This window comes from Pinus tabuliformis, chromosome J, assembly GCF_031772625.1.
Source record: "Pinus tabuliformis cultivar Carrire ecotype Pingquan chromosome J, CPIR1, whole genome shotgun sequence".
In the NCBI taxonomy this organism is placed as follows: Eukaryota; Viridiplantae; Streptophyta; class Pinopsida; order Pinales; family Pinaceae; genus Pinus; species Pinus tabuliformis.
In genome coordinates this window covers 960,387,651-960,531,829 of record NC_142295.1, presented here as the reverse complement: position 1 = coordinate 960,531,829, position 144,179 = coordinate 960,387,651, and positions in this window count along the sequence as shown.

Sequence of the window (144,179 nt, the reverse complement as noted above, 5' to 3'; positions counted from 1 at the left end):
CAAAAAGTCCCAATTTTCATAAAAACACGCAAAGTGACCATTTTGGGTCATTTTCATTGGTTAGTTTGGGAAGCTCCGTGTTCGCTGTTTACGCCGTTTTACCTCCAGAGTTCAAAATCCGACCAATTGAGCTGCTGCCACCTTCGAATTCGGCTCCACCGTCTGCCATTGCACCAACTCGACCACCCTCGGTGACTAAAACCCGGGTATTTGCCGAATTCCATCTGTTCTTCCCATTTTCTCCATTTCACTCGCTCAATTTCCTGCAAATTCGCATATTAAAGACACCTCTTGCACCTGAATGCTGCTTAAAACCCATTTGATAATCCCCCAGCTAAAAAGAACCCGGTGAACCCGCGCCCACCTGCAGTTTCACCGTCAAAAAATGGTTTTTTAAGTTTGTATTGCCGGCAAATATTCGTATCTACTGTGCATTCACCCCTTTTTGGAAATCCTCTGCAAAAAACTTCACTCATTCAGCTAAAATAATCCCTTTTCCCCTCTGCATTTTTCCCACAGACCCTTAATCCACAGAATTCTTTCAAGAGAAGAGAAACCTATCTATACTCTGCAGAAATTTACCTCTTTCATCATAATTTCAGACAGTCAAGACTACTGCTCCACTTAACTCAGTCTCCAACTCATTTAAAAATCCTCATAAGCAGTTATCCTCAGTTTGTTACTGCTCTAAAACTTCTGTCCAAAGATAACATCAAAAAAGTTTTATAATGGCCACTCCAACAGCACTGAGTATCACTCCTATCAATCCACCAAACAGAGAGCTTGAAACCATGCCTCTTGCTGATAAGGATTACCTCATTCAGGATTTAGTTGGGAACAAAAATCACTTATAGACCTTCTGCCAACTAAGAAACAGCTTTGTAAACAACTGTGAGATGTATGGTATATGGGAATCCAATTTGCCTTTTTACTTCCTTCCCTCTGTTAATATTTTTCCTGAGATTATCCGTCTATGTGTTGAGAACTATGAGCCAACTCAGAGAGCTGTCAAGTCTCCATCTGGGAGAATACTCTTTTATATTACTCTTGACTCCATCAACCAGATGTTAAACTTCAAACAAACTCAGCTATTGTTTCCTTTCTCCATGAATTACTTGCTGGAAGAAGGCTCTAGGCTCTCCAGCTTTGAGATTGCAAGAATTACCAAGACATTCATGAGGGCAAACTGCCAGCCTATAGGACCACCTCCATTCCTTTATGTCCATTTCAATGAGGTGGGCAAACTGCTAGTTGATATGATCTCTTATGTGCTGGGTTTTAAAACAAGTGAGCACATTGATGAAACAATGTTGGTTTTATTGTCTGCATATAGTTTAGGACAACCCCCTGATTACAAGTATAACTATGCCAAGTTCATAGCCAATAAAATACATGATCAGCTAGTGAATTTGGATAGGGAGGGAGTTTTCAAATATTCATCATATATCTACCATTTGTTCATGTATTACCAGTCGGAATGCTTCCAATGCCCCATTAAAAAGTTGGATTCTAAGGGGGAAAGAAGGTCTATCATCTTTTGGTCATCAGTTTTCCATGAGGTTCAAAACTCTCCATTTTCCTACTGTGAGTTCATTGACCAATTTGTATACCCAGTCTCTTGTCTCCTAATGAGATCCCCTCCTCCTAGATTATCATATGACATACAGAAGATTTTGCAGCTATCCAAGACTTACAAAATAGGTGATTGGTATTTCTACCAAAATCACACTGTCATCAGAATCTATGGCTGTGAGCTCTGTCCTTACAGGCTCTCGAGATATGTACCAATGAGACTTTTTGCCTTAGAATATTACAGGAAACTCATCAATTCAGACCTCACTCATTTCCATAGCGCCAAGAAGAAAGCTCGCCTGAAATTTAGAGATCATCTAGGCCCCTTCATTATGAACAAGAAAGAGAGTTGGCAAGAGGCTGACCAAATATTGGGGCAGAAACTCCAACTGAAGAGAAGTTTCTGGTGGGTTCCTTATGATCCGGATGGCTTTATCAGTGCCAGAAGAGTTAAATATAGGCTGTTGGCCTATGACCATTGTAAATTTCCACAAATTGAACAATATGCAAACCAAGATGAGTGGCTGGCAGGGACACTAGTTGAGGAGTTTACTCAAGAAGAAATTATGGAGCAAAATGTCAAAGATATAGAAAAAACTCTTGACTTGGATTCTTTTGACCAGGTAACCTTCAAACTACCTCAGCAAGTTGGAGAAGGTCCATCCATAGGTGCAGCTTCACAAGCTGCCCAGCAACGGTCTACACCAGCAACAAGTACGTCGAAAGGAAAAGAGCCAATGGATGCAGAGCAAGAAAAGGTTGCAGAACAGCCTACCACCTCAAAGGAGCAAACTCAAGAACAAACTCCTCCACAACAAATAGAGGCACTACAAGTGCCAATTTTGCAAACTCCTATTAATGAAGAAAGAGGAAAGAAGCGAGACCGAGAGGACTCCACACCTGCTACTGGGTCTACTCAGCAACCTGAAGCCAAGAGGAAAAGAGTTGATTCTCCATTTGAGGAGGAAATTAGTGAGGACATCATAGAAAGTCCAAGAGGAGAAAAGGAAGCAAGCCAACACACACCAACTAGCTCCTTCCAACAAGAGCAAGAGAGGCAATAGGGCATGGAAGTATCCTCCTCGGTACAACAAAGCAAGCGGCCACCTAGTATCAAAACGGCTTTCATGGAAATCAAGGCTCAAAATGAGCAGTTAAGAGTGCAGTTGTATGATCAGTTTCTTAAGGCAACACCTGCCAAACAGCAGAGGTTTATGGAAGCATATGACTTCAAAGTAGAAAAAATGATTCTCAGTCATTTTAATCCCAAGATACCGCAGCCACAGTCAGCTGCAGATTATGTGAAGACTAGTCTAGAGGTCCTTGCCAAGGACATTCACCCGATGGATCAAATAGAGATGCATAAACAGACGGGTGAGATGGTCTATGCTACTTTAGCAGATAAGGCCATGCTGGCCCATGAATTGAAGGAGTCTTTAAGAAACACAAATGCTCAGCGAGATTTGGAAAGACTTTCCTCCTTGGCCAAAGACAATAGAATCAAAACATTGGAGGACATTATTGTGGACCTAGGACATGATCCCAAGGACCCTAAGGCTGTCAGAGCCCTTATGAAGAAAAAAGAAGATGACATTGTTGCCCTTAGAAAACAATTGGGATTGGCTCCTTCTATGCATGCACAAATTGCAGAGCTGGCACAAGAAAAAGAGGCTGAGGATACAATGGATCTACTGATGAAAATGAATGAAAGAATAATTCAAATGGAGAAAGAATTGGAAAGAGCAGTGCAAGGCAAGCAGGGAGAGTCGACCTCCCAGCCACCTCAAGCAGTTCCTACTGATGTCCCTATTCCTCCTACACAAGCAGCAGTGATCCCCCCTATCATCCCAGCATCCACGACAGCCTCATCCACCACAGATGCTATAGCAGCAGCAACGACTACAGTCCCTGAATCTAGCATGAGCATGGATGAAATGATGAAAGCTGTCAAGGAGCTAGAACTTCAGGCAACAGAGATAAAGGAGGCCAAGGAAAAGCTGGCCAAACTAGAGGTGAGCTACGATAAGTCCAAGGTGACAGTAGCTGAAAAAACAAGGGAGCTTAAGGCCCTCAATGACAAAATAAAGGCATTGGAGAAGGAGCTGAATTTGGAGAAGACCTTGGCTGAAATAAAAAAGATTTTGTGGTCCAAATTTGGCCAATCAATCACTAGACAATGGAAATCAATCCAAACCATCGATGAGCAAATAGAATTAATAGGCCGGGCTCAAATTGAAAATCAGAAGGCTAGAGCAGCATTAGGGAATATGCCTGAGCAGGCCAACAAAATGATTCATTTCCTGAACACTCACACCAAGGAAGAGTTAGCGGCATTAGACATCAGCAACAGGACAGAGACTGTCCTGACAACAAAAAGAGTGCTGACTTTAAAGAATTTTTTCCAAAGTCTAGAACGTAAATGTCAGGAAATGCAGGCAGAAGTAGATGAATTCAAGCTAAACCTTGGAGCATTACAAAGCAGAGGATTGCCCAGCCTCTGACCAGTGCTAGAAGACTATTGACCCGGGAATAGTATGCCACCAGAATGAAACTTTTATTACAAACCAGATTACAGCATCTTCAAGTTCCTCAGCAGAAGCAGGACCTCCGTCAGGACAGAACCTTTATGACAAGCTGGAAAACCTGTTTTATATTGAGCATGAAATCAATCATCTTTTTAAGGTCACACCTACTTTTTACAAATATACTGAGGCAGAGGAGATATTGATAAAGATGCAGAGACATCAGCTGCCTAGAGAAGATTGGTGGCAAGCAATGTTGGAGGTTTTGCCCAAGTAATCTCAGTCTTTTCCCTCTTCGTTCAAGTTCAAATTTTGGTCAGGTTTTGGTCGTCTACAGGTCAGCAGAATTGAGTACGCTGGCATCAGACTGAGTAGCTAGACAACAGATGGACAAGGTCAAACCAACAACTCATCAAAGTGCTGGGGCAGCAAGCCCGAAAAATGCAAAATTAAAAGCGCAGGCCCAGCCGACTCAGTTGGTCCCAAAAGTCAAAATTTTCTGACAATATGGACAGCTATTACATTACTAGTTATTGCAGCAATTACTCTTTTCATTTACTTTCTTGGAAGAGTTGGTGATGTAATTTATTACATGAGGACTCATCATCTAGATATTTCCTATCATATTTTTGTATATATACCCCCCCATAGAATGTATTTGGGGTTGGTGAATGATTATCGCTCTAAGAGCTGCGCTGTAAGTTTCAGATTATCTAATACAAAGAGCTGATGAAGTTTATGATTTCTGCACTATCTGGATGTGAATGTGATGGACTGCGTTCTGCTACAGAATTCCTGTGTTGTCTAATGAAACAATAAGTTTTTCTAAACCATGTTTTGTCCTTTCTATGTTTGCTAAATTCACATGTATGTTCATGATCTCAGCAACAGAGAAAAAGAATAGCTCAGGACTTGTTTAACTGCACCCTTTGCTCAATCTCTGTTTCTAACCATGTTTTCTGCAGGATTGGTCATAAATATGAATTCCTAATTTCTCATATTTGCACCAATTCTTTCATTATGAATGCTGTTTAGGAATTCTTAATTGCTCCTAGATAATATTCTCACCTTTCCCTCTATCAGCATAGTGAAAGATCCTTAACTGCCTTTCATTCCCTGATTCCATGCCATCTATTCCTAAATTTGAAGATTTGTTTCATGGATACCTGTCTGGCTCTGTAGTATTTCCTCTTCTCCAACAAGCACTTTCAGCTATACACAAGCATTGACTCCACTGCCCAATGGTCTAAGTTATTCTGAAAACTGCATATCAGTTCTATTTGAAATCATCATCCAACCAAATTCAAAACAAAATCATGTGCTTTATAACTAGCCTAAAATTACACCAAAACAAAGTTAAATCATAAAGAGAGAGCCCTCTCTGGTTGCAGGTAGGCTAGGACCTGTAGCTGAAAGATTGGTTAGTGGTTACCTCGGCCGTATTCCCTTAGGACTCAAAGGGAACATTTTGAGTGTTAACACTATTCAAAATATAAATCTTTGTAGGCATAAGAAGGAAACCTAGTCCTTTTTGGGCAAGGTTAACTTTTTAAGAATATTTAAACCTAAATTCATTGAATTGGTAAAATATATTATTAATATGTTGAAAAAGGGGCTTGAGATTAAATGGTCTGAGGCATACAAGGGATCCTCTAATTATATTGAAATAGCATTATAAGAATCCCCAATCATGGTAAGTTTGGACTTCAATAAAGAGTTTATAATATTCTCCTTCACCTTTAACTACACAATTTTGACTATCCCTATTCAAAACAATGACCAAGGTATTGAACATCCCATAGCATTTTTCAGCAGAACCTTAAGAGATGTAGAGCTTAAGTATCAAATCATGGAAAACCAAGCCTTTGCCTTATTTAAAGCCCTCAAATCCTTTAGAACTTACATGCTCCACTTTAAAATTATTTCCTACATAACCGAATTAGTTGTTAAGAATATTTTAGCTCAATGGGATTGTGATGGTAGTAGGGGTAGCTAGATCATGAATATTCAAGAGTTTTATTTGTAAATTAATCCTAATAAGCTAGTCAAAGGACAAGGCTTAGCTAATTTCATGGTTGAGTCAAATATTAAGGTCCTCAGAATTACTGTGATTCTAGTTGATCTATATTTTGAGGAATGTCATACAAGTATGACAACCTATAATAAATATTATAAATCAAAAAGAAAGAAAACTTCATGTGTTGCCTAAGTTTTACAAATCACCCTAGTATTTTGGTATTGTTTATTTCCTTTAGAATCCGCAACCTCCCAAAGGACTAAATAAGGATCAAGCTAGGACTTTAAAACTTAAAGCCCTTAGATATTACATTCTATATAGAAAATTATATTGGAAAGATCCTCTTGGTGTTCTACTTAATTGTCTAGTGGAAACAGGGGCAAATGAAATCATAGACCAACATCACAGTGCATTTTGTGGGGGGGATTTTACATAGAAACCCATGGCTCATAAGATATTTAGAAGTGGTTTTAATTGGCCTTCACTACTCACACAGGTCAATGCAAAGGTTATATCTTTCTTTCTATGTCAAATGTTTATTGGAACCAAAAAATTCTAGCTCTACCTATCAAACTCAATGGCCCATCCCAGTAGTGGGGACTAGACTTCGGATAAATACACCCTCCCTCTAGTGGTTAGCATAGGTGGATCTTGATCACCACTAATTATTTCACAAAGTGGGTTTAGGCTATCTCAGTGATGTAGGAAATTGAGTTTGTCATAATTAAATTCTTGGAAGATAATATTCTTTGTAGATTCAACCACCCTCGAAAAATCATAACAAATAATGGTAAATAATTATATTCTATAGTTATAATTAGTTTCTACCAAGATTGTAATATTATGCTTGGAAATTCCACAACTTATCACCCACAAGGAAATAGACTTTATGAATCTTGAATTAATTTTTTTATCAAAATAGTTAAAAAAATCTTAGTTGAAAACAAAAGAAATTTGTATGTTAAGCTTAAATTTGCTCGACAGGAAGATAGGATATCAACTAAAAGATCCATTAGTACTTCTCTTTTCCAATTATTCTATGGCATTGACATTTTTTTACCTATACATGTCCAAGTACCAGTAATGAAAATTTTACAAGAAATACAAGAAGAACCAAACCCATTGCAACGCAAAATTTACCAACTTATACAAGAAGTGGGGACAACAAGTTTATGCACATTATAAAGAATATAATAATGCAATGAAGTATATCTTAGTAAAAAAGCTAGAAGAAAAGTTGTTTTTACATAGGGGACCTTGTCCTAAAATGGGATAGGAGAAGAGAAGAATCGGGAAAACATGGTAACTTTGACCATTTATGGGAAAGCCCTTTTAGGATTTATTCCAAAGAAGGGGAACACACTTTCATTTTAGAAAACATACAAGGGGAATGTTCTAGGAATCCCATTATTGGGCACTTCCTTAAACATTTTTTTGTAGTTAAATTTAAATCATACCACTCAACACATTGTAAATATCCCTTTTAATTTTCTAATGGCCTTATTGTATAAAAAATACTTTATTGTATAAACTCTAATAATTTAAACTTCAAAATGGGATTTTTGAGCACTTCATGTAACAGGTGAAAATTTTGGCAACTAATTTGTTAGATTACCCCTTGACAATCTAAATTAAAAGGGAACATTGTTGCTAAATACTAATGTCCCTTACGAGTTATTAACAACCCATATGATATTGTGTCAAATTTATTCATTAGTTCATTCTATTCTCCTTATATTATGTTAGGAATTTATTATACAAAGGGTGGCCATTATTATTTAATTTAATTATTTTCATATATATATATATATATATATATATATAAACTAAAAAATTACCCAAGTATATATGTGCAAATTTAACATCAAATTTGATGTCTTAAACCTAACTCCATAGCCCATAAAAGGCCAGTAATATGAGGGTTCTTATCACTCCTCAAGGGAGTGATATCCCTATATCAAGCCAGTTGTTATAATCAAACCTTCATTTTTCCAGTGAATCATCGCTAGGAGTCCCACTTTTATCCCACTCATGAATCGTTGTAAGATTCCCCTCGTAGTTCATAGAACACACTAGCCAGTCTCAAATTGACACACAAACTTGTGTCCTATAGCCTTATCCACCCAACCACAATGTGAGGATCACACTCATTTCACATCCAACAACACACATTTGTTTCATCCCCCTATCCACTCAGTTTTTAACCTCGAGAATTAGGATGAAATCATGAAATTTCCCTCCACCACAATAGACCAATTAGGTGTGTTTCAACCTGATTATCTAGGAACTGAAACCATCCGAGAATGTAGGTTAGACAACCATTGTTTTCACCCCACATGATACATTTAGTTATGCATTAATGTTGCAAGCACTATAAAATTTATTTCCTTTTCTTCTTGTGCATCCAATCCTTAATAACATAATTGAATTAGGTTAAAGCATGAATCTCTCGTTTATGTTAATTATTGTCACTAGGAGGAGACCCAAAATATTGGATAAAGCTACCACTTTATAGGTGTGAATGGAAATAATTAGTAACAAGTATTTAGAATTCACCTTCCTCCTTATTTCGTAGGAATTTTTGAATTTCTGTCCCATTGGAGCCTAGAAATAGAGGCAAGTTTTCAGATAATGTTTTAGATGAAAATGATGCTCCAAACTATTCGTTAAAAAAGTCAAAGATATTTTTGAACTTGTCTTAACTGATAAAACTCTAGGGAGATTATGTGTTGAAGCCTTTCATCAATTCAACAAACACCCTGAGATATTCCCCATATACGAAAGTTGGCTCTTGCAAGATATGCTTCCTCGAACTTTCCCTTTTCTTGAGTTAGTACATCTATGCATTGAATTTTATGATTCTACTCAAATGACCGATAAAAACAATCAAGGGTTACATGTGGTTTTCTTTGTTAAAGAACAAGATTTAGTTGATATGATTCAACGGCCTATGGGTTATGAACCTATTGAAGAATACAACGTCAAGTGTCATTTTGAAACCCTAGATGATAGCCAGAAAACTGATTTTCTAGGAAAACTGATAAATAAATAGGAAAATGTTATTGAGATCAGACTTCCTTTAAAGAGAGAAGTGTCCAAATAATCTGCAAAATGTATGATATCCATAGTCTATATAGTTTTATGGTATGATTATGATTTGAATGTTGATGCAGTCGTCCTTGGCTTAATACACACATTTTATTGTTTACTAGATTTAATTTTCCTTCACTTATTGCCAATAGAATTCATGAACAACTCACACTGTTACCTGAAGAGATAACTTTTAGATACAATTTGTATATAGTTTATTTTTTGTTAGCCCAATAATCCTCTTAGTTTGAATATTTATGGTTGCAACGTAAAAACCAATTGGGAGAAGAAAATTTACCTTTTGAATGGAAATGAGTGGGAAATCAACCTTATGGTTATCAAATATTCATTGATAAATTCATGTCTACAATGTATAGTCTAAAATTTGGCCATCTCCCTCCAAGAATCCATGACAAATCTAAGTTTCACCTTCATATGAATGAGAAGTTGAAATGTGGATATTAGTACATTGAGAAGAATTATGTATTTAGTATGATTTGTGGAGTTGAAGTTAAACCATATAGGTTACCTATGTACTTGAATCCTCAAGTATTTTCCCTAGAATACATCAGAGAGACGATTCATTGTAATGATTTTCGTTTTACCTCCAAAGGAAAAAAAATCACTTTCAACATTCCTACTAAATTATTTTATTTTACCATTAATTCTGATACATCTCTCACAACTATTGAGAAAATGTTGAAATATTTTATGTTTGAAGAAGATAAGGAGTAAAAATATAACCCTTATTACTTCATTTCTAATTTTACAACATCAATGAAGTTATCCCCCTACTTTCATTCTCCCAATAAATATAAAGAAGATATGGCTAATAAATACATGTGGACTCAAACTTATACAAAATATCCTATTCAAATGGAAAATGTAGAATCTAAGGGAAGTAGCCCAAGACATCCAAGTGCAATGAGAAAATTTTTAGAGGATATGATGGAAGTAGATAGCCCCCTTCTTCCAAACAAGAGATTGAAAATTGCATCACCTTCTAATAAAATATTATCATTTATTTGTTTCTAATCCAATGAATTACCTATACTTTAAGAGATGTCATCATAGGACAGATCATTCAAACAAATGTCCCCCCTAACAAAGAATCTTTTGATCTATCAAGATTGTATTTTTACACTCAATTACTATAGGAATACCCTCCTCTAGCGTTCAATATTGTCTCTTTACACTCAATTGTTATAGGAATTCCTTCCTCCATCCAAACTACTATCCTTATTTTATTATAAAACCAACGAAGTTTGTTATACGACATGAAGTGGACAAGCAAGCTGGATAGCTAAAGCCCATTGACAATGAGACTACCCAGTTTTCAGTGGATTTGTATAGTCTTCCACCCCAAGATAAAATAGATTGGCATAATCATACATGTGATGTTGTGTCCAAGGACTTGATTCAAGCCTTCATCATTGTATGAAAATTGAAGTTACAATTACACAGGGCATAACAACAATTGAGGATAGAAAATGACAGTAACAAAGCCAAAAATGTTATGTTGGTTGATTTACAACAAAATCTACTTATCTCTAGCATTCCTTAATATGATAGGGTTTATATAGCTAGCCTACTAAATGAAAAGGATAATGAAATCACAATTAAAGGGAAAAATCAATATATCAACAACCAAGCATATTCAAAGTCCAGAAATGGAAGAAGTCAAAATAGAAAAGGCTCAATTGAAAGATGAAATAAAAACCCTCAATGAAATAAAGGCTAAATAGGAAATAACCATTAAATGTTTGGAAGAAGAAGTAGCCTTAGTCCTTGTTGAAAGGATGCAAAAACAAAAAGGTGGACCCTAAAGTGGAGACTATAGAAGCCAATTCCATTGAAGAGTAGTTGATCAAGATCATCAGGCAAGTTTCTCAGTTACAAGATGAATGTTGAGCAAAGAATTCATATAATAATTAATTTGCAAGCCCTACTAGACAAGAGGAATGAATTTAATGAACAAAATAATTTAGAATTGGTCCAAAAAGATAAGCAATTATTAGAGTTGAAATTGTATTATGAAGAACTTAATAAAATCTTCTCCCATAAATTTGATACTCAAAAGATATTGATAGGTGTGAGACATTGTATAAGGGACTAGGTAAAAGTTGTAATGAATTCATTTAAAAAACACTTTGTTATCTTAACTAATACAAAATCCTTTGTAGTGTTCCTAAACAAGAATTTAAGTGATAAACCAATTAAACAAACAGTGCAACAATGGAAAATTAAAAGCATTTAGCAAACACCCATGAAGCAATGTAATACTAGAACTATTGAGCCATATATTATGAAATATGAGAGCACAAGTACAATATATAAATGGAGTAGTGCACCTAGGCTTTTCTCAAGGACAAGTTGGACCAAACCCAGGTGGTAGAATAGCTGGAAATATGGTTGTTCAGTTGTTGCTCTACTATGCTCTGTTGTCCCAGTAAACTGTTGATATGCTGACTTCGGCCTGCTGGAAAGTGCCCAAAAACTACCCAAAAAATTCTTCCCTTTTCGCCTTAGAATCCTTGGACAAAACCCAAAAAACCCGGAAGTGAATTTCTCTAATTTTGACTTTGGATTTTCGGCCTCTTGGGAGCTGCTCTCCAACTACATCTGTTAACTTTCAGTTTTCTAGAAAGTGCACAAAAAATGCCCAAAAAATTCTGTCCTCTTAGCCTTAGACTCCTTGAACAAAACCCAGGAAAACCCAGAAGGGAATTTCTCTGATTTTGACTTTGGATTTTTGGCCTCTTGGGAGGTGCTCTCCAACTACATCTGCTAACTTTCGACCTATTGGGAAGTGCCCAAAAACTGCCCAGAAAATTCTGCCCTTTTAGCCTTAGACTCCTTGGATAAAACCCAGAAAACCCCAGAAGGGAATTTCTCTAATTTTGATTTTGGATTTTTGGTCTCTTAGGAGGTGCTCTCCAACTACATCTGCTAACTTTCGACCTGCTAGAAAGTGCCCAAAAGCTGCCCAAAAAATTCTTCCCTTTTAGTCTTAGACTCCTTAGACAAAACCCAGAAAAATCCAGAAGATAATTTCTCTAATTTTGACTTTGGATTTTTGACCTCTTATTTTTGGATGCCCATAAAACACACAGTCCCTTCCTCTACGTGGATGGCTAAGCTGTGAATTGCTGTTGGAAACTCCTACAATCTCTGTGGAAAAACCTCCCTAGGGAAGGCACGAATGGTCCCCTGAAGTAGAGGTTGAATCTTCCCTATGGAAGACTCGTGGCTAAACAGCCAGTAGACTCACTAAGCAGTAGAGCGTACAAGAGTGAGTTTGTTTATCAAATATTCAGAATGAAAACAAAATGAGAATTGATCTCTCTTTATAACTCCTTGGGAACCCTTAGCCTCTTGTGGGCCCATCCATCCACCCATTCGATTTTCCCTCCAAGCATATCAAATGGCTAATTTGAACTCCTATCTGGGTGGCCCCGACATTCCACTAGCAACTAAATAAAGTCAATTTGGCCCCTAAGTCCCTAAGTCGAAAGTGTGGGGCCCTCTTCCTTAGTAAAAAATGTGAAAAATTGTGTAGCATCACCCTGTTACTAATTTGTTTGAGAAGGGCCATGACAATCTTCCCCTCCCAAATGTTGCTTACCCTCAAGCAACCTCAAAGTTGGGTGCTCCAAAATATGCTCACCCTCCCCGGTGGCATCCTCATATCGCAAGTTCTTCCAATGCACCAAAAATCACTTGTCCTCAAGTAATGCCTGAACAAACACCCTCTCTGACTATGGACCCCCACTATCACTGCAAACTTCACCAGGTTCCCAAATGTGCCATTGGATTGTCCCTAATCGTTGCACTATCCTATAGTGAAGAAGTCCCTTAATACCAGGATCCCAAGGCAACCTAATCAATGTGAAGCCCTCCTTGCTCCACTCACTATCATGCCACATATGGGCATTAGAAACCCTGTTTCTATCACCAATAAGTAGAACATCCTGACGATGTAAAACTCTGCCCAAATCCTCATGAAGCTACTCTACCGAATAGTCCATCTCATGCACTACAAGAGTAAACTCCTAAAGATGCAATCCAATCCTGGTGAAGTTGAACCATCATATACTTGGGCCTTGCCTAATTTCCTCCTATCGATCACCCTTCCACACCGGTGAAGTTCCCCACACCATCAATGAATCACTAAAACCAAATGGAAGATCTGCATGACCCTCCCTTGTAGAAACCAACTCACCTCTATGGGTAGTTGAACTGCTTAGCCCTGTTATGCCATAATTCCCTGCCCATTGCAGAAGGAACCTATCCCGCTGACATTGTGACATTCTAGTCATGAATGACTGCATAGCATGCTCGTACCAGAACCTCATCTCCCATAACTCTCAACCATAATCTGTGCGATGATCGAGACTAGGCCAATCTTGCCAAAGTGACTCAACAGTGATAGTTCCTATCACTACATGGCTAGCCCAAATCTTGAGCAACAATATACCTTGTCCTATAGTGAGGACTTCGGTGATCGCCCATGTGTCCGCTTGTGAATGAATTATTCTACTTGTTATCCTGACTGTGCTCACTGAGGAGTGGAGTATCCCACCAATCCATTGGATCCCTAGATCCCATAACCATACTAGAGGTCCATAAACCCCAATCCTCTCTATCTATCACTATGATATGTTGCTAGTTATTGGGATCACTTTGTGCCCCGTCTCTGCCTCCTATAGGTATCCAATAGGTAGGCATTGAGCACCAAGAACATGTGTCGTAAATATCTAGTTATTTTTTGCATGCCAAATCACACAGCGAGATATGTTATCCCAACTCTTGATGATGTGCTCGGGTACTGCCAGAAACCTAGGCATCATCCTACCAACAAGGACAACTTTCCTCCACACCTCATGCTCCCTTAATGCCTCAAGTTGTCCAACTGAAAAAGTACCATGTAACTCCCTCTTAGTCACCTCCCAAAGTGTGAACCTAGGGGTGGAACATATGCTACCTCAACAATCAACCATGCCATCCCTAAATCTATAACTATCAACTCATGCACCTACCAAGTGTCTCAACTGGAGAGTCTCCTCTCGGCCCATGACATGTGGAGTCTCATCCAAGTGCCTGGGGTGAGTCCCCCAGGCCCTGCTGCCTAAATGGAGAGTGTCAAAGTGAAACAACCAAACTCTCTACGATTGTAAGCAACACTGGAGGATCATGGGTGGGTATGCCCCAAAAAGTATGATCAAGAGTCTTCTCGAATGCTCAAGAGTAATCCTACAGACGACCCTCTCTCCTCCTCGGATTTGCTGATAACTCCCTCAAGGCCCTGCCACCACTAAACATGGTGTCCCCAAATGCTTGACAATGTCCTCATCAATCCTAGGTGGGTTGCATCCAATGGTACACCTACTATCCCTGTCCATAAGTCTCCTTGGAGGCAAGGCTCCAAGAGCCCATTGCACCACATCATGTGTCACTGCATAACACCAAGCACCACTGCACTCCATGAAATGCCATTGTATGCCACAACCTATCCCTATACACTACTAGATACCCCCAACTATAGTTATACCATCCTCTACCCTCTTGTGTCCTACCTGTGTCACTGCACCCGTCACTCCCCGCACGTCCTCAATGTGATGCGAGTCATTCCTCCTACCCCACAGTGTAAACAGGCATGATATGGTATACCACCATGTATCTCTATGCTCCTCTGCAGACCACTGCTCCTCACTACATAGCCTTGCACACCACTGGGTGATATGGTCTAGAATTGGGTATGTATGCATCAAACCACATCCCTCTATATAATATTGAATCCTACGACCTGACTCTATGTAGTCTTGTGCGCCACTGCCTACTATCATACCACCCTGTAACATATGGTATCCTGCATGTGCCAAAGTGTTTGCCACTCTGACAGTGACCCCACCATGACATGTGTCATGTCCCCTCATCCATCCTAGTAGACTTGAGCACCCTAACTCCACTCTTGCTAGGGGGAATATCTCTGGTGTGTCGATCATCTGTGACCCCTGAGTCCTAAACCTTAGTGGGAGAACATCATCACCATACAATATCTGGTCTGGTGACCTACCCATGCCACCTCCTCGAACCAACTCCTGCTAGAGAATGTTAATCATCCTGCGCCCCCATGCGTAACCAACATGCCAAAACAACCAATGGATTCTTCTCACAAACCACCTTGCCATTAGCGTCAATTGGAGCTCCCCTAAGGAATGCACGCACTCAGGCATGGGGTTGACTACCTCATCAATGCCACAGCCATCCCGAATGTTTGATATTGGATAGGAAGCCCTGCCTAGATCCCAATTCCAACTTGGGCCTCCAACACCCTCAATGTCTGAGAGCTCCCACTGAGCTTTACTTTAAACTATGACCATCTCCATGAGTCTAGCCCACTCCACCGAGTACCAACTCAGAATCTCTCGCCATCCAACCCTAGGAGAGGGATCGAATGCAAAAAATCTAGCACATAGAACAAGCCCAACATGTGGGTGTTGCATCTTATGCAACTCTGACCGTCTCCTCCCACTACTCAGGTCAACACATGAGATTTGACTAGGTATATCTATCTCTCTCTCTCCAATGGGCAAAGGTGACCCAATAATGCTGCTAACCTGGTCATCCCCTTTGGTATGTCTAGACAACTCCGCTTCTCTCAATCCAATGCGTAAGGATGGGCTGATAACATTGTAGATCTTGTCAATGTGCCTCTGAAGCAAATTGTGTTGAAATCCCAATGTGTGGTCTCTATGCTGCCCCTCATCACTGGCTAGCCCAAAGGATGGTTCCACATCCTCCTCCATCATGGGCTCGACATGAGCCTTCGAATGCTCCTCCATAGACAATCCAATATGATGATATGCTCACCAATTAGTTTTAGGTGACTGTCGTCTAGAAACTCTGGCATAGATCTGGAGGCCTCTATACCTATCGGCTCCTCAACAACAGTGGAGCTGTCTTCTGACACCTCACCAACCTGTGGTGCATTGTTATCGCTTAAGAACTCAGTCACAACCCAAAATACCTCATCAATGGATGACACCTCATCAATGGATGTATGTTGAACTATCTCTTTGCTTACCATGGCCCCTTCAACTACTCTTTCATGTTTTTTCTTAATACTTCCCATCATCCCTACAAAATCCCACTGAATCTCCATTAGTTTGTGTATACCCTTTAATTCATAGAATTCTGAAAAAGAGAGGGACACCTGAATGCCATGACCCAATGATTGGTATGCCTTCCAGTTTCCCCCCAATAACTCCACATCCGTTGCAATCATGTCCAGATTCCCAACTGAGGAATGAATCAATTTCTTCCCCACATCAATCATCATTTGTTGTATCCTCACCACCTCATTCCAGGTGACTGCCATGTTGTTTGATTCTAATCTTTCCCATAGGCTTTGACACCACTATAATGTTCCTAAACAGGAATTCAAGTGGTAAACCAATTAAACAAAGAGTGCAACAGTGGAAAATTAAAAACATTTAGCAAACACCCATGAAACACTTTAATACTCGAACTACTAAGCCATATATTATGAAATATGAGAGCATAAGTACAATATATAAATGGAGTAGTGCACCTGGGCTTGTCTCAAGGACAAGCTGGACCAAACCCAGTTGGTAGAATAGCTGGAAAGATGGTTGTTTAGCTATTTCTTTACTATGCTCTGTGATGTCCTAGTAAACTAATGATCTGCTGACTTCGACCTGCTGGAAAGTGCCTAAAAACTACCTAGAAAATTCTACCCCTTTAGCCTTAAACTCCTTGGACAAAACCCAAAAAAACCCAGAAGGGAATTTCTCTGATTTTGACTTTGGATTTTCAACCTCTTGGGAGCTTCTCTCCGACTACATCTGCTAACTTTCAGCCTGCCAGAAAGTGCCCAAAAAATTCCTAGAAAATTCTTCTTTTTTAGCCTTAGACTCCTTGGACAAAACCCAGAAAAAACCAGAAGGAAATTTCACTGATTTTGACTTTGGACTTTTGGCCTCTTGGGAGCTGCTCTCTAGCTACATCTACTAACTTTCAGCCTGTTGGAAAGTGCCCAAAAACTACCTAGAAAATTCTTCCCTTTTAGCCTTAGACTCCTTGGACAAAACCCAGAAAAACCCAGAAGAGAATTTTTCTGATTTTGACTTTGGATTTTCGACCCTTTAGGTGGCTAAATCAACCTCTACGTATTTTGGTTGCCCAAAAAACATGCAATCCCTTCCTCTACGTGGACATTTGAGCTATGAATTGCTGCTGGAAACTCTTGCAATCTCTATGGAATAGCTTCCCTAGGGCAGGCACAGATGGTCCCCCAAGGTAGAAGTTGAATCTTCCCTGCGGAAGACTTGTGGCTAAACAACTGATAGACTCGCTAAGCAGTAGAGCATACAAGAGTGAGTTTGTTTATCAAATATTCAGAATGAAAATAAAATGAGAGCTGATCTCTCTTCATAACTCCTTGGGCCCCTTAGCATCATGTGGGCCCCTCCATCCACCCATTCGATTTTCCCTCCAAGCATATCGAATGGTTAATTCGAACTCCTATGTGGGTGGCCCCCACATTCCACTGGTAGCAAAATAAAGTCGATTTGGCCCTTAAGTCCCTAAGTCGAAATTGTGGGGCCCTCTTCCTTAGTAAAAAATGTGCAAAATTATGTAGCAGCACCCTATTACTAATGTGTTTGAGAAGAGACATGACATCCTTGGGAAGGAACCTCAATATTCACATTAGAAACACTTGGGGAACAACTGTGAAATAAGGTTGAAGTGGCAAAGGATATCATAAAATTTGTTAATTCTCAATATTCAAGTGATTTAAAGATGTTGAATATTAATGATAGAGCTAAAGATGTTGAATATTAATGATAGAGCTTATTTTATTATGGAGTTCAGGTCAGTTAAAGGAAAAAGAAATTTAATTTCTAATGCAAATTAAAATAGTAAGGAGATTAAGGATTTCGCTCGTAAATTCCAGGATCAATTCTCCATGTTATGTGAATTAGGATTACAGTCACCCTAGACCCTAGAAGGCTAGAGGTAGATAGAAGTTATCTACCAGGATTCCTTGGAGAAGAAACAAAATGATCAAGATCATTTTCTGACATTATTAAAAGAATGAAGGGGAAGATTGATATTCAATAATCTATATTCTAACTTTATTATTTTAACTACCATAAATGAGGTTCGACAGAAGCTTCCACTCAAACTACAATCTTTACATTGAGCTAGACAACAACTACCGAAGAATGCAAGAGTATTCGATTCCAGATGAAAAAAGATGGAAATATATTTCTATATTAAGAAATACAAGGCCCTCGATGACTGTGACATAAAATGTGGAATTCACGTCAGCAAAACCCATGCAATCCATCGTTGATGAGCACCAAACTATCTCCAACTATTAGTTTCAAGACCTAGTCAACCACAAATGGTTACGAAGGCTAAGAAGAAAAAGGGAATAACCACTACAGTTAGAAAAAGGAGCCTAATTTGAGGCAACCATATCTTACCAATGACCCAACTATCATAAATGGAAGAAATTCAAATGAAAAAGGGGGGTTGATTCCAGAAATAATATGAGAAAACATGGGTCTCTATGATTGGAAGCTGACCATGGAATTCAAATTTTATGTCTAATATTTAGTTGGAATTTTCAATTATTTTAATTAGTGTATTTTAATCTTTATATTAGAAACATATTGCATAAATTTTGAATTACTGGAAACTTGAGTTTTAGTAATAACATTTTAATGCATGTCAATTATTTTCCTTTCACTTGATTATTTAGAGAATTATTTGTATGGAGTAATGGTTATTAATAAGCTATCTAATTGGTATTTATTGATGTGGATAGTTTTCATGGATATTGTTTTTTTGCTCTATTATATTCTTCTATTTATACTTTCATAAATGTTTTAGTTATCTTGAATAGCATTTCGGAAAAAGCTACTTTATTCTTTTAATTCTTGCACATCAATTAAAAATAGATAAAGGTGTCATGGGAGTCAATAATTGTATAGTGGCTGAGGTACGAAAACAAAGGTATAAGTCCCTAAACAAAAAATTATCATGCTTAGTGGTCATGAAGAAGGCCTCTTAGTAGGAATATAGAGAACATTGTATGGTTTGTATAATAAAAACGACCCTCGAGTCACCTACCGTGGGAGTGGGAGGAAAAATGGGCCTTAGGGCTCACAACATCAAACAAATCCTCTCTAAGTGATCTCTATTTGTTTTTATGAGATATAGGAACTATTCACATATTTTAATCATTTCAATTGGGTTTGGAGGCTTCTAAATTGGACAAAAGTTCCATTATTAGTTTTTTCACACCACTTAATGCTCTCAATGCCATTAACACGATTGAGAAAGGAACACAAGGTGCTAGGCCATAGTTTTAATCTTCCCAAGATCGCTTCATGATGTAGTAGTTCTTGCACAACCATAAAAATCCTCTGTAAGGGAATTTGGCTTCGATGGGTGGACCTTTAGTGCCATTAGTATGTTTTGAATAGGTATTTATAGGAATAACATAGACATTACTGAGGACATGTGATTTGGATATATGGATGTGTTTGGAGGAGCCATCTTATTGTTATGTATAACGGTTTTGTGCCTCACTCTCATAATGGTGTACATGGTGTGTATTTATCTTTTATGTCTTTGGATCATAACACTATACCATGTCTAGGGGAGGAAAACAAGGACCTTAGGCAAAATAAAACCATTTTAAGCCAAAGGGCCATGAACTAGGACTCAAACAATCCAACATATTCCTTCTAAGGCATGTTTGACCTCTAGTTGGAATATGGGTGTCATTAGGAATTTTTTCATAACACCTGGGAATTATGGCCCACACCATCACTAATGTAATGAAATAAGGGTCTAACTCCTTAAAAGGAATTCTTATCTTGATATACATGGATAAGCACTTTGACTAAGAATATGGGCACTACTAGTATGCTTGGCACAACAAGAATGGGTATAAGGACCCTTACCATAATTGATTAAAGAAAAAGGGACTAAGGTACTTAAATAATATTTTTGAGTTGGATGACCATGAATAAAGCCTTGACCCACTATAGAAATCCTCTCTAAGGAACCTTTGACATCATGGTACAACATGGGCACCATTTGTAGGTCTTGAGTACCATAGTTGGGCCCTAAGGCTTTAACATTGGTTATCAATGTCATTAGGAGGTTTTAAATCATATAATACACTTGGGGTACTAAACATGGTTAAGGAAGGAACATAGTGTGCTATGACCCCATTTGAATCTTCTTGGGATCAAACTTCATGTAGTGGTCCTCAAACAACCACATAAGACTTATGTAGGAGATATTTGTTCATTGTGATCATTTTTTGGCACCATTAATTTGTTTTGATGTTTATTATATATTAGTGTTTATCAAATTCCATCAAATTTATATAAATGAAGTAATATTATCATAATTAAAAAACTCAAATTTTACATAATTTTATAAAATTTAAATGAATAAAATCTAAATGAATAAAATCTATATGTTAAAAATTAATTTAATTTCTTATAACTTACATCATAATCACCTTTTTTAATAAAATATTAAAAATATTTCTATAATTATAAAATAATTTAAAAACAGAAATTGATAATAAATCAGAAAATATACTAAATTATTTTATATAATAAAATTTACATTTACAAAAATTTAAAATTATTAATGAAAAACCATTTAAATCAATATAAATTCAATAGTAGAGTTTAGGCTTTTGTGATCCATATCAAGTTTACAAAAGATTTTTCGGCGAAGATCACATGAAACACCATTTGTCGACGCGTTTCGAACCAACCAGTGTGGTTCATCGTCAGGACAAGTTGAAGAAACAGATCCTTGCTAAGTTGGATCTGTTTCTTCAACTTGTCCTGACGATGAACCACACTGGTTGGTTCAAAACGCGTCGACAAATAGTGTTTCATGTGATCTTCGCCAAATTTTTTTTTGTAAACTCAATATAAATTCATTAAAAAATTAAGAATCATTCTTACAACGCTAACACTCATACTTTTTTTTAAATGTGTATAATACATTTTCTTAATCTTATTATTATTATATAATTTATGTAGTTTATTATTATTATAATATAATTTAAATATATTTTATTAATTAAAAATATTTTATTTAGAATAAAATATATATATATAGATATATATTAAAATTATATTATCATTATTATCAATTATAAAAATAAATATATATTTTAAACCCAATACAATCAATTAAATACCACAAAATATCATCAAAGCAACCCCATTAAACGTTGGCTCATTAAATGCGATGATATGTTTCAAAATTTATAAATAGATAGATAGATATATTCCAAAATTTACTGTTATCTTTCGAATATATTTTTATATCATGGAAAAGTGATATTTCCAGAGTTTATCCAATTCTAAGAATTTTTTTCAGATGTGAAGATATTGCTGGTAGTTCTGGCTTTCAGTGCAAGTAATTTAATATTCGTGTTTTCATGTCATTGTATTTATATGTGACAAATATCCCGAGAACTTGACCTGCTGATCCCATAACGACACAGAGGAGACAGATAGCAGGTGCTTCATATGGTGGGTACGTGAATCTATAACGCAAAATAATACTGTGAGATCGTCAATACCTAACCAGCAAAGACTGTCCATAATATAAAGTGATCACTGGGGTCCCATGGATCTCAAAGCTGCTTGGAACAATTGAAATTCTTTCTGATTTCAACCACAAAGCACTCTGTGATGGAGCAGGCAACTAGACGAAGCGCTTTCTTTACAAAGTCCAGTTCGCTAGTGATATTTCTGTTGTTTTCTCGCATGTGAAGATATTCTTCGTAATTCTCCGTCGTTGGCTGCCTATTACTTCAAAGTTGCGTCCAGTATTATCTCTCGAGATTCACAGTCATCCAAACGTAGTCAGATTTTGTGAACAATGTCCATCATATATGCTTTTTATCCAAAACCCTAGAGTCTTTATCCTTATCTTTGCATTGGGTTCTGGGATCTAGCACTAGCGTGTTATGGCTGCAATCTTTTTGTCTTTTCTTTATTTCCACTTCTTCCTTTTTTTCTCTTGGAAGCTTCTTGATGCTCCTTTTATTTCTGTCTATTTGATTTCACTTTCCTCTAGTATATGTTATCTAGGTATTGTTTCTATCCACTATTCTAGGTTTAAATAAAATCACTTGCTTCAGTATATGGTTTTCTAATTGTGGGTTGATTGGGAGATACTCAACATTATTTCCATGTTTGTGGTACTTCTATACACTTTTCCATACCACTAGATCCATTGTCATGTGCATACTCAAACACAATAAGGTAGGAATGTGATTTTTTGATAGTTTTGAAATCTTGTCACTAGTGGGGTTTCCATGTGGCTTTTCCACCAAGTTAGGGAATGGTCCTCTAATTTCAGAAATGCAAATGAAATTTCTATTTTTTTCTATGTGTTGAACACTAAAATAAACCTCTGGTTGTTGTAAATAGTGATGTAACATCAAAGCACCAATCTCACTTTACTATGCCTTAATGTTAACCTTGCTTCCATCATGAACAAGACTATGAATGACTTATGACACTCTAACTAGTTTTTTTCATTTTTAATTTCTTTCTAAGGCTCCCTCTATAAATCTTCCTAATCTCGTGATCTCCCCTACGATCTAACCTCTGTGTCATCTTCTCTTAATAACCCAAGCTTATTAGTGAGGATTATTAATAGATTAATCAAGCATGGCTAGGGTTTTATGATTTTTAGCACTTGATCCGTGCAATTCCCCACAATATACCTAAAAAAACCTTCTTTGATAACAATATGATCCATAAACTACTATGGATATTGCTTTGGATAATTTGTCACATCAGATTTGATAGAATTATGCTTAAAATCTGAAATTTATACTGTGAGAGTTTATTTTTTCCTTAGAATTTTGGATGTTGTTTTCATGCATGCAATATATAAAATGTAGAAAATAGAGAACTTACACAAATACACTCAGTCACAACCATGAAAATACAAGATATGGTCTAAGAAACCCTTTCGTAAGAAACCTCATGTGGAAGGTGAGGCTACTATGCTCTCCCTTCCTTGAATGGAAATGGATGCAAGTGGAAAGCAGTGTACCTGTGGCCCATGGGCAGTTACAGTGCACAAATTCTCTCTATTCACTCTTATCTACTATGTTCATCTATGGAACAAAATGCAATAAAATAGAATGGAATCTCTTTTCCTCCTAGTGACTCCTTCAACTCTAAACTAGAGTTACAATGTTAACTCTTCTAGAGTCCTATTCATCATGGTCACATGGATAACCTATTTTCCACGAATAATGGGCATTGACATGGAATCCTCTCTAATCATGTGGTCAAAACATGAAGGTTAGCTTTTGGGGGGCATAACTTTTGCACACACACTTTGTTTGAGGACTTTCTTGCACCATTGGAAATGTATTTGAGTATCAATTAGTAATAATTATGTGTCCCACTTATGAGGAAAATTTTTACTCCAAAAAAATGTCATTTTATGCCTCAAACTACTTTCGGAAGGTTTCATACCATAATTCACTAAACTAGAACCTACTAGTAAAAATGGTCCTTAATGGGCTAATACCTCCAAATTTTCCATTTTGAAAGCATCAATCTAATCCAAATCAAGGAATATAGGTACCAATAGTATGTTTTGGATAATAAAAGCACATTATGACCTCAACCATGGTTGAATGAGGAAAATAACGAGTTGATGCCATAAATTAAGCTTTCTTGCACATAGTGGCCATAAACAAGCCCTGTAATTAGAAATGTGACCACCTTATTCTCTACACAATAAAAATGGGTTTCAAGACTTGTACCATCATTAAGGGAGGAGAAAAAATTCCTTGGGTACTAAAAAAGATGTTCATTAGTTTAATGCTTATTAGAAAGCCTAAGACCTCCATATAAGCATCATTAGTATCTTTTGATCCTTTGTGGGGGATTTATGGCACCATTGATATGTATTGAAAAATAAGAATCTATTTGGAGGTCTACACTACAAAAACAAAATGAGGAAAATAGTAGCCTTAGGCCCAAATTGAAGTTTCACAAGCTCAGCGACCATGAACAAGGTCTCAAGCCAACACACACATTCTCTCTAAGTGATATCTATACATTGTGGGACTCTTTAGCTCCATTAATATTTTGTGGGCCTTTATGGGGGATATTTAACGCCACTAATATGTTTTTCACTATAGGAATGTGTCTTGGAACCTATACCCTAGGGATGCAAGAAAAAAGTGACCTTAATCGCAAGAAAAAACTTCTAAAGTTAAATTGCAATGAAGAAGGCCTTGAACTACAAAATAAATTCTTTGCAAGGAATCTATAGCATTTGAATGGATTTTTAATGTCATCAATATGTTTTGGGATTTTGTGGGGATCCTTGGCACCATTAGTATGTTTTCTAAAATAAAAAATTTGGTCTCAAGGCCTATACAATGGCTATGGTAGTAATACAAGAGTCCTAGGCATTGACTATAGGTTCTCAAACTTAAAGAAAATGATCAAGTCCTAAAATCACTACATAAATGATCCCTGAGGGATTTATGGCCTCTAGGGTAGTATGGGAGACATTAAATGTTTTTTCACAAAGCATGTGGGAGTTAGTGCCTATGTTATAGCTCAAAGTGTGACCTGCTTAAGTTCATTATGGAAGAACATCATACTAAATACTAGAATGCAAAAATTGGTCCTTGGAAACTTCATAAAAGATAATGTTTTTTTACCTTCAACACTCCTCGGACACTAGAATACAATGATTTTAGGCCTAGCAATGCTCCTGATGACTTGACAAGGAGAATTGAAGGGCTTAATAACTCTATAGTTACTCAATAAAAGAGAGTTGAAGTGACAATGTGAATGAATAAGAGCAAACATGGTCAAAGTTAATCAGCTTTCAAGGATAAGGATGAAGGACCATATCAAACATGGGAAACAAGGTGCCTAGATGCAATGTGATCATTCCTCCAAGCTATCTATAAAAAAATGCACTTAATGGAACAAAGAGATAAAATTATATGGTAACGAAGTGCTTTTGGATTACAGATTTGTGGATTTCTTTGCAATAAGTTGCTAACATTGTGTGCCTTCACAATGAGCTATGGTGAGAGGGAGAACACAGACCAAGTGTGGAAAAGTGAATTTTCTAATGTTATGGTATCATACAATAAATCTATTCCCCCCTTAGAAAATTATTTTTCTTCATTGATTAATGTATTTGAATCTATTTTATTATGATAATGCTAATGAGTGTTGCAGGAAAATGGATTTTCTGAGTTGTTGTTTATGTGTAGGAAATTGATGCAGGGAGTTTAGGAGTTAGGATCTCTAAACATCTCTAGTTGGCTACATTGGACATCCACCTCTTGATAAAAGGTGCACTATATAATCCCTCTTCTTGTTCATTCATTTCTTTGCATGTAGTGGGGTAAATATAGGGGAACTTGTTGTCTATGACAAGCCTTGTGCAGGCTTATGGGTATAAAGTGTCTTACTCTTGTAGGGGAAATTTTGTTAACAACATATAGCATGGTTGAGAGAGGAATGAGGTCCTTGTGCCTTGAAAGAGGTTTCTCATCCTCAATATCCATGAACAAGGCCTCCAACAAGGAATATTGAACTATTAATATGTTTTGCACAATAAGAACATGCCTTGAGATCTCTGCGATGGTCAAGAAAGAAAAACAAGAACCTTAGGCCCTTAAAAAAAATTCTAGAGTTTGATGGTCATTAACAAGGCATTTAATCACCACACACAGATCCTTTCTAAGAGATCTCTATCCTTTGGGTGGGATATCCATACCATTTATACGTTTTGAGCATCGTGTTTGGGTCTTGAGGCCTCTAGCTTGGAGCTCATATGCATTAGGTACTTTTATGCACCACAAAATGCACTCAAGGATTTAAACATGGTCATGGAAAGAAAATAATTTGTTAATTCCATATTTAAACCTTTTCACATCAAGATTGATGTAGTAATCCATGAACAACCACACAACAACTTTGTACAAGATATTTGATAGCATTAGTATGTTTTATACAATAAAAATTGGTTTTAAGGCCTATATAATGATGGCTAAATTATTAATCTCATTCTCAATTTCACTATAATCTTAAAATTATATTATTGTTATTATTATTATTATTATTATTATAAAAATAAATATATATTTTAAGCCAAATATCATCAATTACACACCACAAAATATTATAAAAGAACATATTAAAACTTGGCCAAATTTTAATATTATATTTCCAATATAATTTATATCATGGAAAAGTATTATTCTCATAATTTATTGGATACCTTAAATTTAAGATTTTTTCGTGATGGGAATGGTAGTTGTGGTTTTCAAGCAACAATAATTTAAGATTTTGATAATGTCTTTCGAATTAATCACGTCATAACTTATTGGTCAACATTTCGAACCATTTAATGTTGTTCATCCGTAGGACAAAGGTGAAAAAACCAATTTGGCATCTTGTTTAAATAACAGAGATGCATCCAGTTTCAGAGATAGCCATTAGGAAAATAAAATATTTTAATTAAAAGTTGAACGTTGAGTTTAAAAATTAGTCAATACTATATATATATAATCTTCAGGCCCCTTAATACCATTAGAAATTCCCTTAGATTTGTTAAGGACCCAGTTAACCCTAAAGACATGAAAGGGGTTTACTCAATCCCTTATTCTTGTGGGATTCCTTACATTGGGGAAACTAGTCGCTCCATTACTAAAATAATTCAAGAGCATGCAATAGATATTAAGCATAATCGTTCTTGCTCTTCAGCTATAGCAACATGCTAAGGAAACCAAACACCATGTCTGCATTGAGAATTCCAAGGTCATCACAAGGATTGATCACTTCCATCATAGGAAGTTAAGGGAGGTCATCGAGATTGAGAAACATGCGGTTAATCTCAACAAGGATGATGGTTGGAAATTGAGTAGGAGTTGGATTCTTGCTCTCTTCTTGAATGTATCTTATCCCCGTTTTTTAGTCATTCTCTTTAAATTTCTTTATTTTATTTCTAAATTTTTATTTTTATTTTATTTAATATGGTTTATTCTTGATTAATATTATACAATTTTATTTTATTTTTCTATTCCATTTATTTTCTTTTTTTTTTTTATGAATTTCCTTAACTAATTGTTTGTTTTATTTGGATTTTATTATAATATTATATTATATTTTGACCTATTCAACTAAATAATTATATATATATATATATATATATATATATATATATACTAATTCCTTAACACTTTTAATTAAAATATTTTATTTTCTTAATGGCTATCTAGATGTAATTTATTATTTAAACAAGATGTTAGTTTGATTTTTTTACTTTTGTGATGATTATGAATAATATTAAATAGTTCCCAGTCATATAATCCAAAAGATATTATCAAAACCATTATGGATCACAAAAATTTAAAATCAAACCATTTAAGATTTGTGTTTTCATATTATGAGCCCATAACTAACAAAAACCTTGAGTGTTATAGAGGAGACAAATGGTCCGTGCAAGAGCATGCGCTTCACATGGTGGGTACGTGAATCTGTACCGCAAAATAATGTTGTGACATCGTCAATACCTAACCAGCAAAAGCTCCTCATAGTCGTGAAGCTTTAAGTAAAAATAACAGTGTTACATCGCCAATACCCAACCAGCAAAGGCACCCTCAGTCGTGAAGCTATAACGAAAAATAGAATTGCGAGATCGTCTCCATAGTATAAAGTGATGATTGGGGTCCCATGGATTTCAAAGCTATTTGGAACAATTGAAATTTGTTCGAATATCAACCATAACGCACTCTGTTGTGGTCCATGGACCAGGCAAATAAACGAAGCGCTTTCAGTACAAAGTCCAGTTGGCCACTGATTTTTCTGTTGTTTTCTGGCATGGGAGGATATTCTTCAAAAGTTGCGTTGCATATTCACAGTCATCCAATTGAATCCATATTTTGCTAACGATGTCTATCATGTATTCGTTTTATCCAAAACCCTACAGTTTTGACGTGACAAGTGAAAATCAACAATTTAAAACCCTAGAGCCTTGACGTGACAAATGAAAATAAACAAACCATCCACATAGGCAAATTTCCCATTCACTAGTATTGACTTTTGGCACCATATCCAATAATTGATGACAACTTTATGTACATACAGCAGTATATTTTCTTGCTATGCAATGATTTATAGTATCATCTTTTGAAAAAAAAGGAGTTGTGAAATGATATGCGATATCAGGTATATTTCCCTCGGGCACCTTTTGCAATAATAATGTCTAACTTTATGTACAATTTCTTCAATAATTAATGTGAATTTTATTTATGAATTCTCTGGATTGTAAAAATTCCATTGTGTTTCCAATAATATAAGATATTTATTACTAAGTTCATGTGGATATTTTACCCGTGTGGAGTAAAATTAATATCATTCTTTATAAATTGATTACAATCATTATAAAATTTATCTTTTAATCTTGAATCTATCCAGTTTTATGAAAAAATATATTTTTTCAAATATAATTTTTTAAGAATATATAACCAATTGGAAAAAATTATGTCTTTAAAAAAAATTATTATACAATAATTAATAGAAAAAAAAGTAATGGAAAGAAGAGAGATGTTAGGTGAGATTCACATTTTCATTCATCAATGCAAAAAAAACTTACATATATAAGATTACAGAGTGGTTGAGGAGTTTGAACAACGTCTTTATAAATAGGATCTAAAATCTTCACAATCTCAAGGAGACACAACAAAGCACTAATAATGATATAATCTAGAAATTTCTCCATTATTATAACACTCCCTCTTAATGGAGAAATGTATTTTCTACCTAACTGATTTCTAAATAATTCACAATTTTCATCTTTTCATTGGTATTACAATAAATTAAATCAATTTTCCTGAACTACATTTTTCCCTCACAAAATGGTGATGACTCTTAATATGTTTCTATCTGGCATGGTACACATCATTGTTGGCTAGTTTGATGGAGCTTTGATTATCACACTTGATAATCATTGGTGTTTTTTTTTGCTAGTCTTCAACATATTCAAGAACTTGCCTCAACCAAACTACTTCACAAGTAGCACTGCAAAAATATTTATATTCATTTTCAGTTGATGACAAAGAAAAAATTAGTTGTTTCTTGTTGTTCCATGCCACGATCACAAATCCAAGGATGAATGCATATCCTAAAGTTGGTCTTCTGTCATAAGGACTTTCAGCCCAATTTGAATCATAATAACCTTCCAAATCAACATTAAAGTCATGAGTATATTTAATACCAAAATTAAGAGTCCCTTTTAGATATTGAATGGAATTCTTCCTTGCTTTCCAATGGCTTTCAAGAGGCTTGGCCATAAACTAAGAATATGTTATGTGTGACCTGGTTGTAGTGAGATAATTTAGACTTCCCACCAATTAACAATACAGTGTACCATCCCCCTCTCTAATCCCGTAACCACCATAGAATTCAATAGCATTATGTTCTAAAAGTGTTGGCAAGTTTTCATACATTGATTCATTTTGAATGTTTTTAGAATCTCTCTTGTATATTTACTTCATGTAACCAATGTTTGTCCAACTTCTCTCCATATTTTAAGACCTAAGAAATAGTGCAATTCACCAAGATATTTCATTTCAAAAACCTAGGACAGATTCCTTTTAACATCATCAATCAACCCATTGTCAGTTATAATAGGATCATCAACATTCAAGGAAATCAAAACTGCATGCCCCTTCTGGTCTATTACAGATTAAGGTCACTTTACTTTTCATAAAACCTTTTTGAAGAAAAAAAGAATTTATATTCACATACCATGATCTTGGTGCCTATTTCAACCCATATAAGGATTTATTTAGTTTACAAACAAGATTCTCTTGACCCTTCTTAACAAATCCTTTTAGTTGAACAAGAAATACTTCTTCTTTTAATTCCTCATTTAGAAAAAACATGTTTAACATCTAGTTGATGCAATTTCCATTAATATTTATTAGCTAATGCAATCATTAATATTGTATTTGACTTAGCTACATGTGCAAAAGTATCATCATAATCAATTCTCTCTTTTTGTGAGTAAACTTTAGCAACTAGTGTAGCTTTATATTTATCTATACTTCTTGGATTTGACTTTGAACAACCCTTTGGATCCCATGGCTACTTTATTTTTAGATAATTATGTTGATTCCAAAGTATCATTTTTCATTATAGACTCATTCTCTTCTTTCATTGCGTTTCTTTATTCTTTATGCTCATTAGTCTGTTTAAAATTCAAAGGTTCCATAACATTCATTACTTTTGTCATCAAGGCATAGTTCTTATACCTTATGGGTAGCTGATTTTGGCAAGATGATGTACTTGGTGTTTCACAACTTTCATTTCTTCTCCTAATTTATGGTGAATCATGTCTTTCTCTTGGTTTGTTGTGGTTGCTTGAGGTGTCCATATCATTGAATTATTCTTCATGTTTTTTTTGTTATTTATCATCTACTTCTTCTTTGACATCATCATAATCATGAGGAATATGTCATGCATCATAGTTGTCCTCCTTATAGCCTTCATCCACATGGGGACTATATGGGCACAATAATACAATAAGGGGTTGCACTAATAACAATAAGGGGTTGCACTAATAACAATAAGGGGTTACACTAGTAGTATAGGGACTTAACATCTTCTATATTAATGGAAATGAGCTTACTATTTGTATTTTTTAACTCATACAAGTCTTTAAGTGTTTGAAAGTCCTAAATTTGTAATACGGGGTATAGTTTTGTCCTTTATAGACATTCTCAGAAATAAATTTTCCTTATTCTCTCTTCTTGAATTGATGCAGTTGTAGCTGGTGCAACAATGTTAAGCTTCACTTCATCCCCACATGTTATCGACCAAATATGATAACCTTTCATTAATGTCTATAATTTAAACTTTCAATTTACATATTTGGCACCCTCTAACTTAGTTATTTCATTTAAATGTGTTCCCGCCAAAGGATTAGCCATTATATATATATATAGAGAGAGAGAGATATATATAAACTCAGTCCACAATCACAAAATGCACTTGTAGAACCTATCTTAAAATTTTGAGAAAAGAAAAAAAAAATTTGCTTACAAAAATGGAGCAGGGACATCTTAATTTGAAGTTTAAACGAAAATAGAGCCACATTGTTTATTTTTTCACTTGGAGGAGAGAGTCATTAAGAATTCAATTCCAGTATGCTTTAAATACCCACAAAAAATAGGCAGAGATCATTGTGTAGGAAACTCAGTTCTACTGATTCTTTCGCTGCACGTAATCTAAGTTTCTTTGTGGCTTCTATAACGAATCAAATGTACACAAGGTCACTTCATAAGAATGCCTCAGATAATGTTGACAACTCTTACTAGTCTGATGGATGAAGCCACATAATCTCTCAAACTAGACACTCAAAAGCATGATGCACACAGGATGCTACACCAATTGGACAATACACACCACAATACTCTTTCATTGAACATGCCTCACTATAATGATTCCACAGTTTTCATCCACACCGCCACGCTTCCAACTATGCAATATGCATCTTGACTTGAAGAATTGTGCCACACTTCCCACACACTTCCACGCTTCACCTCCATACACAAGACACAACACACCGGTAGCACCAAAAAGATACAATTCCAGTAGAAATCCTCATCGTTGTTTCTTCACATGCACAACGGTTCAACTATTCAATGATCCTCATGCCCTCGCCCTTGTATTTGATACCAAAATAGTAATTAATGGAAGACAAAGTAATTGGAAGAATATAGATGCAACTTTCATGTGAGACCAAGCTCAATCTAGAGATTACATGCACTCTCATTTTCATTAGTCAAGACAGAAAGAAATTATATACACAAAAATAGAAAGTGGTTAAAGAATATGAACAACCTCCTCATAAATAAGATCTAAAATCTACACAATCTCAATGAGAAAAAACAAAGTGCTAATAATGATATAGTCTAGAAATTTTTCCATTTCTCTAACATTAATCCCTCTCAACTCTTAATGAATCTCATATCAAAAGCTGTCTATATATATATATAATTGATCTAAAATTATTTTAATAGTAGATATTGAAATATTTTGTCTATCATTTATATTAAAATAAAAATAAAAGAAATTCTCAAAAGTTAATATTGAAATATATTAATAACATGAATATTCAAATAATTTAGATAAATACTTTTAAGATATATATATATATATATATATATATATATATATATAGATATTACTTTCAATTACTTTATCTTTTTTATATAAAATTGATACAAAATTATGATATTTAATATATAAATAAGAATAACTTTTTTATTGAAATATTTTTCTATTATTACTTTTTTTAGATATTATATATCAATTCTATCTAATATCTAATCAATTACACATCTTACTTATAATTAATAATTTTTTTTAATGTTTACCAAATTAATATAATTATTCTTGTTTTTTATAATAATTTACATCATAATATTATATTTCAACATCAAATTAAAAAAAATATATTAATTTTATGTTTATAGAATAATTGAAATTTTTTATTTGGTAAAGATGTGCTTTCTTTACAAGTATGAGGAAGATGTATAACTCCTTCCATGCCTATCATGGAGTTGAGAAAGGGTATTAAAAAAATTAATAAAAAATATATATCTCAATGTAAATCATAAATAAAATGTTTCAATGTTCAACTTAAGTAAAATGTTTAAATATCAATTTTAAATATATGTATCCATAAAGTAATTGAAAATGTAATGTTAAAACATTTTAATAGGAAGATGCATAATTTCTTTAATCTTGAACATGGAGATGACACATGTTGTCTATTAAATTGTCTTAAATATACTCAAGTCTATATTTGTCATGTAGGGAGAAGGAAGTCTCTCAAGGCGAAAAACATTTTTTAAATTATATATATATATATATATATATATATATATATATATATAGATATATAGATTGCACCAAAAAGATTTGATCCCTATTGAAATATGATAAATTTAGAATTAACCATGGATTTGCATTGCTAGAGTTTAATTGCACCAAAATATTATTATAATTTTTAGAAAAAATCATATATCAATGCAATTTTTTCCTTAAAACATGTCTTTTTGTAAATAAATTTAATCATTATTATGAAAATGGAAATGTCATATTTTGACTGGGAAAAGTTGCAAATCCCCATAGTTTGATAACTTAAAAAATTAGAAATGTGACTATCAGTGAATGTAATTCATTTTAGTTTGCAATTCATTTTAGTTCATTTTGGTTGAGGCTTTTTACCTTGATTTACTATGGTTGATTGTGATTGAGTATAGTTTATTGGAGGTGAATGTAAATGAATGTGACTCATTTTTGTTGCCCTTGGTTGATTATTTTTGGCCTTGATTAATTCTAGTTGGCGATGATTAATTGTGCATGACTTAGGTTGATTAGAGATTAGGTTCGCTAATGTTTATACTGGTGTGAGGATGGAGTCATGATGTTTAGCTCTAGTTGGTTATGATTGACCATTTCGTAGTATTGTTGACTTTGATTGATTGTGATTATGGGTGACTATTTCTATCTTCTAAATTACACACATGCATTATAATGTTTCATGATTATTAGCTATATGAAGATTATTCATGATGGTTGGATCCAGTTGACTATTGTTGAGTATTATTTCCTTTCATTGATTGTGATTGTTGGAGAAAATTGTTATCTTCCATATTACACAAATGAATTCAAGAAATGAAATGAATTGTATGGAGCACACACATTTAAATACTCAAAAGAGATATTTGGGAAGGTTATACATCAGGGAGATGGTTGGCTTGTTTGTAACCACACCAATGATTCATTCATTTAAGGTCTCCTACATATGTATTTTTTACCATTTACACTTACATATATATTCGTATACTTATTATCTTATTATAATGTATGATGATGTTTACATGGCCTAAATGGCCTCCCAACATCTTCCCCAACCTTAAATCCTTGCTTCAACCCAAAGCAATTGTATCACAACATGCCAAGTCTCTATTGCTATCAAAGTACCCTTACTATGTATTAACTATGCATAGTAATCTACATAGGTAAATCGAACATAATAGCTACTAGTTGTATAAGAAGATACATATATGCAAGGTTATACCATGACCTTTTATTATTTATCTTCCATATTCAGTCTCGAAGGTTCCTATGTAATTGGGGAGTTTTAAATCTAGTTTACTTGTGCCTATAGAAGAGTTATAGTATGAGTGGCTCACTTTTCTCTAGTACCTATATTTTATCTAACTTTTTGTCTCTAAGGTCACAACCTAACAAACTTCTATACAACTCTTGCATTGAGGGGCTGAATCATTTCATTTGTTCATGTGTCATCATATTATCATTTAAGCTCATTATATGTGTGTCATCTAAGATCACTTTTTTGAAACCTTTCTTCTCTTGTCTTTTTAATGAGAATATTGGAATCCATGCTTTCTACAAGTCAATGCTCCAATCATGATTGTTTTTGCCATGTGGTTGTTGTTTCTTAAAGTGTTCCCTTATGAGATCTATTTAAGAAGACATTCGTTGACGACTTAGTCCTCCTCCTGCTTCAGGTGATTAGGGTTATTCTCTCACACACCACAGGGGTATTCCCTGATTATACTTATGTAGATTTTCAATAAGTGAATTGAATAAGACCAGTTATTGATAATAACATAATTCCATGGTAATAAAATGCCATAGACTTAAGTACATTAAAATTAAATAATCATCGAACAAACGACACAATTTATATAGCCCCAATGGATATCCAAGACAGAACAATAGATAAAGGAAGAGGAAAGATATACAAAAATAAAAAAGAGGAATGTATAGAGTGAGTGCTTAAGATTCAAGAAAATATTTTATACATATAGTAATTGCAGAAGATGTTATAGCAAGTGCAACTGATTTCTCAATAGCAAAACCAATTAAGTGATAAACATTACGTCAATAGTATAGATATTGAAATTGGAATGCCAAGATAAAGTCACGAGCTATATTGAGAAAGTCCAGATAATTCGACACAGGCCTTGAGTCATAAGCACAGGAAATTAACGAAACTATAACGAAATTAAGTAAATTAATGAAATTAACGAAACTATTAATGAAATTAACGAAACTATAGGAAATTAAGTAAATTCGATGCTATGCAAATCACGAATCAACCCCACAATTCATAACACCATATTCTGCATTTTGACACACTGTGTTAGAAAGAAATAAGGCATTCATTTAAAGTCATATAAAAAGAGTCATTCAATCAAATGATGGATCTGTGTAACATGTACATTTAGATCATTTAGTCTCAAAAATTAAATCCTTTTGTGGTCGACCCCTTCAAAGTGAGAAACAAGGTCATTTATAAGAGTTAAAATATAACTATCCAAAAGGTAATTGTCTTTTAAAATAAACAAACTTTTAAACTTAAATAACTTAATCATAAGAAAGGATCTTGTGAACGTCTCCTCATTTTAATTCACAACTTGGTTGCCACGGGCCTTTTCGACGTGGCAACTAGTGATAGGATTTGAGCTCCCCGCATTTTGGGTTTAGGCAATTGAGTAATATTAAAATTCACTTCTTCCCATTCTTGGAATTAATTGGTGATGTAACTTGGTCTAAAACAACGTTCCATTTAAATTCTTTTTGATCTTAGCAATTTTGTTCCAGATTGTTGGCAAAAACCATGGTATATTCCTATATTTAGTCACTGTCGCCATTAACTAAGACTTAAGATGGTAGCAGGTCGTGGGGATGCTCTGTATCACTTTATCTATCACAACAGCTATATTGAAATCCTACATAAAGCATTTATCACCTGCTTTATCACCAACCAGGGTGAAATGGCCTCTTCATTGATGATGGAAAGGAAACTGAGATCCTGCTGATTGGACTTCAAGTTATCTTGAAATTCTTCCTCCAAGGTCAACTAGTTATCATTCCCCCGAAAGGAAGCGACTTCAAACCTACCTAAATAATTCCATTTAGCTCTGAATTTATCACTATCCTTCTTAGCCTTCTAAAATTCATCCTTCATCTGTGACATGCATTTATGTTTTTCTTTTATCATGCAGAGAGAATAGATGCAATCATCTCTATTTGGCAAGTTCATGTCCACAAGATTCTCATCTTCAAGAGTATTAATAAATTATATGAGTTGGTCAACATCATTTAACCTTTCTTGAATCATAGGGGATATGTTCTTAGCATCCAAGTTAGCATTTTTCATTACTACTTTTCACAATCTGTCAAAATCATAACATAAGAGTGGAATATTTTGATTAACCTCCCTCCATATATATTCTTTGGCTTGGATGGTGACTTCTCTGCCAGCTGATGTTACCTTGAAAATATCTTGTAGAGACATGATTTCACTCTATTTATCTTTCAAGGTATTTTGTATATGTTCAATAATTTCATCCATGAGTTGCACTTGTCAATCCCCTTTCTTTACAATTTATTCATTTTCAAGCCTCAAGTCAGTCACCTCTTGCTCTAATCGTGAGGACTTGAGTTGAAATAACTTTAGGCCTTCTACATTTGAATACATTGGTGCAATGAGAGTTTTATCTATAGTTTCCTTGTATTCTTGAATTGTATTAAGATATTTCTTTTCTTTAGTTTCAAATTCCTCCTTTAAGCCTTTCATCTCATTTTCCTACTCCTTAAGATTTTGATCCTTTGATTCCAGGGAATTTTGCATTGCTTGTAACTAACCTTCAATCTCTTCTAGCCTTTTGAATGCTACTATCAGGACATTTGCATCGTAGTTTGGGATTTTGGCTATCACCTTAATTTCTTTTTCCTTTTCCTCCAACAATTTCTTAAAATATCTAGTGTCTTTAGGTTTCCTGGACTATTTAATTATTTCATCTTCAAGCTCCTTAATCATATTAGCTCTAGTCTTTAAGGCGGCCCATCCAATGTAGAATTGCTTAGAAAATTTTTATAGCATAGCATGTAGTTTTATGTTACTAGCAGTTGAATCCAATAACCTTATGGATATGATCTCACTAATTTTCCTCTGGCAAGTTATCAAATTTGTATCAGAAAATTTTCCCAAATTGATGGCCAAGGAGGAAGCTCTGGACCTAAGAAATTGCATATTCTTGTCAATTTTTGGCTACACCACAATAAGATTAAAGATGTTAGTTTCCAAATTGGAAGAAGAAATAAATCTTGACCTGGCAGTGGGAACCATCTTGTTCACTATAACTCTTTCTACCATTTGCACCTGTCGGGGCAACAACATTAATTCTATTCCCATATTTTATACATCCTCTTTTTTATAAAACTATGTTTTACAACCAAAGCTTATTCCCCTGAGTCCTTTGGTTGTGCCTCTCTAATAGCTTGTTGCATATCTTTGGTCAATTTTTCTGTTGCTTCCTCAAATGCTTCAATATCAACATCTTGGCCTTCCTTTTCTTTAACAATGCGTTCTCGTTTTTGCAACTATAGTGAATCCAATTTCCTTTTCATGACATTACTGAGTGATGTTGCAAGAGGTTGGACAGATTCAACATCAACAACTTGAGTTGTTACCTGTACAATAGCTTGATCAACCCTTTCATCCATTCTTTCTTATCTCTCATTCTACTCCATGGTTACCTACATAATCATCAGATATTTGCCACTTTGAGGTGGAGAAAGAACGTTAGCTATTTTCTTAATCTCCTTATTTGTTTCATAAATGTAAGCAGAGAGGCATGCTTGTTTTCTCAAACTAGAGATTATTCCACGTGGGTCATATCTCCAATAACTATCATGCACCAAACCAAATGAAAGCATCTCTTTCTTGATAATGTTAATGGTAGTTTTATTTCTAGCAATAAGAGAAATCACTGAATATGGAAAATTAAAGAGTGATTTTTTGTTTTTTGAAAAAAAATGAAATTCATTTACAATAATTATCTTCCTTAACACTTCATATGAAAATATTAAGGGATTAATAAACTTGGATAGTCAGTAGGGTTCTTTCTCAAAGCCATAAATCATAATTACAGAATAATCAAGGTAAAGGAACCAAATACCAATACTATCCTCTTCAATTAGCCTCAAAATCCTTCTTTGTTCCTCATATATCATATATGGGGTCTCCCCTAGTAATTTGATTCTTAGGTAAAAGGAGAAACAATCAATAAATTGAACATAACCATATGGAACCTGGTTAGGATATACAATATTTGTCCATCAGTAAACCTCTATTTATATTTCATATTTGCCTTTAATTGTCCATGGCAACTTGGTAAAGATGAAGAAAGTAGAATAATTAAAGAGAATCAAGTGTATCAAATAGGTAATGTGTTGGCATGCCTTAAATGGACCTGCAATACTAAGGTCAACACTAGTAGCTTTGGCCGAATATTTAGGGAAGTTAATAACAACCTTTTAGTGTTGGTCGTTATAAGTCGAATAGCTAAGAATATGGTTTCATCCATTTTAGACATCTGCAAGGCTAAAGGCTACAACAAGGAGGGAGGTTAGGTTCTGAAAGAAGAGTTTTAGTAGGCTAGTAGACAAAGGAAATTCTAATTTTTTGTCTTGGCTAGGGGTTTTAAGAAGGATTTTGATTAATTGGAGTTTGTATTCTTCTTCCCAAGTTATAAATTCCTGGTCAAACCCTTTTTCTGTAATATCGGCCCTCGAGGTAGGTAAGTTTAATATTTTAGCAAAAAAAACTTCGGTAACTTCTAAGAAAACTTGGTTATTGATTAGTGAGGTAATAGTTTAGGTTACCAAGTTAAAGTGTTTGGCTAGAATTAAGGTAGAATCCAGGTCAATGTGGATGCAAGGTGGCAATTAAAACCCTAGACTAGATTAGGCAATCATCGTCCTGAAGTTTATCTGCGGTGAGGTTTGGTGCCCATTTTAGAGTTAGAACATTAGTATGGTGGGTTAGGTATCCCTAATCCTTTCTAGCTCGTTAATGTAAACTTCCTTTGACAATTCTTCACCTCATTCTTATGGATTAATCATAAACTGACTCATAAATGAGGTACAATGGAAAGGTAAGAAATGGGTACTTACTTAGTAGTGACAGAGCAATAGGGTTGGAATCAAATTTGAGCTTTGTGAAGGAATGAGAGCACTATGGAAGAAACCCTACTAGAGTGACATGTAGGAAAACCAGTTCAGGTTGTGGAAAAAAATGAACTAATGTTGGTGGAGGAGAGAATTAAATGAGAAATGTTATAAATTTATCGTCAATCGATTAAATGGAATTAAATGTTTCTAAAAAAACCAAGTGTCATCCAATCCATCAAGCCTGATAGTGGTCTTTCACCTCTGTATATCTTCGCACCTGATGTTATTGATGACCATTGATCTGAAAATCAATGGGTAGTCAGATCTCATCCAGTGTGAAAAGGTGTGTTAACGCACATGCTCTTTCCCACTCGACGGTGGGTGACAACTATTGGATAAAAATAGATCATGTGGTTATAAAGCACTAGGTGTGGATGATTCGGATCTTGAGGGCAGCCCCCCAAGATCAAAAAAATTGAAATGGATCTTGGGGGGCAAGCCCCCAAGATCCAAAAAATTGAAATTCCAGAAGAAAATAGGAGAACACACATTAAAGAATTTAGCATCCACCCATGGTATTCATCGACCCATGGTATTTATCCACTCATGGAATATACCTATGGTATTGTAAGTGGCATCCACCTATGGTATTCATCGACATAAGGTATTTATCCACCCATGGAATTTACCCATGGTATTGTAAGTAGCATCCACCCATGGTATTGTAAGTGAGATCCACCCATGGTATCTACCCACCCATGGAATTTACCTATGGTATTATAACTATAAAAATACTATAAGTAACAAGTCACATTTTGTCAAAAGGAAATAGTTTCCACCACAATGTAGCTTTTATAGCTATTCTCTATTTCAATAAAAAGTTTTTTTATGGTTTTGTTTAATGTGGGTTCTCCTATTTTCTTCTAGAATTTCACTTTTCAGACATTGGGGGTCAGCCCTCCCAAGATCCATTTCAGTTTTTTTATCTTTGGGGCCTTTTTGATCTTGGGGGAAGGCCCCCAAGATCAAAAAAACTGAAATGGATCTTGGGGGGTCATCCCCTGAGATCTAAAACATTGAAATTCTAGAAGGAAATAGGAGAACACACATTAAACAAAACCACCAAAAACTTTTTTATTAAAATAGAGAATAACTGTAAAAGCTACATTGTGGTGGAAAATATGTCCTTTAACAAAATGTGACTTGTTACTTATAGTATCTTTTTAGCTATAATACCATAGGTAAATTCCATGGGTGGGTAGATAACATGGGTGATTGAATACCATGGGTGGATCTCACTTACAATACCATGGGTGAATGAATACCATTTTACATTTCCTTATTTTCAAAATTACAAAATCACATTTCACCAATATTTCAGCAAAAATACATAGGACAAAATAACACTCTTGCGTTTACACTTTAAGATGCCATAATTTGGCAATTGTGACATGAGACTTCATTGTAATGTATTGATGCCAAGTTCTTCTCTTTGTTTCTATGTCTTCAACTATTCATTATTAATCTGAGATGTGCTTCATCTTCACCCTCAAAAGGGGTTTCTAAAGTATTGGAACCTTCTAAGTCAACATGAGTTTCCAACTCTCTATCGTGCTATGGAGGCGCTGCCCCCAAACCCCCGCTAGGGGGGGCTCATAAAAATCATTGCCCCCCCCCCCCCAGTGGAAAACAAACGGGTGGCTTTTCTGCCCCATTATGAACTAAGGTCCAATACAGTGATACCTCTAAATAAAGAAGATAATCAGGCTCCACACCCAACAATCTCCCACTTGGAGACTAATTATAGCAACTCTATCGCTACTTCATTTGTTGGACAATGGATCCACTTTGGACCTAGTTGTTTCTCATCTTCATCAGCATACTTGAAGACCAATTGAAATCAAGCAGAATCTCAGTTTCTCCCTGGTTACAACTTTTGTTAACATATCTGCAGGATTCTGGCTAGTGTGTATCTTTTCCAGCTTCAACTGTCCATCTTCCAACAATAACCATATGAAATGGTACTTGAGCTATACATGTTTAGTCTTGGAATGAACTATGGAGTTCTTTGCAAGATGAATGTTACTCTAGCTATCACTATATAACCTTCCCAACTTCTACTTCTTACTCAATTCATCCAGAAACCTTTGTAACTGATCTGAAAATGGGACACTTAGGCTTCTTGTCTAGCTTACAAGAACCTCTCCCACTTCCAAAGCTTAAATATTCCTAAGTCTTTATGATTAACCAATGCAGAATTAAATATGTGCTTGAAAATAAGGTGTATGCTTGTGTTTATTTTAACTGTTTATGTGCTTTAAAATTTGTTTTTTGTGTTGATATGTAAATACATGTAACATTTCAATAGTGCAGCAATAACAAACACATAAGACAACAATTTAAGATGGAGTTCAACCAAAACTCTTGGGCTACATCTCCTTGAGCTCTAGTCAACTCAACTAGGCTCTCTGGGATTATGGTCTAAGTTCTTTTACAAGCTCCACGCTCAACTCCACCGGTTTACACAGAACTCAGTGGACTTAGAACACCATCTTCTCCCTGGATCTAAAGCTCTTGGCTTTCTAGCTCTAGCTTTGGCTCTGGCTCTGGCTCTGGCTCTCGGCTCTGGCTCTGGCTCTGGCTCTTGGCTCTGGGTCTAGCTCTTGCTTTGGCTCTAGCTCTTCGGCTCTGGCTTCTTTGGCTCTAGCTTTGGCTTTCTGCAACCTTCAGCTCTCTGGCTTTTCACTTGATCTCTAAGTGACCCCAAAGGTTCCCTCAATTACTCTGCGCAGTATCTTTTCGCTCCCTCTGCTCTCTTGCTTCTGCCTTCTACTTGCCTCCTTGCCCTCAATTGAGCTCTCTAGGCTCCTTTGAGGCATTTTCCTGGCTTTTCAGCTTCCCTAGCCATTTTCCTGCATTCAATCATTCTCCTACGGCTCTATGGCTTCTCTGCGTTGTCTCTTCAACTGGCCATCTGGCTCTGTAGCTCTGTGGATTTCAAATGCCTCATCGTCTGCAAAAAAACGCCTGCATGTAGCGTGGAATGATGATTAGGAGCTGTTACAAGGGATCGGGGCCATTTTCTAGGCAATAACCCAAAAATTGAGAAAATCTTATTACACAGGCATTTTTCGGAAAATACACTATCAGGCGTGTTTTACAGACTTGAAATCCCATTCAGCCACCCCTAAAATCCCTATCGGGTCTGCCATTAGGCATTATATCACATCGCAGAAGTGTTTTGGGTAAAATCCCAAATACACGGGAAATCATTGAAAACCCGTAAAAATCCTTTTTATCAGACTTCAAATATTATCGCATCCACCCTAATATCGCATCAGGTCCACCTTTGGTTGTTGTCGCAATCTCCACCGTTGATCTACATGATCTTAGATCCAACGGTCATCATGCAATTTCGGGCGGCTTAGGAGTACGGAGGTTACCCGCCCGAAAAGGCAGTTTTCCTCTCTCCTCTACCAGCCACATGTAAACTAGTGTGTGGGATCGGCTGGAGCCAGCCCAAAACCATTTACCGCTTGAGGCCCGCCCGAAATCCGCCTTTATGGAACTCAAATTTTATGAAATCGGGCTTTTAAATCCCCTTCGGGTCCATTTTACCACTTCAGGCATCATTCCTATGTATTCCAGTTTTTACACCAAAAAATGTTAATACACAGAATTTCCCTTTTACCGGATTTCAAATTTTATGAATTGCGCTTATGAAATCCATCGAGTCCAGCAATCGTCAATTGCTGATTTAATCCTGGCTATCTGTTCCTTTCGCGATCTGACGACTAAGATTTCTCATCGCGATCGCTACCACACATCGTGTTTGGCACGGCCCAGGGGTTTTGGCCATTGCCAATGCCGATTCACTGATTCGATCATTGGCAATCGGCATATCACAATCGCCAGGTCCAGGGTCCGGATATCGCATATATGTCCACCTCTGATCTGATACATCGGATCGACGGATCAGAGTTTCTTCTGCCTCCACTGAAGTCTGGCCTTTGCCTTTTTCTAATGCGATTTCCCCTTATAAGGGTTTTTTGCCATTTTTAGGGGTTTTTGCCTCGTTTTCCAAAGAAATAGGGCATCTTCTTTCTGCGATAACTTCTGCACCCTAAGTTCATTTTAGCCCATTCAAGTTGTAGTAGATTCAGAAGGAAAGATCTCTACAATGGGGCTATTTCCAGGAACTTCCTTGGACTTTCATTTTCCTCTGTGAGGAACACTTAGACTTAGTAGTCTATCCAAAATCCATTTTGGATCATGCCTTCCCACTAAAAGAACTGTTGGTCTCCAAAAGACTGACATACTGATCTGAATAGTAAATGAGAGTAACAACACCCTCTTCTCTTAGCCTCCACACACTTGCCTTGCATAGTGCCTTTGAACCAAAGTTTCTGACCACTTTCCTTTCTGGATGTGCTGGTTCTCCTGGGAAGAATTGTCTTCCTTCTTGACCTCATGCAGAACTTCTGCTGAGATGGTCACAGAAGGTGGTTTGAACTTCTATGCCTTGATCATTGATCTAAGGTGGTTCAAACAAATGTGAAGTACATCTGCTCCACAAAACTTTCATTTGTACCTGTTTGAAAAGCTGTCAACAACAACTGTTAACAACAACAGAAACACAAACAACAACTGGATGGCCTAAACTCCTACTTCCACAAAATAAACAGATTTCACATCTTATGAACACCTCCATGTCTTACATCTGCATACAAATGATGGAATAGATAACAAGCCCACAAAACATGCCTTGGAACAAATGACCCTTCAAGTCAAGCATGTAGAAAAAGACCATTAGAACTCTTTTTCAAAAGATGAAACACTTCATCATTATCTCCATTTGGAGACCAAGTTAACTTCTCCCAAATCAACATGGCATCACATGCATATCAAAGCAATCAACCCTGCAAGTTAATTACACATACATGTTCAAAAACAAGGAAATCATTAACATCCTTGTGTTCATGCACCTCAAGCTTATGCATGCATTTCATCCTTCAACCTTCACTTAATTACACTGTACTTTCGAAGCTGAAATGAAATATAATGTTGCAGCAAGAAATGAAAACAGATGCATCAATAGACATGCAATCTTAATCGGATAAGAACTCTAACCGTTTCTTACCAATCCCTTTCAAAGGTACTACCTTTGTCTGCACATCAGCATCATCATGTGAATCATCCTGAGACACATCATTCATGGAATCTCCCTTTCCATTTCTGCCATCTTCTCTTTCCACTTTCTTCAGCTTTTGTGGAAGCATTGCCAAATTCAAAGTCCAACAATTTTCAGCAAGATGCCCTTGCTTAGGCAGTAAGTGCACTGCATGTGCATCCTCTTGATAGCATGATTTGCCTTGTCCAATGGACCTTTGGCTTCTTGCTTCTTTTGCTTCAAAAGTTTCCTGTGTGTGGCCATTCTCTTCCAACATCTAGAAACATTATGGTTATCTAAACCACAAAAGGAACAAGCAATTCTTTTCCCATCTCTATGTGGAAACTTATCATGCTTTGCACAATCAAAAGGAAAATGTTTAGAACCAAATTTATACCTGCCTCTTTCACTTTTATTGCCTTCATGAGGAGGTGAAGCAAATGAAGAAGTAGCTCCCGTTTGAACACCATCAATCTCTTCAAGGTTGTCATAGTCTCCACAACTATCTGGTTCAAGTGTGTGCGTCTAAACACCTGCATCCTGCAAATAATGTTTCAAGCCATTGCATTCCTCCTGAACACAATCTTCACACTCTGCAATGCAACTCCTTCTTGGAGTTGTTTCAATGGCCTTCATGGCAGCTTTGGAACTCTTTCCATAAGACTGTCCATAGCCAAGACCCAAATACTTAGGATTTTCCTCAACCCTTATTAGTTCAACAATACCTTGTGCATGCTTTCCCAAGCCCTTTCCTTCATAGCCCATCTTGGACATTAGCTTGGAACCTATGCCTCTAGTATGTTTTTCAAAAGAACCAATATAAGCATTCTTAGAGGAATTTAAAGACAAACTGGAATGGTTTACCTCTTCTTCAAGCTGATACTTGACTAAGGCTTCTTGGGCAACAAAGAGTTGTGTCTCCAACTCATGCATCCTTCTCAAGTGCATATTTGCAATATGAAGTTGCCTCTCCATTTCCTGCAATTTGTCATAAAGCAACTGCTTCTCTTCCTTCACAGAATTCAACTGCTCTCTAAGTATGCTGCTCTTCCTTCCATCCTCATACATTTCTCTCACCATATCCATCATGGTGGACAAGTCTTGCTTCATGTCTTCATCAAAGACTCTTGTGATGAAGAAAGAAGAATTTGAGGACTCACTTGTAGAAGTAGTCATTGTGCTAATGAACAAAAGAACTTCAAACAAGAATAAAGATCTTATTCAACAACCTTTCGCAACCAACCTCTTGTGCTTCAAAGATTGCCTTGAGGTCCTTTGGGATAGAATAATTCTTTCAGCCCTTCTTCCTTGTTGTCCTTCCTGGATTGAGCTATCAATAGCTTTCCCTTCACTTCTGCAAATTCAAATAATAATGAGCCTACAAACAAGCATACAATCAACCTCTGACTGTTTAAACACCTTTCAGACAAGCAATCTTTGCTCGATCAATCAAGCATTCTGACATAACCTTCTTTGAAGGTGAGGTTAATCAATCTCAAGCTCTGATACCACATGATCTGAAAATGGGGCACTTAGGCTTCTTGTCTAACTTGCAAGAACCTCTCCCACTTCCAAAGCTTAAATATTCCCAAGTCTTTATGATTAACCAATGTGGAATTAAATATGTTCTTGAAAATAAGGTGTATGCGTGTGTTTACTTTAACTATTTATGTGCTTTAAAATCTGTTGTTTGTGCTGATATGTAAATACATGTAATAGTGCAACAGTGCAGCAATAACAAACACATAAGACAACAATTTAATATGGAGTTCACCCAAAACACTTGGGCTACATCTCCTTGAACTCTAGTCAACTCAACTAGGCTCTCTGAGATTATGGTCTAAGTTCATTTACAAGCTCCATGCTCAACTCCACCAGTTTACAGAGAACTTAGTGGGCTTAGAACACCATCTTCTCCCTAGATCTGAAGCTCTCGGCTTTCTGGCTCTAGCTCTAGCTCTCACTCTGGCTCTTGGCTCTGGCTCTGGCTCTAGCTCTGGCTCTTGGCTCTAGCTCTGGCTCTTGGCTCTGGCTCTGGCTCTTGCTCTATCTCTGGCTCTTAGCTCTGGCTTCTTTGGCTCTGGCATTGGCTTTCTACAACCTTCATCTCTCTAGCTTTTCACTTGATCTCCAAGTGACCCCAAAGGCTCCCTCAGCTACTCTGTGCAGTAGCTTTTCGCCCCCTCTGCTCTCTTTCTTATGCCTTCTGCTTGCCTCCTTGCCCTCAATTGAGCTCTCTAGGCTCCTTTGAGGCATTTTCCCAGCTTTTCAGCTTCCCCAGCCATTTTCCTGCATTCAATCATTCTCCTACAGCTCTGTGGCTTCTCTGCGTTGTCTCTTCGACTGGCCATCTAGCTCTGTGACTCTATGGTTTTAAAATACCTCATTGTCTGCCAAAAATGCCTACTTGTAGCGTGGAATGATGATTAGGAGCTGTTACAAGAGATCGGGGCTGTTTTCCATGTAATAACCCAAAAATTTTGAAAATCCCATTACACAAGAATTTTTTGGAAAATACACTAGCGGGCTTGTTTTTCGGACTTGAAATCCCATTCAATCGCCCATAAAATCCCTATCAAGTCCACCATTAGGCATTATATCGCATTGCAGAAGTGTTTTGGGTAAAATCCCAAATACATGAAAAATCATTGAAAACCCGTCAAAATCCTTTTTATCAGACTTCAAATATTATCGCATCCACCCTAATATTGCATCAGGTCCACCTTTGGCCACTATCACAATCTCCACCGTTGACCTACGTGATCTCCGATCCAACGGTCATCATGCAATTTCAGGCAGCTTAGGAGTACAGAAGTTACCCGCCCAAAAAGGCGATTTTCCTCTCTCCTCTGCCAGCCACGTGTTGACCAGTGTGTGGGATCAGGCAAAGCTAGCCCAAAACCATTTACCGCTTGAGGCCCGCCCGAAATCTGCCTTTACGGAACTCAAATTTTATGAAATCGAGCTTTTAAATCCCCTTCAAGTATGTTTTACTGCTTCGAGCGTCATTCCTTTGTATTTCAGTTTTTACACTGAAAAACGTTAATACACGGAATTTCCCTTTTACCAGATTTCAAATTTTATGAATTGTGCTTATGAAATCCGTTGGGTCTGGCAATCACCAATCACTGATATAATCTTGGTCGTCCATTCCTTTTGCGATCCAATGGCTGAGATTGCTCATCGTGTTTGGCATGGCCCAGGGTTTCTGTCCATCGCCAATGGTGATTCGCCGATCCAATAATCGGCGATCGACGTATCGCATGATCGCAATTGCCAGGTCCAGGGTCCTGATATCACATATATGTTTGCCTCTGATCCGATACATCGGATCGGCGGATCAGGGTTTCTTCCACCTCTGCTTAAGTCTGGCCTTTGCCTTTTTCCAATGCGATTTCCATTTATAAGGGTTTTTTTTCCATTTTTAGGGGTTTTTGCCTCGTTTTCCAAAGAAACAGGGCATCTTCTTTCTGTGATAACTTCTGGAACCTAAGTCCATTTTAGCCCATTCAAGTTGCAGTAGAGTCAGAAGGAAAATATCTCTGCAATGGGGTTATTTCCAGGAACTTCCTTGGACTTTCATTTTCCTCTGTGAGGGACACTTAGACTTAGGAGTCTATCCAAAATCCATTTTGGATCAGTAACCAAATCATTTCTTTACTAGCCTTTGTAGCAACAACATACTATGATTCCATTGTTGAGAGTGAAACAACACTTTGCAATTTTGAAACCCATCTGATAGTTGTTCAACCTATAGTAAACACATACAATGTGGTGCTCCTCCTATTATCTCTATCATCTGCCATATCTTCATCAACATATCCTTGTAGAGAAATGTTTGAACCACCAAATCATAATGCTTGATATGTGGTACCTCTCAAATACCTAAGAATCCACTTCACTACTATCCAATGTTCTTTTCCTAGATTGTTCATGTACCTACTTACAACACCCACTGCATGTGCGATATCATGCCTTGTAAAGACCATTGTTGATGCATATGGAACTTTAGACATATAATCCATCTCTTCCTGAGTCTTGGGACACATCTCCTTACTTAGTTTGAAATGACTAGACAAAGGTGTAGTAACTAGTTTTGCGTTCTACATAATAAATCTTTCCAACACCTTTTGTATGTACTCACTCTGAGACAATGTTAATTTCCGATTTTTCCTATCTATAGTTATTCTCATACCAAGGATTTTTTTGCAGCACCCAAATCCTTCATTGCAAATGAATTTGCCAATTTTCCTTTCAGCGCATTTATTTCTTGCATGTTAGACTGTGCAACAAGCATGTCATCTACATACAATAATAACGTAATATAGTTGCCATCATTTTTCCTTTTGAGATAAACACAATGATCAGAGTGACATCTAGTATAACCTTGTTTAGACATAAACTTGTCAAATTTTAGATACCACTTCCTTGGAGCTTGTTTTAAGCCACATAGGCTCTTCTTCAACCTGCACACTAGTTTCTCCTTCCCTTTGACCTCATATCCTTTTGGTTGTTGCATATAGATATCTTCCTCCAAATCCCCGTGGAGAAAGGTCGTATTTACATCTAACTGCTCAAGATGAAAATATTCTACTGCTACTAGACATAAAATAGTTCTGATTGAATTCATTTTAACAATAGGAGAAAATATTTGATCAAAATCTATACCTTTCTTATGTGCAAACCCTGCATCACAAGTCTAGATTTATACCTTTCTCTACCTCCATCTTCTTCTTTCAACCTATAAACACATTTATTCTGCAATGTTTTTTACCTGTAGTGAACTTGAATAAGTCCCAAGTCTGGTTATGTACCAAGGAGTCAATCTCTTCTTTCATGGCTAAGTCCTACTTCTTCCAGGTTTCTACCTACACTGCTCCTTCATAACATTTTGGTTCACTAGAATCAGTCAACAATACAGAATATAATGAAGGAGAGTATTGTTTAGGGGGTCTTATAACACCATTTTCAGGTGTTTGAGGTGCATGTCTATGTTGTTGTTCTAGCTATTGATCATTATGATTTTCAAGCACCTTTTCTTTTTATGTGATCTCATCAAGCATTGTGTATTATCTGTTTTCTTTTTCCTGTTTCTTTTCCTTCATCTGATCCTTATACAAAACCTTTTCATTGAATATGACATCTCTTCTCCTAATGAGTTTTTCATTTTCATAATCATATAAGCAATAACCAAAATCATTAACACCATATCCAATAAAGGTACATTTCTTTGATTTTGCCTCAAGCTTTGTTCTATTTTCTTTATTGACGTGGAAAAAGGTTTCACAACCAAAAGTCTCTAAAAATTATTAGTTTACATTTTTACCTGTCCATGCCTCCTCTAGAATACCTCCATCCAAGGAACTTGAAGGCCCTTTGTTTATTAGATAAACAACAGTATCTACGACATCTGCCCAAAATTTTAAAGGTAATCATGCATGCAATCTCATGCACCTTGCATGCTCCATGATTTTCATGTTCATCCTTTCTGACACACCATTTTTTTATGGTGTTCCTAGAACTGTCTTCTCTCTGCGAATTCCATGCTCTGAACAGTACTTATCAAACTCTTTGCTACAATATTCACCTCCATTTTTTGATTTGAGAAACTTCAACCTTTTTCTTGTCTCATTTTCAACCAAAGCTTTCCATTTCTTGAAAGTATCAAATACATCAAATTTATTTCGAATACAATAAATCCATTTTATCCTGGTTGCATCATCAATAAAAGTAACATAATAATGAGAGCCACCAAGAGATGATACCTGAGAAGGTTCCCATACATCTGTATGCACAAGCTCTATTTTTTCACTCTTCTTTTCTTTCCCAAATCTAAGGAATCTGACTCTCTTCTATTTTCCATAAACATAATTCTCACAAAATTCCAAATCAACATGCTTCAAACCTAGCAACAAATTTCTTGAGTGAAGAATCTTCATCCCCTTCTCACTCATGTGCCTGAGCCTATGATGCCACAATGGTATATCTACTCTTGTAGAGGTTAAAACATTAACATAATTAGAAATACCATTGCATAAATATAATGTACCAACCTTTTCTCCTTTTTCTATTACCAAAGCTCCTTTAGTGACCTTCCAGGTTTTATCTGTAAAAGTAGTTACACAGCCTTCACCTCCCAACTGCCCTGTTGAAATTAGATTTTTCTTCAGATCTGGAACATGCCTTACCTCCTTCAATAGCCATTGGTTTCCATTCTATTGTTTTATGAAAACTTTACCCATTCCAATGATTTTACAGGGTTTATCATCACCTAAATGAACCTATCCAAAATATCCTTGAACATAGTCATGAAAATGTTTCCTATCAAGTGTGGCATGGAATGAGGCCCCTAAATCTACCACCTAGGCATTAATAATATTTTATAATGAAATAATTGAAAATATTTCAACACATTACCTGTCACATTCGCTTCATGATTGTTTTCTTGTCGCGCGTCTCTTTCTTTTCCCTTCTGAGACTCATAGTCTTTCTTCAGGTGTCCTTTCTTCCTGCATTTCTAGCACACTGTCACCAATCTAGAATTGGATCTGCCTTTCCTTATCTTACTACAAAATACCAGGCTCTTTCCTCTTTCCATTTTTCTCCCTCTAGTCTCTGTAGTCAAAGCATTACCTGATGTCTCACTGGAGCTTTTCTATCACATTTCCTCGCTAAGGATTGCAGCAAAAACATCATCAAACTTTAAAGTATTAGATCTAGAGACAGGGTTACTAATGGCCATAACTAAACCATTCCAACTTTCTGGAAATGAGCACATAAATAACAAAGCCCTAACTTCATTATCAAAATTTACCCCTACAGAACTTAACTGACTGGTAACCGTATTAAATTCATTTAAATGATCAGCAACAGATCCAGCTTCTAACATCTTCATATTAAATAAATGCTTCATAAGAAATAACTTATTTGAGGTCGAGGGATTTTCATATAGTTTTGTCAATGCCGACATTAAACCCTTTTTTTTTCATTTCCTTTGAAATATTAAAGGCTACCGATGCTGCTAGGCACAGTCGTATTGTTCCAATTGTCTTTCTATCGAGAATATTCCATTCTATGTTTGTCATACTCATCAGCTTCTTTGTCTTTCCACTCAATGGTAGGTACAGATCTTTCTAATACAGATAATCTTCCATCTGCATCTTCCACAACTGGTAGTTTTGGTCGTTAATTTTTTAAACCCTAAACCTACTATCTTCCACCATTTCTCCCACTTGAACCAGGAACCCTTCTCTCCTGCGATTTTATTAGCCAAATAGACCTTCGACTCTAATACCAGTTGTTAGAAAATTATATTCTACAGAGAAATGGAACACATAAAATATTGCATAAACATAAACATAGAAAATGCATAAAACAAGAGAGACATGGATATACGTGGTTCACCCAATTTGGGCTACATCCACGAAGAAACAACCAGTCCTTCCTTCTATATTATCAAGAAAAATGAAGAGATAAAACCTACAATAGATCCGCTGTAATTCTCTCTTCGCTCTCACACAATCTCCTCTCTCTTTCTCGCTAAGAATACACACATCCATATCCGCAATACAATTCCCTCATATATAGCAATGGGTTACCTTCTAAGGAAAAAAACCCTAAATTAAACATAACTTCTACCGTCAGATGATTCACCTAAAGAATGGCTCAGATTACCCCCCTGAACCCCCCTAGCGGTGAACAAATGGGCAATATTTCCACCCCATTATGAACTGGGGTCCAATTTGGTGATACCTCTGAATAAAGAAGATAATCAGGCTCCACACCCAACACATACCTGCATGCCAAAAATACAATACATATATAATGATCTTCTCTTACCCGAGGTCTAGTGTTGCAACCTCACTTTGATGATCTGCATCTCCTGCTCTATCTCAACCAACGAATTAGCATGATGATGACACAAACTGCAACAATGACTATCACAATGCATGCATAGACAACTAACATGCATGCATGACAAACACATTCTTCCCATTCAGTCCTAGTGTTTGAACCATGCTCTGATACCAATTAGTAACACCTCCCCCCACATTTACCTAATTTCACCGACCTGTCAGGGTAAACATGAAAGAGAGAGCTACTATGACATGACCCAGCCTCCTAGATCACCTTAAGGAAATGGAGTTGAAAAAATGAAACCTTACTAACCTTCCTCAGGAGCTACAGGACCCTTAAGAGTTAAACCACCCCTCCAGGTGCCCAAACCCTGAGTCAAATTTCTTTTTCACTGACCTGCACTCCTATTCGTAGGTATAACATTGCATCCATGAGACTGTAGGTCTCCAGTCACATTCATAAGCCTACAAGATATCAACTGCAGTCCCAATTTCTCAACTTTGAGCTTGCGACCCTAGATTCAATGTAGCCTTTTCAGGGCTTTTCTCCAAACCACTAACCAAAAATTAATGAGACTTTCCAAAATGAAAAATAACATTAAGACAAATCCATTACTATAAAACTTGATCAAGGACTTGAATTAACCCGACCTAACCAGGACAGTCATTTTGTCAAACATATTGAGAACATGAAATCTACAAGTCATGAATGTATATCTAAACATAGGGGTCTGATACTCGTCTGAGAATCATCAAGAAGGACATCTAATGACCTCTCATAATAGCTGCAATAACATCTATTAGGTCATGCATTCAATAACTATTCATTTACCAGTCAAAGCATATCAAGAGCCATAGAAAGAACCTGTTATGAAACCGTACTAGTAACCAACATATAACCATAATAATAACCATGATAGAACAACAAGACACATAATATAAAGTATAATTTCTCATGAAAAACAAGAGTAAAATAACTCTTATTAACATATCCAAAATCTAACCAAGTCAAGGACTTCCACGTACCACCCAACCATAGATTGGGTTGTACCAAATATTTCGTTCATCCAATCACCCTCATGCCATATTCCAAGCATGAATGTAGGATCTCAATGGATAAAACAATGCATAAAAACCCAAGTAAATCCATAGGTTAAATGACCTCCACCCTCACACTACTATGATCTCACCTAGACCGGTCCCAAGATCACAAAACCAAACCAATCTTGGATGCCTCATAATTCCTTCACCATCCCTTAAGGAATTTTCATGTCTCCACCCACTTGTTAAGGGCTTCCTAAAGAAAACTATATCCATCCCAAACCCTTGGGATTTTCCTGATACCACCATCACCTAAATCCAAAACCTTTTGGTAATCCAAATCTCAACAAAGAATGAATCCCATCTCACCATGACTATCTGAAAATGCCAACGCAAGGTTGAAACCACTATCAAACCAAGAAAAATCCATGTCAATGATAGAAAATCAACCAAATATACACATGCATGTACCATGCATGCCAAAACTAGCAAGGAAATCAAACATGCAACTCAACCCCTGTAAGTAATTTTGTTGTAGCTGCTTGATCCAACTCTTCCTTCCTTGATCCTTTCTTTCCTTTGCTTTCTTTGTCCTTTTGTTGACAGTGTTGGACCCGCCAACATTCAAGGGATCTCCCGAGTATGAAGTCCCAACTAGACCTCAAACCATTTGGTGTAGGCATCCCATCCGGTACGATGACCCAGTTAACATTATCTTAGAGATTTTCCTTAGTTCTTGTTATTTAGCACATGAGAGTGTTATGCTTGTATCTTCAAAAGGAGAGGAGAGTATGCCTAGTGAGTGCATAATGTAACTTGTGTCTAGGTTCTCTTACTGTAAAGGGAGAGAGTAAAAGTGAGCCTCTAGATGAGAGGCAGTAGTACCACCCAGGGAGAGACACACGTGGACCAACAAAGGTCTAACCAATATCCAATAGATTAGTCCACAACGGATGCGGCAGTCGTTAAAACCAAAGTACAAGGGAAAACATGTACACCATATAGAAAAGTAGTCCACATGGAGGTGACATTTGTTATAACCAAGAAAACAAGAATGATATATCTAATGTCATGTGGATTAGTCCACAAAGATGAGAAAATAATGATAAACAATACAACACATCTTCAATAATGTAAGTACTAGAATAACTAAAGTAGTTCAACTATCTTAGTACAGGTTAAGAAAACATGCATTACAAATGTTTAAAGAGTAGTCTTACAAAAATATACAAAATATGTGTGAAAACGTGCTGGCCTGAACAGACTTCTGAATTAACAAAAAGTCCTAAGACAAATCTATACACCATACGTCACTATTCCCAGTAGTGGTACATTGGAGCCACTCCTCACTCCTCAAATAACAAACTACAAATTCTCAAGACTATGTGGGAGGAGCCAAGGTGAAAAGTCCTTGCTCATACAATGGGAGGGGTATATATAGCCAATGGTGATGCTTGACCCTTGCAACTCTCAGACTACCCTCATGACTATTCAACTTCCCATGACTTTTCATCTAACATGACTCTTCGACTTTAGTGTGCGTCCATTGGACTTCACATTACATTACATTTAGTTACAACATATATGGCCCATAATAATGATGTGGCCGAGAGAGCTCATGACACAACTTGACATGACACTGCTAGCATGTACTGGCTGACTGTGGTGTCCATGCCAAGCTACTGAGTGATGGATGTACTCTTGGTGTGCTTTGTCTTCTCCTCCACATGGAATAGTGTTGTGGGGTCTTCGATGGTCTTGGTCTTGCTTGATGGTTCAATGCATGTGTTCCTTTTGCTTTTTTATTGGCATGCTTGGTACATTTGTCCAACTGCAAGCAAGTCTTCTAGCATGTGTGCTCCTCTTTTATCCCATTCTTCATCTCACCATGATCTGCCAGTGTACCTGTTACTGCAATTCACTCATGATGGGATGACATCAAATCAAAAACCTCCTATTCTAACATGGTGCATTGGTCTCGTGTTCTAGGTTACATGGAGGGAGGACAACTCATTGAGACAACACAGAGCACAGCTCAAGCCGAAATGAGTCATTCTAGGAGGAAAACTTTCACCATATAGAAAAACTGCGGAGTGATCGCTGGGAGGCAGAATTGCGCAGTGAAAGTCACTAATGACAGCTACAAGGTGGGACCTTGAGGGGAGCATCTTCTATGCAGTTTTTTGAGTGAATACAGAGCAGGCTGCAAGAGGACTGCTCGGCATTTTTGTGCAGTTTCCAAAGGGAGGATAGAGCAAGGCTACAAAGGGATTTTTGGTCATGACTGTGCAATTTTCAGAGGGAAGACAGAGGAGGGTTGCAGAGGGACCTATTGAGCATGACTTTGCAATTTCTAAGAGCAGTGTAGGACAGTCAACGGGGGGACTGCTAGACATGTCTGTGCAATTTCTGGAGGCAGTGTAAAGTAAGGCAACAAGGGTCAGCTAGGCAGTTCTGCACAATTTTTGAGAACGGTGCAGAGTAAGGAAACAGATGACCAGCTGGGCATGTCTACGTAGTTTTTGGGAATAGTACAAACCTAGGTCTGAGAACAGTGCAGGCTTTTGGCAGGCAAGGAGGAGGGTTGATGACTGTGCTTGAGAAATGCATAGTTTAGTTTTACAGGGAGGTGGTTTCTGCGCAATTCTAGGAGGAAGGGAGGTTTCTCACTTCCAAGATTGTGTAGTGCAACTGACCTAGCGGATAACCTCAAGCATTGCACAGTTTCGGGCAACAGAGCAAGGTCACTGGGGGGTAAGACTGCGTAGTGTAGCTCAGTTGAGGTCTAATGGAAGAGGGTTGTCTGGTCAGGCAGATTTTCCGGAAAGTGGCTAAGTGTCTAAAGCAAGTGGACTTGTACAAACTAACATTGTGATCATACACTTAGCATACTTGACGATGAGACAACATGGGCCACCATGGAAACAAGACAAAACATGCCCTCAGTGAGACTATCTTGGAGTTGAGAGCAGCAAGCGCGACACTTGTGATAGACCTTCGGATGACTATGATGACACTTGCGCGATAGTTCTTACAATTTTATGTGTGAGTGAAATGGGTTTTCACATAGCAAAGACAACCCAAACACACAAAGACAAACCTTCAGACTCACCAGAATAAGATCATGAGCATGACAAAGCAATCAACATGCCGAAAGACAATCATTAGTCAAACAAGCAAAAAACATGAAAAGACTTCACAAGAGATCATGGGGTGAGCCCGAGTATTTACAACCATCAAATAAAAAAACAACGAAGGCTCTAAAATTTGGATGCAAGCCAAAATTTTGGAGGGTGTTGCAGCCACTACAACACCTAGTGACACACTGGTTGAATACCAGCTTCTCTGTTTTGGTTAATTTTCAGCACAGGGCCTTGGTCTTTTAGGAAGTATTGATTCGTTGTGCAGATCACTTCAGCTTCCCCACTTACCCTATGGACAAACATGGTTCACCTTGTACCAGCTCAGTTGAACACAACACAAAATTCAGCCAGATCACAGTGTTTCAAAGTGGGAAGAATAATTTGGCTCAGGAGCTTAAGATTTTCAGATTATAAGTTTTCATCTCTTGTGTTGTTTCACTGCCATCAAGCCTAGACAATACCCCGACGGAGTCATACAGGAACACAAACATTGATCCTCTGCCAGTGAACCTGTATAGTACCCCGGTGGAGTTTCTTGCTTCACCTCTCTATGCAGGAAGCCTTTCTCTTCTTTTTCCTTTGTTATTTTTTGAAAGAGGACTATGCGTAGGCACTTATTTATTTTTGGGGCGGAAGAGGGATCTCAACTTATTGAGAGAAGAAGAGGTTGTTCCTTCACAGAAGCATGAAATACTTCTGATTCAGTTTTTCTAGTTTAGATTTTTCGTTTCTCCATTTATACTAGTTGGATAACCTTGAACACACAAAGCAGAAAACTGAGTATAGGCATGAGGTTTCCCAAACTGGGCACAGGCTCATGGTTTGACCAAAAATTTCTTTATAGGAGGATCATATTTTCTGTCAATACTTCATTGGCCAAAAGTTACAACCAAGCACAAAGAATATGAACACAGGACTAACCAAGTGTTACAGTGTCACAAGGCTCTTTGAACTTCAGCCACATGCATATTCAGAAGCTAGAACGCAATGCAGGACAACACTTATTTACAAAACAAAACAACTGAACAACAAAGCAGAGAAAATCAATAAAGCAAATAAGAAAACAATAAAGCAAAGAAAATAACATAACAACAATGAAAGAGATTTGTACATAGTGCGGAGCATGGCCCCAAATCTTTGAAAATAATATTTCAAGTCTTGCCCATTGATAGGGAGAGTGTCAATCCTCCCATCAAGTGATTGTAAATGATACATGTGTTGGCCAATATTATCGTGAACAGTGAATGGGCCAATCCACAAGGACTGAAATTTCATGTGTTTTCCTTTGTCTTCATGGGGTTTATCCCACCGCAAGACTAAGTCACCCACAGCGAAGCTGATACTCCCTCGAGACTTCCTATCGAACCATCTCTTGATATGGTTCTGGTGAAGTGTAAAATTTTCTTTTGCTTTCACCCTTTCTTCTTGTAGATTGTGTAATGTGTCCATCCTACATTGAACTAATAGACATGGCTTGCCTTTGGATTCTTGGGAAAACTAGAGAGCGGGAAAGTAGATATTCGGCAGGAGGATGGCTTCTTTTCCATATAGCAGGAAATAGGGGGAGGTATTTAGAGAGGGTTTGGGTGTGACTCGATCAGCCCATAGAGCATTCACCAAAGTGGAGTGTTAGTTATGTTGTTTAGAGTAAATGGTATTTTTTATGATGCAAATAAGATTTTTGTTTGTAGACTCAACAAGACCATTTCCCTGCAGGTAGTAGTTAGCAGAATGATTTAACATAATACAATTTTTCAATGCAAAGTCATAAAGATTTAACAAAGAAAATTACGTTGCATTGTCAAAAACAAGTGATACAAGAATGCCAAACCTTGAGATGATGTTCTGTCTTAGGAAGCTTATGACTTCTTGGTCATTCACTCATTTCATAGAAACTGCTTCTATCCACCGCGTGAAGTAATCTGTAGTAGTTAAGATGTAGCAGTGTTTCTTTGATGAATGTGGGAAAATATCCCCAATGATGTCCAAGCCCCACTGTTGGAATGGTTCATCCACTGCAATAGGCTGCAGCGGGGCTGCTGACCTTCATTTTCTATCAGCACATCTCTGAAAGATTGGACACTTGTGGGCATACACATACTCGTATTTGAATAATGCAGGGCAATATAAACCAACCTGCATGACCTTGTGCGTTGTTGTGTTTCCTGCAAAGTGAAACCCGACTAGTCCATCATGGATATCACATAACACCCTTTCAGAACAAGTGATACAACAATGCCAAACCTTGAGATGATGTTTTGTCTTAAGAATCTTATGACTTCTTCGTCATTCACTCATTTCAGAGAAACTGCTTTTGTCCACCGCGTGAAGTAATCTGTAGTAGTTAAGATGTAGCGATGTTTCTTTGATGAATGTGGGAAAATATCCCCAATGATGTCCAAGCCCCACTGTTGGAATGGTTCATCCACTACAACAGGCTATAGCGGGGTTGCTCACCTTCATTTTCTATCGGCACATCTCTGAAAGATTGGACACTTGTGGGCATAGGCATATGCATATTTGAATAATGTAGGCCAATATAAACCAACCCGCATGACCTTGTGCATTGCTGTGTTTCCTACGAAGTGAACCCCGACTGGTCTTTCATGGAGATCACGTAACACCCTTTCTGAATCGTGTGCGTCCAGGCACCTGAGCAAAATTCCATTATGGTGCTTTCAGTAAAGCACTCCATGCACCAACTCGTAAGATAAACCTTTTAGTCAGAGTGCCTTCTTCTATTGCATAGAGAAGTGAGAGGATATGGTTCCATGCTCAAGCTGTCGCCGTAGGTCTGTGTACCAAGATTTTCCATGCAAAGTGGGTGGGGCTCACTCAACATTATACATTTTTCTTTCTTGCTCCCAGTCAGTGAGATCTTCTTCTTCCTCTTGTGCATGTAATGATTCCACTACTAGTCTGCAAAGAATGTAACCCTTTATGTTGTGAATTGGCTTGATGTCGAGGTCATACTCTTGCAATCCTATAATCCAGTTCACCCTTCTCTCGCCCAACTCTTGTTGAACAAGCAGTGATCTGACTATTGGGTGAGGCACAAAGACAATGAAATGATTTTTCAAGAGGTAGGGTTTGAAGTGTTTAACCACCTTGTATACTGTGTATGCTTGTTTTTCCATGGCGGGATAGTTTATTTCAAGTCCTTGCAAGCTCGTGCTCATGAAAGAGATGGGTCGTTCATTATCCAACTTGTCATTCTGAGTGAGCACGGCAGTGACTGAAGTGTCAAAAGAAAACGTGTAGAGACAGAAATATTTATTGAAGTTTTGGTTGTACAATACAGGCACCTCTGCTATAGCTTGCTTAATCTAGGTAAACACTTCCTTTTCATTTTTTCCCCAACTATACACTGCGTCCTTCTTGGTCATCTCTTGAATGGGTTTGAAAATCTGTGCATAATCAGAGATGAACTTTTTGAGGAAGTTGATTTTCCCCAGGAAGGACTGCATAGCTTTCTTGTTCATGGGATAAGGAATTTGTGTGATGGTCCGAACTTTGTCCAGATCTACCTTGATCCCACTCTTAGCAATGATGTGCCCTAGGAGATTACCCTCAGACACTGCGAAGACACTCTTCTTGGGATTCAAGGATGTCCCATACTTCCAACATCACTCAAAGATTTTCTTGAGATGGTGCAGGTGGTTTGATCATTGTCTAGAGAAGATTGTTATGTCGTCAAGGTAGACTACCACGATTTGTCTAATGAGCCCATGGAAGTCGATGTCCATTTTGCGTTGAAATGTAGTGCCTACATTTACCAACCTAAATGACATTCTAGGGTAAGTGAACGTACCCCACTTGGTACAGAATGTTGTTTTCAGTCTGTCAAGCCCTGCTACCAGAACCTAATTATATTATGAGAAACTACCTAACAAAGAGAACATATATGCTCTATATATTGTCTGCAATATGTGCTCCATAGACGGCACTAAGTAGTTATCTTTTGCCTAAGGCACAGTTCAGATTACATAAATCAACGCATAGGCGAATCTCCCTGAACTTCTTCCTGACAGGGAGTAGATTTGAAAACCACATGGAATGATGAACCTTGTAAATGATCCGAGCATCTAGAATCTTAGTCAATTCTTTCTATATAAGAGGCTCAAGTGATGGATGCACTTTCCTTAGCTTCTACTAAAATGGCTTGGCCCCTTCTTTGATTGGAATGGCGTGCTCGATTATTCATGTGTTATATGTTTTCAAGTCATCGTACGTCCATGCGAACACATCATGGTATCGTCTGAATAGCTATATAAAAGCTTACTACTCTTCTGGTGTGCAACATATACCGAGACTTGCAAACTTCGGATCTTTGTCTATTCCCAATTCCCAGGTTGATATGTTCATACAACATTGTGGAACTGTGGGTTTTGGCATTCATTAGCCCGTGAAAGCGGTTATGCAAGTCATACAACTTTTTGAGTGATACCACACCCTTGGGGATGAGGTTGCCTTTATTGTCATTTGTTGCGCTCTACAGAGACTGCTCATGCTTATCTTCATCTATTATTGTTTCCTTGAATACGTCAGCGTTAGCCATGAAATGTAGTATATGTTAATCATAATAAAAATACATGTAAATTAGTGATGTTGGCAGGGATATATGGCTTATACAAAATTTCAACACAAAATCTATCCCTTAGTGGTGTCATCCTAGTGGTTACATTTTCCAGAGCATCTGCAGCTGCATTACGCATTCTTGGTACAAAAATAATATTGAAAGCTTGGAAGTTAGAGATAAGTTACCATACCTCTTGTTGATAACTTTTAATACAGATTGAAACACAGTGTATGGTGTTACATATTTGATGCACCACAATCTTTGAATCACCTACCACTTTAAGCATAGAAATGTTGAGGTTGATGGCTTTCTGTAAGCCCAAAATGAATGCTTCATACTCGGTGGTGTTGTTTGTTCACTTGAACTCCAAGTGGATTGAGACTAAATGTTTCCTTTGCAATGGGTATGTCAAAACATAACTAGCTCCAAAGCCCTCTTATGTCTTGGATCCTTCAAGGTACAGGGTCCACATATTATCTGTACAAGGACTAATTGTTGTGCTAGTACTAATTTCACTACTGTTGTTACTATTACAATATATGGTACAAGTTTCATTTTCACCAGTTGGGAAAGGAAGGAGACCCAACTGTGTGTCTGGTGGGGTTGGGGTTGGCTGTGCAAGATAACACCCCAGTTGTGTTTCCAGAAAGAAATTGTCGATTCTCGAATATGAGTTTTGCGAAAGCCAACGATTCATTTCACCATTCAAGGGAGTAATGTTATGTTTCATGTATCTTTCTGACAACACCCAGATCTGGTTGTTTTTTCCCTTGTGTAGAAGCCATAAGTGTGACCAGCCTGTAGCCAAGTATCCTTGTAGCTTGCTGGACCAATCTCTGCTGATCAATAATCCATATGCTTCCGGGATGTCCACAATCATAATGTTAATGCATTGATGGACTCATCTGTCAAACGATAACCCAATGATCGCATCTCGAAGTTCACCAATGGTTGGTACACATGTTCTATCAAGTTGGATGATCTACATAGTTGTGCTACTCCATTGAGCATTGATCCTCTTAACAATGGAGAGTGGCATGACATTGATTGACGTGCCAGAATCAACCAAACAATTGTGGACATTGAAGTTAAATATTTCGAATGAAAACAAAAATGGTGGGTATAGTGAGTTCGCTTCCTCCATGTGAAGCGGGTTGATCACGGATGCGAGTGAGTCTAGAGACTTTCTTGGTCCCTTACTAGAAGAGGAAACACTATCCATGGCGGTTTTCCCCAATGCGTGCAAAATAATATCCCGCTGACCCGTGATATTGCTTAACTCATACAGAGAGATGTTCACACAGGTCTTTTTCATGTCTTCAACAATGTTGTAGTCTAAATCAGGAAGATTCACCGAGATGTCTGGGGGTAGATTTGTGTTTGTGTTGTCTAGTGGGCTACTCTTGTCTTTGTTGCTCACAAACACACTCTTTGTTGTAGCTGTCTTGTCGGACTTGCTTTGAGTTTTTTGTGTTGATATGACTAGTGGATCAACTAATCTAAGCACATGTTGTCTTACTTTTTCTTTCAGTATCTCAAACACATTGGCCCCCCATGAACTTCTCAAGTTGTATCGATTATTTTTCTTTGGGGGCAGACAATCACTCGTAGGCTCCTTCTTGGTGGTTGTCTACTGGGAAGTGTGAGCACATTGATACATGTTGATTACATGGCCAACACTTAGAGTTTCATCAGATGCATTAGATTTTTCATCATCTTCGTCCTCAGGCCTAGCCAACTCACTGGCTGCGAATTGGTTAGTCAACAATGTAGCCAAAGCGCTCATTCTTTGGTTCCATCTTGGGAAATTCTTCTTTGAATTTCATTTGCTATGGAACTTGCAATAATGATCTATCACAATCGCATCCAAGTTGAGCACAAGGTTAGAGCTCTGCACAGTTTTGGCCGGGTGGCTGTTGTTGTTTCTCGAAGTTGTGTTCTTCTTTTGCACAAACTTTGGAGGCCTATTGTTCACAGTCGTCTTGCTCATCTGTTGTTTGAGTACAGAGACTTTGGTTGTCAAGGACTTGACAAGATGAGTAAGGCTCTCAATTTCACTTGCTTCCTTTTCCTTTTCCTTACTCACAGTAGTCTGAGACCTCCTGTCCATGTCTTTGGAGTCCTTAGTTGATTTGTCATCTATAATGACTCCAGTAGAACACAAATCTTTCTCAACAATATTTTCCTCTTGGAAATTTTCCAATAGTGTTGGTTTTGTAGCTCGCTTGACGAATTGTGCAATGTTGGTCGACAGTGCAGATGTGTAGTAATCAACAGTGATGGAGTCATGAGATTTGGTGTTTTATGTGAACTGACTCAAGATACGGTTAAACCTTTGGTTAAAATATTAAACTTTTTCTTTCTACTCCATCTTGAGACTACCCAAATCTTTTAGCAACATGGTGGTGGTTTTGTCTTTGGTAAACTTCTCAAGGAAAATTCTCTTGAACACCCCCCAGTTCTGAATGGAGTTCATAGGAAGGCTGTGGTACCATACAGTTTCTCTACCATCCAAGGTAGAGGGAAACATTCTACATGCAACATTGTCTTAATGTACCTCGAGTGTCTACAGATGTAGGTAGGACATGTCTAGATGATCTTCCGCCTTCACTATCTTATCAGGGTCATATTTTGTTAACAACTTCTCTGTGTATCTTGCCATCTTGTATAAGACACTTGGGAGTGCCAATGGGCTCTGGGTCATCCATTACATATTTTGGTTAGCCATGTTTTCCTCTTCTTCGTGCTTCTCCTCTTCTTCTGAATCTAATGGTTCTACCTCTGAACTTGTTGGTTTGTCTCCGCCTCCACCTCCTTCACTGCCTTCCCCTTCATTGCCTCTGCTAGAACCCAATCCCAAGAGTAAGAGGTTATATTCTTATCCTTCATGGAATATTGGAGGTTCTTCTTCGTTTTCAACAGCTTCTATCAGCTCTTCAAGAGTGGCGAGGATTTCTTCTTCAACAAATTAGACTACCACTCCTGTGGGAGTAGTCTTTGCTTCTTTTGTGAGTAGGGAAGAGTGTGCACTCCAAGAATTAGTCCAACAACTTTAGAAAATTGATGGGTGATGGGATGGACAGTGCGGATGTGATGATACAAAATTTATTGTTCGGGTTTGGGAGGTGAAGAATAACCAACTTCAGAGTTGCACGTAGGGGAGAGGGAATTCGTGTTACTGCCTTGACCAGATGCTAGATAAGTGGGGTTGGTAGGACATTTAGCCATAAACTCTTGGTGGCCCTCCTTCTAACACTAGAAATGTTGATGGTGCTGGACCCGCCAACATTTAGGGGATCTCCCCAATATAAAGTCCCAACTAGACATCACATTGTTTGGTGTAGGAGTCCCATCTTAGAGTTTTGTCTTAGCTCTTATTGTTCAACACATGAGATTGTTATGCTTGTATCTTCAAAAATCAAGGTGAGTATGCCTAGTGAGTGCATAATGTAACTTGTGTTTAGGTTCTCTTACTATAAAGGGAGAGAGTAAAAGTGAGCCTCTAGATGAGAGGTAGTAGTACCACTGAGGGAGAGACAGACACGAACCAACAAGGGTCTAACTAGCATCTAGCAGAGTAGTCCACAGTGGATGTGGCAGTCGTTAAAACCAAAGTGCAAGGGAAAACACATACACCATCCAACATAGTATTCCTCAAGGAGGTGACGGTCATTATAACCAAGAAAACAAGAATGATTTTTCTAATGTCCTATGGAGTAGTATACAAAGATGAGACAATAGTGATAAAAACTACAACACGTCTTCAACATTGTAAGTACTAAAATAACAAAATTAGTTCAACTATCTTAGTACAGGTTAAGCAAACATCCATTACAAATGCTGAAAGAGTAGTCTTACAAACATCTACAAAACATGTGTGAAAATGTGTTGGCCTTAACAGGCTTCTGAATTAAACAAAAGTGCCAAGACACATATGTACACCATACATCACTAGTTCTAGTAGTGGGACATTGGAGCCATTCCTCACTCCTCAAAGAACAGACTACAAACTCTCAAGGCTATGTGGGAGGAGCCAAGGTGAAAATTCCTTGCTCATACAATGGGAGGGGTACATATAGCCAAGGGTGGTGCTTGACCATTGTGACTCTTGGACTACCCTCGTGATTGTTCAACTTCCCATGAATTTTCAACTAACAAGACTCTTCGACTTCTATGTGCGTCCATTGGACTTCACTTTACATTATATTCATTTACAATGGATATTTCCCATAATGTTGATGTGGCTGAGATGGCTCATGACATAACTTGATATGACATTGATGACATGTATTGGCTGACTGTGGTGTCCATGTCAATTTGTTGCGCTACTAAGTGATGGATGTACTCTTGGTGAGATTTGTCTTCTCCTCTGCATGGCATAATGTTGCGAGGTCTTTGATGGTCTTGGTCTTGCTTGATGATTCAATGCATGTGTTCCTTTTGCTTGTTTCTTGATATGCTTGGTACGCTCGTCTAGCTATAAGCAAGTCTTGTAGCATGTGTGATCCTTCTTCATCCTGTTCATTGTCTCTCCATCATCTACTAGTGTACATGTTCCTGTAATTCACTCATGAAGAGACAACATCAAATCCAAAACCTCCAATTTAGCATGATGCATTGTTCTCTTGTTCCGAGTGATAGGAAGGGAGGACAACTCATTGAGACAGTGCAGAGTGCAGCTCAGGCTGGAATGGCATTCCAGGAAGACAACTTGCAATGTCGGGGAAAACTATGCAGTGATCACTCGGAGGCAGAATTGCGTAGTGAAAGTTACCAGTGTCAGCTACAAGGTGGGACCCTAAGGGGAGCAGCTTCTATGTATTTTTCTGAGGGAAGACAGACCAGGCTGCAAGGAGACTATTGGGTAGTTCTATGCAGTTTCCAGAGGGAGGACAGAGTAGGGTTGTAGAGGGACTATTCATCATGACTACATAATTTTCAGAGGGAAGACAAAGCAGGGCTACAGAGGGACCTATTGAGCATGACTGTGCAATTTTTGGAAATAGTGCAGGACACACAACAGGGGGACTACTAGACATATCTAGGCAATTTCTGGAGGTAGTGCAGAACAAGGCAGCAAGGGTCATTAGGAAATTCTACGTAATTTCTAAGAATGGTGCAGAGCAAGGCAGTAGGTGATTAGTTGGGCATGTCTGCGTAGTTTTTGGGAACATTGCAGACCTAGGTCTCAGAGCAATGCAGGATTTTGGTAGGCAAGGAGGAGGGTTGATGACTGTTCTTGAGAAATGCACAATTCAGTTGGACAGGGAGTCAGTTTCTGTGCAATTTTGGGAGGTAGGCAAGTTGCTCACTTCTGGGCAGTTGACCTGGTGGATAGCCTCCAACATAGCACAAATCCAAGCAGTAGAGTAGGGTCACTGAGGGTTGAAACAATGCAATACATGTCAGTCGGGGTCCGATGGAAGAGGGTTGTCCAGAGGGGCCGATTTTCAGAATGTGGCGAAGTGTCGAAAGCAAGGGAACTTGTGCATACTAACATTGTGATCATACATTTAGCATACTTGACGATGAGATAAATATAAAAATCATTTTGGGTTGGAGAATCTCTTTTTTATTAAACTCTTTCATAATTGATCATTAATATGTAAGGGAACCCCCATTAGTACTAGAAAAGGAGGATGACACAGAACAAAAGGAATAGTAGGTTCCTCCTCATGGATTTTAACATTTCATGATTCATATAAATTGGAAGAGCAAAATCATTTGAGCTTTCAGATTCAAAAGATTTGACTGAGATAAGAATTAGGCTCTGAAACTTTTTGCTGATAAAATAATAGTCAAAATATTCTTCAGGAAACTCACAACAAAGGTGAAGAAAATGACTAAGGAAACCATCTAAAGATGCACCTAACTTCCTTCTAAGCTGATTGATTCTATCACATACATCTTGATAATCATACCTGTTAAAATCTTCATGAAGATCCTTAACAAGTTGCTCAAACGAATGCATAGAAGCAGTTGGTATTGTATGACACCATTTCTTGACTTGACCTTCAAATCTGAGGGTGAACAACCTAGCCATGACATCTTTATAATGTATTCAATTAGAAAGACAACGATAAGAAAATTGAATAATATGCTCAAGGATTATTAGTTCATCCTTTCCATCAAACTTAAAATTATACAAGTTATGAATAATTTCCACAGGAATGGTAAGATCAAGATATTTATAAAAAAATATTGATATTATGATTTGGTAAAAAGCCATATAAGATAAGAGATTCAAAACAAACTCAATGGGCACAAATTTTCATCTATTCCTCCATCTAGTGACATAATGTTGACGGTGTTGGATACTTCTAACATACAAGAAGTCTCCCTAATGTGAAGTCCAAAGTAGAGCTAACACCATTTGGAGTGGGAGCCCCATCTGAAGTATTGGCCCAGCCACCATAATACAAAGGCTCGTCTTGGTTTTAATGAATAACATAAGAGCTTATATACATAACCCTTAAACAAGCAAGTAAGTTCACATTGTGTAGCACCAACTACAATGTGTAAAATGAGACCTTCATGGGAGGGAGACAAGAGTGAGTCTTTAGAGGGAATTAATATTACTACCAAAAAGGAGCACAGGAGAGCATAGAAAGATTCGTTGATTGACCTGAAAATTATTTCACAATATAACAACAATTATGGAAACAAATACAACATACATTCAACAAGATAAGTACAAAATCCAATGAAATAGTTTAATTTCCTTAGTAATATGAATATAACATATACCACAATCATCCAAATAATAGTCTCAAAATATCTCTGATACATGCATGAAAGTATCTTGGTTCAATGAGCTTTAATATTCAGTGAAATATCCAAGTACACAGTTACAATAGTGAGGCACTAGTTCCAACAGTTGAACATTAAGTCACTTCTTTCTTCTCCAAAGAATATTTTTTCTCTCCTATGCCATGTTAGAGAAGCCAAGACTAGCAATCCAAAGCCTAAGCCTCCAAAATCCCCTTGCTTGAGTTATGAGGTTTCTTTTATAACAAGAGTAATGAGCTTTCATACCCTCATGACTCTTAGACTACCCGCATGACTCTTGGATTTGTAATATGTCCTTTGGCTTTCTAAACAACTCTTGAGCTTCTAAATTAATTTTGGACTTCTGTAAATGAATTTTGTCCATATATGACTATGTGACTTTTCATATTCCACATAGGACCCTTGGACTTCCACACATTACTTTTTGTCCTTTTCTTTAAAACACATCACTACATTCCACACGATGATGCCGCAAGACACATGGACACATATGGCATAGTGATGATATTTGTACAATTTACAACTTGACAAGGATGACATGGATCTCATGATGCGGATGCAATTCCAAGTTACTCTCTTCGTTTCTTTGTATTCAACCTTCATGAAAGATATAATTAGCACTTCATCTTCATGAAAGATCCACTTTGTTGCTTATCTTCACTCTCCAAAGTGTCTTGGATCAGTATTGGAATCTTCTAGGTGATCATGCAATGTCTTCTTTCTGTCATAGTTGAGGATATACCTCATGTCTTCATGATAGTTCTATTTTGTGCTTCTTCTTTATAAGTGCTTCTTTATGTCTCCTCTTTGACATCTTCCTTGAGCTCCTCCTTTCCATGTTGGGATAATACACCTTCCAATGAAAATCACTCATGAAAAGGGAAAATTAGTCTTGAAACCATCTATCCTACCTCTACCTAGCTCATGGAATGAATTTCTTATGGTAGGCATGTGGAAGAATTAAAAGGTGAAGGCTTGATAAGAAAGGTGTAGTTAAACTCAACACTGGCCTAGGAAGGCTTCACTATTCAGTGTTACTATTCTATGCACTGTAAAGAGGGGATCTCCTTGGTCTAGCGGAAGATCAAGGGACAAGGTGAAGAGCTTGTTTCTTATTACTACGCCATGCATCAATAAGGAAAGAGAGGAAGACTATGCTAGCATAGTTTGAATAGTCAAGGATTGAGAGGAAGCCTCCTTTAGCCTTTTTACTATTCCATGTGCTGAGAGAGGGAGGTTAGGCAAGTGTTCAACACAAACGAGAAGAACAAGGAACAAGGGCAAAAGCTTTTTGCTTGAGACTGCGTTATGCATTTAAGGAAAGAGGAGGCTTGAGGGAAAGCACAATTTTTCTCAACAAGGGGTTATTATTCCTATGGAATGCACTTTTCCTCATATTCTAGCTTAGTTTGGTCCAACAATGGTTGATTGTTCATATGGACTACGCTTTTCATTGGGGGGGAGCCATAGAAGGAAGTCAATTTTCCTAGGAGTGTTTTCATTGCACTATGAGGATAGGAGGGCCCTTGCATTGAATAGTTTTCTTTTGTTAGGGGATGGAAGGGGTCCTTGATATTATATAGGAGTGTTCCATGTCTCATTAAAAGAATATGTGATAACAACTTAGTGAAGTGAGTCAATATACACAACAAGGATTAGGTGACTGTCCTTATAAGGTTCTCAATATGCATTGATCTGAGGTGGCCTTGAGAGGGACTTAATGCACAAGCCTTGGTGAGAAAGGTTGCATCATTAAGGTTCATGAATAGGATAATCTCATCACCTACTAAGAGGGTTAATTCATTTACAACTTGCACTGGACTGGAGGACCAAGAAGAGCTTTAAAATGGCTAGGTGTGGGACCCGTAGAGTAAGAGAGGGAAATGCATCTAAACATGACTCAAAATTTGGATCACACACATGAAATCCATCAATACAAGCTAGAAAGACACACAAGACTCATGTATTTCAATCACACCTTGAAATGACGATGAAGAGACACCTATTTCTAAGTGTGAGAGTTGAAATGACACATTACAACACCTAGAACAAAAGTTGTGACAAAACTGTCGACTGTGATCAAAAGGTGCGCTAAGATGTAGGAATGTGTTTAGCATATTCTAATGATATGTAGGACCATGTAATGAAAATTATAGAACTAACTCTAGTGATGTGCAAAGGTGTGACTCATACAGGAGTGAAAACAACAAAAGTGACACCTACGACAAGAGGAAAACATGAAAACGACTCTTGCAAATGTGAACAACATTGAAGGAGACACATGTTATAGTGAAGATAACTTGAAAACAACACTTGAAATGCGAACAACATTGAAGGAGACACATGCTATAGTGAAGATAACTTGAAAACGACATGTATTAAAGTGAAAGTAGGAAAAATAAAAAGCCACGAACGTGAAAATGACACTTGTGAAAGAAAGAGTGCGCGAAACCAAAAGTTGAGAAATCTCATTGAAGTCGAAGTACACTTGCAGTCAAGGTGAGGGAGGTTGTCAATGGAAAATGTGCACTAACTGTCAACATGAGTTAAAAATTGCAAAGGAACTTTCATAATGGATTTTACTATGTGTGTTCAATCTTGCGTAAAGGAAGTGCACTTATGAATTCACCTAGGACTGGGCATGTATAAGCAAGTGACATTGACAATTAGAAACCTAGAAGAATACTTAAACACTTAGTACAACATCAATCAACAGTGCAGTGACCATAGACAATAGATCGTAATATCCTAAGTAGGCTCTAAAATTTAAGTGTAGGCAAAATTTTGGAGGGTGTTGATCATAGTGTCAACAAGTTATCATGCCCCTTCTCATGCCCTTCCCTTGTATGCACCAGATAAGCTAGTTTGTAGAGAAGTAGCTTATCAAACAACAAAGAAAGGCATTGATAGATAGTTATCTAAAGAATTATAGAATATTTGACCATATTTTCTCTTACAAGCTGGCCCTTGTTGTATAGATTATCTTTTTCATGGTGGAAAAGAAGCTAGAACCCTCTTGTTTCTTAATTTATATTGTATTGAGTACAAACCCCATGACCTCTTGAAAATTTTATCTAAGCATTGTGTACAAGTTTAATTTAGAAAGTATGTAGATGAAAACTCCCCTTTTTATGACATATTCAAAAGAGCAGATACATATTCAAAAATCCAACATATGATCAAACAACTCCCTAAGGAGTCACAGATTAAATTTCTAAATTTTCAAAGAAACAAGAGAAGATGTCTTACAATCATCTTGCAAAACTAAGGTATAGAATAGGTCCATCTTGAAGCTAGAAACTCATCTACTACTCCAATCACTTAGTAGAGCCCTAAAGAAACAAATATTCATGAAATTGCACAACAAGTGTCTTGTAATCCTAAATAAATAGAAAAGGAACTCTTAGTTATTATTGATCAAATTATAGAGATTGACATAAGAGGTACTAAAGAGCAATTGATGACAAGGCCACCATTGGGGTTGAGAAAGTAAGATTACAAAAGGAATGGATACAATTTGAAAAGGTCAAAGCAGAGAAGGAAAAAGATGCTCAAGTCATTATAGATCCATTCTTCTATCATCAACACTCCAGTGGGTCCACGCACTTCTAGTATTGTCCCCTCAAGATTTCTATCCAAAACTCATCTTGTTGCAATTCCAAGTGACATCCCTCAAGATATCATTGTTGTTTCTTCTCTATATCCAATTGTGTTGGAGGAAATACCTCCTACCAACTTATTCTTCAGTCCAAAGAAGCAAGCCATTGTCAAGGGGAAGTAGAGAAAAAAAAATCATACCAACTAGAAGAACACCCTACCCTGAAGACCATAATCTAGGATGGTTATAAACATAATGATAAACAATTAGATAAATAATTTGTTGGTACAATGAGTCCTTTTTCCACCTCTAATTTGTTGTCTATCAATAATTTGATGGAAATACTTAAGCAGAAGAATGAGAAAATTGTTCACTTATAGAAACAGTTGAGCATAAAAGAGGACCTATTGCAAGAATAAGCAAGGTTAAAGGAATCTAAGGATCAACAATGATAGAAAAAACAGTTTTTGAAGAGTGAAATTGAGAATGCAACAAGATTTATAATTTTTGATAAAAGAAAGGATGCTCAGATTATTGAGTTATAGATGCAAATGAAGAGCCTAAGTGGCAACTTAATAGAAATTGAATTTTTTAAGAGGGAATCTTACCAAAAACATTATCGGCTCCTCAATGCTCAAGTTAATTTTGTGATCATTTAAGCTTGGTACAAAGTCAACAGGAAATAATTAATAAACTCCTAGATGAAATGATTGATAAAATTTCTAAAAGAAAAGAGGTAAAGGAAAGTATATTTCATTTGGCCTCCTAGCAAGATGCAACCAAGACATCAATTTTAAATATCCCAAAGGCATCAGAGGTTGAGGTAACTAGAAGAAATATTTCCCTCAAGAACTAGAAGATGAATTTGCAGCAACCCAAAGACACGATCAGGGAAATAGGCCAATCTTGTTTGCAGTTGATTAAATCGTCACTTCAAGTTATTGAGGAAGTAGATATGCCAAATGTTCCATTTTTTGAAGGTTTAAAAAAGGCATATGTTTACATTGGTGATGTACTAATTCATAGGAGAGGAAAGGAAAATGACATTAGGAATTTAGAAAAACTTGACATGGAAGCAATTTCCAACTTTCTAGTCAAACCATGAAGCATCTTCATCATGGACCAAGGAACAACATCAAGAATAGCTCAAGAACTACATATCATGGAAGATAGCATCTATTTGAATCAAATTAGTGTACGTTTCAAGAAGCTATATTTGATTACCTGCGTCCTTCGCATACATGGAGAGTGGAAAGCCTCCTTCAAACTTTCCAGCTTAATTACTGTCAATAGATTATTCGTCAACCTTGCCTCACATATCAAAAAATTATATTGTACTATCTTGTATTTTTATATTTTTTATTTTTCTCTTGGAACAAAATTAGATGAAACTACTATGAGCAAAAAGGCTTGTTTAAGAAAACCTCATACACAGTGTTTGGGGTTCTAATTTTTTGAAGAAATAGGCTATTTGCATTGTTGTGAAGTTTATTTTTTAGAAACACAAAATTTCAACCACTTCCATTTCCAATTCGTTGTGCATCAAATGAATATGATATTATTGTTGTGATTTCATATGATTCTTTTATACGAAATTGAAATATTTCTTTACTTGATTTTATCGACATTTTGTATGAATTGATTAGTTACCGCTAACTAGTTGCCTCATCAAATTATCAAAATAAATGAGTAAGAGATACATGTATGAATGTTGTGTTTGCATTTAATTCCACTAACTATTTAATTTGTGGCAAATCTTATTTTATCCATTAATTTGAAGATCTAAATCTCATACTTCTTGCTAGTCTTTCCAAAGTCATATGTGACAATAATGTAATACTAAGATATAATATGTTGTAATAGTTCAATTATATTTACTTTTAAATAGACAGAATATTAACCTTTAGTTTATAGAAAATCATGTCACCACTTCCCTTAGAACCGCTCTCATAAGTACATTATTTTAGGAATCCAACGACTTTTGGAGAAAACTCTCAAGGTGGAAACTGGGCCCCCATACCGATTAGAATCACCATCCTAAATGGAGAAAGGTCTAAGTAGAACCTTGACTAAGCGATTTCCCAAATTTTGGCTTGGTCATTTCCAAGCATCAACATAGCTATATACTTCTCTTGCCATATTAGGGTGGGAATCACCTTTTGCAATAAACTATTATTAAGTCTAAAAATCGATGAAGCATAACTCATTATATTAACATTCATGATAATAAAATTCACCATTTAGGAAAATTAACATTCATAGTATATCATATGAATTCGACATCATGAATGCAAAAATTGATAAAGGCATTGTCATATGCACGAGTCCAAAGTCATATATTTATATTTATATTTGTCCAATTAAACATTTTCATACAAAATTGAATTAGATGGAATATCATGCCCAACAAGGAGAGAATGGTAGCTAGTGCCTCTAGACAAAATGGAATCTCGTGCCCAAAATTCTACATGATGGCTAATGTACATAATGGATCTCTTAGTCACCATTGTCACCTTTTGCAGTCTTGCATGCATCTCAAAAATTGATCTTCCTCCTTTTCGATATGGAGGAACCTCGAGTCTTCTTTCATCTCATAGTATTATATGCCTTTGGGCATTGAAAGGGAAAAAACCACATATCAATGCTTTCCCATGGTTCTACCATTTTGCACACTTAATAAATACAATTAGAATTCAAATCTTAGAAACTCACCTTCGACAAGACTATAAGTGTTGCGGGTTTGTCTTCCTCTCTAATCTAAGGCTCTTAGCAATGCCTCCTTACAACAATTACAACAATCAGTTAATTGAAAATTAAAAAAATGTGTAAATCAATTTCACTCATTCTTGATAATGTTTTGATAAAATAATTATTCTCATTGTGAAGATCTTGGGAAATGGAGAATATTTTCCTTCCTAGCTCAAAGGAGGAGCACTTGGATAGACAACCTATTCAGAGGCAATGATGGGAGTGGGGAGGATGTTATTACATAAACTATATATTCAACCACTATAGATATAGCTACAACATATATAATAGTAGTTTTTTCAATAATGAATATAATGATAGGAGGTGGAGCACTTATTTTCAAAACCTATTCCGAGGTAATGATGGGGCATAAGGATCATGTAGTTACTAAAAATGGATATCCAACCACTATAGATGTAGATACAGTAGACGAAATACTAGCTACTACAAAAATGGATACACTACTTTAATGATATAGTGGTGTAGGGAGAATGGATATGTGAAAGGTGGAAGTGTCTAAAGGAAAATGTATTGGGTGTTGTAGGTAATACACCCCACTAGCTATATGATATGGGGAATCACCCTAGGGGACGAAATGGGAATTCCAAAGACTGGATAATACACTAATGGCCATACTTAAAGTGTAAAGTTGAATATATTGGTTGTGTGGATGATGGAACTAGGTGGATATATGAAGAAAAACAACTAGGAATGATGGAACCTGCAGAGAAATTTGTAATATCAAATTGAACTAGAATAAGATAGTGAATATCAAATTTAAATTAGATTTAATCTAACATATTCTACCTGGGTATAGGATGATTTTCTAGTTCCAAGTGGAGATGGTTGCTCAAATTATTCAATAAACACTTATAGAAACACAACAACATTAAAATATATTTATCCCAAATAATTTGAACATTGAAGTAGAAAAGCGTAAAGTCATTTAAATACTTATGTTTGAGGTGTTGGAACACCAAATGCTACATCCATGGTTGCATAATTTTTTGGAGAACTAACATCTTCCCACCTTGATGGTGGTGTATCCTCTCATGGCATATGTACTTGCAAAAAAAATAAAATAAAATACTTTGAAGTTATGTTCATTGAATATTTTTCAATTGTACAGTTAAATATATAACCAACGATTTAGAATCAATTAAAAAGCATACAAACTTGATCCATAAATATTTCATGGATATGATCCTTCATTGAGCCATGTCAAGTATGCCCACAATGAGAGCATAGATGTGGTGCTACTTGAATCAAACCAAAAATACCAACCTAGCTACATGGAATCCATAGTCTATAATCAGTGTGGCCTAAAGGCCCTAAATATAGAGTTCTAAGATTATCCTCTACCATATCTCATATAGAGGCCACCAAAAAGGAATTATGTTGCACTAGATCGTATGTGAACCATGTTATCATAGTGCTAGTGTCATCAAGATAATATAAAATTTGAGGTGCCTATGAGGTGAGGGTGGATGTAGGAATATGCTTAGAAGCAGGTGCCCCTCTATTGTCACTGTGATAAACACCCTCCAAAAATTTTCCTCCACTTGAATTTTGGAGCCTCCTTGTGATCTTACAATCTGTCATTCCAAGTTGATCAAAATCACTTCATGATTGGTTGATGTTTTAAGCCTTCTTCCGTGATTTTAATTCTCGAAACCACTTTCTTACACATGCTTAGAATTTGATGCATTTGCAAGTGCACCTATCTCTTGCAAGCTCAGTAGTGAATGTTTACCTTTGTAGATAAGCATTGCGTAGTCTTTGAGAACATTTCTTGCGCAAACTCTTGAAATAGAGCATGCACAATCATTAGTAACAACGATTGCATGGTCCTTGGTAATAGGCATTGTGCAACTCATAGGTGCTGTGTAGCCCCTACTAGAAGTGCTTGGGTTAGTGAACTGCATAATCCATCTCGATATTTAGTGCGCAACATTATTTGACAGTCTCTCTCACTCTTAGTGGAAATTGTATCTTCGTTCCAATGAGTTTTCTCAACTGTCGCTTTTGCACACTTTTTTCTTTCACAAGTGTCGCTTTGACTTTCATGACTGTCATTTCTGCTTTCTTTTACTTTTTAAAGTGTCAATTTTTCTTTCTCTTCGCTTTAGACTGTCATTTTCACTTTTTCATTAGAAATTATGGTGTAGATTTGCAACTGTTCATGAAATTTTAATCAAAATCACAAGACAAAAACTACTCTACTACTTTGCGAAATTCAATTCACAATTTATAACATCAATCACAAACATGCAATGAGAAATAATACACATGCACACATTATTTTTTCCATGGGAAATAAATATGCTAAAACCCCTTTTCCTGCTTGCATTAATATGATGACTAGATATGTATTACAATTTCTAGCTCAATCTGAGCTCAACCTGCAAGTGAATAACCTATCTCTCTACTCACTTAGAAGCTTTGACCTAGAATTAGTCAATTTCTACCTCTACATGAGCCCCTATTTCCTTGTGCAATTCTTGAGGAAATCAGACCCCTATTATTTAGGAATTTCCTCCAAAATTATTGCATAGTTCCCAAGGTTGATCATTGGTGGGCCCCAGTATTGTAGCAATAATGCTACAACTCCTGGAACTCCCTTCTTTAATTTTATCAACCCGGTAGTTCGTAACAAACTTGGAAGCGACGGTGCTGTATGCACAAGTACTAGCTCTTGCCGCAGCTATCACTTGGTCAGCTGGCACAAGTCCGCTAGGGGCTCAAGCCAACTTCTATGAGCTCTTAGAAGAAGCTTTTTAACTGATGGACGAAAGCTAACTCAAAGGAAGCTAATCTACTTGCGGAAAGAAACTGAAAGCCAAAAAGAAATACAAACCCTAGCAAACCCTAATTCTACCAACTAGTCCTACTGATGCAAAAATGAGAATGCAAACTACGAGAAGAGATGCCATTACTTCTAGGAAGGTAAAATGCATGTGTCTAAGTTATCACTATCTGAAGAAAACATCTTTTTGTATTTTTGATTAAGTTATTAGAATTATCATGCATGTGCTTTTAACTGGCTTTTCACTATGCAGAGGTGGATCAAGGAGGGGAAATGCTTGGAAGTGGTTGGGAAGGTTCGGAGAGGGCCTAAGGGGTCCCTAACATTCTTTCTGAGAGTTTCACAAAGTCTGGATGCCATGCAACCGTGTTTATGAACTTCTACAGGAAGTCTGCAGGGGTTTCTACAGGATGTTTCGAAATGGGATTTTTGAGGATGGGTGATTGATGGAAGATGCATGGATGGTTATGGAGGTAGGATGGGGGTCTGAAGTGACCCAGGAACTGATGGATGGAGTGGTGAGATGATATGTGGAAGGCTGATTTGGCTTTAAGGTAGTTGAGACAACAATGGAGAAGAAGGTAGGGTTACGTGGGCAAGAGGATGGGTGTGAAGCGAGAAGCCTAGATATGGGATGAATCAGATGGCTCTGATGAAGCTTGACCATGTGAGTGAGTGATAGAGATGCCCTGCACAATGCACATTCAACCGAATCAATGAATTCTTGCAAACAAACTAAGTCCTAGCTAACTTAATCTAACTGTCAATGAAATGAATAAACAGCAGCCTCGTTTGGAAAGAGAACCATGTACATCACGTGAGCAAGAACATTCTGAAAGATCTAAATGCATGACAAAATCCTACCAATCGATTCCCAAACATAAAAAGCTACTTTAACCAACAAAAACAACCAAAATAACAAAGCAAGATCTAAAGAGCAGATTTTATTTTAAGAACGCAGCAAACACACATAAAGATAAACAAGGGAGGTACTGGGCGCTTGAGATGGGCCCAACCCCAAGAGCTACAGCCTCCCAAGAGAGATTTAGAGCTAGTGCAAAGCTGAATTCATCTTTATTAATCAAGAATGAAGAGTTACATCAAAACTGTCCACAAGGAGAGCTTGAGAATGAGCTGAAAGCAAAGCTAATCTATTGCATACAAATCGAATTACAAAATGACTACAACAAGGCTACGAAATGACTAACTACTAGCTACTATCTACTGGCTAACTAGCTAACATCCACTGGCTACACTGGCTAACCCCAAATTGACTAACTAAAATGAGGTCTTAAGCCCTCTTATTTATACAATTTGAGGACCCAACAGTCCTCCTAAAATTTAGGGACTCGGCTGCCCAAGACTTGTAGTTAACAGCAGTCCTACTTGACTTGCTTGGCTGCCCTTGTGCTGATTGATTCGGTGGCCCTTGAACTCCGAGCTGATGGTGGAGAATTTGAGGTAAGGGCCCATAAATGAAGGGGACACCTTCCTACAAATCCTCTAGCTTGTTCTCCCACGAATTTGGTTGCCAAGTGCTCATTAAGACCTTCAATTTTGTCTCCAAGTTGACCAAAAAGGCTACACAAAGCACCCATTAGACTTGTTGGCATAATGACTAACCAAATTCACTCTATTAACATAAAAATAATCAAAAACATGCAATAAACTAATGAGAATGGTGGATTAAGTCAAATTAGGAGGTTGAATGAGCCCAAATAATTGTACATTTTTGGGGCTCATCATCACCCCCCAACTGAAAGTGTTGCTCATCCTCTAAGCAACCAATCTCTCTCCTCATCTTTGATGGCCCTGGTGGCTTCTTTGGCTAACATCTCGGCCAATTCCTCCTTTGGCTTCCCTCTTTTCAAACTTCCTGTAGAAACAGTTCGCTGGCTTCCTGTAGAAACAGTCCTCTGTCTTCCTGTAGAAACAATCCTGTAGCTGAGTTCTGGCTTCCTGTAGAAACAGACAGCACCACTATATTCTGCTTGGCTGTGGGTGATTTTCCTTTTAGCTTGGCTGTGGCTATCCTAGACTCAAGCCTGTAATATCCCATCCCGGGGTAAAGCACAAACCATTTCAGGATAGAGCACATAGCCACAATCAAAACTACTCAAGAATCTGTTAAGTGGGGAACGATAAAACCTCATCTTGCTGCAATCATCCCATACTGTAACTCCTTGGCCCTATTTGCAAGACTTGTCAACTTCAGTGTTTTCCTCTCTGTAGATATGTGAGGAACTGCTGTCATTAGCCATCCTTATTGCATCTGGAAGCAGTAGGTTCTGATTATTGTATATCCTCCCCTCATCCATTCCATCAACGGCTTTGAGTCCTCAAAGAATCACATATCGTCCACCTGCCTCTCCTTTGCGACTGCCAAAAGAACAAAGACGGCCCTAACCTCTTTCCAGTTATTCGTGTCAATTAGATGATGAACAAAGTTCAAATCCTTGCTTAAAACTTGAGTAATGGCAACAGTCCCTATTGTTGCTTCCACCTCATAAATGACTCTCCACCAATTTTCGAGCCAACCCTTATAAGCATTCTCATTGTAGCTCCTATTTTCCTTTACCCTGGCACCAAAACTTGATGCTTGGGCTGAATAGCATGACCACAGACAACCGTATTAACTCTCAATCAGTAAGGTAGCTCTCTGATAATGTCCCCTTAGAATATGATAGACCAAGCCATCTGCCACCAAAGACAGGTACCAATCTTCATAACTTTTCGACTGACAGCTACACCTTGTTTGAGTCCATCTGTTCATTTTTCACTGCAGCGCACAGGACCTTGCAATCATTTTCAACTGAGAAAAGATCTTACAGGCTCAGATACAAAATTGGCAGTCAATTGTTTCATTTATGGCTCTGCATGTGTTTCAAGGAAAATAAGAACTATAGACACTGCTGAATTCATTTCTGTTATCAACATTCTACTGCTCTGTTTTGAATTCATGATCATATTGCAGAGATGGCATCTTTCCTCAACAATTAATTCTCCCCATGTTCCATATTGGTCTAGGATAAATTCAAATTATTTTGAAGAAAATCTCATACAACTCCTAAGAGATGAAAGAACCTACCAAAGGTATTCTTACTCTTTGATTTCCATATCGTTCAATGAAGCAGGGGCTTTCTCCAAGAAGGATAAACTTTCATCAATATTCTTCAATGCAAGCCTATCTATAACTAAGAACTTCACTGGTCATTTTTCCCTCTACTGTTTTGGATAACTTTGAATGGTATGTATCAACTGAATCACTTCAAAATATACAGCTCTGTCCCATAATCAATTCCCTGGTGAAGACTCACCAATGAAGAAGCAGAACATTTCAAGTCAGAAAATAATGTTCTATCTGGAAAAACTTCGTAATCTCGAGCTCTTTTCCTTGCTTTCATTCAAGTGCTTCTTATGCTCAAGACTTCGCGCTCTATCCCTGTTTAGTCTGTCTGAACTCTGCCGCGGAGAAGCAATCCATTTGTTCCTGGGCTGTAGTTGTTTTGCAACAACCTTGACTTCAACTAAACAATAGGCTTTCTTCAAGCTTCAAACTGGATGAGCGGGAGAATTTTGAACAGGCCAAAAAAAATCAGCGAAGGATGGTAGGTTAACTGATTGTGGGAGAAGAGGATGCATCTTCAGTTGAACAGGTTGCAAGTGCAAGTTGAATAACAGTCCATGAATTTCAGCTGAGCGCTCATTAATTTCTGCGTGATTTTTGGTGGAGTGAGGCGGCAAAGACGTGTGCTGGCCCATGAACTGCAGTGGTATCATGAACTGCATGTTCTACTTATTAACTGTATGCTTTCTTCTTGATCCGCTGCACTGGAGTTCAAGCAGCTGACACTAACTGTTTTTTTCTAATTTTCAAGTGAGTCACCTGTCCACATGTACTGCGTGACTGCCGGCTGAGTTCTAGAGAAGACAATCAGCTTAACCTTGATAATTCGTGATTTAATCCCACCATTCCATTAATTCGTGCAGTTTTTAAATTAAATTTATGTAATAGAAGAATGAGTTTCAGTCACATACCTCGAAGTTGAATGGCTGCCGTGAGCTGCTGTGGCCTGTCATTGCTGCATGCATTGGTTTTTCTGATTGCATGTGGCTTGGCTGCTAATCTTTGATTGTTTTTTCCTTATGCAGGTGTCCTCTGGCCAGATCTAAGCTGCATGCAATTGTTTCCACGTTCAGATCTGCACCTTCAAGCTGTTGCTGCTGCATGGTCACAAAACCAGAACTTGTTTTCGCCATTGCTCTCAAACGGTAAACCGGATTGATCTGAAACTCGGTGAGCATGTTCCTATCATCATTATGCATCTCCCATAGCAAAATCGTGATCAATGGATGCACGGATTTCGAGAAAAATGGAAAATGGCTGAATATTTCAGAGCTCAATTTCTCGGAAACCGTGCATCAGAATTGGCTGAAACTACTTGGGTAGGTTACTATCACTCACATGCATATCCCCATGAAACAGGTTTTGAAACAGATGCACGGATATGGAGAAAATGCAAAAATGGTTGATGGTGATGGAGGCTGATTTCTTGGAAACCGTGCACCGGAATTGGCTGAAACTGCTCAAGCATGTTGCCATCACCCTTGTACAATTCCCCATAAAACGGTTTGTCAAATGGATGCATGGTTCTCAAGTTATGGCAAAAACAAATTTTGTTCCATGTGTTGTTTTCTTCAAGGCATTTTGCAAGTGTTTGCATGGAAGGGAAAACTGAGCTTGGGCTGTGATGCAGGTATGGAGATGATGGAGGAGGAGTTGGAAGATTGCATGAGAGCTTCTGAACCCTTGAGGAAGCTACAATGTTCGCCAAACCACTTTTTGGAATCCATGTCTAGTTTCCCACAATTTCTACAGGAAGTTCCTATAGAAGCACAATGAGAAGCACAATGAGGTGGAAAAAATGATGGAGAAAGGCAAGGGATGGCCACACAAGTGCTTGCAGGTCTAATCAACAGATTCCCACCATCAGATTCCATTTTAGACTTGAATTTGGTTTGTCCAAAGGTTCTACAGGATGTTTCCTGTAGAACTACAGAGCTTCCTGTAGAAGGCACAAGAAAAATTCCTTTAACCTTGATTTGAGTGCTCCTCCTGTCATGAAATGTCCTTCTTGCAACCTGCAATTAGCCAATGGAATTAGTTTTATTTTTCTTTTTCTTTTTCTCTTTTTTTTTGAAAAACAACTAGGGTGCCTCATGGAGGTTTTCACCCTAATTTCCTGCCTTAGGCGCCTCCAAGGGAGGTTTTCACCCAAAGATCTTATTCTCTTTTCTCTTTTTTTCCAACCCATTGACCGCCTCATGGAGGTTTTCAATCAATGAGCCAATCTAAGGCGCCTCCAAGGAGGTTTTCACCTTAGATTTTTATTTTTCTCTTATTTTCATTTTTTTCTCTTTTTTTCTTTTTTTTTCTACCCTACCCTACTTGAAAAACAAAATCATTTTCAAGTATAAGAATACTTCCAATGGAACCATGTGCACATCGAGATTAGAGAAAAAATGATGTGAAGGCTCGAAATGCATGCCTGGACAAGTATCCAGATCTCAGAGACCAAATGATCTGGCGTTGAAGGGATCAAACAAAGCTGAGGAAGAAAGTACTGCTGCAACTTAGTGACCTTCTGAAACCATATCTCAATATAGCTTTGATATCCTTGGTTCTTTTGCTGATCTGGATCATTCTTCATGTCACCTTCTATCATGACCTTCTGATCTTCCTCTTTTTGTTGATCTTTCTCTTGAATACATGGAAGATTTGATGGTAACCATGAGGGAACTCTCTCGATCTCTGATTCTGATCTCTTCTCTTCATCAAGTGCGGCCCATGGTTCTTTGATCTCTTCTTTGGAATCTTCTTTTTCCTTTGGTCCTTCAATGCTTGCAATATAGTCACCTTTTTGCAATACTCTTCCTGAGCTAGGGTGAAGATCATCTAGCTCAAGAGTTGTTGTTTGGACATGTTGTGCCTCATCATTACCATTGGGTTGAGCTGCTCCATTGTATGGTCTTGGAAATGGTACGGGTAGTTGAGTGGAGGTGTGAAATTGAGATGGAGATGGATGGCATTGTGGTTGGGTAGGCATTTGGGGTTGCCTTGGTGGAGGATGAGGCGATGGTTGTGGATGAGCAGGTGGTGGAGGAAAATGAGCGGGATGAGAGTTGTACTGTGGCCTCCACCCCTGATAAGGTGCATTCCACTGAGGCTGTGGCTGAGCATAAGAGTGAAACGAATGAGAAGTTGGTTGGGCATAATATGGATCTGTGAAGGAATAAGGAGGAGGTGTGAACCAGGAAGGATGAGCAGGGGGACCCCAAGAAGGCATGAAGGTGGCTTGATAAGGGTCATAATAGGTCTCGGGTGTCCCTTGCAGTTCCTGCTGGTAAGATATAGGTCCATGCGGCCTCCTTTGGTTCATATAATAGAGTGATTCAGTGGCTTCTTTGGTTCTCTGATATGCAACTTTAATTCCGGGCAAGGAAGGGCACTGATCTATAGGATGGTATTCTTCACAGATGAAACACACTTCTAGGGAGTGCATTGGACATTCGTTCCTAGGATGCTTTTTAGTGCACCTGGGACAAAAGATGACCAAAGCCCTCTTGGCTTCCTCTTGCTTCTTTTGGATCCACAGGGTATCCAATTGCATGGCAAGAAACTGCCTCATATCACTCTTGAAATCTTCTATCTGGTCTTCAAATTCGTTTTTGGACAAGGGACTGCTCCCAACATTTCTGCTTGTAGCCATTTGCTCCAGAGGAATGGTTTCTTCTTCTTCTCCCCTAGAGGTTCTTTAAATATGCCTTGATGTCCACCCAGGGGTTCTTCAATCACAGCCATCGAAGAAGAGAGAATGTTGGCTGTGTGAAGCAGTGGGGGTGTTGTACAATCATTTTTTTTAACTTATCTCTACTCCTACAAGGCATGAAATGAAATCTTTTTGGTTGTTTTTTTCTTTTTTCTACTTCTACTTGCAAAATTGAAATAGATTGAACTGCAACTAACTATCTTGCTAAAATGAAAATGCGGAATTGAAATGAAAGCAGGAAAGGACTAATCTATTTTGCTCAAATGAAATTGCAGGAATGAAATGCTAGGCTACGCTTGCGGAATTGAAATGCTACCCTACGCTTGCAGAGATGAAATTGCGGAATTGAAATGCTAATCTATGAAAGCAGGAAATGCTAATCTACTTTTGCATAAATGAAATTGCATAATGGAAATGAAATAAACTACTTAGCAGAAGATTGGAGTGGAAAATAGAAGAAAAGCAACAATCACTAATACTCTGACGCTTCCCCAGCAACGGCGCCAAAAAGATGGTGGGCCCCAGTATTGTAGCAATAATGCTACAACTCCTGGAACTCCCTTCTTTAATTTTATCAACCCGGTAGTTCCTAACAAACTTGGAAGCAACGGTGTTGTATGCACAAGTACTAGCTCTTGCCGCAGCTGTCACTTGGTCAGCTGGCACAAGTCCGCTAGGGGCTCAAGCCAACTTCTATGAGCTCTTAGAAGAAGCTTTTTAACTGATGGATGAAAGCTAACTCAAAGGAAGCTAATCTACTTGCGGAAAGAAACTGAAAGCTAAAAAGAAATACAAACCCTAGCAAACCCTAATTCTACCAACTAGTCCTACTGATGCAAAAATGAGAATGCAAACTACGAGAAGAGATGTCATTACTTCTAGGAAGGTAAAATGCATGTGTCTAAGTTATCACTATCTGAAGAAAACATCTTTTTGTATTTTTGATTAAGTTATTAGAATTATCATGCATGTACTTTTAACTGGCTTTTCACTATGCAGAGATGGATCAAGGAGGGGAAATGCTTGGAAGTGGTTGGGAAGGTTCGGAGAGGGCCTAAGGGGTCCCTAACATTCTTTCCGAGAGTTTCACAAAGTCTGGATGCCATGCAACCGTGTTTATGAACTTCTACAGGAAGTCTGCAGGGGTTTCTACAGGATGTTCTGTAATTCTTCTACAGGATGTTTCGAAATGGGATTTTTGCGGATGGGTGATTGATGGAAGATGCATGGATGGTTATGGAGGTAGGATGGGGGTCTGAAGTGACCCAGGAACTGATGGATGGAGTGGTGAGATGATATGTGGAAGGCTGATTTGGCTTTAAGGTAGTTGAGACAACAATGGAGAAGAAGGTAGGGTTACGTGGGCAAGAGGATGGGTGTGAAGCGAGAAGCCTAGATATGGGATGAATCAGATGGCTCTGATGAAGCTTGACCATGTGAGTGAGTGATAGAGATGCCCTACACAATGCACATTCAACCGAATCAATGAATTCTTGCAAACAAACTAAGTCCTAGCTAACTTAATCTAACTGTCAATGAAATGAATAAACAGCAGCCTCGTTTGGAAAGAGAACCATGTACATCACGTGAGCAAGAACATTCCGAAAGATCTAAATGCATGACAAAATCCTACCAATCAATTCCCAAACATAAAAAGCTACTTTAACCAACAAAAACAACCAAAATAACAATGCAAGATCTAAAGAGCAGATTTTATTTTAAGAACGCAGCAAACACACATAAAGATAAACAAGGGAGGTACTGGGCGCTTGAGATGGGCCCAACCCCAAGAGCTACAGCCTCCCAAGAGAGATTTAGAGCTAGTGCAAAGCTGAATTCATCTTTATTAATCAAGAATGAAGAGTTACATCAAAACTGTCCACAAGGAGACCTTGAGAATGAGCTGAAAGCAAAGCTAATCTATTGCATACAAATCGAATTACAAAATGACTACAACAAGGCTACGAAATGACTAACTACTAGCTACTATCTACTGGCTAACTAGCTAACATCCACTGGCTACACTGGCTAACCCAAATTGACTAACTGAAATGAGGTCTTAAGCCCTCTTATTTATACAATTTGAGGACCCAACAGTCCTCCTAAAATTTAGGGACTCGGCTGCCCAAGACTTGTAGTTAACAGCAGTCCTACTTGACTTGCTTGGCTGCCCTTGTGCTGATTGATTCGGTGGCCCTTGAACTCCGAGCTGATGGTGGAGAATTTGAGGTAAGGGCCCATAAATGAAGGGGACACCTTCCTGCAAATCCTCTAGCTTGTTCTCCCACGAATTTGGTTGCCAAGTGCTCATTAAGACCTTCAATTTTGTCTCCAAGTTGACCAAAAAGGCTACACAAAGCACCCATTAGACTTGTTGGCATAATGACTAACCAAATTCACTCTATTAACATAAAAATAATCAAAAACATGCAATAAACTAATGAGAATGGTGGATTAAGTCAAATTAGGAGGTTGAATGAGCCCAAATAATTGTACATTTTTGGGGCTCATCAATCATCTAACTACATGCAACACCTCTACACTCAAGACTAGTCTATAACTGATGTTACATTGCCTTGGAATCTTAACCACAACTGGGGAACTTGAATTCTCTACATGCACTAGATATTTTAGGTTGATTGATCAGTTAATTGGATGATCACTAAGTTAGACTGAAGTCTCACTACACAAATGACCTTCCACTAGTTCCTCCCATAGTTGGAACTACTGTGGCTAGATTCAACCTCACCTTGGGACTTATTTACCTTGGTATTCAATCCTTTACCAAATACAAAAAAGTACTCTTCCACTTTTATGGATGTTTCTCCATATCTATTATTTTGCCTTATCTCCTCTTGTACCAAACCAAACCATAAGCATTCCCAATTCAGTAGTTTCTCCCTCTGGTTCTCTAAATCTTGGTAGTTATCCTAGATCTTGGGAAGGCCTAGAAGAGATAGGATTATCAAGTCATCTTCCACAACATTAACACCAACCCCACTAAGTTCATCACAAACTTGTGTAAATCTTCTCAGATATTGTGGACTAGTGTCATTCTTCTACATCTTGATATTTCGAAGTTTATCCTTGAGTGCCAGCTTCCTATGGTCACTACTATTATTAAAAAATTCTTTCAGTTCTTTCCACATTTCTAATGGAGTTTCTTTCCCATGGATATTTGAGACAATGTGATCCCATACTCCCTCCAAGATTATTCTCCTCGGCTTGGCTACATCTTTCTTCCATTGGTCTAGATTTTGTGTATCAAATTCCTGTGGTTTTGCAACATCTGTCTTGATGTATTCTAGAAATTTGTTTTCATTCAACACTGCCTCCATGTGATCCTTCCATGCAAGGTCATCTTCCCAAGTCTGAAGAGATCCTGCTACACTAAATTGAAAATTTGAAACTCTTGAGAAACAACTTCGAAATTCTTGTTATAATGTGAATCCTACTTTGATACCATGTGGAAATTATGGTGTAGATTTGCAACTTCTCATGAAATTTTAATCAAAATCTCACGACACAAACCTACTCTACTGCTCTGTGAAATTCAATTCATAATTTAGAACATCAATCACAAACACGGAATGAGAAATAATACACATGCACACAGTAATTTTTCCAGGGGAAAGCAATCTACTAAAAACCCCTTTGCCTACTTGCATTAATCTGATGAATAGAGATGTATTACAATTTGTAGCTCAACCTGAGCTCAACCTGCAAGTGAGTAACCTATCTCTCTCCTCACTTAGAAGCTATGACCCAGACAGTCAATTTTTGCCTCTTCTTGAGCCCCTACTTCCTTGCATAATTCCTGAGGAAATTAGGCCCCTATTATTTAGGAAGTTCCTCCAAAATGATTGCGCAATTCCCAAGGTTGATCATCTAACTACATGCAACTCTTTTACACTCAAGATTAGTCTACAGTTGATGTTACACTACCTTGGAATCTCCACCACAAATGGGAAACTCGAATTCTCTACATGCACTAGCTATTTTGGGTTGATTGATCAATTAACTGTTGGAAATAATACTGAGAGGGGGGGTGAATCAGTATTATCACATTAATAAAACTTTTTCATTTCCATAATCAGATTCATATATGCTACTTCCACAACTTCTTATGATTAAGTTAATTAATCTTCAATGAGTGCATTAGAACTTTATCAACCATATTATTAGTTAACAAATGCAGTAACATAGAATAGATCATCACACATAAGGCACACACATGAACACCATGATATAAGGTGGAAACCCAATGCGGGAGAAAACCACCTGCTGCAAGTCATCTCAATCTTCTTTAATAAGAAAATCCTTTTACAATATTTTGTACTGGTGCAGTCTTATACCAGCACGGGAGCTACAACCCCCTTTGCTCTTGTACTAGCCGATCCATTTACTAGTACGCAGGCTACTACCTGCTACAATGCTCCAAAGATTTCCTTTAACTCTTGTACTAGCTTAGATACTAGTACGTAGGTGTTGACCTACAGTCTTCTCTCCTCCAGGTACCACGTTTCATCAATTTTCAGACTGGATACACTGAAGCACAACACATAATCTGAAAGGCCACATTTCATCCAATTTTCATACTGAACCCAACAACAACTTTGAAGCTCATAATCAAACAACCTTCTGAATCACCCAATCACCAGATCCATACATATACAATGATATTATTAGAGTTATCAACCAGATCTAGTACATCAGATCACATGAAGATAAGTCATTTTAAACCGATCCAAAACTGAAGTTAATCATAATCATTCACTCAATTACTGTTGTTATCTGAACATAATATCAGAACCAAACCTCACTTCAACAACCTAGATCATAAAAATGATAAACAAAGATTTTAAGAGAAGTAAGCAGCTTCACCCATGTACTGCCTGCTTACGTAAGCACCCTGCTCAACTACTCGCCTGCTTACGTACGCACCCTGCTCAACTGCTTGCCTACTTACGTACGCACCCTGCTCAACTGCTCGCCTGCTTACTCCGCTCTGTGTCCATTGAACTGCCTGCAGACCTCCGCACCTGCAACCCTTCTGTGCCTGCGTACCGGCGCACCTGAAACGCTTCGTTCCTGCGTATGTACGCACTTTTCTTTCACTGTACCTGCGTACCTTCGGGCATAGATGATTTCAAGACTTCAAGAATAACCCAGACAGTCAGATCTACATATCTGATCATGAGCCGAAGAGATCTCAATCCATCAGTAGATTCGCCTTATTTAGATCTAGACATTACTCCCAAGAGATCATCATATTTCAGATCTAGCTCTCATAAGATGTTCAACCCAAGCACATGCACAAGCCAAATGATCTCCTTTGCTTTATATAGGAAAGCTCTTCCTTAAATCATGGATCAATACCACGGGCCGACACCATAATAACACAAATACCGTCGGCTAAATACCAAAGGTTAAACATAAGAAACCCCACGTGTGCTTTTCTTTGCCTTAAAATGTGTGCACTGGGGGTACGCACCTCCTGAACGGGATGACTGCGGGTAAGTACGCACTTTATGTAACATTGGCCTGCGTGTACGCACCTTCTGTAAGGTGTACCTACGTACCCCTTATTTTCTTCAATATTTGATAGCTGATCATCAATCTCTGCTGCTGTGATCTATCACCTGAATGGGTTGCCATCAAGGACAACACTTTAGCCATAATGCAAACATTAACTAGATGATCACTAAGTTAGATTGAAGTCTCACTACACAATCGATCTTCCACTAGTTCCTCCAATAGTTGGAACTAGTTTAGTTGAAAACAACTTGAAATAACTGATCTTGATTGCTACAAACTAGCAATCACACATGCTTAACTAAACTCCAACTCCTCCAACAAGAATTCACTGAGTAAACTAAGTGACACAAGCCATGTCACACAAGTTAACTGCATCCAATTTTTCTATTGATGTGGAAACTTGATTTTTCTCAATTTGACCAAGGAAAAATCAAATTAAGACTTTCATGCCGCATTTTTCAACATTTTCTAGCTTTTGCAAGTGTCATTTTCATGTTTTCTTACTGGTGCAAAAGTCACTTTTGATTGCTTTCACTCTTGCATGTGTCGTACTTTAGCGCACTAATAGAGGAAACTCTAATGTACTCTTTTACATTAACTAGTCATATATATCATAAGAATATGCGTTAGACACTCTCCCACAACTTGGCACACTTTCTGGTTGCAGTCAACACTCTTGTCATAACTTGTATTCTAAGTGTCGCAAAGCTACATTTCAATTGTCACACTTAGAAATAAGTGTCACTTTGTTGTCATTTCAAGATATTCTTTTTGATTCTTTTACTATGCATTCTTTTGGCTTGTGTTGATGTTATCTAAGTGTGAGATCACTATTTCAGGAATTTTTTACATGTGTTTCTCTCTCTTGTCTCACTAATCCCACACTTAGTCATTTTTGGAGGTGTCACTCTGTTTGAACCTTGCTAACCTTTCTCCCTCCTAGAAATGTGCACTGCAGTCTTAGGTTACAATGAACCATCCCCTACCTCTTGGAACTAAGCACTATGTTGTTCGAAAGGACAATCTCCCTCAACTATAAATTGAGCAACCTTGAAATTTGGACCATTACTCTAGCTACTTAGCCTTTTCAACTGTGCAGTTCATGATTCCTTTTGTCCTAGGTTGTGCATTGCATAGTTGCAATAGATAATGGAGCCTCCTTATGTCACTAACTTTCCCAACTATGCAGTCTCCTAGGTGTAATCTTTAGCTATTGCGCATTGTGTAGTTATAGTGTCCCTGTGTCACTAACTTGCCCAAATGTGTAGTTCATCTAGTGGGCCTCCTACTATGCATTGCATAGTTATAGTGAGAAATAGATCACGTCTAATTCACTGAGACCGTCAACTATGCAATTCACAGAGTCTACCTCTCAATCACTACACATTACGCAATTACAGTGGCTAGTCATGTCCTTCTTACTGACTGAAACCCCTTACTATGCAGTACCTTGTCCTATCTTTCCTCCTACTACGCATTGCACAATTCCAATAGAGAGTGAGGTCATACCTTAGCCCCTGTGATGCTCAATTGTGCAATTTATGCCTCCTCTTCCTTGAGCATTGTGCACTGCGCATCCTCAGTTAGCAAGCTCATCATCTTTTCTCCTAAACTTCCCCATTGTACAGGAACATTGATAATCCTTCCTTAATTGTGCATTTTTCAATTCTAGAGGATAGTGTGGTCATCCTTGGGTCCCTATAGCCATCAACTATGCATTTCTCAACCTTATACTCTCAAAACCCTTGTATGTTGCCTCATCACAATCAGCATCTTCCATGATAAATCAAAGGTGGAATAGATTATTTTCGAACTAATATTTTCTTTTCATGAGAGAAATTCATTTGCAGGTGTACCATATCAACATGGAAAGGTAATGTTCAAGGAAGATTTCAAGTAGGAGTTACAAGAAAGCACTTGCGTAAAAGGAGAAAAAGAAAGAACCATCATGAAATACATGAAGAAATCTTGGACCATGACATAATGGTGGCATCTCATGTTGACTTGGAAGGTTATAACACTAATCTAGACTATTTGGAGGTTCAATATGAAGAACAAGCAAAGATCCATCATCAAGATGTCAAAGTCATAGTAGCAAGGAGAAAGGCCTCTAACTTGTTTCTCTAGATGAACGACCTAACTTTGAGACCAACTCGAAAACTCGTCCTTTGAATTGAATTTATCTATTCTCCTTGAAAAATGTTTATCCCAAACAAGTATCTGTGTGCTTGGTTGTAGTTTGGTTCCTAGTGATGATGGTTTTGTTGGACAATGGACTAGTCATATTTAGAAAATTTATGGAGTCTTTCTATTGCCATGTATCTTTAAAGTGTCATTGGTTTGATTTGACAAAGTTGGATATGTATTTTTAGAGACCACTAGAATAGTCAATATAATTATTTTCCAACCTTGTTAATTTCCTTTAATTTCATTTATTTTTTGTGAGAATCCATTAAATGAAAGTAATTTTTCTATATCTAAATAACCCTTTGATGGATTGCATAAATTGGTATCACCCTTTGCCGATAAATTTTCATCCAATTTTGGGTTGCATTATGGATATCATTGCATTATGATGTGACTATGGTGATGCTTGGTCAAATTTCAAACTCTTCTCTAATAACCTATGCATTAAGAATAAGGGAAAAGGTGTTCACGTCTATCTATTCATCACCTTCCATTATAGGCCTAACATAGTCATTATCTTGTGTGGCCTCAAAGTTTAACCATTTATGATAGTGATTAAATATTCTAGTAGTTAAATAGAATAGGTAATATATAACCTCCATGTTTTATAGGCTATCAAGACGAAGCCCCTTTTTGGTTTAAGTAAATTGTGGTTATTTAACACTTCCCAATTAGAAATAGCAAAGGAAACCAATACGTATCCATAATTGAAATTGAGTGTTCTTATATAACCTTTGTTAATGGCTTCTATGAATTAATTTAAAACAAGTGAAGCTGCGACGCAGCGAGTCCCTGCGTGAAGTTGAGATCTGTTGCTGGTTCTCTAGTAGCTGTTCGATCCAGACCCATAACCTGAAAGCTAGAAAGCCAACCAGCTACATAGCTTCTATGATTGCCTTCACATAACTTGAGTAGACAACAGCTGGAAGTCCCTTTTGGTTAATATAGCCGCTTGATTGCTTATTTACTATGAACCAGAATTACTTTCTTTCCTATTTATAACTTCAGATTTGTGTTTGTCGCTGGTTCGATCTCTAAGCCGATGGGATTTACCTGAAAATAAGGTATCGAGACCTACTGACATAGATTAAGCAGCTACTAGATCCCCCGTCTTGTCGAAGAATCAAATACTTCGTTCTCATCGATTGGGATTGACTGTCTTCTTTACTTCGACAGATGTGGTCAGACCCAGCTTGCTTATCTACGGCTGCCATATTCTGTGAAACTCGAGTGAGAATTCCACCCTTTGAGCCATAAATATACCTGCAAAAACCCAAATGTAGAGTAGGGTTAGAAACCTACAATGACAAAAAAAAAATGGAAATTAAAAACATAATGATTGTAGATAGAGAACAATATGCTATATTTGTCACGAGATAAATCCACGGGTGCTCCTTCCCTATGTGTAATAAAGTGTAAGAATTTTAATGGAACCATTATAAGAAAGAAAGGGGAATTTAAAAAAAAACAAAGTTTCCGATTGCAATATCTGCCTAGCGTGTTAGCAAAAACTCTGAGCACCCAATTTAATGCCCATATGGCAAGAAAGGATAAAACCAGACTTCACCGAGTGAATTGGTCATAGCCATATGTGGGTCGATTCCATACAACCCTAAACCACTATATGGAGTGTATGTGCATACAAAAATTATGACTTGTTATATTAAAAGAAAAAAATAGAAGGGATGATGTGAAAACCCTCTTTATACATGTGCTCATGCTGAATCATAGTTCAAGCGATCCTGGCCAAAAATATGAGAAAGAAAAAGGCTATGGGTAGTTAGATGTAGATTAGGGTTTATAAACTAGTGATTCAACAAACTGGAACAAAGTTACCAGATGGGCCACATCAATTTCAGGATATTGCCTCTGTGATCGTCGGAAGAAAATCCCAAATTCAAACCCGAACCCTCAATCCATCGCGGGAGTCTATTTCCTTTCCATGTTCCACCATACGACTAATAAACTAGTTCATAACCTAGAAGACACCAAGGAAAAGTTAAAATTGAGAAAAAGAGGAACTAAATGAAACAAGAAATCTAATTGTGCACAAAATGAAATACCAACTTATACATGTGCGAGCCGTTCCTCTTTCCCTTGTAGACAACGAGTGCTATGATAGAAAATCTATAGGTGTCTCGGGCGGCAAAATGGCAAGTGCGAATTAAAGCACATGTAGAGATGCTTTCAAACCCCACGGCTACACTATGTGGAACCCAAAAAAGTGGAAAAAAGGTCCAATGAACGGAGAGAGACCAGGGAAAACGGTTAGTGTTTGTTCCAATCAAACGATAACCCTTGGATTAAACCAAATTGATCTCCACTATTGAACAACACTTGCACGACTATTCGGGAATCACCCTATGTAATCATATGCCAACAATAAAACTCTAGAAAAATCCCTTTTATCCGACGTGAGTGATGTTTTTTAAGAACTCAAGCGAGAAACAGACTAGGAACCAAATCAAAGGTGTATGTGGCACGTTCGAATGACTCATTAAAACTCCACGCGTGAAGCCCTTTCAGAAGTAGCTCTCCACGCGTGAAGCCACTCTCCACCCGTCAAACGCTCATGCAAAGAACCCATTTCCGTGCTAAGAGTTGGCTGATAACCCACGGTGGAAGGCATTCTGCCTAATAGGGCGGATACCTCTGATCATGGTTTGCGTTTTCGGTGCAATTGTACAGTGTTTTCTTCAAGCTTTTATTCAAGCACAGGCTCCAGAACCAAGCGCAAGTGGTCGATCATGATGCTGGGCAAGGGGTTACATCGAGGTCTGGATCAGGCAACGTGCCTGCAAATGCTGCATTCATCGATGGGATTGCGACCAAGGACATACACATAGATGCCCTCACAAATCTGTCGATCAGGATTTTTCTTCCAGAGTCATCTTTGTTACCTGAACAGGTATCTAAACAGTCCCTGACTGGTCTGAAAGATGCAGGGGTGGGATCTGATAGGAGAACAAAGGAATTAGACACTAATAGAGGCTTTAGGAGAAGCAGCTATGGAGGGGCCATCGACACAAGTCATGGGGAAGGCAATAGGAGGAGCAGCTATGGAGGTATTGGCGAGAAAGAGAGGAGTTCCATGAACGAAAGGCTTAGGAATGGGGTTGAAGCAACAGGTTATATAACACAGAAGGAGGGCTTTCAGCCTAATGGGGGTACTAGATTGGGGCATGACGACACAGAAGTTGAGACAGTGCGGTCTAGATCTGGGGCAGATGCGGGGAAAGAGAAGAGAGTAGAAGTCGGGAATTACAAAGGCTACCTGCCCAGAAATTTAGAGTCTGTTAACCGGAGATTGCCCATCATCCTTCAGTTCCACGGTGGGGGGTTTTTCGCGGGTAGTAAGGATTCTTCTTCTCAAGTCTCGCAAGAATCGTTAAGCAGCAGCAACCATGGCGTGCAGGAAAGATGGTGTCTGTTGCACATTTATAGCGGGAGGTTTTACCGCTTCTCAGACAATAGGGGTACACTCAGGTAAATTCACAAATTCACTTTGTTTTTTGTTTCTGGCTCTGTTTGTTTTCTAAGTAAACACCAGAATTAGCTGCAATGCATTTCCTGGCAATGCATTTCCTGTCAGAATAAACACATGCAATTAGGAATACGAACCATAATGGGAACTATGAAAATGATAATTAAAGTGCTATAACAGAACAATAAGTGACAAGTGTAGAAGAACAAATCTTCTGTGTTAATTAAGGTCAAAAATATTATGCATAGTAAAACCTAGTTCCTAAACTGAACTGTGAGTCAGACATCGTTCCAAAGGAAATTCCAGTATGCAAGTTCTGGAATTAAAAAGAAAACATAGATGTTTTCAATTAATAAAAACAAGATAATAAGCACAGTAAGTTGACTGTAGCTTGTGATTTCATTCCAATAAAGTTGCTGAGAGCCGATAAGAGCCTTGGAGAAAATCATCCAATTAAAAATAGGCTTCAGAACCCTGTAGATTAGATGCAGGAGTCGCAAGCAAGAATGTAGAGAATTATTTTGAACCCCATGTTTTGTACCTACCAGAAACCCAGAACTATGTGAATTGTAGCAATAATAATATTGCCGCAGTCATTCGATGAAAGGAAACAAAACAACTTGAACCATAACATGTAGGGGCATCATTACCTAAATCATTCGCTGAGATCCTGGGCGCTAATGACAAACCTGGCATTGGAGTTAAGAAAATAGATTAGAAATCGGTGAAAAGAGTTTAGCCAAGACCTTTCCAAAAGAACAGAATGACTGAATAGAAACGTTACTAGCTCAAAAACGCTCACCTGGAATCATGAATATGACCTCGTACACAATAAAATGAATTAATCTACTGCGTTATGATTTTCTATTGCTTTGAATTTTTTCTGTCAATATGTTTTATAGTGAATATTAAATAATCAACGAGAATCAACAGCTATTACGACAAAAAGAATGTGCAGAAAATTCATATACAGATACGTGTTGTTGTATTTAACTGAATTTCCTTATACATGCTTTTCTGTTTCTGCAGTGTGCTTTGGAAAGAGTACTAAACCTGCGGCCAGCTTCAAGTATAACGGTGATGGTAACAATCTACTTAGATTTGATGAAATTCGTCCTGTCAGTCACCATAATCTCTTCATATCCACACTGTGTCCTGTGCTGAGAAAATTGGGCGCAGCCTGCTCGGAAAGAACAATCGGTGATGGAATGGAATGACGAAGGATCAAAAGCGAAATGAATATAAAGCAAAGCACAGCTTGAAAGCAAAGCACAGCTTGAACCTTTGTTAATTCTGCATCATCCACCTGTAACACATGCAAACACACCTGTAACTAGTCTGTGTACACACTTGTAATTAGCTGCGATTGCTAATGATACTAATGATGTCTGAAACTTATGATATGCCTGCCAATCTCAAACATTTCATGTCGCAAACTAATGTTAACATTAGTTATGGAAGTTAAAGCATTTAAAAAAAATGAATAGGCTAAAACCAAATTAACCTATAGTCTAGCCTCTTCCGCCTCGGGAAGAGGCCAAATAAGAAGACTAATAAATCCATATTGAAAAACTTTGCAAAGCGAATTGGTAGTCGTGAGAAAACTTTGGTTATGGCGTGATTAAGCGGACTAATAACCAGCTGAACTAATGTTAACATCGCCCCGAACGATTACTATAGTCCCTGCCGGATGCCAGATGGCAGGGACTAATAATTAACACCAATTTAGTTGCTTAACTTCTCCAGAACCCTCCATAGGTGATAATATATGTAGATTCCAACCTCGTTCTTTTATCATGACACAACGTGCAAGTATTCAGATTTCCATTTTAATGGGTTCACATTTGACGGAAGAAATGTGTGTACCATTATCGCTGTGTGTACCATTATTGCTTCTATGTGTCCATGTCAAGTTCATACATCATTCTCGCTAGCCTTCATGGATCTCTTATGTGGCTATAAGGTTGTGTGTACCTTATAGACATCCACTAGAGGCCCACCATATCTCATGCATTTTTAACGTTAAAAGGGTAAGGCTTGTCAAGCCACAATTTACCTTGGTAATTTTCACCTTGTAAACTTAATACATTAAATAAAGCAAGAGTGCAGATTTGAAGGTGGGGACACTCAATAGGTTTAGGAGAGAGTAGAATTGTAATGCTCGAACCTTGTCTATGACTTGCATTGACTTTTTCCTTGTGACAAACTTAATGGCGTGCACATAAAATTGATTATTGAATTATAAAAAAAACTTCCCATCTAGAAAATCATTCTCCACTATTGGGTTACATTCAATATTTTCCTTGAAGTATCTTCGTTGCTAAGCTATTGTGTTAATGGGGTCCTGATGTACAATATCCTTATGGTCTATCATGTCATGCATGTTTCTCTTCCCTATATTTTGTACTTTTATTCAGGGAAAATTTCAAGTATCAATACTTATCTTATGGTGTAAAAATATTGGTGAATCTTAATAATACTTAAAATTCCAAACATGAGCTGTTTGATATTTTTTCATATAAATATTTAAATTTATACAGAATTTCTATAAAAGTATTTGGAAATATGAGGGTAAAATACCATTATCTATATAATTTTGGAAAATCATTTTAGAAAAAAAAATGAGATTGCCAAATATTTTATGGAAAAAACATGGAAACTAATCCCATGGGTAAAGTTTAGAACCTAAAGTTTTCCTTTTTCTCCTTGTATCCCTTCTAGTATATGTTACTGATAGGCCCAAGATTATATGCTAGATCCTTGTTTATTGGTGTTTTGACTCACACATATGTGAGTAGTGTATTCTGAATATATCTCAACAACTTAGCCACTACTCAACTCTTGAACCATAGATTAATTGAAAAGTGGAAAAGTTAACATCATATAGAATAAATTGTATTTAATAGAAAGGTTCAATAACCATTTATTATAATTTTGACCATATTGAGGTGCATTCACTACCATATTTTTCTCATAACTTGAAAAAATCATCTCAACATGTCATCCACCAACCTATCAAATTAGTCCTATAACTTACTTATTTTATCCCTAATTTTGTCACTTCACATTTATGACTTAGTTTTAGGTAAATTTACTTGAAAAACGCAACACAACATGTTGAGTGTTGTGATCACCTTAATGTTGATGCAACAACACAATGTAAAATCTATGGACTCCATCTTGGATTTTAATAACTTATAGAAAGAACCGCATCCACAACCCCCCACCTACACTACTGTAAAGTTGGTGCTCAACTTATAAAATAAAAGATAAATTTGAAATCTCAAATTAAAATATACCAACCATCAACTAAATGAAATTGGATTTCTCTTAACTACATGGTTAATTTTTATTAGACTCAACAAAACCAAATTGAATATGTATTCACAAGGTTGAGATTTATTGACTTAATTACATTATGTTAGAAATAAAAGAATTGTAGAATGGCCCTATGATAGGAGTGGTGCAACTCAAGTTGATGGACAAGTGAATATTTTTAGGTGACCACCATTCATCTACCCCTAATGGAGTATTCCATCTCAATGGACTAGTTTTGATATGGATTGGATAATAAAATTGTTTTTAATCCATATCGATGCTTTCAAAGTGGCAAAAGTGGAGGAATCAACTCCCAAGACCATTTTTACCGACGGGACCCAGTTTAGAAAAACAGGGTCTGAAACCTTCCGAGAGAATTTTGAGGCATCAAACAACATTTTGTGAACATAAAACTTTGTCTCTTTCCTATTCTGCGCACAAATACCTTTCCAACGGCGCAAGAAATGTGTCAATCAAAGTCTGTATGCAAAATTTATGTCACTCATAAGTTAACCTTCGTGTTTTCACCACCATAATTTGAGAGGATGCCACATCAGCACCTAATATTCATGAAAAAGGGGCTAGCCATGTGATTATGGTGAATAATACTCTAGAATAGTTTCTATTGTAACTCTAGTTAAGATTGAGGTAGTCAAACCTAACCACTAGTAGGTTGTCAAGTTGTGTTATAACCAACCACTAGGAGGAAAAGGGTGTTGGTCACTTTAATTGTTTAATAATAAAACAGTCGAGTGCCACATAAATTATCAACCCGGGAAAGTCTGATTATTCCAAAGGTGACTACGTACTGTATGTACTCAATCTTAATGGTATTAAAAGCTGTAGTATAAACAATCTACTATCTATTAAATCCCTACTCTGTGTTACAGCAGTTATAGTAGTTACAGCCTATTGCAGAAAATGAAGTAAGAACAAATAACTTAAAGGAAACAAATTTGCAAAAGGAAGTGATGGCTGTCCTGCAACAAAGGATCAGGACCCTATCCTTAGAGTAAGGACTTTCAGCACCTGCCTCTGTTGTCCAGTTCACCCATACACTCTATAAATCCTAATCACTGGTGAGGCACTCATATGCAACAGCAATCAGTTAAAAAGGAAAACAGAGTTTCAGCAAAAGTAAATATCTTTAGAAGCAGTAACTGTGATATAAACAGAAATCACACACACATCACACAACAGAAAGAGATGGGTGAATCTTGTGATGAAGGTGGGCCCTGTCCTTCTCACAAGATTCCCCAGAACACATGAATTAAAATAAAATACTCAGAACAGAATTGTATTCATCTGCCAATAAACCATATTACAAAAAGAGATTCAGTCTCATCCCTTCACTACAAGTTCTGTGTTTACAGTTTGTTCCCCTCCTTTCTATCCTTCTCTCTAATGTAGATGTCTCCTCTTTATAGAGGAGACATCTATTACAATAGATTTTCATACATTCGGATTCAACCCTTTTGTACCAAAAATAAGAAAGTCAGTTCTTGATAACAAAATATTGTTACAGCCATGAGGATCATGATCATTACGACCAATATAGTAATCGGTCAGACTCCTTTGCCGATGCAGATTTGTTACGCAAATCCCAACTATTCCTCAAAGTGCGCGTGTTGTTCGTGCTGTTTTAGCTTCGAGTTTCATGCTGTTATTGCTATTTCAGCTTCACAGTTTGCGCTATTTCCGCTGTTTCAGCAACGACAAAATGTGATCCTGCCAGTTAGGCAGTTTCAGCAATTAGTCAACACTTTAATCAACTTCAGGGAATAATTATAAAGATAGCATGATTACGTGTTGAATAATTAAACATGTAGCAATGAGGAAAGTTATTCTGTACCTCTTGGAGTGATTAAGCCAAAACACTAGCAAAGGCTTTCAATTAAGGGTTGAAGAGGGTAATACAATGGCAAAATATACAGTCAAAAATAGACAAAATGGGAACCTAACAAAGGGGTCCCATTATTTCAAGTGCATTTGTTCCATAGTCAAGCAAAACTTATCAGAGATAGATAGGAGATAAAGAACATAGATATTATTTGTGCATTATAGTAACCCACAGGCCACGGTTATACTTGTTTGTACTCATGGTCATTTTCTATTCAAGGAAAAAGAGCAGAGCAACCTCATCTTCCAGTTGGGTTTTCTCCTAAAAGGGTTTCCTAGGTCATATCTTGTGTCAAATGTGGTTGTGAGCTTTTATTTCATTGTTCTCTATTTTTTGCATAATTTTAATTCCTATGCATACACTATTAATAGTAATCTACAAATCCATAAATATAAAAAAGAAATAAAACTATAATAGTGTATAATTTCGGCTTTTAAATATAATTTTATCATTTATGTTGTGATAAATTGTCGAGTGGAATATCCATGGAATTTTACGGATGAAGTTGGCTAGCTCTTGATTCATTTACATCTATAAGGAGAAAACTTCCTATTCAATGCATCTACAATTCCCATAAATGCTTCAAGTATTTTCTATCATCAAGAAATACCAAGTTTCCATCCTTGAAAGTCTTTCTTTTCATATTTAAATCATTCCATGCATTTTATCATGAATCCCTCATTGCTTGATGGCATTGTTTTAGGAATAAATCTTCCTCCAAACCCATTAATTATATAATATGGCTCTAACAGGAATCTTTATCATATATTTTGGTGGCTTTCACAATGAATAAGCTAGGTATTAAAAGATCTTTAGGTATCACTACTTCCTTACTATAAATAACATTGAAGGGTGTCTTCTTTTTGAATTACTTTGTTGTTGTCTTGTATGCCCAAAGAACAACAAGTATTCTCATGTCCCAATTTTCATAATTCACAAAGGCAAAATTTAATCAATTCTTATTCCAAAATCTTATTGAATGCTTAAACTATCACATTTTCTTACAAATGACGTGGGCTACATGTGTGGTGTATGTTTATGAAAATGAACTATTTCATTGACTTTTGTATGCATATTATTGAATGTGTGTTGTTATTTTTTGTTATTATCGTTGTTATCTTGTGAACTAATTTGCAAGTTAATCAATTATTATTTCATGCTCTTGTGTGTCTCTTTTAGGATAATACTATTACTTTTCTTCTAGAGGCTTACTCCCTCTTTTCCCTTCCATGAAAGTACAATATATCCAATGCAATTGTATGCCTCATAGTGTCAACTTACTTGCTTATTTCAAATATTGTTTGTATAATCTCTTATGTTGATAATTGTAGCCGAGGAAAATTCCTAAGAATAATGGAAACTAACCTTATTTCCCAGTTGTGGTTCCTACTCCAAACAGTGTGAGCTCTATTTGGGACTTCTTACCAGGGTGACCCCCTTGGTTGACGGATTTCCAGAACCATCAACACCCTCTCAATGGATTATGCCTAATATTTGGTTGATCTTGGGTAGAGCAAAAACCACCCCCCTAGAACTCACTAATGTCAAAATATTTCACATGGGGACTAGTCATGAAATATACCCACAATTTGTAAAGGAAATATAATGGAACATATATTATTACAAGTATGTTTATAAAAAACCATAAACCAACAACTCATTTAATTCTATTTCTATGGATTCACATATCCATGCAAAGAGGTATCTTCCTTGGATTAAGGGGTTGATTGGATCTAGGGTCAATAAATAACCCCACACTCATTTGTTTGGTGATATTCAAACATTTAACTTTCTCTTTACTAATACCAATGGAGCATAATTATCTCATGTTGGCCATATATTTAGTTATACTTATCGATTGGCCATGGAATTATTAATGGAGGTCATAATGTTATCGAAAGATGTGGCTAATGAAACTCTTGATGGTTCCCTTGTGTTCATAAGCTCTTGAATCAATTTTTTTAATTTGTTTAAATATTTTATAATATGCGTTTATGGGTTGGGATTTTCCTCCAATTTAATGTTTTCTTATGGCTCTATTGCGGGGTTTCTTTCTTAATTTGGTCTTGGGATTTTAACCTTCATTATGGCATATAATCAATATGCAAGTAATAATATATTTTGAATTTTTTCTTTCATACCAAAAAGAAGAAGAAAGGAAATACAACTTACCTATAAAGTCTCTAAATCTAGATGACCATAGAACCTCTAAAGCTTCTAGGGAACCATGATTAGGGGAGTGAGTTGTGTAAACAAATGGGAGAATGCATTGTTCGGGAAAACAATGAAAACCCCATGATCCATTTTTTATGCACAAAGGATTGCACACACTAATGATTTTAATAATGCATGCATGTTATTTTTTAAATAATGTGTGCAAATTCCTCTCCCATGTTAGAAAATTGGCATGGAGGTTTCATAAAGACCTCAACTGAAAAAAGAACATACTCACATGTCTAAAAGTACACACACATTCTTGAAAAGTTTATGCTTGTGTGCTCCCATCGCACCAAAATTGGTTATCATTTTCGTGCAAACACACTTTTGCTAACCTTGTTTGATTATGGTTTATCATTGCTACCTCTCATTGAATCTATTGAATTGTAATTGAATTTGGTTGGATATGATTGCCCTTGATTCACTATTATTTATTAAGGTTGAATTTCCATGATTATGAGAAACTAAAGTTGACAATCGTTCACTTTAGTTTTTTGTATGATGTGAGTGAATTTAGTTAACTATTGCTTATCTTGGCTAGGTATATTTGGCTTTGATTAACTCTAGCCAAAGGTGAATTTGGTTTATTATAAGTGTGATTGACTTTAGTTGACTAAAGGTTTCTATTGGTTCACTATTATTGGCTATAATTTTGGTTTCTTCAAGATGTTTAGATCTAGTTGATTATGGTTGAGTATTGCAAACTCTAGTTGATTGTCACTACAGGTGATTTTCTTTAACACCGATTAAATTTGACTGAATATAGTTGAATACAGTTGATTACGGTTGAATTTAGTTGATATAAACTAAAGTTGAGTATGATTAAATTTCACTAAATTTTGGTAATTATGTTTCATCATTGCTAGCTCTCATTAAGTCTGGATGACTTTAGTTCATTTTGATTGACTATATATTTCATTTGAGATGAAAGTGGTTAACTATAGTTTATTTTTGTTGACCTTGGTCAATCATAAATGATTAATTTTGGTTGACTTTTGTAGATTACATGTGAGGTTGAATTTAGTTCAAAAAAGTTGTAATGGTTGAATTTAGTTTTGTAAAGGTTCAAATGGTTCTAATTTGCATTTGGATCTACATGATTGTGGTTAAGGTTGAGTATTATTTTATTTGGTTGATTATGACTATCAATGACTTTATTTGGTATTTATTTACTTTGAATATGGATGACTTTGGTTATCTATGGTTCACTAAAATTAACTATGGTTATAATTTGTTGAATATGGTTCATTGAAATTGAATATGGTTGAATTTTGTTGACCTTAGTTGATTATATTTTACCATCATTGGCTATCATTATGCCTAGTTTATGTTAGTTGGTTTTGATTGATAAAGCCTTATTTTAGTTTGTTATGGTTAATTGTGGTTGACTTTGCTTACCAATGTGTGACAATGACCATGGTTTAATGTAATGGAGTAGAGGTCAATGTAGTTTTTGTGGTTGATTGTTGTTGACCTTGATTTATTGTCTCTAGCTCTAATTAGCTTTGTTTAAACATTGTTTATTGTGGGTGACTTTGGTCGATTATAGATGAGGTTGATTTTAATAGATTAAAATTTCTAATGGTTAGCTATTATTTACTATGGTTCAAGATGGTTTGTGATGGTTGGTTATACCTCAGAGTGATTGATTATGGTAAAGTATTATTGAATTTAATTGATTTTGATTAGGGAAGTCTTTCTTTCACATTAATTGGATTTGATTAACTTTGGTTGACATCAATAGACTAGAGTTTAATAAATTTCATTAAAGTTATTTATGATTGACTTTTTATTCACCTTAGTTGATTGTGGTTGACCATCGTAGGATATCATTACATCCTATTGACTTTAATTGATTTTTGTTGACTATAATTTGTCTTCTTTGACCATGATTGATTTTGGTTGACTTTATTTGATTGTGATTGACAATGGTTATTTATAATTTACTTTGGTTGATTATAGTTGAGGTTACTACAGTTGATATTTGGGTTTCATTAACTATGGTTTACCATAGTTGACTATGGATGAATTTGATTGATTATATGTGACTACGATTGGCTTTGGTTGATTACAATTAACATTAACTAACTTTGTTGAATATTGTAGGGTTTAGTTGGCTATGGTTAAATTTGTTGACTATGAGTGACTTCCACTGAAATTCGTTGGCTTTGATTAATAATGGTTTAGTTTGCTTCATAGCTATTGACTAAATTTTGATGAGTTTGGCTAAGTATCATTTCCTCTTATTGAGTCTAATTGGCCATATTGATTAATATTAACTTTGGTTGATTATTGATGACTATGGTTGACTTTGGTTAACCATGGTTGATTATATTAACTTTGATAAATCATTGATGGCTACGATTGACGATTTCTGCATAGTTATTCAATCAACTACATGATTATGGTTGACTTTACTTTATTAGAGGTGGTTATGGTCAACCTTCAATGACTATTATTGACTCTTATTAATTTTAGTTGACTATTAGTGATTATGCTTCACTATTATTAGTTATTGTTTATGAAGCCTAAAAATGCTCTACTCGAGTTCACTATCATTGATAATTATTGACTGTTGTTAATTGTGGCTAACTTTAATTATTTGTGGTTGACTATAGTTGACATTAGTTGATATTGGTTAACTCTAGTTAATTGTGGTTGACTTTAGTCAACTATGGCATGAGTTTGTTGAATATGGTAATATTTTTCTGAGGTATGGTTGATAATTCTTGACCTTTTGACTTTCGTTGAATATGCTTGATTTGTATTGATTTAAATTCACTATTGTTAACACTAGTTGACTTAAGTTGACCATAGATGGTTGTGGGTTAATTTGATTAATTATAGGTGACCATAATAGACTATTCTTGATTATGGTTGAATTTCATTAAAGTTTGGTAGATATGTTTAGGTTTGATAGGCTATGGTTGACTAGTTTATTATTGTTAGGTATGTTACACTATGGTTGACTTTCATTGGTGATAGTTAATTATGATTCTTAATCAGTAACTATGGTTAATGTGGTTTTCCTATGTTTAACTCTAGCTCTCTTTGATGGATTTTTGTTGACTCTGGTTCACCATCATTTATTATGCTTAATATAATTAGTTTTGTGATTGAATATGTACTATAAAGTCTTTATAGATGATTATATGGTATGTTGTGCGTATGTTGTGCTTGAATATAGTTTAACATAGGTGACAATTGTTTACTATGGTTGAGTATGTTTGAACTTGATTGACCATGATTCATTATGACCATGGGTGACTTTCTTTAATATCGATGAACTTTGATTGAAAATGCTTAACTTTTCTAGTTGATTATGATTAGTCCTCATTGACTTTGGTTGAAAATGGTGAATTAAATTAACTATAGTTGAGTGTGATTGGCATTGATTGTATTTAGTTAATTATGGGTGAGCTTGGTTGGCTATGGCCCAACTTTGTTAAACATGGTATGTTGGATAAATCTAAGACATAGGCCCACATTGATGTCCAATAATGCATCTGTTGTACTCTAGGCACTAGAATTTTCAATCTTCATAAACAGAAATGTCTAACCCAAAATGTTGTGATGAGACAAATGTTTGTATAGGGATAAAATATAATGACTATTGCAACCATTTCTCATCTTGACTAATAAACTAAGTTTTTATTATAATTTCATGCTTGTTAACCACAAATCACAACTTTCTTCTACCCATTCAAATATATAGCATTGCCATCTAAAGCTTCATTATCCAAGTACTCAACATGTATGTAATTATATGATTATAATTTAACATAATAATAAAGAATAGAAGTAAAGGATGTGATAACCATGCTACATAAAGGAAACCTAAAATAATAAAATACATCCATACATAACATTAATTCATTCATCATGATATTGTAGCCATACCAAGTTTCATCCATCTTTGCACCTCTGCACTTTAATCACCTAAAGTCATGCTTGATATTTTGTCTCCCACTATTTTTTATACTACTTACTATTTTGTCTCCCACTATTTTTTATACTACTTAGTATTGCTAATAACTTTTCTTCCAATGTCATAACTCATATCTATTTATTTTTTGAGTTGATATTGAAAATGGGCCCAATAAGCCTTTACCACACTTATTGGCTCACCCTTAAGTCAAATCTAACTTGTTTCTCTAGATGAACAATCCAACTTTGAGACCAAGTCGAAAACTTGTCCTTTGAATTAAACAAATGCTTCAAATTAATTCATCCATTCTCCTTACAAAATATTTATCCCAAACAAGTATTTGGCATTTCTGTGCTTGGTTGCAGTTTGGTTCCTAGTGATGATGGTTTTTTTGGACAATGGACTAGTCATATTTAGAAATATTATGGAGTCTTTGTATTGCAATGTATCTTTAAAGTGTTGGTTTAAGTTGACAAAGTTGGATATGTATTTTTAGAGACCACTAGAATAGTCAATATAATTATTTTCCAACCTTGTTAATTTCCTTTAATTTCATTTATTTTTGGTGTGAATTTATTAAATGAAAGTATTTTTTCTATATCTAAATAACTCTTTGATGGAGTGCATAAATTGTATTTCTCTTTGCTTAGAAATTTTCATCCAATTCTAGGTTGCATTATGGATATCATTGCATTATGATGTGACTATGGTGATGCTTGGTCAAATTTCAAACTCTTCTCTGATACCCTATGCATTAAGAATAAGGGAAAAGGTGTTCACTTCTATCTAGTCATCACCTTCCATTATAGGCCTAACATAGTCGTTATCTTGTGTGGCCTCAAAGTTTAACCATTTATGATTGTGATTAAATATTCTAGTAGTTAACTGGAATTGGTAATATATAACCTCCATGTTTTATAGGCTATCAAGATGAAACCCCTTTTTGTTGAAGTAAATTGTGGTTATTCAACACTTCCCAATTAGAAATAGCAAATGAAACCAATAAGTATCCATAATTGAAATCGAGTGTTGTTATATAGCCTTTGTTAATGGATTTTATGAATTCATTTAAAAATACCACCATCTCCTCCATTGAAAATGGGTCCAACAAGCCTTTACCACACTTATTGACTCACCCTCAAGTCAACTCTAACTTGTTTCTCTAGATGAACGACCCAACTTTGAGACCAACTCGAAAACTTGTCCTTTGAATTGAACAGATGCTTCGAATTACTTCATACATTCTCCTTGCAAAATGTTTATCCCAAACAAGTATTTGTGTGCTTCATTGCAGTTTGGTTCCTAGTGATGATGGTTTTCTTGGAAAATGGACCAGTCATATTTATAAAAATTATGGAATCTTTGTATTGCAACGTATCTTTAAAGTTTTGTTGGTTTGAGTTGACAAAGTTGGATATGTGTTTTTAGAGACCACTAGAATAGTCAATATAATTATTTTCCAACCTTGTTAATTTCATTTATGTTTGGCATGAATCCATTAAATGAAAGTAGTTTTTATATATCTAAATAACCCTTTGATGGAGTGCATAAATTGGTATCGCCCTTTTCCTAGAAATGTTTATCCAATTTTTGGTTGCATTATGGATATCATTGCACTATGATGTGACTATGGTGATGCTTAGCCAAATTTTGACTTCTTCTCTAATAGCTTATGCATTAAGAATAAGGGAAACAATGTTCACTTCTATCTAGTCATCACCTTCCATTATATGCCTAACATAGTCGTTATCTTGTGTGGTCTCAAAGTTTAACCATTTATGATAGTGATTAAATATTCTAGTAGTTAATTGGAATTGGTAATATATAACCTCCATGTTTTATAGGCTATCAAGATGAAGCTCCTTTTTTGTTTGAAGTAAATTATGGTTATTCAACACTTCCCAATTATAAATAGTAAAGGAAACTAATAGGTATCCATAATTTAAATTCAGTGTTCTTATATAACCTTTGTTAATGGATTCTTTTAATTCATTTAAAAATAATTAACACCAATTTAGTTTCTTAACCTCTACACAACACTCCATAGGTGATAATATATCTAGATTGCAACCCATGTTCTTCTATTTCCTCATGACACAACATGAAAGTATTCAAATTTCCATTTTAATGGGTTCACATTTGATGGAAGAAATGTGTTTACGATTATGGCTTCTATATGTCCCATGTCAAGCAGATATATCATTCTCACTAGCCTTCATGGATCTCTTATGTGGTTATAATGTTGTATGTACCTTATGCTCATCCATTGGAAGACTCATCATATCTCATGCATTTTTAACAGTAAAAGGGTAAAGCTTGTCAAGCCACAATTTACCTTGGTAATTTGCACCTTGTAAACTTAATACATTAAATACAACAACAGTGTAGATTTGAAGGTGGGGACACTCAATAGGTTTAGGAGAGACTATAATTGTAATGCTTGAACCTTGTCTATGACTTGCATTAACTTTTTCCTTATGGTAAGCTTAATGACATGCATGTAAAATTGCTTATGGAATTCTAAAAACAACTCCCCATCTGGAAAATCATGCTCCACTATTGGGTTACATTCAATATTTTCCTTGAACTATCTTTGTTTCTAAGCTCTTGTGTTAATGGGATCCTAATGTACAATATCCGTATGGTCTAGCATGTCATGCATGTTTTTGTTCCTAATATTTTGTACTTTTATTTAGGAAAAATTTCAAGTATCAATACTTATCTTATAGTGTACAAATATTTGTGAGTCTTAATAATACTTGAAATTCCAACCACAAGATGTTTGATATTTTTGCATAAAAATATTTAAATTTATACAGATTTTATAGAGTTTCTATAAAAATATTTGGCAATTTGAGGGTAAAATACAATTATCTATAGAATTTAGGAAAATCATTTTAGAAAAAATTTAAGATTGCCAAATATTGTTCAGAAAAAAACATGGAAAATAATCCCATGGGTAAAGTTTAGCCCCTAAAGTTTTATTTCTTCTCTTTGTCTCCCTTCTAGTACATGTTACTAATAGGCCCAAGATTATATGTTAGATCCTTGTTTATTGGTGTTTGGACACACACATATGTTAGTAGTGTATTTTGAGTATATCTCAACCACTTAGCCACTACTGAACTCTTGAACCATAGATTAATTGAAAAGTGGCAAAGTTATCATTATAGAGAAGAACTTGTATTTAATAGCAAGGTCCAATAACCATTTATTCTAATTTTGACCATATTGAAGTGCACTCACTGCCATATTTTTCTCATATCTTGAAAAAATCATCTCAACATGTCATTCACCAACCTATCAAATTAGTCCTATAACTTACTTATTTTAGCCCAAATTTTGTTACTTCACATTTATGACTTAATTTTAGGTAAATTTACTTGAAAAATGCAACACGACATGTTGAGTGTTGTGATCATCTTAATGTTGATGCAACAACACAATGTAAAATCTATGGACTCCATCTTGGACTTTAATAACTTATAGAAAGAACCACATCCAAAACCCCCCACCTACACTACTGTAAAGTTGGTGCTCAACTTATAAAATAAAAGATAAATTTGAAATCTCAAATTAAAATATACCAAACATCAACTAAACGAAATGGGGATTCTCTTAACTACACGGTTGATTTTCATTAGACTCAACGAAACCAAATTGAATATGTATTCACAAAGTTGATGTAACATCCTTGAGTTAAAAGTTCATGTAATAAAAGTTAATAAAGGAAAAATAAGACCAAGGTTAAGGGGAATTTGTTCCAAGTTGAATATTGGGCAAAGATATCCTAGTGGGCATCACTTGATGTGTTTATGGATAAAGGGAAATTGGCAAAGGCAATTTCTAAGGCATTAAAAAGGAAAAAGGTATTATTGGTATTTTATTTATGAAAATAAAGGAAAATAAGAGAAAAGGGAGGTGAAAGGTCACAGGTTGCATGTGACGAGGAAATTGGAGAAAATAATGGAAAATTGAAGAAATTAGAGGCATGAATAATAAAAATACCTCAGAGCATCAGTTTGGAGTCTTTTGTCAGTTCATTTTCAAAATTAGTCTTAGAGAGGAGAAGAGCACCAGGGGCAGAAGGAGATTCAAGCAAGAAAAGGAAGGAAAGCAAGAAAATAAAGGACAAGGAAAGGAAAGGAAAGTAAAGATCAAGAGGGAAATGTTGGCTCAAGTAGCATTATTAGTAATACTTGTAGGTAACAAATTGCATGTATGATTTCCTAGCTAGTTTTGACATGCATGGTATGTGCATGTTGGTATTTTGTTCTCTTGTTGTCGGTGGCATGGTTTTTCCAGGTTTTAACAGTGGTTTTTCAGCCTTTCCTTGCCATTTTCGAATAGCCATGGTGTGATGGGATTCTTCTTGGTTTTGAGCTTTGGACTTGCTGGATGGTTTCGGAATCCGAAGCAGAGGTGGTCTCACGAAAAATCCCAAAGGCATAGGAATCCCTTGACTGGTAATGGTGGGATACATGGTAAATCCTGAGGGTGGAGACAAGAAAATTCCTCAAGGATGGTGAAGGAATCTAGAGGCATTCCAAGCTCGATTTGGTTTTGTGATCTCAAGATCAGTTTAGGTGAGATCACGATATTGTGAGGTTGGAGGTGGTTTAACCTCTGGATTTCCTTGGTTCTTTCAGGATTGGTTTATCCATGAGATACCGCATCCATGCTTGGAATATGGCATGGGGGTGACTGGTTGAAAGAAATATTTGGTTCAATCATGTCTATGGTCAGGTGGTATGTGGAAGTCCCAAACCTGGTTGGCTCTTGCCTATGTTTAATGAAATCTAAGTTCTCATGCTTTTGACTGGTAAATGTACTTGTTATTATATTTCCTTAATGGTTTTTCTCTTATTGTTATTGATATGGTTATATGTTGGTTATAATCATGGTTACGTGAGAGTTCTCATTCATGGCTCTTTTCATATTTTTACTTATAACTGAAAGAATAATGGATGAAAGACCTAATTGATGTTAAGATAGCTAATCTGAGAAGGTGGTGACCCTTCTTGTTAAGTCTCAGATGAGTTTTCAGTCCCTCATATTCAGAATTTCATTCATGACTTGTAGGTTGCATAACTACAAAGTGTTTGACGGAATGTCAGTCCCACTTGGGAATGGTCAGGTCCAGCCCTAGTTCCAGTTATGGTTTGCAAGCATTGTCCTTAGGTATTTTATGAATTTTGGAAGTCACATGGATTTCTAGGTAGAGGCTTAGCCCCAGCCCTGGAAAATAGCCTTAAGTTTCATAGTCGTTGGCACACCACTGGAAGGAAAAGTTCACAATCGCACTCATATAGGCTCATGGGAGTGACTAGGACCCACAGTCGCATGGATGCCTTGGAAAGGGAGTCACTGGGGTTGAAACTCAAGGAAAAATTGACTTGTCTTAGGGGATGGAATCCTAGAGGGGTTGGGATAATCCTAGAGGTTCTATGACACATGAGTGAAGTTAGTAAGGTCTACTATGTCGACTCCATTTCCTTAATGTCACCTAGGAGGTTGAGTCTTTTCATAGTAGCCCCTCATCTCATGTTTAACCCAAGTAAGTTGGTGAAAGTGGGTAGATATGAGGGGAGATGTGGTTATAGGCTAGTATCAAAGTGGGTTACATTGTCTTTGGCAAACTTCTGATGTTGTCAAGGTTATGGTTGTCATGCATGGGGTCATGTTATACAGTTGGTATGGTCATGCATGATGGTGTATGTTGATATGTTGATTATATGGATATGCTTATGATTATACATGTACATGCTAATGTGGTCTGATCTTGCAGATAAGATAATCCTCCCCAGAACATCCATGAGGTATGGATTTGATTTTGGTATCTATTTGGTTTATCTAGCATGGTACACTTGCAGGAAAAAGAGAATCAAGGATGATGAGCAAAATGGTAGACTATAGCTCCTGTGACGCCCCTTACAAATTAGTTGGGCAACAAGGAGATGAGCATTCTCCTTATATGGTAGATACATTGTGGAGCTTGAGGGCAGAGATCATAAGTTGTAAGGAAAATAATGATAGGTTTATTGAGGCTCAGGAAAGACTTGCAAAGGCTCAGGAAAAGAAAATAGAGGTTAATGCAGTGATTCTTCAGAGCTTGTCAGAATTGTAGAAACAAAGACAATTGAGGATCAATCAAGAGGAAGAAGAAAAGACTAATGGAGCCTATGGTAGCAAGTATTGGTCTGGATACAAGTTGGATAGAGGGGACATAGTTAGATGTGGTAGATAATTGGACACACCTAACAAGACGACTAATATGTATGGGAATCATTGTAGTTTCTAATCCATGAGACAACATCGTATTTGTCACCATCATCATCCTTATAGGAGGGGTGAGTACTTTCCTAGGGAGTTTAAGGAAGTAAAGCCTCTTACATTCGATGGAGAGATGAATAAGTTAGAAGATGTAGAGGCATGGTTGCTTGGGATGAAGAAATTATTCAAATTACATAGCTATATAAAGAACATGAAGCTAAGATAGCCACTTTCAGTCCTAAAGGGAAGGTAGATATCTGCTGGGAGGATGTGAAGAATGTCAAAGGTATTCAGGAAGAAGACTTGACTTGGGATGATTTCAAGAATAAGTACTTATTAGAGAGGTAATGTGATGATAGAGCTAAGGAGTTTTATGAGCTACAGATGGGTTCTATGACAGATGATGAGTACACTAGCAAATTCTTGGATTTGTTGAGGTATGTGCCATATCTCAAAGAGGAGAAAGCTAATATTCAAATATTCATCAGTGGATTTCCAATAGCATATAGAGATTAGATTGAGTTTGATGAGCCTAGATCATTAGAGGAAGCCATCTATAAATTGAAGCATTGTTATGAGTAGTCAAAGTGAAAATTTTAGCCTAAACGTGACTTGAAAGGAAATGAGAAAGTCAAAGGAAAATGGCCACCGAAGCCGGGAATACCTCAATATGTAGGTAAGAAAGAAAAATTTTCTCCTTACAAGAAGTTAAATACAGTTGAGAAGGGACATGGATCACAACCTAGAGAGAAGAAGACTAGAGGTGATGGTAGAGCACCATTGTAGTGTTGGATATGTGGCAAAGATCATCGTAAGAAGGATTTTCCATTCTACCAGGGAGGTGGGCCTCAGATCTATAGTGCTTAGGAGGCGCATACAGTTGGGGATGTTGGTCATAACATTCCTTGGATTTATACAATTGTCAACAATAGAGAGGCGGACCACCAAGAATCTATCATTGATATGGACGGTAAGCTTTGTGATCAAGTTGTTTCTATTTTAATTGATCCCGGATCTAATTATAGTTATGTTAATCCTAACCTGGTGGATAAGTGTGGCTTGAGAAAAGAAGTGTATGTAGAGTCTTGGTTGGTGCATTTGGCTATAGGTACAAATAAGAGAGTCCATCATTGGGTAAGAGCTTGTGCATTTGATTTAAATGGTATGCCTACAAAAGCACATTTGAATGTACTTCCATTAGGATTGTATAATATGCTTTTGGGTATGGATTGGTTGTACCTTCACAGGACCAAAGTGGATTGTTATGACAAGGCTATTGAATACATGGATGATAATGGGGAAATGAGAATCTTGCAAGGGAAGAAGAAGCCTACATCAGTGAGGATGGTCACACTTATGTAGTCTAAGCATAATTGTAGAAAAGGTTGTGTGATGTTTACAGTGCATATCTCTAGTGACAAGGGTAAAGATGTTAAGGATGCAGAAATATTCAAGAGGTACACTATATTGAAATAGTTTGAGGATGTGTTTCCAGAAAAGATGCAAGAGTTACCTCCTCACAGGGAAGTGGATTTTTCTATTGATTTGGTACTAGGGGTATCATCCACATCAAAGACACCTTAAAGGATGAGCACACCAGAGTTGGTAGAGTTGAAGTTGTAGCTAGAGGAAATGCTTGACAAGGGATAAATCAAGCCAAGTGTATCACCTCGGGGTGCACTAGTGTTTTTTTTGAAGAAGAAGGATGGTACTCTCAGGTTGTGCATTGATTACAGGAAGTTGAACAAGGTGACAATCAAGAACATGTAACCATTGCTAAGGATTGATGATTTGTTCGATCAGTTGAAGGGAGCAGCAATTTTCTCAAAGATCGACTTGAGATCGAGATACCATTAGGTATGCGTAAAAGAAGAAGACATCTACAAGACTCCCTTCATGACCATGTATGGGAATTATGATTTTGTTGTGGTTCCTTTTGGTTTGACTAATACCCCAGCTACATTTATGTCTTTGATAAAAAGTGTGTTGCGTCCTTATCTAGAAAAGTTTGTTATTGTATTAATTGATGAAATATTGATATATTCTAAGAATGAAGAAGAGCATGTCGAGCATTTAGTAGTAGTGTTAAGATTGCTAAGAGAGTGTTAGTTGTGCGCCAAGCTTAGCAAGTGTTGTTTCTTTCATACAAAGGTGTATTAATTGGGACATGTTGTCTCCAAGGAAGGCATAGCAGTAGATCCAAAAAAGATAAGAGCCATCATGGATTGGAAAACTCCTAAGAATGTGGAGGAAGTGAGGTCATTTATGGGATTAACAGGATACTATAGGAGGTTCATGTTGGGATGGGGTCCCCTAGGGTCAATTTTGGGGAAAAAGCCCAAGTTTTGGGGCAAAAGCCAAAATTTTGTTGTATAAAAATGTAAAGTCCCCGCAAATTGTGGCCGCGAAGCATGTAGATAGTTAAAGAGTCATAAAGGGTTTTACCCTTCTTTATGTAAGTTCAGTCGGCTTTTGGAGGATCTACCCATGTTCCATGGACCATGGGATTGTATAAATAGTTGTGTCTTAGGGTGTCCAAGGCAGAGAGTGATGAAGTTGTCTATGGGAGAAGTCTAGAGAGTTAGCAAAGAAGAGTAGGAAGAAAGGATCTACAGCTGTGTGTGCAGAGGCCTAGAGTAGAGTCCGCAAGTGAATGAGTGGACCCCTACAACTGAGTGCGCAGGGAAGTCTTGAGTCTGTAAGCTGAACCAAGTATTAATAAAGAAGATTATTACAAAAATTCTTGTGTTTATCTCTTTACGTCTGTTTTATATGAATGTGCTTGTGTTGTGATGAATGATGGGTTTATGAAATAATGATGTATTGATGCACAAATTTACACGATTTATGTTGTTACTTGAACGTAATTAATATTAACTATTTACGCAAAGATTATCTTTTCTTATGTTAAATTTATCAAACACTTAATCTGATCTAAGTAATTACTGGGTTAAGAGTTATCTTTGATGTGCGTAAGTAGCTAACTCGTCTATTCAGGGTCCATGAATGACAGTTGTAGACCTTCATGGAGTTCTAGAGGCTGACTAAAGGAGTTATATCGATAAGCCATAAAGGCTTATTGATCTGCGCGAAGGTAAATTTAGGGCACAAAATGACATCACATTGATCTCTGGGTGCGGAAACTTGGTTGTAGAATCCCCCCATACTACTTCAGGTGAGACTTCAGTCCATGCTCCACAAATTGATGCCGAAAGGGCCAGTAGTGTAGGGATTTGTTTCGCACAACTAACTCTAAACATGGGTCAGGACTCCCTAAGCCAACAAATGGTTTCATTGCTGGGATAGGGATCTGCATAATGATATGTGTGATGTCACATCATTGGAATCCAACAAAGAAATAAATTGAGAAGTGGTTGGATAGAAAGATCCACGAATTCGGTGTGCAAGAAAATAGAAATACATGCCTTACAAAAAAACAGTGGTTGGACATATACTTATACACAGAGATAAACGAGATCTTCTCCTGCACCTTCCTGATCAAACTATACAAGTGGATCTCTAAATTGGCAGATGGCCAAGGAAGGTGGAGGCTTGACCATCCAATAGTGTGGACCTCGGATCTAGTGGAGAGGTTGGAAGCCTCTGAAGATAAGATCACGCATGTTGTCGATCACTGGCTTGGTTGAGTCATAGGAGGATTTGTGACAGAATTCGCAGTCTATACCTCAGTGAGCTCCAGTGAAGAAGAGTGGTGCTTTTTCAAAGGACCACGAGGTAAGTATTTGAAATCTTTGAATACTTGGATTAAAATGCTCTTGTGTGAAAAGCAGGTTATGCCACTACCTTGATGTTTGGATCTACACAAAGTGGACGATTATTTAGAAACCAGGAGGGATCAGGTCCTGAATACAACCCATTGATAGAATGTCCTTTGAGCAACGATGAGGGAGTGGTACAGGCCTGACCCCGAAGCATTGTACAGTTGATAAAGCAGGGATTTTCACGAATATCTCATCCACCCACACACCACCACCACCTCCACCACCGTTCAACATGTCAAATACGATGAAGCTTCCCGTTTTCAAGGGCTTGGGAAGTGAGGACCCGGATCAATTTTGGTTCATTGTGAAGGTTGTATGGACAACATGAAATATTATAGACGATCATATAAAGAAGGTGCAGTTGGTTACTTCTTTACAAGATTGCGCATTGACATGGTACATTAAGTACTACACGGATAACCCATTGGCATCGTTAGCGGACACTTAGACTGCTCTGAACAAGGAATTTGGTAGACCTAAGTCTGAATCGCAATCAATCATTGGATTCAAGGAAATCACGATGAGGATTGGCAAAACTCCCTAGGAGTTGGATCAGAGACTGAAGTGTGGAATCCATGAAGCCAATATGAATCTCACAGACAGTCAACACCGCGATTGGTTTATAGTTGCGCTCCTACCTCACTTGAGGATTGCTTTGTCACAACAAAAGATAGGGACTTAGGTGGAAGCATTGGAGATCGCAATGAGGTTACATGAGACCCCTATCCAGGATGCAATGTTGGCAATTCAACATATTCATGCGGAGTTGCAAAACCTCTACTTGGAGTTGCAGAGCTTGAAGAAGGAAAAAATGGCTTAGCTCGAGGTGCGTGAAGAAGTTTGGTGCCTAAAATGTAAAAACCAAGGGCATGATAAGGATAATTGCCTTGTTTTTGCAAATTATATGCCAAGGGGAGGGCCCTTGCCTTTGAGGAAGGAAGCCCCAGCAGGACCAAGTACAGGGCCCAAACTGTGGTGTGTTATCTATCAAGTAGTAGGAAAACATGTAACAGACAATTTCCACTAACTACAAAATTTTGTGCAAGCACCCCAACAGTTATTTTAAAAATTCTATAAATCGGTGCACCGCAATGAGCATAATTGTTGTATCTATTAGTTAATGATGGAGAGAACACTCACGTATGGAATGCAGACAGAAACTCGGCCTCCAGATCAAGGCATTGGGGGAGCGTGCAGAGGATATCAGGGGTATGGATGAGGTTGAGGAGGAGGAGGGCCTAGTAGAGGTCGAGGACAAGTTATTTGCTACAATTACGGAGTTCAAGGACACTATGCGCGAGAATGTACGAGCCAGACTCGCCCATCTTGCCGATACTATACTCAGTTTGACCACATGATAGAAGAATGCCCTATATTGATAGCTAAGATGCAGGAGAAGAAGGTGCAGCCTCAATAACCCACCCAGAATTTATAGATGATGAGGGTTGAGCCCCGCGAGGAGGATCCCAATGTGAATATTGTGCTGCAAAGCGGAATGATGACTGGTGATGATAAAGGAAAGTAGCCTGAAGAAAGTGAGTGGGTTCGCAAGGCTCCAGAAAAATAAGTTGGGTTTGACCTGGAGAGCACAAAGGAAACATTCATGGAAGCAAGGAAAAGCTTTGATGAGGCCTCTACCTCAAGAAGACAGGACAAGCTATCTGAAAAAATTGACCCCTCCATGCTTACCACTTTCCTAGAGACTTGTATGAAGCTCCTATGCAACAAAAAGGTAGTGAAGGGGCTACAAGAACTAATAAATAAGTGTGTTTATAGGGAAGGTGGTCCTGAAGGACACCACGCAGTCAGAAAGATAGGAAAACATGAGGGGAGAATAAGGCGCAAGATGAGGCGTACCGCACAAATAGGAGAGTATGAAAGGATCAGGCTATTCTGGATCTGAGGTCGGACACGAATTTTTTGCCTAAATAAACATGGGAAAGAATGGGGAGACCTGTGCTACAATGGTCCCCAATTCAGCTGAGGATGGAAAATCAAGAAAGGATTATTCCTATGGGGAGATTGCATGGAGTGACCGTAGATATAGAAGGAGAGAGCGCGTTGGCCAATTTTGATGTAATAGAGATTGTTGATGATAGCAATTCGTACCCCATGCTCCTACGAATTGTTTGGGCCATTGATATGAATGGAATAATCACTTTAAATAAATGGACGATGTCATTTGAAAGGAAATCGCTCCACAATAGTAGTCCCATTAGACCCTGCAGAAGGACCGCGCTACACTGAACCGGTCTGCCATTATGAGGAAAGCGACGATGATTTGGACCAGATCTATATGATAACAGTACAAGATCAAGATTGCGTTAATTTTACAGTCGATGGACAAATTTCATGGGACCGTGAAAGCTCCGGTACGTCAGATTTAGATGAAGAATTAGAGCACAGGCAGAATAGGTTGCACTAAGTATCTATGTTGCATTGTAATATGATGACTAAATCGTTGTATCATGTATCATCCGAGGTAAGAAGTTTGCCTTATTATGATGGTCTAACTAATGTGGATAAATTTTTGGATGCATTTGAAAGGGAAGTCCCAAAGAAGTATCACTTCCAAGCGTTGGATTTGGCATTGCGTGCTACACCTGCATGGTGGTGGGTTACGCATAAAGACAGTTCTGACGAATGGCGCGAATATAGAAGAATGATGAGAATGCGGTTTGGTCACCCGAAATTTCGGCTAACTAAAAAATACAATGGGAAAAATGATCTGCACGATCATTTAGCAAAATGGACTAAGGTTTATGGAACATAGCCGTAGCCGGAGTGGGTGCATATTTTCTGTCACACTTTGGACATCATTCCTATGAATTGGAACCTGGAAATAGAGCTCCACCACGGTACCGCAGAGTGGGAAATCTTAAGAGAAGTATTTTTAATGACCTTCAACTTTTAGGATGGGTTCGAAAGCATTGACAAAGCACTGCAAGAGGTTAAGACAACAATCTTTAGAATACCGCAGGATCCTTTAGACTTGATTCACCCATATTGGAGAACCCAGTTCTGCCATGTGTTGGAACGCTATAATGTGACCACTGAAGAAGATGATGAGGATCCAAGGAATATTAACATCCTAGAGGCAAAGGGCCACCGCAAAGTTGAGGGACCGCAGATAGAGAATCCAGACATCACTGCACCATTGAAGACTAGACAAGTGAACATTGGCACAGAAGCGGAGCCGAAATTTGTGAAGATTGGAGATTACTGGGATGATGCCATAGTAGATAAGGTTGCTGAGTTGCTCCGTGAATACGAGGATTTGTTCCCTACCAAATTTTTAGACTTGAAAGGTATCATAGGAGACTTGGGCATGACAAAGATTACCTTGAAGCCAGACACGAAGCCGATCAATCAGAGGCCATATTGCCTTAACCCCAAGTATAAAGAAAAGGTCCGCTTGGAGTTGGAAAAGATGCTTGCGGCGGGTATTATTGAACTGGTAGAGGAATCTGATTGGGTGAGTCCAATGTTCGTTCAAGAAAAGAAGAAGAAAGATGAAATAAGGATTTGTGTAGATCTTAGGAAGCTTAACGATGCTTGCGTTCATGATCCTTTTCCAACTCCATTTACAGATGAAGTACTGGATAATGTTGGAGGGCAGGAGGCCTATTCATTCACTAATGGGTTCTCTGGATACCATCATATTAAGATCGCGCCAGAAGACAGGAGTAAGACCACCTTCGCAACAGAGTGGGGATGTTTCCAGTATACAATGATGCCTTTTGGACTTAAGAATGCGTCGGCGATCTTCTCGTGCGTAGTCATCGCGGTGTTCAAAGAATTCATTCACAAGTTCTTGGAGGTATATTTTGATGATTGGATAGTGTTTGGGCTTGTAAAGCGCCATGTAGCGAGCTTGCGCTTGATGTTGGATACATGCCAAAGGTATCATATTGCGCTAAACCTGAAGAAATGCTTGTTCTACGTCCATTTCAAAACCTTGTTGGGTCATGTGGTATGTAGGCAAGGACTTATGGTGCACCCTACTAAGATCACGGTAATAATTAATTTAGAGGCACCGAGAAGTGTTAAACAGTTGCACGCAACACTCGGCCACACTGGGTACTATCGAAAGTTCATTAAAATTTATGCCTAGATTACCATGCCTATGGAGAAACTGTTGAAAAAGGATGCTACATTCTGTTGGGATGAAGAATGTCAGTGGAGCCTGGATGTACTAAAGGAGAAAATTGTCACTGTGCCTATCCTAGTCTTCCCGGATTGGAAGAAGGAATTTCATGTGCATGTGGATGCTTCTTGTATTATGCTAGGAGCAGTGTTGACACAAGATGGTGAAGGAGAATTGGATCACCCTAGAGCATTTGTGAGAAGGAAGTTGTCTAAGGCTGAAAAGAATTACTCGACAACCAAGCGCGAAGGGTTGGTTATGGTGGTGTACACGCTCCAGAAGTTCAGACATTACCTGCTAGGAAGACATTTCAATATGTACACAGACTATTCTACATTGAAATATTTAGTTAATAAGCCTGTGTTGGGGGGGAAAATATGCAGATGGATATTGTTGTTTCAGGAGTATGATTTCAAGGTGATTGTGAAGCTAGGAAGGTTGAATGCCGGGCCAAACCATCTGTCGCACATTGGGACGGGGGAGGAGCCTTCCAATTTGGAGGAAGGGCTACCTGACGCACAGCTCTTCACAGTACGCGTAGCAGATAATCACTTTGCGGACATTATCCACTTTTTGACTATGGAGACGGCTCCAGAAGGATACAACAGTTAGTAGAAGAAAGAATTGGTGGTGCACGCGGTGGACTTTTCGGTAATTGTAGTCCATTTGCATAAGATGGGATCAGATGAGATACTTAGACATTATGTGCCTGATTTTGAATGGAACAGTATCCTTGCTAAAGATCATGGAGGAGCTGCGAGAGGGAATTACGCAGGAAAAGCAATAGTGCAGAAGATTCTACGCGTTGGATTGTGGTGGCCGACACTGCATAAGGATTCTAAAGCATATTGTAGGGCATGCAACGCATGTCAGAGAACGGGCAAGCCATCGTGGAGGGATGAGCTTCCTTTGAATCCACAAGTGTCATTGTAGACATTTGAAAAATGGGCAATTGATTTTGTAGGACCAATTCAACCTCCAGGCAAGAAGACAGGTGCGTGGTATATCATCACCGCGACTGAATATTTGACCAGATGGGTGGAGGCACAACCCATGAAAGATTGTACCAGGGCAACAACAACAAAATTCTTGTTCGAATATGTGTTGACCAGGTTTGGTTGCCCGAAGGTTTTGATGAGTGATCGCAGAACACATTTTCTCAATGAAATGATCAGCACGCTGACAGAAGAGTTCCAGGTTTATCACCAGAAGAGTACACCATATCATCCTCAGGCCAATGGAATGATCGAGGCTTTTAATAAGATATTGGAGAATGCATTGATGAAGGTTTGCAATGCGCAGTGGAATGATTTGGTTGTGCGCGTACCAGTAATGTTATGGGCATACAGAACTACTTGCAAAAGGCTTACTGGTCAAACACCTTTTCAATTGGTCTATGGTGTGGAAGCTGTAATGCCTATGGAGTATATCATGCCTAGTCTACGCATATCAGCTTTCACAGGAATGGCGAACCACAGAACCTTAGAAGATAGGCTCACGTAGTTGAAGGAGCTCGAAGAAGGTAGGTTTTTGGTTGGATTCCATCAACAGGTTCAGAAGGAACCTGAAAAAGCTTAGCACAATTGCCACATCAAACTGTGCACCTTCAAGGTAAATGATTTGGTTTTATTATATGACATTAAGTTTGATAAGTTTCCAAGAAAATTTCAGATGCACTGGCTAGGGCCATATGTTATCAAAGAGATTACAGATGGTGGAGAATTTCATCTCATGAAGTTGAATGGAGATCCATTTCCTTGAAGGGTAAATGGAATCCAATTGAAGCCATAAACTCAGGATCCGACCCAATGACTACATGACAGTAGCACAGTCTTAATGCTCCAGGCAGCTGCAAGGAGGTGCGGGACTATAAACTACACTGCCTGGTTTATAGAGCTACGCAACAAGGGGGCTACGCGAAAATGAATGATGTCACAGTACCAGAAGAAAGATGAAGGGAGTTGCACTATAGGAGGAGAAACCACACAACACAACCAGAAAGTAATCATTACAGTCACTGTCCATCATTTGACTGCCAGGAGACGATTAAGAGGAGCTAGGGGGTGGCATTTAAGGCATTTAAGGCTGAAATCTTTGGAGATCTGCCACCAAATCAAAATTTATGAACAGATTTTCGGGGGAACGGTCGAATTTGAATTCAAATTCTCCTATAAATTACGCTTGGTCATCCAGCGAAAAACACTTTGCATCCTTATAATTTATGTGTTGAGCTGTCAACTATTTATGAATCCTCAGTTTTTCACTGATTTATTCGTTGCTTCTGTATTCGATAAGTTACCTTAGGATATCCAACGTTTTATTCTCAGCATGATGTCTGAACTAGGAGAGACTGCTAGTACGGGAGGAGCTGTCATCTCTGAGGGAGCTGCTCCAGAGGTGATAAGCATGGAGGCTCCAATTGTTGTGCCTACGGCTCCGAGGTCGCCTAGGCTGAAACCCACACCAGTAAGAGAAGTGCCCAAGCCTAATAAGGACAAGCAGAAGAAATCCATGCTAGTGTGCGAGTCACTAAAGGAAGCATGCTACTACCGAGGCCCAAAAGAAAGAAAATATTAGCGTTAAGGATAAGGGGAAGGTGGTAGATTTGGAGGCCGAAGAGGGCGCGGAGGACATAGACATTGAGGGGGTGGATCTAATATCCAAGTTTTTGGATTATATCCCTCTGCACAAGGGAAAATTGAAGGTCCCTAAGGACCCAGATGCTAGAAATTTCCTCCTCAATACACCTCTGCTACCGGAGAACATCACTTTTTGAAGGTCTGTGCTTGGCGTATATTCCCCATCTCAAGTTGGAAGATAGGGATCTGGTGGACCATGAGAGGTTCGCCCACTTGGAAACAAAAAATTACATGAAGAGGGTGTTCTACAAAGAATCAGGTGTCACTGAGCTCGAGTCAAAAGAGTGGATTCACGGAGTGAATTAGTCAAGGTTGCTGAACCTGTTATAGGTGCCCCACTACCACCGCTCCAACATCAACCTAATTATGATCAAGCAGTTGCTAACACTGGTGCATGACGGATGTTTTTGGTTGAGTGCGCTAATGCCCATTACCGATATGTTGATCTATCGGATCACGTTGTTTCCACACTCAGGGTTGAATCCGTCCAAGGAGTTTGGCATAAAAACGAGCAAGCATAACCTTGCTAAAAAGATGAAGGACAAGTTCAATTTAGTGAATAAGTCAAGCGGGTACTCAATCACCTCTACCACCGACCCCACGGAGCATATTTCCAGGCAAATCCTTGTGGGAAAATTCATGAGAAAATTCTGCACAGATGAGGTTTCAACACGAGTAATTTCTTTGGCTGCCCAGTGCATGAAGGGTGTGCAATTTAACTGGGCACACTACCTTTGTAGCGAGTTCCTCACTAATTATCGAGAAGTGCATGACGAGAGTAAAACATTCCACTATTCATGGTTTTTTCTCTCCATTGTGCTCGTCGTTTGGGATCTACCAGAGGACAGTCAGTTTCCTCCTCTGGATAAGGATTTGCTAGAGGCTACGCAGTTTTCCTCCCTTTGGGCAACAAAGGATGTCGCGTGCGTCATGGAGACTAAAGTCTTGTGAGTGCTGATGGAGGCTAGCATTCGCATGGCTATCAACTAGAAGCCACAATTGTCACCAACTGTGTTTGAGAAGCTTTCAGAGTATGTAGAGTTTAAAGCTGACTTCCATCGTGTATACATCCAGGTGCAGAAGGATCCACAAAAAAAATGGTTTGACCTACCTTACCTCGCTACAAAAGACACTATTCAAGAGGTCATCAAGCATTGGCTGGCAGATTGGCATACTCCATCTAATCTGGCTGTGGGCACTAGCAAATCCATAGACAAGAAAAATAAGGAAGCAAAAGGTTCATCAGTTGGCTGAGAAGTGAAGAAAAGAGGCCGAGGAGAAGGCCCAGGTGGAAGCGGAGCGCGCCGTGAATTAGCAGGCCAAACAAGAAGAGCGCGACTCTGAGTGTAGTGGTAAGTATCCTTCACCTCAAATAGAGGAGGAGGAATAGTCAGAGCAGGGCAGCGATGGTCAAGAGGGGTAGAGAACTCCCTTCCAGATCAAACCGTACAAGGAGCAAGGAAAGGAAGGGTCGTGAAAGAAATCAAAATAGACCAAGCTGTCACTGGACGCAATCACTTTGACAGATGGTGACCTTGATGAGATTGGAGACAAGATGTGCGATACTACCACAGAACTGCTGCAGCAGTCCGAGCATCAATAGCAATAGGTGTTGACTACCATTCAAAAGGATCTGCGCAAGTTGCAGATTTAGACAAATAGGATCTAGGTAGGCACAGGCTAGATCAGCGTTGCATCAACAAGTTTGGCACTGGGGACCACTCAGGCAACAAATATGGTCGCGCTGCTAGATGGAGCCTTGAGCGTGGAGGCAATCGATGACAAGTTCATCGTGAGTTCTTTGAAGAACATCGGCCTCAACCTAACCAAGATCCCAAATGAGTATCTTCACACATTGCAGGAAGGTGTGATAGCAGAGTTCAAAGCTCAAGATAAGCACGCGCTAAGCCTCATCAGTGAGTATCAGGTGAACAATGAATAGATGTTTGTTGAGAAGACAAAGGTGTTTCTGGGAAAACTAGTGTTTTTTCAAGCGACTAGCCCTCTAGGTTTGGCAGCTACCCTAGAAACAACAGTTTAAAGCAATTCAATGATTTCTTCTATGTGTAATGGATAAGAGAAAGATAATGGGACCAACCTGGAACTTCCGCTTAATCCTTTGCTTGATCTCTCTCCCCTTTGATAGAGCTTGCAACTCCTCCCCGTACTCATCCCGCTTGGAGAGTACCTATAGAAACACAGTAACAAAGAACTGTCAAAGCATCTTGATCTATTACAACATACACATTACATAATTAGATATATAATGAACATATAATAGCATTCACAAATGCACAATCATGTGGAAGAAAACTTGAAGAACTTTATTAAATAGAAGGAATAATTACAACCCAGTTGTTTGATCCAGCATCAAGCCCTCTTCACCTCATGAAATAGCAAGATCACACCAACAATACAATGCTCTTTCCTCAATTACAAACTATCAGCACTTCCTTGCAATTCACAACATTCTAGCCCCTAGATCTCTTAGATGAGGGATCCATTTATAGATGTGTGCAAGGGTGTGAGTCATCTCTGGGGTTTGATTAGTGTCATTCCACTTGTTACATTTGGTTCCACAAGAGAAGAGATAACTGAAGTTTAGATCTCTTACTCATCTTTGGGTGAATTCAGAGAGGCAAGTGGCAGAGGGGAAGTTTCTAGAAGATTCTATGAGCATCCACTTAGCAAACTGTCCCAGACATTTGTCCATCCTCACTCATCGCACCCTATAGAAGGCCTAATCAGTATGCATCACACCTGAGCAGTGTATCACTCAGTATGCATTGCACCTAGCCAGTGTAGCAGTCAGTATGGTTCAGTTTAGGCCAATTCTGGATGGTTTCTCAGGTGGAACTTTTGGGGAATGATGTAATCAGATGACCATGTTATTTTAGGGCATGAAACAACTCTTTTAGGGGTTGATGAGCCCTATTTTATCAACATATAAGTTTTGTTTTGATGTGCCCAAATATGTCTATAACAAAAGGCACTGAAGGCCAAGTACACAATCTAGACGCAGAGCGCTTAGCTGGCAGCCGTAGTGGTAGAGGCATGTAGAATGGTGCCAAAACTACATATCCCAGAGGACGAACCGTTGGAGGCAAAGATTAGAAAGCTAGTTGCGGGCATGCATGAAACCAAGATAGAAGTGGCTAGATTTTAGTTCAAGCTAAACCTAAAGATCACAGAATTGGAGTTGAAATCACAGCCTTCAACCCCACTAGAGGTAAGGGAACAGCGTGAAGCCGTTGTGAAATATGGAGTCACGATAGTGGATGCCACAGTCAGGGACTGCACTGTGTTGTTTGAGCAAGCCATGGAGGTAGTAATGACTCTACAGGAAGATCCCAACCTATAGAGATTGAATGCAGAAGTCTGTGAGCTCCAACAGAAATATGATGAAGTGAGGGAAACGGTGCACACCATTGCTACAGCACAACTCCTTTCAAAGCTACAGGAGGCGAAGTAGCTGCTTACACAGGTGGAAGCAACGCAGAAGAAAGAGGCAGTCCTTAAGGCTACATTGGGGCCTTGGTTGGATGAGGCTTACATTGTCTCCGCCAACATTCAGGAGAAATTGGCAAACTTGCAGAGTACATAGCAGAAAATCAAGCAGGATAGTGCAGGACCAACCACAGAGCAGCTGGTAAAGCAGATCAAGCAAGCAACCATGCAGAGTGCGTCTGAAGTAACAATTTCACAATTGAAGATGGGGGATCTTCGTAGTAAGATCTCCACACTAATAGAGTCACTCGAAGGCGAGATGATCTTTGTGTTGGGGGCCTATTGGGATGGGGTCCCCTAGGGTCAATTTTGGGGCAAAAGCCCAAGTTTTGGGGCAAAATCCCAACTTTTGTTGTATAAAAATGTAAAGTCTCCACAAATTGTGGTCACAGAGCACGTAGATAGTTAAAGAGTCATAAAGGGTTTTACCCTTCTTTATGTAAGTTGAGTCAGCTTTTGGAGGATCTACCCATGTTCTACATACCATGGGATTGTATTCTAGAGAGTTAGCAAAGAATAGTAAGAAGAAAGGATCTGCAACTATGTGCAGAGAGGCCTAGAGTAGAGTCCGCAAGTGACTGCGTGGACCCCTGCAACTGAGTGCGCAGGGAAGTCTTAAGTCTGTAAGTTGAACCGAGTATTAATAAAGAAGATTATTACAAAAATTCTCGTGTTTATCTCTTTACGTCTGTTTTATATGAATGTTCTTGTGTTGTGATGAATGATGGGTTTATGAAATAATGATGTATTGATGCATGACTTTACATGATTTATGTTGTTACTTGAACGCAAAAATTAATATTAACTATTTACGCAAAGATTATCTTTTCGTATATTAAAGTTATCAAACAATTAAGCCGATCTAAGTAATTACTGGGTTAAGAGTAATCTTTGATGCGTGTAAGTAGTTGACTCGTCTATTCAGGGTCCGCAAAAGATAGTTGTAGACCTTCGTGGAGGTCTAGAGACTAACTAAAGGAGTTATATCGATAAGCCATAAAGGCTTATCGATCTGCACGAAGGCATATTTAGGGCCCAAAATGACATCACACTGATCTCTGGGTGCAAAAACTTGGTTCCAGCATCCCCCCATACTGCTACGAGTGAGACTTCAGTCCGCGCTCCATGGATTGATGTTGAAAGGGCCAGTAGTGTAGGGGTTTGTTTGGCGCAACTAACCCTAAACCTGGGTCAGGACCCCCTAAGCCAATAGTTCATTGGGAACTTCTCATGCATTGCATATCCTATTACATCTTTGCAGAGGAAAGATAAGAAGTTTGAATGGATAGAAGATTAATGTACAACTAGTTTTGAGAAGCTAAAGCAGTTGTTGACCAATGCTCTAATTCTTAAGGTTGCATATCTGGATAAAGAGTTTGTGGTGTGTACATATTCTTGTAAAAGAGGACTTGGTGGAGTCCTTATGTAGGAGGGACAGGTGGTATGCTATGATTCCAGGAAACTAAATGAGCATGAGCAAAACTACGAGACTCATGATCTTGAGTTGGTAGCTATTATTCACACCTTGAAGATGTGGAGGCATTATCTTCTTTACAGGAGATTTGTACTGATGAGTGATCATAGTGGGTTGAGATATTTGTTTGAACAACAGAATCTGAATTCCAGGCAAGCTAGATGGTTGGACACCCTTAGTGATTTTGACTTTGAGATTAGATATTTTAAAGGAAAGGAGAACCGGGTCTTGGATTCTCTTAGCAGGAGAGTATAGGTGAATAATATAGCAGCTATGAGCTCTTATGGGATGGACTTATAGGATTGGATCTTACAGGAAGGACAATAGGATGATAGGTATATGAAGCTTAGGCACAGGTTACGGCAGAGTACAGGTACAAGTGATCAGGATGAAAACTATCATCTCACAGCAAATGGTTTGGTGAGATTTAGGGATAGGATCTATGTGTCATATGATAGTGAGCTCAAGAAGCTTATCTTGAGAGAGTTTAACATAAAACCATACTCGGGTCACCTAGGATATCTGAAGACATTGACAGTGGTGAAGAAGTTCTATTGGCCTAATCTAAAGAAGGAAGTGGCAGAGTTCATGGCGAGATGTTTATATCGTTAGTGGGTGGAGGAAAAATGTAAGCATTCAGGTGGTCTACTACAACCTATTCTAATTCTGGAATGGAAATGGGGTATCATTTCCATGGATTTCATTACAGGTCTTCTAAGGACAGTGAAGAAACATGATTCTATCATGGTTGTGGTTGATAGGTTGAGAAAGGTGGCTCACTTCCTTCCAATGGAGACAACATATTCAACTAGTGAGGTGGCACAAGTTTTCATCAGGGAGATCGTGATATTACATGGTGTTCTGAAGAAGATTGTGTCAGACATGGATTCCAAGTTTTCTTCCAAGTTTTGGAAGGAGTTGTTTGCAGGTTTGGGGACAAAGTTTTCATTAAGTACAACCTATCATCCACAGACAGATGGACAGATAGAGAGGGTTAATAGGATCTTGTAGGATGTTTTGAGGATGTATGTGATGCACCAGCAAAGAATATGGGCATAGTACCTTCTCTTGGTTGGGTTTGCATACAACATTGGCTATCAAGAGTCACTAAGGATGAGCCCTTTCGAGGCATTTTATGGGGCGGAGTTGTAACACTCCCATCAGCTGGAGTGATCCAGTTAACAAGGTACTTATTGGACTAGATATGTTGGTAGATATGGAACATGAAATGTAGGTTATAAAGAAGAATCTAAACGAATCACAAGACATGCAGAAGAGTTATGAAAACAAACATTGGGTATTTAAGGAGTTTCAAGTTGGGGAGCATGTGTATTTGAACATCAAACCCAAGAGGAGCTCCTTGAGGATTGGATCATGTGCCAAGTTGGCACCATGATATTATCAGCCTTTTAAGATCCTTGAGAGGATTGGACCAGTGACCTATCTTACATTGCCTCCAATAGTGAAATTCCATGATGTTTTCCATGTTTTATTGCCTAAAAGGTATATAAAATATGTTGATCATGTTATTGATTAGTTTGTATTGCAAGTGGAGAAAGAAGAAGAATTCCATCCGGAACCTCAGTAAATATTGAATCGGAAGTAGCTCATGCACCGTAATAGAGGAATCAAGCAAGTTAAAGTGCAGTGGAAGCACTTTGGGCCTGAACAAGCTACCTGGGAGATGGCATATCATATTTGGTCTATGTATCCTTCATTTTTTGTCGGTTGAGGAAAATAAATTTTGGTACTTGTACACATTTATGTATGGTCTCTATTGTAATTATTGCCATGAACTAAGATATAAATAATCCATAATAAGCAATATGGTTGTTATATTGTCGTGTTGTCATGATGGTTTTTGCTTTTGAGGAGGTTATTCATCGTAAGTACTACAATGAGCTAAGTTATAAAGCTCCATGGGTAGTATGTTTTCTTTTCAATGGTTTTGTTGGGTCTAGGTGTGGTTTAACACTGAGGACAGTGCTCCCCTAAGGGGGAGGGGTCTGTAATAACCTTGAGTTAAAATTTCATGTAATAAAAGTTAATAAAGGAAAAAGAAGACCATGATTAAGGGACACTTATTCCAAGCTTAATATTGGGAAAAGATATCCTAGTGGGTATCACTTGATGTGTTTATGGCTAAAGCGAAATTGGCAAAGGCAATGGCTAAGGCATTAAAAAGGAAAAAAGGTATTTTTGGCACTTTGTTTATGAAAATAAACAAAAATAAGAGAAAAGGGAGGTGAAAGGTCACATGTTGCATGTGAGGAGAAAATTGAAGGAAAATAATGGAAAATTGAATAAATTAGAGGAATAAATAATAAAAAGACCTTAGAGCATCAGTTTGGAGTATTTTTTCAATTCATTTTCAGAATTAGTCTCATAGAGGAGAAGAGAAACAGGAGGAAAAGAAGGTTAAGAAAGCAAGGAAGGAAAGCAAGCAAAGCAAGGAAAAGGAAAAGGAAAGGAAAGGAAAGGAAAGATCAAGTAAGGAAAGGTTGGATCAAGCAACTTCAACAAGAATACTTGTACGTAATAGATTGCATGTACGATTTCCTAGCTAGTTTTTACATGCATGGTATGTGCATGTTGGTATTTTGTTCTCTTGTTTTCAATGGCATGGTTTTGTCGGGTTTCGACAGTGGTTTTTCAGCCTTGCCTTTCCATTTTTGGATAGCCATGGTGTGATGGGATTGTTCTCGGTTTTGACCTTTGAAATTTTCAGATGGTTTCTGAATCTGGGGTGGAGGTGGTGTCAGGAAAATTCCCAAAGGTCCAGAAATCCCTTGACCGATAATGGCGAGATACACGGTAAATCTTGAGGGTGGAGAGGAAAATTCCTCAAGGATGGTGAATGAATCTGGAGGCATTCCAAGCACAGTTTGGTTTTATGATCTCGGGACCAGGACCAGTTTAGATGAGATCATGGTATGGTGAGGGTGGAGGTGGTTTAACTTTTGGATTCTCTTAGTTGTTTCTAGAATGGTTTATCCATGAGATCTCATATTCTTGCTTGGAATATGGCACCGGGGTGACTAGTTGAAATAAATATTTGGTTCAGCCATGTCTATGGTTAGGTGGTACGTTGAAGCCCTGAACATGGTTGGTTCTTGCCTATGTTTAATGAAAGCTAAGTTCTCATGCTTTTGATTGGTAAATGTACATGTTATTATGTGGCTTTAATGGTTGTCTCTTATTGTTATTGATATGGTTATATGTTGGTTATAAGCATGGTTATGTGACAATTCTTAGTCATGGCTCTTTTCATGTTTTTACTTGTAATTGAAAAAATAATGGATGCAAGGCCTAATTGATGTTAAGAAAACTAATGTGAGAAGGTGGTAACCATTCTTGTTAAGTCTCAGATGAGTTTTCCATCCCTCATATTCAGACTTGCATTCATGACCTATATGCTTCATATCTACCAAGTGTTTGATGAAATGTCAATCTTGGTTGGGGATGGTCAGGTCTACTTCGTGTTCCAGTTTCGGTTTGCAAGCATTGTACTTAGGTATTTTATGAATTCTGGAAGTCACATGGATTTCTAGGCAGAGGTTTAGCCCTAGCCCTGGAAAATCGCCTTAAATTATGCAGTCACTAGCACAACACTAGCAGGAAAAGTCCATAGTCACACTCAAAAAGGCTCATGGGAATGATTGGGACCCACAGTCGCATGGGTGCCTTGGAAAGGGAGTGATTGGGGGTGAAACTCAAGAAACGTTGAGTTTGTCTTAGGGGATGGACTCTTGGAGGGGTTGGGATACTCCTAGAGGGTATGTGGCACCTGATGGAATTCAATAAGGTCTGTTATGTCGAATCCATTTCCTTAAGGTCACCCAGGAGGTTGAGTGTTGTCATAGTAGCCCCTCATCTCATGTTTACCCTGGGTAAGCCAGTGAAAGTGGGTAGATATGAGGGTAGGTGTGGTTACAGTTGAGATTTATTGACTTAATTACATTGTTTTATAAATAAAGTAAGAGTAGAATGCTCCTATGATAGGAGTGGTGCAACTCCAGTTGATGGACAAGTGAATACTTTTAGGTGACCACCATTCATCCACCCCTCATGGAGTATCCCATATCAATGGACTAGTTGTGATCTGGATTGGATCATTAATTTTTTTTTCATCCATCTCAATGCTTTCAGAGTGGCAAAGGTGGAGGACTCAGCACATAAGACCATTGTTACCGGCAGGACCTAGTTTGGAAAAATGGGGTCTGAAACCTTCTAGGAGCATTTTGAGGCATCAAACAACATTGTTTTAGGGTAAAACATTTTTTCTTTCCTATTCTACACACATAGACCTTTCCAACGGTGCAAGAAACACATCAATCATAGTCCATATGCAAATGCTATACCACTCATAATTTAACCTTCCTGTTTTCACTACCATAATTTGAGAGGATGCCACATAAACACCCATTATTCATGAAAAAGGGGCTAGCCACATGATTATGATGAATAATACTCTAGAATATTCTATATTGTAACTCTAGTTAAGAGTTGAGGTATTCAAACCTAACCACTAGTAGACTATCGAGTTGTGTTATAACTAACCACTAGGAGGAAAAGGGGTCCCATTATTTCAAGTGCATTTGTTCCATTATCGAGAAAAAATTATCTAAAATAGATAGGAGATAGAGCACATAGATATTTTTTGTGCATTGTAGTATCCCACAGGCCATAGGCTATACTTCTTTATTCTCACAACCAATTTCTATTCAAAGAAAAAGAGCAAAGGAACCTCACCTTCCAATTGGGTTTTCTCCTGAAAGGGTTTCCTAGGTCATACCTTGTGTCAAATGTGATTGTGATCTTTTATTTCGTTATTCTCTATTTTCTACATAATTTTAATTCGCATGCATACACTATTAATAGTAATCCACATATCCATAAATATAAAAATAAATAAAATTGTAATAGTGTAGAATTTCAGGTTTCAAATATAATTTTATCATTTATGTTGTGATGAACTGTCCAGTGGAATATCCATGGAATTTTATGGAACAAGTTGGGTAGTTCTTGATTCATTTATGTCTATAAGTAGAAAAGGTCCTAGTCAATGTCTCTATAATTCTTGTAAATGCTTAAAGTATTTTCCATCATCAAGTAATACCAAGTTTCCATACTTGAAAGTCTTTAATTTCATATTAAAATAATTCCATGCATTTTATCATGAATCCCTCATTGTTTGATGGCATTGTTCTAGGAATAAATCTTCCTCCAAACCCATTAATTATATAATATGGATCTAATAGGAAGTTCTATGATATATTTTGGTGGATTGCACAATGAATAGGCTAGGTATTCAAAACTCTATAGGTATCACTACTTCCTTACTATAAATAATATTGAAGGGTGTGTGATTTTTGAATTACTTTGTTGTTGTCGTGTATGCCCAAAGCATAACAAGTATTCTCTTGTCCCAATTGACATAATTCACAACACAAAATTTAATTAATTCTTATTCCAAAATTTTATTGAATGCTTCAACTATCACATTTTCTTGCAAGTGATGTGGGTTACATGTGTGGTGTTGCATCATAAATTCCTTAATGAAGGTTTTGATGTTAGAATTCATGAAGTGTTGAGATTTATCTAGTGTTAGACTTTTATGACATCCAAACCTATAAATGACATTTTCAAATATGAACCTTGTGGTCATAGGAGTGTTGTAATCATGTGTTAGTGCCACCTTGGACCACAAATTGAGATAAATAGTTTTCATAATGATATAGAAAACACGATAATGTATAGTAGGAGGATTAATGAGCCCTAATGGGATTTCATCTTATTCCAATATAGGGAATATGAAGGTGGATGATTCTTCCTTAACACTCTAGTGTGCCATCTTTTCTTGAGAACCATCCTCCTATTTTGTAGGTGCATTGGGAGATTCTAGGAAGATTATATCTTCAAAGTGGGACTACTCTTTTATTAGACCTTCAGGAAACATAATTTGTTATGGTGAAGAGGATGAAGCTTATACAATTTTAGGTTTCTTCTTCGTAAGGGAACTTGTTGTAGGATCTAATAGTTCAACTAATTATGTCCCATCTCCTCTTGAGAGTGTGTTGTATTATTAGTCTTATGGGGGTTTTTGGTGAAGCTAACAAATCTACCTTGCTAGTCTCTAGCTATTTACTTGGAAAATTATAAAGACATTCTTCCTAAAACAATGTATTCAAAAAAAAGACTTGAAGGATAAAAAAATGACCATTGCACTATTGATATTTCCTTAGAAATAATGCCAAAAATGATGGGATCTTCAATTCCCTTCTAATTATTTGGCATATAACTAAGGAATTGTACATTTACTTATCAATTTGGTGTTGATTTACAACTTGAAAACTTTCATGCATTGTATATGCTAGCACAATATTGTTAAGTGTCAATGAGGCCGTAGTATTCTAGATATGTTTTCAGAGCAAGATATTAATGCCTTGTAAAAATAACTAAGGAAAGCAAACCACACTTGTGGGAAATTAAATATCACACTTGTAGAGTTGAATATCACAATTCTACCTAGTGGACCTAGGAAGCTTAATGTTATAACCCCAAACATAGGTGGAACAATCCACATAGGAAAAATGTAAATCACACAGGTATAAATAAATCACATAGGTAGTAAAATGGTGACTTTCTCAGGGTTTATTTTGATCTTGATCCCTTGAAAAAAGATGCATATGTGATGGTAGAATGTTAGTAAACTACAACATATAAAATCCAATCCCATTGTGTATATTAAATACAATACTATAAATATGGAAAACAAAGTAATGGAATACGATCTTCAAAACAAAGAATAAGATTCTTATTCAAATCTAAGAGTTGCAACAATATTTGAGAATATAACTACTTGTCGAATTTATCAACAAAATAAAGAAACAAAGTTATTTATTCGTATTAATGAGTTGTAGAAACATATAGAACTAAGTACTTATCAAACTAGTGAGTTGCATTAGTGTACATAAGCACATTAATTTATCAAACTAGTGAGTTGCAATAGTACACCTAAATTATGTAAGTTTTCAATTTGACAAGTTGTAGGAAACTCAATAGTTTATCCAATAAACAAGTTGCATTGAAAAAATGTAAGTTATTAAATTAATGAGTTCTAGAAAAATGAATTAATGAGTTGCAGCAAAGTAAAGAAACTAAGTTACAAAATTGACACTAGAAACTAATCTATGAGGTTACAAGAAGTACTTGTCTAAGGAGGGGGGCCTACCTCCTCAGATGAGGAACTATTTATGAAGGAATATTGCCTAATTTATAAGCATACTATTCATACATAACAAAATAGGAAATAAAATAGAACTACATTCTCTTTATTAACAACATATTAGAAAGAAATTACAATTAACATTGTACTTCCCCCTAGCTCGAGTAGAGTAAGATATCGTATATACAATCACTAGAGTTGAAATTGGATTAAGATCTCAAAGGACATCCATGAGAATATTTAGATTCTTGGTTTGTTGCTTCTCGATTAAAACAATTTTCTTAGTAGAAGATATCAAACAAAGATGACTTATTCAACTATTGTGACAAGTGGCAACTAGTCAATTTTATATTACAGTCTACCTTTCCTTCCGAGCATCCAACTACATCTCCTCACTTTCTGCATTATGTGGTCAAATGATCTTCCTACAATTCATTGATGATAGCTTTGCAATTAGAGGTTGATTGGAGATGTGTTGTGTCAGTTGTCTGTGAGTTCTAGAATGTATCCTTAATGGCTAACTATTAACATGTTGTAGTACCAAGTCTGTTGTAGCACTAGTTCTATTGGTTTTGTCATGTTGCAATAATGGAGTTGCAACACAATGTTCTATCATGTTATAATAATCAAAATTGCAACGCTATACTCTTATCACGTTATAGTGGTGGGAGTTGTAGCACCTAATTTATAGTTGTTTTGTAGCAAAGGGAGTTCTAGTACCGTGTTGCAACAATGAGGTACTTGGTTGTTGCAGCAATATGAGGGTGTTATTGCAACCTAAGAGTGTTGCAAAAACTATTTTTCACCTTTCTTTCAAGAGTTCCTGCAAAATCCTACTTGAAGTAGTTCTCATAGATTCTCATAGGTTAGCATAAAAAGGTAAATTCCTTCCTAAATACATAAGAATGAACACTAAAGTGACATAATAAGAATATAAATATACCTCAATAAAAAATGCATCAATATGGAAAAATTAGATTATAGGATGGTATGAAAAAGGAAAAAGGTGCTAAAAAGGGTATTGGATGGAAATTAAAAGGATTCCAATTTGCGGACCTATCAATTCCATTAAAGTTTATTATACATTTCAAATGGTTAGAATGAAAATACTAGGTGTGGAGGTAACATGTTCCTCTTGGAAAGTCTCCATGTCCTTTGAATACATTCCAAGTTCTATTAAACAAATTTAACATCCTTAAATAATATTTCCACCATAGTCATTCTTGTAATACCTTTTACATGGTTTCCTTTTTATACTGGAAAATTATCTATAGAATTTTATAATTCAATTTGAAAAAATAAGGATTGGTGCACTTAAGAGTTTTTCCTTTAGGATGTCCAAAAGGCCTTTACATTCTATACTCTAGAAAAAGTCTTATGCTTTCTTCATCAATCACTCTAGTAGTGCAATTATTATGGTCTACCCTCTAATGGATCTTTTGTAATACACAGCATGTCCAATGGTTGATCACATTGTATGGACATTATTCAATACCTCTAGGTTAATTATGGTTGCAATCTTAGTTGGTTCCACTAAAACACTGTCTTAATTGTTAACCTCTATATAAACCCTTGCATGTTAATCATAATACCCCTTACTAATCCAAAGATATTGAGTGAATACATTTCCATGGTGATATGGTTATGTAGGTTAGAAACTTTCATGCTCCCATTTTATTAAAATTGCACCCTTTGTCTCCTACACACACGCACACACTAATTTTTCCTAGTCTTAGGATCATCAAATCTTGTATTATACATTGTATTAATCATAAAATTATGTTTCCCCTTTCAAGTGGGCTATAATTATTGGTTTCTTATCATTTTTAAGGGAAAATTTTCATAACATTTACTATTAAAGCATATGAACGTAGGGTTTTGTTGCTTGAAACAGATCATCTTGGAATTTTCACTAGAATTTGTTTTGGGATATATCAAATTAGTGAAATCTTAAGAATATTGAGGATAGATCTCAATGAACCTCTAGTTAAAATTTTATACTTTAGTTTGCTAAATGTTTTGAGATATATGTTTTGGAATTTAGGGTTGGTTATTGGTCTTGAAATTTATTTCAAATGAGTCATAATGGCATTTTAATTATAGCTATTTTTTTGGGATGTTTCAAATTGTGAATTTTTTTATAGATTGAAAAGAAATTACAAGGAAAATTCAAATTTTGAAATTTTAAGAGATTTGAGGAGATATAATGAAGTACATTTGGTAAAAATGATAGGATTGTATTTGAATAATTGGACAAGTGGCATGCCATTCAAGTTTACTCTTGGGAAGAGACCAAAAATCAGCAAGTTTTGGGAAAGTTACTATATTTTTCCCTAGCACATCAAAATCTGGTTAGACATTTGGCATTAAATAAAGGACATATCAAAGTATTACACATCAAAATTTCAAATATAGAATGGCTCAAATATCAAATATATATCAAGAAAAAATTCCAGTCATTCATATATTCTCCAAATTAAGGTTTAAAAAATACATAAATTACAAGTCACATAAATTTTGGTTGGAAGATCCAATCTTTATTAGTGACTCAAAGTTGTGATAAGTATAAGTACTATGTCCATGCCTCCAAAGAAAGCTACTACACTAATTAAATCTCTTGAAGGCTCATCAAAGACTCATAAAGAAATTGAAGACTTAGAATTTACATTCTCCCAATTAGAGAAGGAAGTTAATAAAAAGGATGGTAATTTGTTGAAGAAGGTGGATTTATTAGGTTCTCAATAAAACCTTCAAACAAAAATTATGGATGAAATGGAAAATATGATGAATGTAAAAAGGAATAAATACAAAATTCCATGAATATTATGGAAAATATTATCTTGTAGAGGCTTCCTAAAAGGAATAAATAAATCCAAGGAAATCATGGAAATAAGGAGAACAATTGTGTTGGAACTCAATCACCTATGGCGAGTATTTCATCACAATTGGAGACACAAATATTGAAGCATGGAACCATAATCATGATTTTACACTCCAAGATCCACATCCTAAAGGCCTCAAGTCACAATCAAGGAACTACTACATCTAAATATCGATATGAGGAAGTTTGATGGTAATGATCCTATAACATAGATATTCCAAATGTTGCAAAACTTTGATATACACCAAGCCGCATCCTTACAAAAGGTAAATATTGAAGCTATGTTTTTAGAACAAGATCAACATGTATAGTATCAATGGATTTATGAAAGGAAAAAGTATTATATTGTATCTTGGTCCATTGTTATAGATAAATTGATAGCACATTAAGGGTATATTAAAACCAATACAGTTTTTAGTCAATTGGTAAATATTCAACAAAAAGGTCTAGTTATAAATCAAATTAAATAATTCCAAAACTTGAGTCTTAGGCTAAATATCATTTCAGAAGATAATGTGTTAGACCTATTTATGGGAACTTTAAAGGAAACCATCCAACATGAAGTTCACCTCTTTGAACCTAAATCTATAGAGCACACTTTTAGTTTAACAAGGAAAGTTGAAAGTAAAAATATGACAACTAGAAAATTAGTCACTAATAAATATAGAGAAAATCATGCTTCCTATCTTAAACCAACAAGGTTGACACCTCATCAAATGGATGAAAGAAGAGAAAAGGGACTATGTTTCAACTATGATAAGTAAGTACGATAAGGGCATAAATGTGGTGAAAGGAAATTATTATACATAAATGGTGAACATGAAGAAGATTAAGAAGTGGAACCATCACAAGATCTAAACCTAGAAGAAACTAGTCTAACAATATATTGTCATGCATTGGCTAGCATTAGTACTTCAAAAACCCTCAAGATAGGAGGATATATCAAAAAGAAAAAGGCAATATTGATCATTCAAGTAGTACCTGTTGGGTAGGGGTCCCCTACATCTAAGTTTTGTCCAAACTATGTAAAGACTCTGCATTTTGAGGAGCGGAATGTGATTAGCACAAGGTTCTAAGAGTTAAGGGGGCTTTAGGGTGGGTCAAAGCCCCTTCTTTTGTAAAGGGATGGTGTTGGCTTGTGTTATATTATTTCCATGTAGTTAACAGGGGGTTTGAGGGGCACCCGTAACCCCACTTTATGGGGTCCAGGGTAGCGCCCCAGAAAATTTTGGTTTTGGACCCTATGTTAGGTTGGGTGGACCCACCTATAGTTTTGTGCATGATTTTCGCATATGTTTTTTGGACGCGATGGTTTTCGGTCCATGGTATTGGATGCTTCGGCATGTATAAATATGTATTATAACATTGAAAGGAACATAATGAAAAATCAAGCTGGTAGTCCCGATTTTGGGATCCAGGGGAAAATCTCTGTGTATATGTGTTTTATGTGTTCTACTCTCACATTATTTATTTTCTGTGTTTTAGAATTTGTATGTAGAATTTGTATGCAAGTAATTTCTGTATGGGGTTAAAACCTACATTTGGTATCAGAGCAGATTTGGCTTCAAGGGGACGCCTTTGTTGCTGAGGGGTTTCGTTCAGGCCTGTGGTAGACCCTGTTTAGTGGGAGATCTGCGAGATCGATTCTGGTGGTGAAAGAAGATGGCGATCAGTGGAAAGATAGAGATCGATAAATTTAATGGTCAGATTTTTGAGTTGTGGAAACTCAAGATAGAGGATCTGTTGGTGGATAAAGATCAGTGGATCACAGTAGATTTGGGTACTAAACCAATGAGAGTGTCCGATGAAGAGTGGAAGAAGTTGGATTGGAAGGCAAAGAGCACAATATGATTGTGTGTCTCAGATTCAGTATTGCTGAATGTATCAAGGGAAGCTACAACAAAGGCTTTGTGGGACAAGTTAGCGACTTTGTACCAATCTAAGTCTCTGGTGAATAAACTGTTCCTGCGGAAAAAGTTGTATAACCTGAGGATGAAAGATGGAGACTTAGTGACAGAGCATCTGAATGCATTTAATACTGTGGTAAGTCAGTTAGCATCTGTTGATATTAAAATTTTAGATGAAGATAAGTGCATCAGTTTGTTGTGTTCTCTACCAAATTCGTGGGATAGTCTGGTTATTGCAATAGGTAGCAATGCAACTGCCTTGCAGTTTGATGAAATAGTCTCAGCCTTGCTGATGGAGGAGATGAGGCAGAAAAATATGGAGAGCCAAAATGGTGATGCCTTGTCTGTAAGAGGACGGTCCTAGAACAGAAACAAAAATAAGTCATCGAGTGGGAGATCTAAATCTAAAGGGAGATATAAATCTCCAGGAAAACATGTAAAGGTGGTGTGCTGGAAATGTGAAAAGGAAAGCCACTTCAAAAGGGACTATAAATCTAAAGCTCCTGACAAAGGAAAGGGATCTGATGAGGCTCCTTCTACTGAGGCAAAAACCACCTCAGATGAAGGTGGGGATGTGTACTTGGCTTCTTCAAGTACACATGTAGATCATGAGGCATGGTTGATTGACTTAGGTGCATCCTTTCACTTCACTCCCCATAGAGAGTGGTTCTGTGAGTATGAGAAATATGATGGTGGTGATGTCTTCTTGGGGGATGACAGGAAGGCTAGAATCATTGGTCGTGGAAAAGTAAAGTTGAAGCTACAAGGTGGAAGGGTTAGAACACTTCCAGGTGTTCTGCATATTCCTGCATTAGCCAGAAATCTGATTTCTGTTAGTAAGCTGGATGATGCAGGTGTAAAAATAGTGTTCGAGAAGGATACCTGCAAGATGGTTCAGGGAGCACTGGTATTGATGTGGGGAGTTCAGATTGGAACTCTGTACAAGCTGCAAGGTAGCACTATTGTTGATGGGTGCAACAGTTCCGTGGTTCCTGAAAGTGGAGCAGAAAATCTAGTGGTCTCTGGAGAAGAGACCATGCTATGGCATCAAAGGCTTAGACATATTGGAGAGAAGGGCCTTCGAATACTTCATGGTAAAGGTATGGTGGAAGGTATGAGTAATAGCTCTCTAGATTTTGATTTCTGTGAAAATTGTGTATACGAGAAGTAGAATCGAGTGAGTTTCCCCTCTAGTGGTAAGAGGACGAAACATATATTAGTGCTTGTGCACAGTTATGTGTTTGGACCTGTGAAGGTTCCATCACTGGGTAAGTCTGTGTACTATGTATCATTTATAGATGACTTCTCAAGGAATACATGGATATATTTCTTTAAGAAGAAATCTGAAGTCTTTGATAGGTTTAAAGAATTTAAGGCTCTAGTGGAAAACTAGATAGAAAAGAAGATAAAGGTTTTGAGGACAGATAATGTTGGAGAGTTTTACAATAAGGAATTTGAAGAATTCTACAAGAAGTGTGGTATAGCACGGCAGAAGACTACTCCATATACACCTCAACAAAATGGAGTTGAAGAAAGAATGAACAAGACGTTGATGGAAAGGGCAAGAAGCATGCTCAGTGGTGCTGGGTTAGGACAGGAATTTTGGGTAGAGGCGGTGGATATTGCATGTTACCTGGTCAATAGGTCACCTTCATCAGCGTTGGAGGATAAGACTCCACAAGAGGTATGGACTAATAAGAAACCCTCTCTTTCACATTTGAGGGTATTTGGATGTGATGCATATGTACATGTTCCAAAGGAGAAAAGAACAAAATTGGATAGTAAATCTGAAAAGTGCATCTTTATTGGGTATAAGGATGGTTTAAAGGGCTATAAGCTTTGGAACCCAGTAACAAGGAAGGTTATGTACAGCCAAAATTTGGTTTTCATAGAGGTGAAAGATGTTATTAAACATGAAATCCAACCAAAGGAACCTGAGAAGATAGAGTTTGAGCTAAAGGAGGAAGAATCAGGCTCTACAGTAGAGGAGGAATCAGAAGATGAAGAGCCACAAACTCTAGCTGTGAGAAGATCAATTTGAGAAAGAAGGCAGCCAGAAAGGTATAGTCCATCTGCTTTCTGTTCAAATTTTGCTTTGTCTGTTACTGATGATGATCCCAGAACTGTGAAGGAAGCAGTGGATTCAGAGGATGGAAAACTTTGGAAAGAGGCCATGGTTGATGAAATGGCATCTTTGCACAAAGATGAGGCTTGGGATCTGGTGGAGTTGCCAGCTGGAAGGAAACCCATTGGCAAAAAATGGGTGTTCAAAAAGAAGACAAATGTAGAAGGAAAAGTGGAGAAATACAAAGCTTGGTTAGTAGCAAAAGGTTATTCCCAGGTGCCGGGAATTGATTTTGGTGATATTTTTTCTCCTGTTGCCAAGGTAGATTCTATTATATTATTTTTATCTGTTGCTGCTGCTTTTGATTTTGAGGTAGAACAGATGGATGTGAAGACAACATTTCTTCACGGGGATCTGGAAGAGGAGATCTACATGAAGCAACCTGAAGGCTTTGCGGTGAAGGGTAAGAAAGAACTGGTATGTAAATTAAAGAAGTCTCTATATGGGTTAAAATAGTCACCAAGGATGTGGTATCAGAAATTTGATACATTTATACGGGGACTTGGCTTCATTAGAAGCAAAGCAGATCACTGTGTGTATTTTAAATTAATTGGTGACTGTGTTATTTATCTGGTCTTGTATGTGGATGATATGTTGTTGGTTGGAAATGACAAAGAAGTTATCCAAGATTTGAAGACCCAATTGTCCTCCAAATTCGACATGAAAGATCTTGATGCTGCAAACTATATTTTGGGCATGGAAATTAAAAGAGATCAAGCAAATAGGAAGCTATGGTTAAACCAGAGGAAGTATGTCGAGACAATATTACAGAGGTTTAATATGCAGGATAGTAAACCGGTGAAGGTTCCTATTCCTATAGGTGTGAGGTTATCTGCTGAACAGTGTCCCAAGACACAAGAAGAGGAAGAGGGCATGTCCCATGTTCCATATGCAAGTGCAATCGGTAGCATGATGTATGCAATGGTCTATACTAGACCAGACATTGCACATGCAGTGGGAGTATTGAACAGGTTTATGTCAAAACTAGGGAAGGAGCACTGGACAGCAGTGAAGCGGGTTTCAGGTATTTGCGTGGCACTAGTGATTATGGTTTGTGCTACCAAGGAAGACCAGGATTGGACAGAGTGTTGGATATTCATGGCTTTGTTCATGCAAACTGGACTAGAGATCTGGATCAGAGAAGATTTACAAGTGGGTATGTGTTTAACCTATTTGGAGGTGCAGTCAATTGGATGAGTAAGAAACAATCTATAGTGGCACTGTCAATTACAGAGGCAGAATACATGGCAACCACTCATGCAAGCAAGGAAGCAGTTTTGTTGCAGAGATTGTGTTCAAGTATGGGGTTAGTACAGGAAGCTATAAGGATAGACTATGATAGCCAAAGTGCAATTTTCTTGCCAAAGAACCCTGCATATCATTCAAAGACAAAGTACATTGATGTTAGTATCACTTTGTGAGGGATATGATAAAAGACAAAAAGGTGTTGCTGGTAAAGGTGGACACTTTGAAGAATACTGCAGATGCATTGACAAAATCTGTGAGCTCTGAGAAGTTCTCTTGGTGTAGAGAGACAATGGGCATTTCAGGGTTGGAAAAATGACTAAGCTCTCTTGTGGCCCCTTGTGGAAAGAAAACAACAAGTGGGAGAATGTTGAGTTGTGTTATATTATTTCCACGTAGTTAATAGGGGGTTTGAGGGGCACACGTAACCCCACTTTATGGGGTCCGGGGCAGCGCCCTGGAAAATTTTGGTTTTGGACCCTCTGTTAG